Source organism: Artemia franciscana, chromosome 1, assembly GCF_032884065.1.
Source record: "Artemia franciscana chromosome 1, ASM3288406v1, whole genome shotgun sequence".
Classification (NCBI taxonomy): Eukaryota; Metazoa; Arthropoda; class Branchiopoda; order Anostraca; family Artemiidae; genus Artemia; species Artemia franciscana.
The window spans coordinates 21,236,570-21,380,748 of NC_088863.1; the positions used below are offsets into that span (position 1 = coordinate 21,236,570).

At 34.9% G+C, this 144,179-nt stretch overlaps 3 protein-coding genes across 7 annotated transcripts in view; 1 reads left to right on the top strand and 2 right to left on the bottom strand.

The window, feature by feature from the left end:
* LOC136026836 (uncharacterized) overlaps positions 1–8,228 on the bottom strand; it is a 21,728-nt gene extending 13,500 nt beyond the window's left edge. Inside the window, exon 1 of one of the 2 annotated variants that reach the window (XM_065703548.1) lies at positions 8,086–8,228. The gene's annotated coding sequence lies outside the window, so the exon portion shown is untranslated. The remainder of the gene's footprint in view (positions 1–8,085) is intronic. The other variant, XM_065703555.1, reaches the window with a different exon arrangement.
* A 21,801-nt stretch (positions 8,229–30,029) lies between these two features.
* LOC136026849 (protein C-mannosyl-transferase DPY19L1-like) lies at positions 30,030–97,711 on the bottom strand. Of its 4 annotated transcripts, XM_065703577.1 has the most exons (14): positions 97,577–97,664; positions 94,160–94,354; positions 88,111–88,226; positions 80,212–80,349; positions 78,426–78,659; positions 64,412–64,528; positions 59,742–59,891; positions 57,754–57,990; positions 54,639–54,849; positions 53,234–53,433; positions 50,749–50,857; positions 43,613–43,775; positions 38,784–38,909; positions 30,030–30,268 (listed from the first exon to the last, which is right to left on the bottom strand). In XM_065703577.1, the coding sequence occupies exons 3-14, from the start codon at positions 88,129–88,131 to the stop codon at positions 30,109–30,111; spliced, it is 1,866 nt and encodes a 621-aa protein (XP_065559649.1). In that variant the 5' UTR covers positions 88,132–88,226; positions 94,160–94,354; positions 97,577–97,664; the 3' UTR covers positions 30,030–30,108. The 4 variants fall into 4 exon arrangements, with proteins under 4 accessions (XP_065559649.1, XP_065559641.1, XP_065559656.1 ...); XM_065703569.1 differs by lacking the exon at positions 94,160–94,354 and having other exon boundaries at positions 97,577–97,711; XM_065703584.1 differs by lacking the exons at positions 88,111–88,226; positions 94,160–94,354 and having other exon boundaries at positions 97,577–97,595.
* Positions 70,749–72,101, top strand: LOC136026865 (serine/threonine-protein kinase pim-2-like). The gene has a single exon (XM_065703609.1). It carries the CDS (start codon positions 70,829–70,831, stop codon positions 72,035–72,037), a length of 1,209 nt encoding a protein of 402 aa, XP_065559681.1. The 5' UTR covers positions 70,749–70,828; the 3' UTR covers positions 72,038–72,101.
* Positions 97,712–144,179: the final 46,468 nt, after the last annotated feature.

Consider the following 144,179-nt stretch of genomic DNA (forward strand, 5'->3'; position numbering starts at 1 on the left):
TAGTTTCGTATATATTTGCCCCAGACTTCACTACTTTCAGGGCAATCTCGTGTTGTTTTATCTATAAGAGATTGTGAATATCTGCTAAACGAAATACGACCTGACCTTCGTTTGTGTTCGTGACCTTAAGGTACGAAAGGAACGGTGAAGTGTTGAAACAAATTAAGCGCTTCATTTAATCCAAAGACGAATATAATCGATCCCGGGTGAATTTGGAGCTTTTTTTCCATTACTTTCTTAGTTAGAATGTGAGCGCTTCTCTGGACGCGTCGTTTGATGCTCCTTCTGAACATACTAATCGCTTTCTTTATAAATTTTACCTTGAGCGTCTTAAACGGATCCTTAATATGACAACTTGTCAGTATTAAAAAAAAAACAAACAATTACCAGAATGTTTAAAAACTCGAGAAATCCAGATGATATTCGAAATGTTTCTTCAGTAGCATAAGTAACTTCTTCTTTATTAGTTATTAAATCTACCCGATAACGAAGTTTTTAAAGAAAACAAAAGGGTAATACTAAACTAAAGACCAGAAGAAATAAATTCCTACAATAATTCAAACTCAAAATGAACAGGAATTACTATTAAGGAATAAATGAAATTCAACACAAACAGAAATTAAATATATAATCATAGGAAACAAACATACAACAGGTACTACTATAAAAAAAAAATAAATCCCAAGACTAGCAAAGCTTAAATTGAATATTCAATTTAATTTTTTTAAGAGGGGGGCGACTTTTATTCCTTTTTCAACATCCTTTTCAGCATGACTTTAAAGTTTCCACTGAATACCCTTACCCATTCCTTAGATATTGCTTTTGTTGCTGCTCTATCCTTTTGACAACCCTCCTGCACATAGTGGGGTTTGGAGTTCTATATCATTTCACGCTCCCCTTCACATTTCCAGAAAGTTTGGCCTTAATGTCCTTAGCTGTTCTGGAGACTAATGATAAAAAAATGTCCCCTTTTCCCAACAACCAACCTTGTATATAAACAATGGGCAACTTATAAAACTTATAACCCAAGGGGCTGTAGGAGGTTATGTCAACCCTGGATGTATAGTCATTTGGCTTTTCGACTTTTTGAGCAAGACGACTATTCGAAATTTCCATCAGACATCTTTGAACGGAGGGCAGATATCTTTGGAGGGGGGCTGGTTGCCCTCTGACCAGTTTTAACATCCTCCTCAACATGCTCTGGAAGTTTAAACGTATTAATCTCAGCTGTTCTTGCTACATTGCAGATACGTCTTTTTGACAAACAGGACAAACATCGTATCTTTCAATTTAGTTTATCATGCCCCTCAAAATTCTCCGAAGTTTCATTTTAAGACCATTAGGCTTTTCGAACAACCTAGAATCGAACATCCCCATTTTCCTAATGTAAATCATACATGCAATAAAGGGCACATTGTACAATTTACAATCCTTGCCATAGGGGCTGTGGGGGGCACTGCATAACCAGAGGCTTAGTAAGTAGAACTTTTGAATGTTTTGAACAAAATCACTTGTCTAAAAGTTTGCATCTAAAAATGACAAGGAGGGTGGACCTTGGCTAACCTTAAATCTCTCTTCAACATCTCTTCAACATATCTTGAAAGTTTCAACGTAATAAACACCGTCATTCCTTAGGTATTTCGATACTGTCGTTTACAACCAGCGAGCATATAGGATGTTTTGATAGTTTTTGGTGTCCCTCTCAACATTTCCTTAAGTTTCACCTTATTACCCTAAACCTTTTGGAGACCCAGGATCAAACATTCTCTCTTTTCCAATAGAAATCCTCATACCATAACAATGGGCAACTTGCACCGCGTATAGCCCTTGTCCTAGATGATGGGGGTGTCAGCTCAGGAAGCATAGTTATTTGACCTTTGAGGCATTTCGAACAAAACGGCAGTCTCAAAATTTTGATCTGACCATTTGAGGACAAAATAGCGTGGGGGGGTGGCTGCTCTTCGATTGTTTTTGATTCTTAAAAATAGCCATGAATTTTTTGATTTCAAAGCGAATGAGCCTCCTAAGTTAAAAAAAAACTAACCCTTCCATATATACCTTATTTATTAACAATAAGCATCTTGTATAACTTACATCCCTTACCCAAGGGCGGGAGGAGTGGGCTCAACTCCGGAAGCATTGTAATTTGACCTCCAAACTATTTGAAACAAAATAGCTATCTCAAAATTTTGACCAGATATTTTTTTGGGAAATAATATCGACGGGGGGGGGGGGCTCTGATTGCCTTTCATTCACTTTTAACTCTTAAAATTGCCACTAAAATTTCTGATTTTCAATCGAAAGAGCACTCTCCAAAGTTTATGCGATCACCTCTTCCATAAAAACTTTATATGTTAAGAATGAGCAACTTGCTAAGGTTACAACCCTTGCCTTGGGGACTGGGGAGGAATGTTGTCAAAACTGAGTGCACAGTTATTTGACCTTCAGACTATTTTCAACAAAATGAATATTTTAAAATTTTGATCGGAAACATTTGAAGAAAAAAGGACATGGGGGGGGGCTGGTTTTCCACTAATCATTTTGACTCTTTAAAAGGGAACTAGAGCTTTTGGTTTCAATTTAACGAGCCTGCTCCGAAGATTATGTTACCGCCCCTTCCATAAAAACCTTATATGTTAACAATGGGCAACTTGTATAACTTATAGCCCTTGTTTCCGGGGCTGTAGTGAGTTTTGTCAATCCCGTGTGGCAGAGTTATTTTTCCTTTGGACTATTTTGAAAAAATGGCTACCTCAAAATTTTGATCGGATGTAATTGGGGAGAAAGTGTGCGGAGAGGGGCTGGTTGCCTTCTGAGACCACTTTTGACTTTTAAAAAAGGACACTTATTCCTTTAAAAAGGAATTTGTGATTTTCAATCGAATGAAATCCCTCCACGGAGGAGGCTCCAAAATGTCGATCCCCATCGATAAAAACCTTTTATGTTCATAATAAGCAACGTGCATGACTAAATAGCCCTTGTACTAGGGATTGGGTAGAGTGTCAAATCCGAAAGCATAGTTATTTGACTTTTGGACTATTTTGAACAAATTGGATATCTGAAAATTTTAATCCTAAGAATTCGGTTAAAAAAAAGGGAATGAAGTGCCCTTTGGTCACTTTGACTGTTAAAAAGGGCACTAGAACTTTTCATATCTACTTTTACGAGCCCCTCCCAAGTTTATAAAGCCACCCATTCCATTTGAAATGCCTCGAGGGAAAAAATAATAACACCTTGAAGCCTTATGGTTCTTTATTATAGGCAACGCTATAGCGCTGCATTGGATTATTTTGAGACGAAGGGTAATCAATCGGCGGAAAAAAAAGATTCATGCCATCCTAAAAAATTTTGAATATTTATAGTGGGATGTATATTAATCCATCAGAGACTAGGGGTAGTGATGAGTGTTAAAGGAAACAATTCCCTTTTATTATTTAGATAGCTAGTATTTAAGATTGTGTTAAAGTAGAATCTTTATTAACCATTTCTTACTGACAAAAAATAAAGAATAATGTGTATATTTAAGTCCCTTTATGGGCTCAAAATAAAATCTGCGACCGAAGCGAATAATATATTCGGAAAGAGAATAAAAAGACACATCTAGTGGTGGGTTTACCTTGCACCTAACTAAGTAATGGAAAAAACTCTAAATTTACGTGACCCTAGTGCTGCCCATAGGCTGTTTCAGAATTTTGCCTTGGAAAGAATAATCAAACAGTTCGTGGTAACAAACTGTAGTAAGTAGCAACCCGGCTCAATAGTAACCAAAACTCTAAAAAATAGAATTTTGATATCAATAGATACATCAAAAGAATTACATTTTAATACTGATTTTAAATATATAAGTTTAATCAAGTTTAATCTTACCCATCAAAAGTTACGAGCCTGAGAAAATTTGCCTTGTTTTAGAAAATAGGGGGAAACAACCCTTAAAAGTCATAGTATCTTAACGAAAATCACACCATCAGGCTCAGCGTATTAGAGAACCCTATTGTAGAAGTTTCAAGCTCCTATCTACAAAAGTGTGGAATTTTGTATTTTTTGCCAGAAGGCAGATCATGGATGCGTGTTTATTTGTTTGTTTGTTTGTTTGTTTTTTTCCCAGGGGTGATCGTATCGACCCAGTGGTCCAATAATCTTGCGAGAGGGCTCATTCTAACGGAAATGAAAAGTTCTAGTGCCATTTTTAAGTGACCAAAAAATTGGAGGGCACCTAGACCCCTCCCACGCTAATTATTTTCCCAAAGTCACCAGATCAAAATTCTGAGATAGCCATTTTATTCAACGTAGCCAAAAAAAATTATAACTATGTCTTTAAGGACGACTTTCTCCCCCACAGTCCCCGTGGGAGGGGCCACGAGTTACAAACTTTGACCAGTGCTTACATATAGTAATGGTTATTTGGAAGTGTACAGACGTTTTCAGGGTGATTTTTAGGTTGGGAGGGGGGGTTGACAAGAGGTGAATATGTTGGAGGTACATTCCTTGGAGAAATTTGTCCCGGGGGACAAATTTTAGAAAATAGGGGGAAACAACCCTTAAAAGTCATAGTATCTTAACGAAAATCACACCATCAGGTTCAGCGTATTAGAGAACCCTATTGTAGAAGTTTCAAGCTCCTATCTACAAAAGTGTGGAATTTTGTATTTTTTGCCAGAAGGCAGGTCATGGATGCGTGTTTATTTGTTTGTTTGTTTTTTTCCCAGGGGTGATCGTATCGACCCAGTGGTCCTAGAATCTTGCGAGAGGGCTCATTCTAACGGAAATGAAAAGTTCTAGTGCCATTTTTAAGTAACCAAAAAAATTGGAGGGCACCTAGACCCCTCCCACGCTAATTATTTTCCCAAAGTCACCAGATCAAAATTCTGAGATAGCCATTTTATTCAACGTAGCCAAAAAAAAATTATAACTATGTCTTTGGGGACGACTTACTCCCCCACAGTCCCCGTGGGAGGGGCCACAAGTTACAAACTTTGACCAGTGCTTACATATAGTAATGGTTATTTGGAAGTGTACAGACGTTTTCAGGGTGATTTTTAGGTTGGGAGGGGGGGTGTTGACAAGAGGTGAATATGTTGGAGGTACATTCCTTGGAGGAATTTGTCCCGGGGGAAGAAAATTTTCATGAAGGGAGCGCAGGATTTTCTAGCATTATTTTAAAAAACACAATGAAAAAATAAAAATGAAAAAGTTTTCCAACTGAAAGTAAGGAGAAGCATTAAAACTTAAAACGAACAGCAATTATTACGCAAATGATGGTATTAACCTCGCTCTTTACGCTAAAGTATTTTCAGTAATTTCAACTATTTATTCTAGGGCTTTTGTGGTTCAGGGGTCATTCTTAAGGAATTGGGACAAAATTTTAGCTTTAGTGTAAAGAGCGAGGTACTGACGAGGGGGTGTACCCCTTCGTATACGTAATAAAAACATGAGAGTACAAAAGTTCGCTACGTTTGCTAATTTGTAAGTTGCATTTATCGTTTACTCATAAAAACATTCGTAAAAAAATTAAAATTTCTAGTTGTCTTTTTAAGTAACCAAAAAATCGGAGGGCAACTAGGCCTCTTCCCCCTCTACTTTCTTTCTCAAAATCATTCGATCAAAACTATGAGTAAGCCATTTTGCAAAAAAATAAATATTATTACGAATAAATATAAACATTCGTTTTAACTATTCATCTGCGGAGAGCCAAAATCAAAACATGCATTGATTCAAAAACGTTCAGAAATTAAATAAAAAAAAAGTTTTTTTAACGGAAAGTAAGGAGCAACATTAAAACTTAACACTAACAGAAATTACTTCGTATTTGAAAGGGGATGCTTCCTCATCAACGCCCTGCTCTTTACGCTAAAGTTATTTTACTGTTTTTAAAAAGTAGAGTTAAGAGAAAGAGTCAAACTTTAGCGTAAAGAGCGGGGCGTTGATGAGGAAGCATCCCCTTTCATATACGAAGTAATTTCTGTTCGTTTTAAGTTTTAGTGTTGCTCCTTACTTTTCGTTAAAAAACTTTTTTTTTAATTTAATAGTAGAAAAAGTCTATTTTGCAACAGGCTGAAAAAATTGTTTGAGTTTTTTTCAAGCAATACAACCAGGCCTGAATTTACAAACAGGCACTCTAGGACCGGGCCTAGCGGCGCGCAAAGCCAGGGGGCACAAAAAATTATTTCTGGGTGATTTTTTTTCTTTAAGAAAAAATGAACCTCTGTGATTTGCCGTCTAAGTGCCAGCTGCAGTCCTTCGCCACACTGACTATTTACAGAAAATTGGTTTTAAAACAGCGTAGAAATTATGTGGCCACTTGTAAACTCTCTGATGTCTTCCAAGAATGACAGCTGAGAGTTCGCTACCACCTCTCTCTTTCATTACTTTTGGCAAATCGGTTGCATTCTGCTCAGTGCTTCCACTATCCCCAAATTTTCAGGGAATTCTCTGAAAATATCGCTAAAACGCTTGGGCCTAGAAGCGTCAAAGCTTTAAATCCGTCCATGAATAAAACAATTTTCTGCATTAGAAGAGAGGGAGCAAGCTCTTAAAAACATCAAAAATAGACAACTTAAATATTCTGTAAATATTATAGTAAAAAGGTACCTGCACAAAGGAGAGGGGGGATGGTCTTTAGGTTCATGATGATTTTACCATTGGCGAAGATTAAAAATAAACCTGGAGGGGGCAAGCTTGTTTTCCATTAAGTGGCCAGTACTTGTCTATTATATAAAACACAATCAAGAAGTGAAGTTTGGTTAATGCTAATGAAAACAAAATGATGAAAATAGAATACTTTATGAGCAAAATTGTGAAAACTACAACTTGGAAATATGTTCCCAAAATGTTGTGTTACATGTCCAAAAATTTTGCTCAAGTGTACCAATTGACGCAGTGTTTTGTTTTGGGCAACAACCCCTTATCCTGGAAAAGCATAATTGCCTGTTCTTCGGTCCTTGGCAAATCCCAAATCTTAATTTGAACATCCATGGTGAGGCACTCAATTCTATCACTAGTCAGACTAACCGGTGTCCTCAGGAATTGCGTCAATAATGGACTAAAATGAACTAGGTCAAGAATCACGTTAATAATGAGCTTCTCATTGTCTTTGAAACGGTCAGCCGAAGCCAAAGTTCCCAATTTCACAATTCACGAATTTTTCGCTATTTCACTAATAAAGTTTTTTATTTTCATCAGAATTTACTGTCACCAAACTTCACTTCTCGAGTGTGTTTTATATAATAGACAAGTACCACGAAGGTGCAGTGATGTCAATTCACGATTTTTATACCCCCCCCCCTCCCATTGGCACCACAGCTTAAGTCAGTGAAATGTCAGATACACAATAAAGGGTCGTATCAAGCCGAATTTATTAATAGACAAATTATATTGTATGTTTGGCAAGGTACATAAACTACCATACCTATACCAGGTAAATAACTAAAACAATCTTTCTAAATGTAATGCATTATGAATATTGCTATGATATTGTTTAGTTTTGAGGAGAACATCAACAAGGTTGTTACCAAGAAATGAGGACTGTAGGGCAACGGCACCAACTGAGGGGGGAGGCATTTCCTCTAGATTTTTCTACCCTAACCATATTTTGGAAACTCCGCTTTTTGGGATATCACTGAAAACAAGAGGAAAAACAACAAATGTACACCTTCCCCTAGATTCAAAAATACCCTTTACAACCCTTTCACATGCATTTTTTTGAACTGGTGCCAATACCGAAGGGAGAAATTGCACCCCCTCTTTTCCACGATAATTTAATTCTCTAGTTATTTACACTCTCAATTATTATTTCTTAAATCTCCCGTTTAAATTTACTACTTTCGCATTTTCCGACATTAGCCTCCCTCCTCTACTAAAACCGACTCCTGCGCAAGTCCCTGCTCGGAAACTTTGGGACAAGTTTTTTTTTTTTTTTTTTTTTTTTTTTTTTTTTTTTTTTTTTTTTTTTTTTTTTAGATTAGGCCCCAATGTCTACACAGAGTGCTTCAAGAGCCTCCGCTCTGGGGTGAGCCCAGAGCATAATTTATTGAAAGAGTTTATCGTTTTTCATAAATGTTCTATAAAAAATAACAAAGATTTTCTAACCTCAAATAGTTTGAAAGTTCAGTAATCCTGCAGAACTTTACAGACAAGGTTGCACGACAGCCTCGCAATATTGACTGAACATTTCAGATGAATGATAATTCAAAGCAAATCGAAAAAGAAAAATCAATGGGTAATATCATGAACTTAAACAACCGAGGTTTTTTTAAAGGTCAATCCGCATATATTAATTTATGATGTAGTAACCTAATGCATGTTGACCTATTTCAAAAATATATTATTTGTCTTAGTAACACAATAGCTTAACAGTGGTGCTAAATAGAGGGGCGTAGGGGGCATGTACCCTGTCATATTCCCCCCCTTGGATGTTAGCAATATCGTTTTGGGGCTATTTTTACTGGGAATTTTTTTTATATTGTTTATGCAAGAATACAGGAAGGAACTGCCCAAAATAGAAGATGCAATAAATTCGTTTACCATCAGAAAAGCTCTAAGACTGAATCTGATACTCCTGTATGGCCTTTTCTTTTCTTTTTGTTCAATTTTTGTTCACTGTAAAATATCTATTTACATTAATATATTATATTTTCTCTATCATTATTAGATTTGCATGGTTTTCGAAGAAATTAGGAACTTTAAATATATTTGGGTATTAAACCTAGCCGCAGTAGGGGTAGGGTTTATAATAAACACCGCATTATAAATACTTTCCTTCTTGAAAAAAATAATCAGCTTTGACAGTGGGGGACATGACCTATTTCATTTTTTGTTTCTGGTTCTGATTAAAGAGTTTTCATAAGAAGGAGCCCGGTAAAAGCCAAATTTTCCATTTCTTGTCGTGGAATATCTTCAAAACATTTTCTAGCTGACAAACCAAAAAGGCAAAACCCCCACACTTCAAAAACTCCTCAGATATTCCACAGCAACCAGGGGTGTGTTTGGTTTTCAGTCTCTTTATAAAAATGTTGGAATCTTGTAGAGGATCAAGGGGCTGCTTTACATTCCTCTACCTCTTGTAAAAACAGTTGTATTGCAACTCTTAGAAATCAGAGGCTTCCCCATTGATTAATTTTTTTTATCAAGCTCTAAAGAAAAAAATAAAAATTTGTTTGGCCTACTCATTAAAAAAGTTTCAATAAAGCCGTTGTAATGTATTTATCAAAGAATTTACTCGCGTCTGTTGTTAATTAAATAAAAAAAAGCTTTTTAACTACAAGTAAGAAGCGACATTAAAACTTAATACGAACATAAATTATTCCGTATATGAAAGGGGTTGTCCCCTCCTCAACGCCTCGCTCTTTGCGCTACAGTTTGACTCTTTTTCACAACTCTACTTTTAAAAGCAATAAAAACTTCATTGTAAAGGGCGAGGCGTTGAGGAGGGGACAAACCCTTTCATATACGGAATAATTTCTGTTCGTTTTAAGCTTTAATGTCACTCATTACTTTCAGTTAAAAAAACTTTTTCTTATCTAATTTCTGAACGTGTTTTATTTAATGCATGTTTTGATTTTGGTTCGCCGGACATAAATAATTTAAGGAAGTTCGCATATTAATTTTTTTTTTTTGGCTAAATGGCTTTTTACGTTTTAAGGTTTTATCGGACGATTTTGATAAAAAAAAGGGGGGAGGCCTAGTTGAACTCCAATTTTTGGTTACTTAAAAAGGCAACTAGAACTTTTTATTTTTTCATGAACGTTTTTATTAGTAATAAATATACGTAACTTACGAATTAACTTACGTAACAAAATTCTATATTTGTATGTTTTCATTACGTATATGAGGGGGTTCTCCCCCTCTTCATTACCTCGCTCTTTACACTAAAGCTTCAGTTTGGTCCCAATTATTTAAAAATGACCCCTGAATCACAAAGATGGTAGAATAAATAGTTGAAATTACTAAAAACACTTTAGCGTAAAGAGTGCGGTATTGTGGAGAAGACAAAACCCCTTATTATACGTAACAATTTCTGTTCTGAAAAAAAACTTTTTTTTAATTTATTTTCTCATTTTTTTAAATAATGCTAAGAAAATCCTGCGGCTCCTTCATGGAAATTTTCTTCACTCATAATGAATTCCTCCATGGAAGATCTTCCCACATAGCCCCCTCCCCCGACCCCCCTTTAAAGTGAAAAAGTCCCCCTTAAAAAGTCTCTACACGTCCCAATAACCATTACTATATGTAAACAATGGTCAAAGTTTGTAACTTGCATCCCCTCCCTTGCGGACTGTGGGGGATTAAGTCGTCCCATAAGACGACTTATCCGAAAATTTTTATCCAGAGACTTCGGGAATAAAATGAGTGTGGGAGGGGGCCTAGGTGCCCTCCAATTTTTTGATCACTTTAAAAGGGCACTAGAACTTTTAGTTTCCGTTAGAATGAGCCCTATCGCAACATTGTAGGACCACTGGGTCGATGCCCCTGAAAAAAAACACACATCCGTGATATATATTCTGGGAAAAAATAAAAAAATCCACATTGTCGTTGGTAGGGGCTTGAAACTTCTTCAGTAGGGTTCTCTGATACGCTGAATCTGATGGTATGATTTTCGGTAAGATTCTTTGACTTTTAGGGGGTATTTCCCCCTATTTTCTAAAATAAGGCAAATTTTTTCAGGCTCGTAGCTTTAGATAAGTAAAACTAAACTTGATGAAACTTATATATTTAGAATCAGCGTAAACAAGCAATTCTTTTGATGTAACTATTGATTTCAAAGTTTCATTTTTTAGAGTTTCGATTACTATTAAGCCGGGTCGCTCCTCACTATAGTTCGCTACCACGAGCTGTTTGATTCGTTACCACAAACTGTTTGATACGCATTTTACCGCTATAAGAAAACATTATTGGCTTTCAAAGAGAATTCCTTGTCGTTTTACATCAGCACCAACCAGATTCACACAAACAAACTGTTCTGACGAAAGCAATATTGATATCCCCACTTATCGTTACGCTCGAATCACATTGGCACCCTTGGTCCAGCGGGCCCCCCAAGATTCTTTCCTAGACCCACCCCCGGGGAAATCAAGTCTCTTTGTTGGAAGGGCCCATCACAGACATGAGCCAAAGCTGAGACTAAACCATTGATTGGAACAAGTTTACTAATTAGTTTGGTCAGAGTTTAGATGCTTTGACTGTTAAGATTGTTGTCACTTTCCTTTGGCCTTGTTGCTTTATTTATCTGTTAGGTTATCTATTTCATTTATCTATCTTCATTTATCTATTTAATCCATCTGAACAACTTCTAAGAAAAGTATATGAGAATTCATAACTAGACCCCTAAAACAACACAAACCTATAAGCTGTTAACAGTAGTGTAGTTTTTTTGTGCTTTTTTGGGGGGGTGGGTAAAGGGAGCGCCGTTGCTCTCAATAATTTGTAGAAAAAATTATTTGGACAACCTCTTTTTTGTTATTTTTATTGTTTTTTTTTTATAGAAAAACGGCCCAAAGTACACTTTTTTAGTGTCATGTGGCACTTTATGATTGTCTTGTAAGTCAAATTTATAAAGAGCTACAAAACATAAAAATTAGTTTATAAGTGATCCCATAATTAGCTCTCTATAATGTCCATGTGTCCAGTCCAGCCTTTCCACTCCAAAAATGTCACCCAAATTGCGCTTTTTGTGTACCGTGTGGCACTTTATGACGGCCTTATCGAGTTTAATACATATTAAACAAAAAAAAACAAGTTTTTTTAAATGAAAGTAAGGAGCGACATTAAAACTTAAAACGAACAGAAATTACTCCGTATATGAAATGGGTTGTCCCCTCCGCAATCCCTCGCTCTTTACGCTAAAGTTTGACTCTTTGCCACAATTCTACTTTTTAAAACAATTAAAAGCTTTAGCGTAAAGAGGGAGGGACTGCGGAGGGGACAACCCATTTCATATACGGATTAATTTCTGTTCGTTTTAAGTTTTAATGTCGCTCCTTACTTTCAGCTAAAAAAACCTGTTTTTTTTTGTTTAATTTCTGAACGTTTTTGAATTAATGCATGTTTTGGTCTTGGCTCTCCGCACTTAAATAATTAAAACGAAATTTGCATATTAATTTTTTTTGGCTAAATAGCTTTTTCATAGTTTTAATCGGAAGATTTTGAGAGCAAAGGAGCGAGGGAGGAGGCCTAGTTGCCCTCCAATTTTTTGGATTTTGTCCAAAATCCTTATGAATGACCCCTGAATCACAAAGGCCGTAGAGTAAGTAGTTTTAATTACTAAAAATACTTTAGCGTAAAGAGCGAGGTATTACGAGGAGGTAAACCCCTCATATGCGTTATAATGTCTGTTGGTTTTCAGTTTTACTGCTGCTCCTCACTTTCAGTAGAAAAAACTTATCATATTTATTTTTTCATTGTTTTTTTTTAAATGATGCTAGAAAATCCTGTGCCCCTCCATTGAAAGTCTCTTCCCCCATGAGAAGTTCCTCCATGGAAAGATCCTCCCACGTAACCCCTCCCCTCAACTCTCTGCCCACAAACAAAAAAAAATCCCCCTGAAAACGTCTGTACACTTCCCAATAACCATTAGTATATGTAAACACAGGTCAAAGTTTGTAACTTGCAGCCCCTCCCACGGGGACTGCGGGGGAGTAAGTCGTCCCCAAAGACATAGTTATTAGGTTTTTCGACTATGGTGAATAAAATGGCTATCTCAGAATTTTTATCCGGTGACTTTGGGGTAAAAATGAGCGTGGGAGAGGGCCTAGGTGCCATCCAATTTTTGGTCACTTAAAAAGGGCACTAGAACTTTTAATTTCCGTTAGAATGAGCACTTTCGTGACATTCTAGGACCACTGAGTCGGTACGATCACCCCTGAAAAAAAACAACAAAAAAACAAATAAACACGCATCCGTGATTTGTCTTCTGGCAAAAAATGCGAAATTCCACATTTTTGTAGATATGGGCTTGAAACTTCTACAATAGTGTTCTATGATACGCTGAATCTGATGGTGTGACTTTAGTTAAGATCGTATGACTTTTAGGGGGTGTTTTCCCCTATTTTCTAAAATGAGTCAAATTTTCTCAGGCTCGTAACTTTTGATGGGTAAGACTAATCTTGATGAAACTTATATATTTAAAATCAGCATTAAAATGCGATTCATTTGATGTAACTATTGGTATCAAAATTCTATTTTTTAGAGTTTCGGTTACTATTGAGCCGGGTCGCTCCTTACAACAGTTCGTTACCACGAACTGTTTGAAAAAAAGATAAGATATAAGAATTAGCTTTTATGAATCCTGAAACAGCTCTCTGTAATGTTCCAGTGCCTCAAAAGCAAGGAAGAAAATTAAGGACATGTCACTGCTGCCCAAGTAAACAAAGAATTTTTTTCTTGTTGTTCAATAAGGTGGATGGGTGGGTAATTTTCCTGTACAGGGTTTCAACAATGGCAGTTGATTTTCAATGGCAAGTCTGATTTTCCCTTTCTTTCCCTATTTAATCTGGTAAGTAAAAAATATGTCGTCAAAAGAAGTGGGTAAAGGGATGGCAGCACTTCTTGAAAGAAGTTTTTTTGCGGGAGAAACTTTCCGTTGGGGGTTGGAGGATTTCTAGGAACAATTTTCCAAATAGAGGGGTTTTTGGCTTGACCATAAAAATTACCAGAAATAAAATGAAAAGCAACTCTTATCGAATGACAGTACGTTAAGGATAATTTTTCAGGTAGAATCGTCCGCAACAAATTTTCTAGTGTGAATTTGCAGCGACGATTGATTTTTTGGGAGGTAATTTTACGCTGAAAGAAATTTCCACGGAGAAACTTTTTTGTTGGAGGGGAAAGTTGATTTTTTGGCATTATTTCAAAAACGATCGGAATTTGAATTTAAAAAAATATTTTTTCAGCAGAAAATTATAAACACATAGAAATTATTCCGTATGTGAAAAGAGCTACCCTTTTTTAGTACTGTCACTCTTTAGGTTAAATTTTGACCTTTTGTACAAATCATCAAAAAACGACTCCTGAAACACAAGGGCCGTTTAAGTAGAATCATAGTCTTTCTTAACAACACTAAAAAAGTTCTTACCATGAAGAGAGGGGTATTGAAGAGGGGGCAGCCCTTTTATATACGGAATAATTACTGCCGTTTTAAGTTTACTCGTTGCTTCTTACTTTCTGTTAAAAGAATATGTTTTTTATTTAGTTAATTAAAAAAAATGCTTTTCCTAAAAATAAAGTTTTTCAAAGAAAAAGTAAAGTGCTTCATTAATTCAAAAATGAGCAGAAGACAAGTCAAATAATTTTTAAGCGTAAAACTACCACGAATTACAATAAATAAATAAATGAAGCCGAAAAAGAACAGAAATTACAATAAATAAGAACAGGCAGGCAATAAGACGAGGGGGCAGCCCATTTATAAATGGAATAATTTATGTCCGTTTTAAGTTTTAACACTGCTTCTTACTTTAAGTTGAAAGAAACATGTTCTTTATTTAGTTAATTAAAAAGCCTAAAAATAAAGTTTTTTCAAAGAAAAAGTAAAGTCTTACGACTAATAATACTAGTTCTATCACTAATACTACTTCTACTGTTACTTCTGCTTCTGTGCCTACTACTATTACTAATGCTAAGGGAATTAGTTAAACATTCACACAAAAGTTGAGGGTAGTGTTGAACCAAATTAAAACACACTAGGCACATACGGGTTATTAATTTAATATAAATTAAACTGTCGATCGGCATTCATTAGTCTTTTTTTCAGTAATCTTGGTTAAAATTGTGTATTTTTGCGATATTAAAATAAAAATAAAATAAAATAAATAAAAAAAATGAAATAAAAATATTGAGGTCAAAGTAAAGAATATTTTCAGTAGAGCACAAATTATACCCAGGTATTTAGAAGGCACATAGGGCGTCATCCCTATCTGTATTAGTGTCTGCTTGTTTTTATTTGTTGTAATGTCTGTTCATTTTGGGTTTCATTTATTTATTTATTGTAATGTGTGGTAGTTTCACGCTTAAAAATTATTTGACTTGACTTCTGCTCATTTTTAGCATTCATACTGTATCTTATTGGTCTAGTCCAGCAACCCCTCCTCATGCCCTGATAGTTTCAACTTAATAGTTTAAGCCGTTTATGAGATATTGCTGATACGTCTTGTTGATAGCCTGCATATACATAATGTGTTTTGATTTAGCACAGTATCCACCTAAAGAGTAACTGACAGTTCCACATTAAAACGATCAACCTTGGCAATATTAATACTAACAGCAGGAGTAGTACCACTACTAGTAGTAATAGCATATACATAGGTTAGGATAACCCATAAACGCCAGTAGGGGGCAATGAATTCGGGAAAATAGATGTAATAATAATAAATAATTTATTTATAACCCACAAAGTACATTAAACTGTGGAGTAAACACACAAAAAAAGAAAAAAACAAGACAAAAAACATAATAACATAAATAACATAGCAGCATAACGACATACAACATAAATAAATTACCTCCAATCAAAAAATGGCCAAAGAGGGTCAAAAACACCGACCATTTGCCGAGTTTTAAAACATATATCTTTAGATAAATGTTTCAGTCGCGAGGGCGCATCAACGATGTCAAATTTAGAGACGACTGTATGATTCCGATACCACCGAGGCAGACGCAGCAAATACTTGCAGTACTTAAAATATCCTGAACGTATTTTCTTTGTATCCTTCTTGCGAAGGAGGAAAGCAAAACCAGAAAGATAAAAAACAGCAGGGGCACAAAAACTAGAATAAAGACGGCATAGTCCATTTCGGTTATACCGACCACGATTTGGTGAAATTTTCGCGTATCCAACCCGCATACTTTTCAGCACGCTGGACGTAATAGCGGAGCAAGTAGACGAAAGTGACGTGGAAAAAGAGAGACCCAACCATTTAATACTTGCTGAACATGGTATAGTTGAAGAACCCAAGCAAAGAGGTGATGCTGGTGGAGGACTCCCAAAACACAAAAACTCACATTTGGAGGCATTAACTGAAAGGCCTACTGTGGATAGTGCGGCTGAAAGCCGGTAGAAGTTGGTAATTAGACTATTTTTTGTCCGGCTAAGAAGCAGAACATCATCAGCATATGCAACGTGACTAATGCCTAAATTATCATTGTAAAAAATTGACGGTTGAAGACGTTGGAGACACGAAGCTAAAACACATTTAAAAATGCTCGGGGATAACACGGCACCTTGCCTAACGCCTTTTTTAACAGGAATATACTCCCCTACCGTACCATTCCACTTCACCCTAACTGAAGAATTAGCATACCAATACTTAAGCACGGAAACAATAGAAAGGTTAACACCCGAGGCTGCTAGAGAAAACAAAGCATTTGAATGAATTACATTATCAAAAGCACTAGATATGTCAACAGTCAAACAATACAGGGGACTTTTTTGAGCAACAGCTTGTTTCATTAGCCGACCCACAATATGGTGAGCTTGAAAACAGCCCATACCTTTTCTAAAACCAAGCTGGAAGGGTGTAAAATTGCACTTGGAGTTAATGGCCGGTAGCAATACATATTCAAATAGCTTACTAACAAAACAAGACACAGTGATAGGACGATAATTAGAGCAAGCACTGGGGTCCTTACCCCTCTTGACTATGGGAGATATACAACCGGACAAAAAACTATCTGGCACAACGGACTGTGCCAAACACATCTGAAACAATAATTGCAAATGCTTCAGCAGTTCAGGACAATCATAAGCAAAAAACTTGAAGCAAAGACCATCACTATCGAGAGACTCAGACTTATTCACTTGCATAAGAGCTCGGAGTATAACACCAGATTCCACCGACAACACTTGAGATTGGTTGATACGAATTGGGAGGATTGAGTTTACAAGCTTTGTAAAATGATTTTGGAGATTAATATTAAACGAAAGCAAAATATTTTTATAATGAGAAACGAAGTCACATAGCCGAAGAGACGAATTAATTGGAGGTGAACACTTAACACTGTTTATAACACGATCCCAGGATTTCTTGTCACAAGGACCATCCCAGGCATTCAGTCTCGGTCTACGCAGGGAATATTTGTACTCTCGTTTGGTTTTCTGTTTTATTTGATGTACTGAACCAGAAGAAGGACGATTACAGGCTATCCACATACGGAGCCAGAACTTAGCTTTTTGTTTAGCTATCTTCACTTTAGGATCAACTTTCCAAAAGGGATTGCGAGTACCCGTTCGCACGCACTCGGAGGGTACAGCTGTTTTAGCGGCAGACTTTAGACAGAACACTATTTGCTGATAATACGAGTTGATATCTATCCGCGTTGAAGTTGTAGATACAGATGTTTGCAATAAGTGGAAAGGCACTTTAATAGATGATAATAACTGGGACAATGTCAATACATAAAGTGGAACATTGGTATTTTCCCAATTTAACTTTGAGAACCACTTGGGAGAGTTACGTTGCACAGAGGTCGCCATGGAGCAAGATAGTTGGCACGTGATTGGTAAATGATCGTCGTCGATTTTAGAGTCTTCCACATGAACTATTGATGAAAGTAGAGTTGAATCTGACATAATTACATGATCAAGGTTGGAAGTAAGACCACCACGATTGTGAATATAAGTAAATAGAAGATCTTTATCAGCAAGATGGAATCCTCCAGGTAGTGAATCGAGAAAGATTTCAGATCGGTCGGAATTAGATAATAAGTCAGTGTTCATGTCACCGGCGAGAACCCATTTGGTATTTTGTTTTGAAAGGTCGCTAAGTAGTGTTCGTAGGCGATTACATGCTTGTGAAAAACTAGACAATGACTGCACAGTCTTTTTATTACAGGGGAAAATAAATGTTTATAAATGCGGTATCACCACATTTTATCGCTAAGATGTTAGCGTCGCTTTGCAATAATATCGGCTGAGTCTTGTGTCTGAAATAGATGGCCAGACCTCCTGATGGTCTTCCATGGGTTTTTTGGGCGGCTCTCAAGAAGGTATAATGGGTCCGAGAACGCTTTAGGCTATCAACATTCACTTTAGAGAGAAGGTGCTCCTGTAGAAACACAATATCATTTTCAAGTAGCTCACTTATCAGTAGATCCTTGTCTTTTGTACCATTAATATTAAGGGAAACAAAGCTAAACGGAGTTTGAGCATTCATTTATTAGCATTGTTGAGAGCCGATCGGAGAACTTTGCATTTCAGGCTAAAACTTACGTGTTCCATAGTGCAATTTGCACATTTTGGTGAGGCTTGGCAAGGGTTTTCCTTGGAATTCACATGAGGGCCAGAACATCTGGAACACTTGGGATGTGCTGGTGAGCTGGGACAAGCTCCAATCAGGTGATCAGTACTTTGACACCGAAAGCATCGACGCGGAATGGATTGAAAGGGCTTAGCGCGAAAAATTTCATATCCAATACGGATTCCCGACTCCAGAACCGCATTCAGAGCGGTTTTGTCGACGAACTCGAGGCGAAAAGTACGAGAGTTGCCGATTTGACTAGCACTAATAAGTCCTTCCACTGAGGCCTCCAAATCAGCTCTTGAATAATTATGGGGTATATCCCGGACCACAGCTAAAGGCTTTTTATCAATCACTCTGGCTCCAACGTTAGGGATGGAGCTAGTAACAGCTTCAGCAAGCGAGTCGGCTGAGCGCTTATCGCGTACCATCACAACCCTGCTTTTGCTATGTGGCTTAGATTTTAGACTTATGATTCCGTCGTGACCATCCAACGTTTCGAGCTTCTTCATGCGAAGGATAGGGTCGCTGAGCTCCGGGGGTGGGTTTCTTACAACGACAGCGTAGGATGGTTTTTTCGTATTTTGAGTAGGGGCTAGAAGCTTAGACTGTCCCTCTGTAACCTTAGACGCAATATCACGCAGCTGTTCAAGGCAAGAATTTACCTTGGCACTGAGGGTACTGAAGGCATCGACAGGGATCATTGGCACTTCGCTGGGACATTTGATAACAAAGTCCGGAAGCTTTATGTTCTGGGAATCGCACTTTACAAGCGAAGAAATAATGTCCGAAGCACAGTTTAATGCAGCATTGGCTCCTACACGCTTCGATGGGACTTCATTCGGAAAAAGATTTAAAAAAAGCAATTTACGGGTCTCACCAAGAGAAGAAGACTCGAAGAAATCGGCCAAGTACTCTTTTATCGTATCGGGCGAAACTCCTTTTGCAAGATTTTTCTGTACAAAGCACAGGATAGGATTGTAGAAAAGTTCATTTTCGCACCAATTGCCAATTCCCATTTTCTCTAGATTGAAGGTTCACTTGCGAGAGAAGTAAGGGAAGCGTTGGAGGCTGCCTACCTTGTCCCCGCAATTTAAGGGACAAGCCCGGCGGGTACCACGGCTCTTGCAAACAGCTCTCCCCCACCCTTCTGCTTGCATATGTCATCAAGCATAGTATATAAACGGAAAAAGGAGAGATACTACACTCTCAATCTTCGAAAAAATCTCTGGTAGCATTTGTCAACGTCCAGCCTATCTAAATTTCCTAGTGACACAGTTGACCCCCTCCAAACACTGCAAATTATTTTCTGGTAAGAAAATGATAGTAATATTTGTGTTAGAAAAATGTAATAAGAAGGGAACCATTATCGAGCAGTACCTACATTCATGCTTAATTCAACTCAAAAAAAGATTAAGATTAGCTTATACTTCCTTCCTCCCCAGATCATCTTCCATGTTTACAGGAATACTAACGAAAGATTAGAAAATGTTGACGTAAAAATTTACGCTTGTCCCCCTCCCACGATGTAACGAACCACTTCAATGGAGATATTTTCCCCAGAAAATTCCATCTTCACTGACAATTTCCCCCAAGTAAATTTCTTGAGGACGATTAAGCCTCAAAAATTCTATTGAGCACACTATCAAACAGTTCATGGTAACGAACTGTAGTAAGGAGTGCCGAAAGGCTCAATGGTAAACGAAACTCTAAAAAATGGAATTTTGATACAAATATATACAGCAAAAGAATCGAATGTTTATGATTATTTTAAATGTATAGGTTTCATCAAATTTAGTCTTACCTATCAAAAGTTACAAGCCTGAGAAAATTTGCCTTGTTTTGAGAAATAAGGAGAAACAGCCCCTAAAAGTCACACCATCGCATTCAGCGTTTTAGGGAACCATACTGTAGAACTTTCAAGCTCCTATCTACAAAAATGTCGAATTTCGTATTTTTTGCCAGAAGACATCACGGATGCGTGTTTATTTTTTCTTTTTCCCATCGTATCGACCCAGTGGTCCTAAAATGTCGCGAGAAGGCTCATTCTAACGGAAATTAAAAGTTCTAGTGCTCTTTTAAGTGACCAAAAAATTGGAAGGCACCTAGGCCCCCTCCGACGCACATTTTTTCCCAAAGTCAACAAATTAAAATTTCAGATAGCCATTTTGTTCATAATAGCCAAAAAGTCTAACAACTATGTGTTTGGGGACGGCTTCCTCCCTCAGGTCCCCAGGGGAGGGGCTGCAAGTTACAAAACTTTGACCAGCGTTTACATATACTAATAGTTATTAGGAAGTGTACATATGTTTTTAGTTTTTTTTTTGGTTGGGGAGGGGTTACGAGGAAGGGTCTTTCCAAGGAGTAATTTGTCATGGGAGAAGAGAATTTACATGAAGGAGGCGCTGTATTTTCTAGCATTATTTAGAACAAAAGAAAACGAAAAAATAAATATGAAAGAGTTTTTTTTCAACTGAAAGTAAGGAGCAGAATTAAAACTTAAAACAAACAGAAATTATTACGCATATAATTTTTTTATAAGTTAAAATTCCAGTATCCAACTGAGCCAGAATTTCTAAACAACCAACTTCAGTTATAATTGTATTTAATTTTCAGAGTTTATTTTATAATTTTTCCTTCTTGGCTGATTAATAATAACAATAATAATAATTTATTTATCACCCACTTTACAAAACAGAGCTGAAGTGTAGTAAATACAAAAGAAAAACAGCAAAAGAGAAAACAAGAAACAAAGTTAATCACATACAGAAAAAAGACGGATAAGGTGATGAAAACACCTTAGCCTATAAGGTGCTTCAATAGCTAGCTTGGCATATTATTTTTCGAAAACACCAGTAATATCTGTCGAACAATACTTTTTAACCAGTTTTGTATTCCGGGAAGAACGAGGCAGATATAAAAGATATGTTTTGGATCACCGGTCAACAGAAGTGGCCGAATATCAGTACAGAAGAGTAAAGGGTTCATCTTCTCCTAAATGCCTGCTTTTAACTCTAAAGTATTTTTAGTAATTTCAAGTATTTATTCTACGACCTTTGTGATTCATGGGTCATTCTTAAAGAATTGGGACAAAATTCAAGCTTTAGTGTAAAGAGTAAGATATTAACGAGGGGGTAGACCCTCACATACATTTAATAAAAATATACAAATATAGAAGTTCGTGACGTAAGTTAATACGGAAGTTACGTATATTTTTTACTAATAAAAGATGTTCGTAAAAAATTAAAAATTTTAGTTGCCCTTTTAAGTAACCAAAAGATTTGAGGGCAACTAGGCCTCCTCTCCCACCCTTTTTCTTATCAAAATCTTCCGATAGAAAAAAAACCATTTAGCCAAAAAAAAATATTATGCAAATTTCGTTTCCAAGGAGTAATTAGTAACATGCATTAATTCAAAAGCGCTCGGAAATTAGATTTAAATAAAACAATCTTTTTTAACTGAAAGTTAGGAATGACATTAAAACTTAAAACGAACAGAAATTATTCCTTATAGGAAAGGAATTGTTCCCTCCTCAATGTCCCACTCTTTACGCTAAGGTTTTTTACTGTTTTGAAAAGTAGATTTGAGAGAAAGAATCAAACTTTAGCGTAAAGAGCGGGGCGTTGAGGAGGGAACAGCCTCTTTCATATACGGAGTAATTTCTGTTCGTTTAAAGTTTTATTATTGCTCCTTATTTTCAGTTAAAAAAACAGTTTTTTTATTTAATCATTTAAAAAAAAAGGTTTACTTTTATTTTATTTTTGATTGTTTTTCAGGTTATGGCAGTATCTCCCTATGTGGAATTTTTTCTCGGAAATGTCCCTCGATAGAAAGTTTCTCCTACAAAAATTTTACCGTGAAAATTTTCTCCTACTGATAATTCCTCCTTGCAGGGTTTCTCTCGTGAATGATCCCGCCCGCACAAAAATAGCCCAAAGAGATAGAGTTATTGGATGTAATATAATATAGTATATTGGATTTTAGAGCCATTGGTTCAATATGCTCACCCCTGGGAAGAACAAAGAAAAAAAACCGACAAATTCACACGCATCAGGGATCTTCCTTCTGGCAAAAAAAAATATGAAATTCCACATTTTCTCAGAGGGGAATTTGAAACTTCTACAGTAAAGTTTTCTGATACCCTGTATTTGATGGTGCAGTTTTCAATACATTTCTTGACTTTTGGGAGTTATTTTCCCTCTTTTACGAATTCTGGAGGGTTTTTCCAGTTTTAGGCATCAAGTTGAAACCTTCAGGAGCCTTTTTTGCGGGATGGGGAGAGGGAAAGTGTATGTTGACCTTCAGTTTGAGGAAAAAGGAAATCAAAGCGCCTTCACACATCCTGGCTATTAAACATCAAATTTGCAGGATCTCTATAATAGTTTGGGGAATGGAGTCCGAAAGTTAAAGGTAAAGAAAGAAGCGGGAGGAAAAGGGGAACTTTAAATTTTAAATAGGGGATCATTTTATAAATGTAGTATCTACGGTAATCCAACAATCCTACGCTATAAGTTCCTTTGGCAACTAGAACCTGATCACGTCTCAGTTTGAAGGCAAGTCAGAAGACATTATATGGTACGAGGCAATCAAAATAGAGCATCTACAATATCTCTGAATTTTCTTGAATTAGCAAGCTTAAACTTTGAGGGACTGTTAGGGCTGCCAAATGAAACTCAAGCTATGAATTGGAGGAAGGGTACATAGGATAGAAGGGAGGGATCAAATATTGTTTCTCAAGTTCACCTAAGTATTTTTATTCTACAAGCCTATACAGTACTTTTATTATATTCTCTGTTAAATAGTTGCTTAAATCAAAAGACCATATAAGTTTCATGAGTATCTAAAAATCAATTCCTAGTTATGTAGCAATGTAGACTAAAAGAAGCCTTGGGTAACCAGGTTATCAAAATAGCATATCTTCATTATCTTAGGAACAAACTGGAATTAGGATTCACTTGAAGTTGTCAGGGGACATTTGGGGAATGGGGAATTGACTTAAAAGGTGAAACAGAGGGTAATCGTAGAAATATGTGTGTCTAGGTTGTCAAAATAGCAAAACCTTTTCAGACGACTAAAAGATTTGGGGCGAAAAAAAAACTGAAACTTCAATTTCATCCCTCCAATTAGAAAGTGAAATTTGAGGCATGAGTTTCCCCTCACCCGAAAAGGTTCACAGGGGAGATTTTCTACAGGGGAAAATGTTCTGGAGGGATTTTTCCAGGGAGAAACCTTACCCCCGTGAAATTCAAAATTTCTTGACTACCGTAAATGGATTCCTGTGCAAAAAACAAGCTGGAAAATAATTTTGGCTACTACCTCCAGTAAATGCCCCATTTTTTTTTCTTCTTGGCTATTGGTTTAAAGGGCTAGTAGACAGTCGATTTTTCGACTATTTTGAGTAAACTGGAATTTTCAGAATTTCAGTCAATGTTTTTTAGGGGCGGAGAGTCTAAAAAGAAAAAGGAGGGTTGTTACCCCCTTCTGGTCAATCACTTTCCAACATTCATTTCAACAAGCCCTGAAAGTTTCAACTTAATGCCCTTGGCTGTTTCAAAGCTATTGCTGATAAACATTTTTAACAACCCCATAAGCAAATAATATGTTTTGATGTTGACCAATAACCCCTTTAATATTGCTTGAAAGCAGTCCAAATTAGGATTGGTCAAAGTCACAAGTAATTGTAGTCAAATAAATAAGTGGTCGCAGTCGTTGTCGAAGTAGCAGTTGTAGGAGGCCTGACAATTTCAAGTTGAAGCCCTTAGCTATTCCTAAGTATTGCAGATACACATGTTTTATAAACAAGAAGCGTATAGTGTCTTTTGATTTAGTTCAAACCACCCCTCAACATTCACTAAAGTTTCACATTGACACCCTTACTCTTTTGGGACACAACTAGTTGAAACATTCCCCCTTTCTCTACGATAATTCTTGTGCGTAAACCATTAAAAAATTGCATGATTTTTAAATTCCCAAATAATTTGTCCCAAAATAAGCGTGTTGTTTATAGTAAATATTTCATAAGTTATCCTAACGTTTTTCTTTACTTAATTATTTTCTAAATTTTAATCCTCTTTCCATATAGCCAGGATTCACATTGTGGTTTTTGATCTAGTTTAAAATACCCCTCAAAATTCACTCTAGTTTCACATTTAGACCCTCACTTTTTTGGGGCACAACCAGGCTGGAAGATTTTTCCCTTTCCCAATGGAAAATCCTGTGTATAAACAATAAAAATTGTATAGTCTATAAATTGTCAAATAATTTACCCAAAATAAGCATATTCATTCTTGTAAATGTTTTGTCAATCATCCTCACGTCTTTTTTTTTAAACAATTTCAATCCAGTAATAATCCAGTAATAATATGTTGCAGAGATAAATGTGAAACAATCAGCGTTAGTGTTACATGAAATGCGACTAATAGCAGTAATAATCCTGTTACAGATTATTAATTCAGTAATAATCCAGTAATAAGTTGTTGTAGAGACAAATGTCAAACAATCAGCGTTAGTGTTACATGAAATGCGACTAATAGCAGTAATAATCCTGTTGCAGATTTTTAATCCAGTAATAAGCTGTTGCAGAGATAAATGTCAAACAATCAGCGTTAGTGTTACATGAAATGCGACTAATAGCAGTAATAATCCTGTTGCAGATTATTAATTCAGTAATAATCCAGTAATAAGTTGTTGTAGAGATAAATGTCAAACAATCAGCGTTAGTGTTACATGAAATGCGACTAATAGCAGTAATAATCCTGTTGCAGATTATTAATCCAGTAATAAGCTGTTGCAGAGATAAATGTCAAACAATCAGCGTTAGTGTTACATGAAATGCAACTAATAGCAGTAATAATCCTGTTACAAATTATTAATCCAGTAATAAGTTGTTGCAGAGATAAATGTCAAACAATCAGCGTTAGTGTTACATGAAATGCGACTAATAGCAGTAATAATCCTGTTGCAGATTATTAATCCAGTAATAAGCTGTTGCAGGGATAAATGTCAAACAATCAGCGTTAGTGTTACATGAAATGCAACTAATAGCAGTAATAATCCTCTTACAGATTATTAATCCAGTAATAAGTTGTTGTAGAGATAAATATCAAACAATCAGCGTTAGTGTTACATGAAATGCGACTAATAGCAGTAATAATCCTGTTACAGATTATTAATCCAGTAATAATCCAGTATTAAGTTGTTACAGGGATAAATGTCAAACAATCAGCGTTAGTATTACATTAAATGTGACTAATAGCAGTAATAATCCTGTTGCAGATTATTAATCCAGTAATAAGTTGTTGCAGGGATAAATGTCAAACAATCAGCGTTAGAGTTACATGAAATGCGACTAATAGCAGTAATAATCGTGTTGCAGATTATTAATCCAGTAATAAGCTGTTGCAGGGATAAATGTCAAACAATCAGCGTTAGTGTTACAAGAAAAAAGACTAATAGCAGTAATAATCCTTTTGCAGATTATTAATCCAGTAATAAGCTGTTGCAGGGATAAATGTCAAACAATCAGCGTTAGTGTCACATGAAATGCGGCTAATAGCAGTAATAATCCTGTTGCTGATTATTAATCCAGTGCTGTTGCAGAGATAAATGTCAAACAATCAGCGTTTGTATTACATGAAATGCGACTAATAGCAGTAATAATCCTGTTGCAGATTATTAATCCAGTAATAAGCTGTTGCAGAGATAAATGTCAAACGATCAGCGTTAGTGTTACATGAAATGCGAGCAATAGCAGTAATAATCCTGTTGCAGATTATTAATCCAGTAATTAATCCAGAAAAAGTATAGAACTTTATTGCAATTTTGCCATTAACTAGGCTCACCTATTTCCTTGATGATACGGTTCCGAAGGCGGTATATTTTTTTAAATATTAGTGCGGAACTTTTTAGGAAGAGTAATGAGCCCCGGTTTTTTGCGTTTTTTATACATTAAAAAAGAGGGTGGATTAATTTAAAAAAAAATCTACTCAAAATAAAGAACGAAGTTGAAACCTAAAATAAGCAACAGTTTTAAAATTTCTCAATAATTTTTCTCCGAATTATTGGGGGGACAATTCCCCCTCCCCCTAAACGACGTCACTGACACCTTACGAGACAAAAACTTTCATTCCATCTTTCAAAGCTGCTAGAAATCGGGTTTAAGCAGACAGAGCTTTTAAATGGGTAGAGCACAAAGTTGGCATAGAAAGGTGAAATGCAGAGAAACAAAGGAATAAAATGCTGAAGTTCAACCCCCACACTGACTAAACATTCTTTATGACTTAATAGCTCTGAAATACGAACAGTCCCTGGAGCAGGCATGAGGAATTTTTGAAAAAGAAGAAGAGCTGATTCTTGAATTAGCCCCGCAGTGAAATGATCGTGGGAAAACAGAAGCTGTCTAATAAAAGAATGCCCAGCCAGGATTAGAAACCAACTGAAGGCACTTTACAAAACTGGATATTAACCTGGAGGACAAAGTTAGGGAGAGAATTATCCAACAGCTGGAAAAATATGTGGTAGGGACGGGGAAACCAAGTATTATAGCCTTCCCCCGCTAATAAAGTTTCTTCAAGTGTAAAGGCAATGGGTCTTTGTGGCTTCAGCTTTGCCCCATTTTGGTAGCCCCCCCCCCCATAATAACGATAATCGAAGTCAAATCCCAAGTGTTTTCCCAATCTGAAGACATTGTTGGGTCAGAACGGTTTTATTTGTGCATAGAGTAGGTTGCGGGGAATTCTAGAGAGGTGGTATAAATGTAAAAAAAATTAAAGAGGCTTATTGAAGAATATAAGAAACCATGAATAATAATAATAATTAAGATTAATACTATAATACTAAATTAATTAATATTTACTTACTTTAATTTTAATTAATACATTACTATAATTACTAAATTAATTAATAAATCAATTGAATTGATTAAGATTAAAATTTATACTAGAATATAAAATTAAGATTTCGGGGAGCCAAAAGTCTCCTGCTCACCTAGCTGCTCGCAGGTTCATTGTAATATATGCAAAAATAATCATTTCTTTTCTTTATGAAAAACCCAATTTGGAATACGGATTTCTCATTAACACTTTTGAAAATGAAAAGGTTGGATCGAGACTTGAATTTGATCACCATTACAAATAGATTTAAGTAAAAACAGAATCAGCATTATTTGACAATTCTATGAAGGAAAAGGTAAATCGACTAGCTAATTACATTTTTGCAATGGTTGAAACGGTTACAATTTAAACGTATTGAGCTGGCAAAATTTTTATTATCAAATATTTTCAACTTTTGGGCTTTCATAACAAACTCTGCGTCATTCTTGATACTTTGGCACATACGCTTTTAAGCAGTCTACTTATTTTTAAACAGAGATCATGAAGAAAATTTTTAATTCAAAAACAAAATAAGAACTGAAAAAACTTCGATTCTCAAATCCTTTTCAGTAAAAATAAAGACTAAATGCATAATGAAAACTTCCAAAAGTTTGCTCACTGCGATGTAGAAAGTGCCATGAAACCCATCACAGGCTTATTTTCCTTATTGCAAGAATTAACAAAGGCTACATCCAAACCAAAAATTACCATTTTTTAGGAAGGAAATAAATCCACTCTGTAGGACGATGTTTTAAAAGACTCACATGCTTATGAAAAGAGCCCATAAAATACCAGGGAGTTCTTAAGTATGCTAATAATAGAAGTTAATGAATGAGAAGTTTCACATTACTAGTGATAATTCAATGGTTTTCGTTGTTTGATTCCAATGACTGTAGTAATTCGAAATTGGAGAACATTCTATAATACTGATCATTATCTGCCACTAGTCAATTTATAGTGACACAAATATATTTTTCACAAAACCTGGGATGCATTGCTTTTCTCCTTATTCTGCTACACCAAAAGGTAATAAAGGTTCTATGGGTTTAGAATAACTTTCTCTGGTGTGGCTTGTTTCGTTAAGATCCTAAATTTCATTATGAAAGAAGTTCCTGAGGTAAAATACAAGGCTCAGAAGAGGCATCCGTTTTCCCAAGTGGAGTTTTTAAGGCTGTTGTCCTACAGAAAAACAAAAGTGACAAACAATTTTCATCAAGATTTATTATATAAAAAAGAAGTTCCCTGTGTTAAATGCAAGGCTTAGAGGAACCATCCCTTCTCCCAAGTGGAAGTTCTTAAGACCAATCTCCTACATAAAAATTAAAGATGACGAATAATTCTCATTAAAACCCTATATTTCATTACACTAAAAAAAAAATCCCGAGGTAAAATGTAAGGCTAAAGAGGAGGCATCCTTTTCCCAAGTGGAAGTTTTTAGTCCACCTCTCCAGAAAAGTAAAAGTTACGAAAAATTTTGATCTCAAACATCACACAGAAGACTTTCCGGTTACTAGGACCAAAAGCCATCTTCTCTCCAGAGGTTCTTCTTCTATGTAGAATGTAGAAAGAATTAATGCTCTGCAGCTAGAAACCTTACTTGCAGAGCTTGATCGTGGCTGGTCCACAAAAATACTAACTCAGGGAGATCAAACTGGTTCAAAAACTTTGTCGTTAAATTTATCAAATACCAAATGATGCAAATCAGCCGTCCTGGCTGAGTGGTTGGCGCGCTGGCGTGGGAATTCTGTGTCCAAGGGGCACGGGTTCAATCCCAGTTATGACCAGTTATTTAGTTTGGAACGGGGGTCAGTGGCGTGACTCTGTAAGCTCAGCCAGAGTCGACCTAGCTCTAAATGGGTACCTGGAGAAATCTGGGGAAGGTAAGCAGGAAGGGTGTGTGAAAGCAGAGGATGGTTGGCCTCCAACCCCCCATTGTTCCTGGCTGAAGGGCCATCAAACGGAGATCAGCACCGCCGGTTTGGACCTTAAGGGTCTAGTGCCGTCTTACTTACTTAAATGATGCGAATTGGGTACTTAAGCCACCACACTCAAGAACTGAAGTTAGGTTAATCATAAAGAAATATACATAAGTATGATGAAAATAAAATACTTTAGTAACAAAATGATGGAAACAACAACAGAGAATTATGGAAATCAGGCCCCTCAGAAGGCATTTCATTCAAAGGCTTCTAACCTAACCTGATTAAAATACAAACTAAAATATTTAATTAAGATACACCTATATTGTAGTGTATATGCACTCTCTCTAAAAGGAACAACAGAAAGAAACCGGTTCTGTCATACCAAGAACTTGAGTGTGGCGGCTATAGAAGGTAAGTACCGCAAATTGTCCATCTATTTCGCTTTTTCCCCTGTATACGATATAATAGTCACTTGTTTCAGGAAACTTTCTAATACGTCACGTAGGGGGGTGACCATTCTAAAAACCATATACGACTTCTTTAACTTCACCTATATTGACTTACCTCAACTCTGTAAATATAAATATCCTCCACAGAAACTATGTTGGCTCTATAAATATTTTCTCAGCATAGGTTGCATTTGCTCTAGGGCAACATGTATCATTAAATTGGAACATTAAGGTATTGATAGAGCCACAAAACTTCTAGTAATTGCACTAAAAGAAAAAGAAAGTTGAGACACAAATAAAAAATACTGAAAACCCCTTGGTAAGAAAGAATAGAACTTATGTGCGGTTTCAGCACGACAGAATGATAATCTTTTTTTTCTATTTAAAACAAGATATATAACAATGAGGTAATAACGATAATAAAAAATGTATTAGGAAAAATTGTGTCACGTCTGAATAGACTACAGGTTTTTCTTGTTTTTATTTTCCCCCTCTTTTTCTCTTAGTTTTTTTTTTTCTTTTTTTACAGGATTTGCTTTACACATCAACTAGGACTAGGATATAAGATAACAAAAAATAACGTTTTAATTCAAAAAAGCAACGCTAAAATATATTTTTACAAGACAGTAAAAAACAAAATTTATCATTATATATTTTTAGGAACTTTCAACACAGAATACGCTTCATTTTGAAAAACAACTTCGAACGGAGTAGGATTACCTTCGAAAAACTCCTCACAAATTACTGACATACTTTTATTCAGCTCATATTCAGTATTAAGGACGTCCATAATGCTACATCCTCGCCTAAAAATAAATCAAAATATATTAAATTATGTATTAAAGAAAAATGGTTAGAAAAACATCGCCAGCATTGCAACTAGATACGACACAACGCAAACTGTTCACTTAAGACGAAGTAAAGGCATAAAAAAACTCCTTTTTCTTTACTTTTTAACAGGCTTACCTTAAAAATTATCGTACGTTTGATCCCCCCCCCCCACCACACACTCCTTCCGCTAAGACGTAATTTATTCTGTATAGGCACAACGATCAGTATGTTGAAACTTAAGAGCGAAGAGAGAATGTAAACATTTTTAAAATTATTATCAACCCTGAAAGATTGCACGCCATAAGACAATTTCCTGGGGGATGGCTCTAAAATGCCCAAATTTTAAGACCATAATTTTTTAATACTCCAAGACGAAGTGGTTTGTCGGGCAAATGTTGCTTCCAGCGAATAACATCGCCCGTTCCACTTTTGCGCAGGTAAACACTTGAATACAATCTTTGTTCCATACACAGAATATTTCTGCTATACCCCCTTCCCCTCAGAATCCCTTCACCTTGTGCGCGTAGTCCAGATATATTCTTCCAAATGAGAGGAGCTAAGGGGATCAATACTCCCCTGCATATTGGAGCTCTTACGAAAGGACGGAAAACTTGACCCAGACAGCTCTTTCTGAGGCTTGAAGCACCCCCTCTTTCTACATAAGATCCATCGACTTCCTCTTACCTTAATAGTTCATTCTTTTCAACAGCTTGATCCAATCTTACGTTTCTTACTCTCCAATAGTATAGACGTCAACCTTTCCTTCACTGTTAAAACAACTTTCTAAGGTTTACAATAAAGCTAGAAACTTAATTCAAGAAACTAATCGTTTCGGAGTTATCCTATTACTTGATCTCGTTCACTGTATATTGTTTCGTGTGCATCTTTTACTTTTTATTGGCTTCATGGTTACCTCCTCCCCGACCCCGTTTCACCTTCTTTTACCTATGATCAGAATAATTATTATCTTTGCAATACAAAAAATCATACTCAAGTTCCCTTTGCTCCTTGTGTAAGGTCAGATTTTAATCCTTTAATGGTGGGTCATATTGAATGGAATAAGTTGGCTGAATCAGCGCGAAAATGCACTCCTTAGCTCGTTCAAAAAAATGTTAAAAATCCTTTGGCTTCTTAGAAGTTATTTTTATCTATTTATATCTATATATATAAAAATAAGTTGTCTGTGTGTGGATCTGTGGATGGATCAGGTGACGTCATGTTTGTTCGCATATGACGTCTGAATTATTTCACACTAATACAAAAGAAGAAAAAAACTAAAAAAGGTAAAAACTACAAAAAAAACTAAAAAGAAAAAAAAACTAAAAAAGCTAAAAAACTAAAAAAAACTAAAAAAAGGTAAAAATCTAATAACTAAAAAAAAACTGAAAAAAATAAAAAAAGGCAAAAACTACAAAAAAAATAAAAACTAATAAAAAAACTAAAAAAGCTAAAAAACTAAAAAAACTAAAAAAAACTAAAAAAAAGGTAAAAAACTAAAAAAAACTAAAAACTAAAATAGAAAAAAACTAAAAAAAAAGGAAAAAACTGAAAAATAAAAGAGAAAAAGAAAACTAAAAAAATATGAATAAATATATATAAAAATAAGTTGTTTGTGGGTTATGTCTGTCTGTCTGTCTGCCGAGTGACGTCGTGTTTGTCCGCATATGACGTCTGAATTATTTCACACTAATACAAAAGAAGAAAAAAAACTAAAAAAGGTAAAAACTACAAAAAAACTAAAAAGAAAAAAAACTAAAAAAGCTAAAAAACTAAAAAAAACTAAAAAAAGGTAAAAAACTAAAAACTAAAAAAAACTGAAAAAACTAAAAAAGGCAAAAACTAAAAAAAAATAAAAACTAATAAAAAAAACTAAAAAAGCTAAAAAACTAAAAAAACTAAAAAACTAAAAAAAGGTAAAAAACAAAAAAAAACTAAAAACTAAAAAAGAAAAAACTAAAAAAAAGGAAAAAACTGAAAAATAAGAGAAAAAGAAAACTAAAAAAATATTAATAAACTATATATATAAAAATAAGTTGTCTGTGTGTGGATCTGTGGATGGATCAGGTGACGTCATGTTTGTTCGCATATGACGTCTGAATTATTTCACACTAATACAAAAGAAGAAAAAAACTAAAAAAGGTAAAAACTACAAAAAAAAACTAAAAAGAAAAAAAAACTAAAAAAGCTAAAAAACTAAAAAAAACTAAAAAAAGGTAAAATCTAATAACTAAAAAAAAACTGAAAAAAATAAAAAAAGGCAAAAACTACAAAAAAAATAAAAACTAATAAAAAAACTAAAAAAGCTAAAAAACTAAAAAAACTAAAAAAAACTAAAAAAAAGGTAAAAAACTAAAAAAAACTAAAAACTAAAAAAGAAAAAAACTAGAAAAAAGGAAAAAACTGAAAAATAAAAGAGAAAAAGAAAACTAAAAAAATATGAATAAATATATATAAAAATAAGTTGTTTGTGGGTTATGTCTGTCTGTCTGTCTGTCGAGTGACGTCGTGTTTGTCCGCATATGACGTCTGAATTATTTCACACTAATACAAAAGAAGAAAAAAAACTAAAAAAGGTAAAAACTACAAAAAAAACTAAAAAGGAAAAAAACTAAAAAAGCTAAAAAACTAAAAAGAACTAAAAAAAGGTAAAAAACTAAAAACTAAAAAAAACTGAAAAAACTAAAAAAAGGCAAAAACTAAAAAAAAACTAAAAACTAATAAAAAAACTAAAAAAGCTAAAAAACTAAAAAAACTAAAAAAACTAAAAAAAGGTAAAAAACAAAAAAAACTAAAAACTAAAAAAGAAAAAACTAAAAAAAAGGAAAAAACTGAAAAATAAGAGAAAAAGAAAACTAAAAAAATATTAATAAATATAAAAAATATAAATATAAATATAATATAAATTAGCAATCAACAAAGCACCGAGACACAAATGACGACCGGGACACAGGGAGTATAAATGACGACCAGGACATAAGTAAAAAAAAAAACTAAAAAAACTAAAAAAATGGTAAAAACTACAAAAAAACTAAAAACTAATAAAAAAACTAAAAAATCTAAAAATCTAAATAAACTAAAAAAGAAAAAAAAGAAAAAAGGAAAAAAATAAAGGAGAAAAACAAAACTAAAAAACGAATGTATATACAGACCGGGACACCGGGATACAAATGACGACCGGGACACAGGGAATATAAATGACGACCGGGACACAGGGACACAACTACAATGGGGACGCCGGGGGGCACAGGGGGATATAAATGACGACCGGGACACCGGGACACAAGGAATATAAATGACGCCCGGGACACTCAAAGAGAAATCACAGACTGGAACACCGGGACACAAATGACGACCGGGACACAGGGAATATAAATGACAACCGGGACACAGGGACATAACTACAAAGGGGACGCCGGGGTGCACAGGGGGATATATAAATGACGATGGCGACTCAGGGAATGGTCGATTAGCAATCACCATCAACAAAGCTCAAGGGCAATCATTAGAATCATTAGGTATAGATCTGAATACGGATTGTTTTCCCATGGACCATTATATGTTGCATGTTCAAGAGTCGGTAAACCTGACAATCTATTTATATGCACAGACAATGGGACAGCAAAGAATGTTGTATATTCGCAAGTTTTACGTAGTTAAAAACATATATATATATATATATATATCTATATTCACAGGTGGGGCATAGGGACACAACTACAATGGCGCGTAACTAATATGGCGCGTAACGACTTACGCGCGCGGGGGGGCTTGGGGGGGGCGCGAAGCGCCACCCCAACAGCTAGTATATATATATATATATATATATATATATATATATATATATATATATATATATATATATATATATTATTGGAGTTTAATCAATCTACTTAATTAACTTAGTCTATTCAATCTATTTAGGTTTGTTTTCTATAGTTTTATTTTATTTACATTTCTTTTCTTCTCCTTGTTACTTTTCTCTCTGTGAGAGAAAGTGATTTTAATTTTTTTTTCTTCTCTGAGTAAGGGACTCGTTTGTGTTTCCCCTTCTTTGCAGGCCAATGAGCCTCTGGGAGAATAGTAAAATGTAAAATTGTATGTGTAATTCATGATGAATAAATCTTATTTTAGTTGGTGTCCAGCGGTACAAAACTTTATCACTGCTCTGTTTCCACCGTACAAGTCCTATAATAGCCTTTCATTTTGTTTCGACAGTATAAATGTTCAGAGATGAATGCGCCGCTGCCCGTCAGTATGGTTACTTGAAGAGAGATCTTTACGAGTAAAGCTTTCTCATAGCTCTAGACCACTAAGATCTTCCAAAGTAACATGTGTCCTAATTTTTATTGAGAGGTGATGTTTAGTTCCTTGAGGGGAAAAATTTTCGGATTGTATAAATCATAGAGATTACTAAAATAGGGGTTTCTATACACCTTGAATGTATAGAAACCGAAGGATGGGAGGATGGTATTTGATCTTTGGGAACTGGTATTTATTGTATTAATAAATACAACTGACAAGTTATCCTACAAATACTGATGATTATGATAGGTCGGACAAGCGATTTAAATATGATTCCGTATTAGAAAATCCACTTGGGGGCTGGCGTCATCAGGTATTTAACAAAAGTGGCAGAAATGCTTGACAGATATGTCCTAATTAGCGTTGTGCTGTCTTCCTCGGGCTTTTGTTGAAGTCAATATTACTCCTACAATTGTGCTTGATATCATCAAGACGAAGAATGTCAACAATACATTCAAATTTTGGATTTTTCTTTTGATGTTTCTTTTATTTTCTTTTCAATTTTTTTTCTTTTCATATTTCACTCAAAATATCAGTTGTTTTAGTTTGTTTCTCTGCTCTTTTCTATCAATTGTCTGATGAAAAGGAAATACTATTTGGTCCTGATTGCATCGGAGTTGTCGAAAAGTTGGATGTAGACCTGCTGAAGAAACACTTGGAACATAAGAAGTTTTGACAAAATTTCCAAAAAAGGCCAATGAAAAAGACAACTTTTCCGGTCGGAATAAAATATCTTCTCCCAGAAACTGTACCAAATAGAGGTGAAAATCTAACTTAAGGTTGAAAAGCTAAGGTCATCAAGTGACAATAATGAAAAAACTACACCAAAACAACAATCAAGCCCAGTAGCAAAGAAAATTCTACATATCACTTAATCCACTCTCTCTTATCTTATTTGTTTCCTAATATATTAGAACCTTCTATTTTTTTATTAATGCGTCATTTCCTCTTTTCTCATTTACAAAAATAGTTAGAAATTGAAGCTGTTGATACCAATTTTTTTTTTGGGGGGGGGGTTTTTGGGGGGGGGGTGAAGAAACTGATGTTTAACAAGAAACCTACCCTTTAGGAACATCTGCTTTATAATAACAGCAAAAAAAAAAAGTAAAAAAAGAAAGAAAAAACAGAAACACATCATTTAGTTTCCTTACTCTCTTGTAGAATATTTTGTCGCACAACATACCACGTTATGAATTAAAGCAGCCGAGAAAGTTTCTGGGGAGGCAGATTTGTCTATTTCTAGTATATGGCATTAAGCCATTAAGCCAAGAACGAGCAAAAATAAGGTCAATAATCTTTCAAGCGTAAAACTACCACAAATCACCATCAACAAATAAGTGAAACTCAAAACGAACGGAAATTACAATAAACAGCCGATTCAAACTCAAAACAAGCAAAAATTAAGATGAATAGTGGATTGTCAGTTTACTTAAAATATACTGATATTTTTTCCTTCAGGTTTTGATAATTTTTATTTACGGAAGAAAGTGTCATTTTTGACTCTTTTTCCCAACTCTACTTTTTAAAACAGTAAAAACCTTAAGCGTAAAGAGCGAAACGTTGAGGAGGGAACAGCCCCTTTCATAAACGGAGTAATTTCTGTTCGTTTTAAGTTTTAATGTCACTCCTTAATTTCAATTAAAAAAACTTGTTTTTCTTTATTTAATTTCTGAACGTTTTTGAATTAATACATATTTTGATTTTGGCTCTCCACCCATGAATAATTAAAACGAAATTTGCATATTAATTTATTTTTCGGCTAAATGGCTTGCTAATAGTTTTGATTTCAAGATTTTTATACAAAAAGGAGAGGTGGAGTAGGCCTAGTTACCCTCCAATTTTTTTATTATTTAAGAAGGCAACTAGAACTTTTAATTTTTTTACGAACATTTTTATTAGTAAAAAATATACGTAACTTACGAATTAACTTACGTAACGAACTTCTATATTCGTATGTTTTTATTACGTATATGAGGGGGTTCACCCCCTCGACAATACCTCGCTCTTTACATTAAAGCTTAAATTAGTCCCATTTCCTAAAGAATGACCCCTGAATCACAAAGACCGTAGAATAAATAGTTGAAATTAATAAAACTGCTTTAGCGTAAAAAACAAGGAATTAGGAGGAGGTGAACCCCTTATATGTGTAAAAATTTCTCATCGTTTTAAGTCTTAATACTACTCCTTACTTTCAGCTAAAAAAACTTTTCATATTTATTTTCTCATTGTTTAAAAAAAAATGCTAAAAAATCCTGCGTCCTCGTCATGGAAGTTTTCTTCCTCCATGACTAATTCCTCCATGGAAAGTTCCCCCGCTTAGCCCCCTCCCCCCTAACCAAAAAAATCCCCCTGAATGCGTCTGTACATTTCCCAATAACCATTACAATATGTTAACACTAGTCAAATTTTGTAACTTGCAGCCCCTCCCACAGGGACTGTTGTGGAGTAAGTCGTCCCCAAAGACATAGTTAATAGGTTTTTCGACTATGCAGAATAAAATGTTTATCTCAAAATTTTGATCCAGTGACTTTGGGAAAAAATGAACGGGGGAAGAGGTCTAGGTGCCCTCCAGTATTTTCAGTCAATTAAAAAGGGCACTAGAATTTTTAATTTCCGTTAGAATGAGCACTCTCGCGACATTCTAGGACGACTGGGTCGATACGATCACGCCTGGAAAAAAAAAGAACAACTAAACATGCATCCGTGATCTATTTTGTGGTAAAAAATACAAAATTCCATATTTTTGAGATAGGATCTTGAAACTTCTAGTTTAGGGTTCTCTGATACGCTATATCTGATGGTTTGATTTTCGTTAATATTATATGACTTTTAAGGGGTGTTTCCCCCTATTTTCTAAAATAAGGTTAATTTTTTCAGGCTCGTAACTTTTGATGGGTAGGTCTAAACTTGATGAAACTTATATATTTAAAATCAGCATTGAAATGCGATTCTTTTGATGTAACTATTGATATGAATTTCATCAGTTTGGTATCAGTTTTAGTTACTATTGAGCCGGGTCACTCCTTACAGTTCGTTACCACGAACTGTTTGATTTGGCCGAGTGAAAAAAGATTTTCTTTCGCTTGATATGACAACAACCTAAAATTCAACAAAGAGACATCACAAGAATTACGAAATTTGAACTTTTGATTATCATCCGTTTACTCTACATTTATTATTTGCGTCGTATTATTATTTTAATCTACATTCAATATTATTAATCAATTACTAACTTAATTACTGACTAATAAAACTTTTTAGCAAAAATTAATTAAGACTTAAATTACTAACTAATTACTTACGCAAATACTAATTCAATAATTCTAAGTTTATTAATTACTTATATTATTTACTCATTGCTCTTATTATTTTCGTTTAATTAATAATTAGCTAATTGTTTTTTAAGCGATCGATCAGTAACGTTTAACCTAAGAACGTTTACTATTGCATAAAAATCGTTGGTAACCAGTGGTCAAATATTTTCCATTAAACGTTGCTTGTTCCAAAAACCAAAACAGGAAGTGTATCAATCACCAATAAAAACACTCCAAAACCTATCTTGTATGATATTCAACTCTAAAAGTTAAATCTTCGGTTAAAGTGGGGCTTACTAAATTAGAGAGTAACATGGTGAGGTGAGCACCGTTCTTCCTATCCGCCCATTGCCACAAGAACCTGACATCACTTGTTTAAAAGTACTGTCATGTTCTTCTTTGATTGGTTTGTTGCACTTGCTTTTGTAGTTTCATCGAAAGAAATATTAATCTTTCTATTTGTATGTTTTCAACCCCTTTTTTTTACTGCTCCACTTCTCGTATTTAAAAAGGGGTCTATAAATAAATTATTATTATAGTAAGTTGAGTCTGAAAAAAAAAACACATTACCATACAAAGCAGTAACCATAGTCGAAAAAAAAAACCAGGACCTTCCAGAATTGTGTTATAACCAGTAGAAAAATCAGCACTGGATCACGATGTTTCCTTTCTTTTCTCAAATTAAGTGTTATCCCTTTATTTATTCCACTTTGTGTTTATTTTCATCATCAGATCATCAATATACATGGACAGCAGAAGGTCATAGATTTAAAGATTTTTGTTTCAATAAATATAGAATGCTTTACAACCAGCCCTGGAATCGCCATAGTGAGGCTTTAAGATCTTCAACTTGGGATCTGCAATCTGAAATTACCTCATTTCTGAGTAGCAGTGGAGGGCGTCCACAACTAGGTACTTGACTTGAAGATCACGTAGTTCTTCGCCAAGCTGTTCTTTAGATCCGGGTCCGAAAGCTCTGTATATTTTTCGCGTTTTTAATCTGAAAAAAGGAAAGAAAAATTAAAAAAAGATATTTTTTGTAACGTCTTCAACAGTCACAGTAAGTTTTTTCTACGTTGAGTATGATTTTGTATCTAGGATTTAAAATATTTTAATATTTATTATCTCTATTCTATTCAAACTGAAACCTCCGTATTCAAAACAAGCTGAATTCTATTGTCATCTCTTGAATATTATCAAACCTATTTTTGATAAGGCGTGAGCTCACAGATACATTATCTATTCCTAATTAAATTAAGAAAATACATTGGTTAGAAGTATGTTCTAAAACTAGTGCTTCGAATAAATTTGAGTCTCAGATTAGGGGCCAAAAAGTTGTGGCCAAAAACCAGCAAAACTATTCAAATGACAAACTGAGAATAAAAAAAAGGCTCAACTACAGGCATTGAGCCACCTAAACATAATGAATGACATTAATTTGATCTTGGGAACCAATCTCTAAAAGAGGAATAAAAATAAAAGATCCAAAGAAGAACTTCCTTAAAAACGGTAAAAAAAACGGAATCCTAAGAAGGCCTGAAGGCGCAATCAACAGCAAGGTTGAGAGAGGTTTATAGACGTCTAGGAAAAAAAAAATCAAATCCATAAAAATCACTATTCTAGACTTCAGGTGAGACAATCCTTATGCCCACGCTCCCTAAAATTTGGCTGTGTGCATGCATGGTGATGCTATATACTTTTAGTCTATCTTGTAGCTTAAGCCTAAAACATTTTTATTTTTACTTAGATCCAATTAAACTTTTAAAATGAGAGAAGAGGGAATGGTTCCACCTCTTCCATATATATACCTGAGTATAATTACGTAATAAGCCTAGCATAAATATTTGTATTTCATTTAGACTTGCTTAAGACTACACAAAATTTTGAAAATGAGAGGAGGGGAAAGGACCATCTCTCCGCAATCGTGGAGGAATGGGGCCTCGCCCAATCCCAACACAAATGACACTAAAAATATTTCAATGGGTTCAATCCACTTAAGAATATCAAAATTATTAGCAATTGTGTTTTAAATTAATATCAGCTATGTATTTGCAAAACTAGATTATTACATCAACGATTAAACTTTTAAGCCAAACTGCTGAACAAAAGAGGGGACAAGATTAAGGTTTTATTATGAAAATATCATCATTTTTTTTCTTTTCTTTTCTATGCTGCAGAATTTCAATCACTAAAATTGAAAAAAGTACTATATTTCCCGTAGCTTTTTTTTATTTCTGGGGGGGGGTATAGGAATTATTCTTTGCTTTAATGCGTAATTTCAGAGAATGCCGTCAATTTCCCAAAATTCTCAGAAATGTCAATAGACATACTAAAAATAACTTTTTGACTTCTTCTTCCATCTTAATCGTTACTAAGTAGCTTTAAACGATCAAAAAAAAAGAAATACCATGGAATTCAGAGTTTGCATTTTTCAAATTTGACAATTAAATACTGTTTTTTAAAAGAAACATCAATTTATCCAGGCCACGTCTAATTTTCACAAAGGAAATAAGGACTATATCTCCTGAAATAAAACCTTTTCTATTGTGTCTCTGATTTTAATTCATACTAAATAAATAAATTATTAATTAATTTTTTAATTAATAAATTAATTTTATTCATATAAATAAATTAATTAATTTTTTTAAATAAATTAATAAAATAAATAATTAATTTTTTAAATCAAAATAAATTAATTTTTATTCATAATAAATAAATAAATTAATAAATTAAAATAAATTAATTCTAAATAAATTAATTTTTATTCATAAATAGATTAAAATCAAGTTGCCATCAAGCCATGGCCAATTGGAGATAAAGCCAAGACAGATAGTCTGAGCGAGAGGCAAAGCTGACATAAGCCTTTTTCAGGATTGTATACAAATGATGTCATTTCCACTTGTTCATTGATAGTCTATCATCCATCCATCCTAGGGCAGAACTAAGGTAGGTAGTCATAGAACTAAGGAGTGATCGAGATTTTTGAGTTGGCTCATGTCGGACAATGTCGACTGGACTTCTATGCGGAACGGGGGACTGAATTTGCTTGGACTCCAAGGCGAACAAGTGATCTAGGCCTAATAGGTTTGCACCTTTAGAGTCTCAGGCGGATTACCGTATTTTAGGATTGACCCCTGACCAACAAGTCCCCTGGACCACAATATCTCAGATCTCACTCTATTGTGTTTCAATAAGGGCACATTTTTACGAGGTTTTCCTTCCTAAAGGGTAACAACCACTTTTCTCATAATTCCATACTGCCAACAAAGAAAACTGTTAAAATACTTGGGATACTTTTGGACGATGATTTAAGATGGAATTCGCACGTTGAATATCTGACTAAAAAAGGCGCCTCGCTTTGCATTCATTTTCCAACCTAAAAAGATTTGGTACACCAACTGAGGTTTTAAAGTTTGTATACTGCAGCTATGTTAGACCTTCTCTTGAGTATGCATGCCCTGCTTGGCATCCGGGATTGACAAAAGATCAAACAGACAGACTTGAGACGATACAAAAAAGAGCTATAAAAATTATACTTGGACAAAACTACTCAACTTACGAGGATGTACTGAGATAACTCAATTTGGACTCACTTGATAGTCGTAGACATGGCTTAACATATAGATTCGGACTAATTGTTTGAATTCCCCAACTCATTGTCGTCTACTACCCAGCCTTGAGAGCCCCCCAACTGAAGGACCAGTTACTAGACTCCGACAAATAAAAAAGAATTGTCCACAGTTACTGACTTGCTCAGCCTATAGTACTGAGAGATATCGCAAATCATTTGTCCCATATTTTGCCCCTCCTTTTAATAATATTGACACGACTAATATTTAATGTTTGATTAATATGTGTGTGATTAATATAACGTTTGTTTAAATTTTCCTGTGGTGTTTTTGAAGGTATAAATTACTTTGTCATGACATGCTATTGTAGTGAATAAATATATTCTATTCTATTCTTATAAAAATATGTTTTGTCTCCATCTTTACTTCATTCATCTCTTGTGGAACAGTTACTGAACAGTGAAAAGTTTCTTCTCATCCATCAATGGAATAATATCTGCTAGGATTTGTGACTTTTTTGACTTGCACTCTTTTTTAGCAACTTCCACTATTTTTTGGTCGACAGTTGGCAACCCTGGTTTATACCTGTGCTTTTTTCTTCAACAAAAGTATGTTTTGCCTCCATATTTACTTCATTCATCTCTTATGGAATTAGACGAAGAGTTCTATTTCGACTTTGCCTTGAGACTAAAGTAGAACTGGACGCAAGAGTTCACCTTTTTTTGTGAATGAGATGTTGTTTTCACGAGGGTGGGACTCCCGTCCCGTGAAAATGGACCCTAGGATCCCTTATCAAGGAATTCCATAGTTGGCACCGCTGCAGAAATCTAAAATAATTTGAAACATGGTAGAAAGATTGTTCAGCTAATCATAGCTTAAAAGCAGTAAATCATTCAACAGCAATATCTAAGTAACAAATCACAAGGAATTTCTTCCTCGGAACAATGGAGAATTACGAAACGTATATCTTTTAGGCAAGCTCTAGGGACTATCTAAAACTAAACTTGGACAAAAAAAATTTGATATGTTTAGTTATACACAATCCTTAAATGTAAAATTTCGTTCAGCACTTAACAGGTTCCACAAGTAACGGTCTTTTAGCTTTTCCAATCTCCCAGAATTAAACCTGTAGAAAACTCCTCTTAACGATACAACAGCACAGTACACACAAATACAGTGTACAGTAACATAGTATACTCAAAATAATTTTCATTTTACTCAGCAACTTTGGCCAGCCACTGTAAAAAATACTGCAGATAAGTTTTTTTTCTTTATGCATCTCTTAGTTTTGTTCTGTTCTCTTGCATATTTCCGTGCATAGTATTCCGTGTTTGTGAGAAAAGTTTTACAGAGACAGAACTTACCAACTATCTATTAAAAAATTTATTGAGCATCGAAATTCCACATTGAACATCATAACTCCATATCGTACCTCCATATTCCACATCTAAAGGTCTTTTAGTTGTTGCAATCCTCAGAATTAAACCTATAGAAAACTCCTCTTAACGATGCAACAGCACAGTACACACAAATACAGTGTAGAGTAACATAGTATACTCAAAATAATTTTCATTTTACTCAACTGCAGATTTACTCAACTGCAGATTTTTTTCTGTATGCAATAAAGTCTCTTATTTTTGCTCTGTTTTCTTGCATATTCCCGTGCATAGTATTCCGTGTTCGTGAGAAATGTTTTATAGAGGCCGAACTCACCAACAATCTATTAAAAAATTTATTGAGCATCGTAATTCCACATCGAACATCATAACTCCATATCCTACCTCCATATTCCACATCTAAAGGTTTTTTAGTTGTTGCAATCCTTAGAATTAAACCTGTAGGAAACTCCTTTTTTTATTTTATGCAGAAAACTCTTATTTTGATTCTGTTTTTTGCATATTTTTGTTGTTTTTTGGTGCTGACCAAGGTTCTCAGACAGGAAACGTGAAATATTCGGTTATATTATCTTACTTAATTTTCGGCTTATCCACTTATATTTTTTTCTATAACAAAGGTACTATAAGCCGGAGTGAAGAGGAGTGTGTTCCAACGTCAGACAATCTAATGCAGTAACAATTTCTTTAGCGATGATAGGTATGTAATAGCTTAATTATAATCGAAATAAACGTTTTACCTTATTTCTTCATTTTCATAATGAGGATGATTGACAATTGGTCTTCCAGTGCTCAGCTTCAAATTAGCCATTATTGACATTGCCCCTGCGAAGGAATCATTTGGGTTTGTTGAAGAAGAGATGTACTCAAACAGTTCCATCTGCTGAGGATTTTGGTAAAAACCTTTAAAAAGGCAAAATTATATACAAGTATAAATAAGAGATTGTCAACTTTTTTTCAGCAGCTGTCTGACTGAGAGTATTTTAAACAATAAGCTGTGCGCTCCCGTTTTCTAGAGCTATAATGAGAGGAAGGTTGAGATGGCTGATGGGAGAATGGCGGATGGAGGATGACAGATTGCCAAAGACTAGCCTTGTCAGCCAATCATGTAGTACCAAACAAAAATTAGGTCGTAACAAAGTGGGATGGGAGGATATTGTGAAAAAAATTTAAGGGAATTGAAATATCTTAAGAGGCTGTAGAGAGGGGTGAAGAATTAATTGGGATGGGGGGGGCGTGCCTAGCTGTGAAGTATCAGGCGGCTTGGCACCTGATATACCTGTGTATTTATTTATACTACTAGTAACAAATTACTGCCACGCTAAGGGCAGCTACTGAAAAAGTTGCCACCTATTTTTCTATTGGTGTGCTGCTTCCAGTGTGGCCTCCCACAAATTTTTGATTAATGTGTGAGGATTACATATGTCTGGTATGCTTGTTGCAAGATGTTCAGGCACCAACTGAATTGAGTTTTGTCTTTGTGGCTATAAAACCGGATTTTCTCAGCAAAATTTTTGAGTGTGTTTGGAATTGAATCGAATCAATTGAATAATGAACAAGTATCAAATATTTAATTAAAATGCACCAACATCGTAGTTTGTTTCACGAAAGAGTCTGATTTCACTTATTGAGTGTGTTCTGAATAATACTGAAAGGAAGGTATTACTCAGGCAATCTATAAAATGTTCAAGTAAAATCACTTCCTCATTTCCGCAAGGAAAACAGCAAACAAATATACGTAATGCAGGCACAAATTAGCATAAAACAAAATAAAGGTTGGGTTCAGTATATAAAGCTTAAATACAATATTGCTAAGGACACAAAAAGAAGATTTTTAGAGCCATCATAATGATATGTAAAGAAAATTGGGAAATACTTTTCATACTACCGTTCTATCTTGAATAAAACCTTGAACTACAATGTCTACAGCTCTGTAATGTCTAAATCTGTCAAAACTTTCGTTGAAGATAAAGATTGACCAGTGACATGAAACTTATGTATAGCAACATGGTTTTTCAGGGAAAATAGCCCTTAATATAAAAATAATGGCTCGAAATTTGAATAAATCACCAAATATGAGCTAAAAACAGTTTTGCCCTGTGTGATACAAGAACACATACAGTGACTTCTAGAATGCATTAGGATAAGAATCATTTCTGAGGCTAAACTGTAAAACAAATACATTCACTGATAATAGCGGACAAGTAAAACAAGGAGTTCATCTGTTTTCATCAAAATAAGGAGTTGTGTATTTTGTCAAAATAAGGAGTGGCTGTTTTCAGAGACTGAAAACAGTGAAACGCACGCTTTCCATTTATAACGAAACAATGTTTTTAAATCTCATTTACCCTTTTTAAGTAAAAGTATCCTGCTTTGTTTGATAAAATTTCGTTTCCTATTGGTACACTGTGATATGAAATTTTTAAACGCAGCAAATTATATGAGCTGCGTTCCTGACTGAAACATTTAGGGGAATAGCATAAATTCAAAGTTGATTGGGAATTCTCTGGTATAAGGTAATAAGGTAAGGGCCTAGCCTATACACTTTTAACAGAAAGCGTGAGCCTCACGCTGGGATTGGTGAATATGATATTTCATTTGGAAACCTGCGTACAATTCTTGCCAAGAGCCATAAAAGACGGTTTTCACATGTAGTTAAGCCAAAACCCACAGTGTGAGCTAAAGCGAGGTTTAATATTCTTTAATCAGAAAGATATATCTGGTTTGTTGCAGAAGATTTTGTCTCTCCGATTCATGTTTTTTTTTTCAAATTGAAAGCTCTGTTCATAGAGGCACCAGTTTCAAATTAAAGCTAGACTAAAATCTTAAAGTGTTTAAAATGTCGACGGTTCGCTGGTCCAGTAGTCTATACATTTTTCATGAATATTGAATAGAAAATTTTAAGATTCAAAATGGTTTGAAAGTCCTGCCATCTACTGTTACATGCTATTTCTGTTTATGATTTTGGTGGAGGGTTTTATTTCATTTATTGCAGTCGGAAATGAGGCAGAGGAATGGTATCCTCCTCGATACCTCTCCTAGAATTTCACAGTCCTCATATTAGTGAGATTTGGAGCTTAAGCTTCAGTAGGAAGCTTGCCCACAGCAAGTAAATTTGTGAACTAAAATGTTTGACAACCCTTTGAAATAAGAGAAGTAGGATCTTTTTGAAAGTGGATCAATTATATAATTGGTGAAGAGCTGACAAAAAATACTCATATCAGCTTTCATAAGAAAATTTCGATTAATCTTAATGATGAAAGTTGGTTGTGAAGACGAATTTACAGAAACTCCGAAAATTAGCCTGAAGCCCTCTATGTAGCGTCGGACAAAAATGTCACGACCAGTTGCAAGTAGTTGTAGTCACAGGTAGATCCAGTCGCAATAGTATGGCTTACAACCCTTGCCCCCAAGCTCTTGGATTTGTTTCAACCCCAAAAATCTTGTTATATGATATTTGGACTATTTTAAATAAAATGATTATCTCAAAATTTCTATTAGATGCATTTCTGGAAAATACGGCGTGTGAGTGTGGAGTGCTAGCTGCCCTCCGATCACTTTGACTCTTAAAAAGGGCACTAGAGCTTCTGATTACCAATCCAATGAGCCCCCTCCGAAGTTTATATGACCATGCTTTCCAAAAAACAAAAGCTAAGAGCTCATATTGCATTCGTGACGAAGCCAGAAGAGCCAAGAGCTCATATAGTATGAGCTCTAGCAAAATTCTAAGAATCAACAGATTGATTTAAAAGGAAAATCAGACGCTGTCGGTCGGGATTTAAAATAAGAGCTCTGAGTCACGAGGTCCTTCTAAATATTAAAATTCATTGAGATCTGATCACCCCCTCGTAAGTTATAAATACCTCATTTTATTTAATTTTTCCTCTCCCTTCAGCCCCCCAGATGGTCTAATCAGGGAAAACGACTTTATCAAGTCAATTTGTGCAGCTCCCGGACACGCCTACCAATTTTCATCGTCCTAGCACGTCCAGAAGCACCAAACTCGCCAAAGAAATGAACCCCATCCCTAACTCTCCCCATGAGAGCGGAACCAGTACGGTTACGTCAATTACGTATCTACGACATTGGTTATTCTACCCACCAAGTTCCATCCCGATTTCTCCAATCTAAGCGATTTCCAAAATTTCCGGTTTCCCACTCCAACTCCCCCCAATATCAACAGATCTGGTCGGGATTTGAAAAAGAGCTCTGATACATGAGTTTCATCCAAATATCAAACTTCATTAAGATCTGGTCACCCGTCCTTAAGTTAAAAATACCTCAATTTTTCTAATTTTTCCGAATCAACACCCCCAGCTCCTCCAAAGAGAACAGATCTCTTCCAATTATATCAGCCACGTATCTAAAACTTGTGCTTATTCTTCCCATCAAGTTTCATCCCGATCTAATCATTCAAAGGGTTTTTCAAGATTAACGTTCCCCCCCCTCAAGCCCCTATGTCCCCGGATCCGATTCGAATTGAAAATGGAGCATTTGAGACATAAAATCCTTCTATATATCAAGTTTCATTAAGATCGGATCACCCATTCGTAAGATAAAGATACCTCAATTTTCACCCTTTCCAAGAATTCCGGTTTCCCCCTCCAACTCCCCCCAACGTCACCAGATCTGGTCGGGATTTAAAATAAGAGCTCTAAAGCACAAGATCATTCTAAATATCAAATTCCATTAAGTTCTGATCATCCGTTCCTAAGTTACAAATACCTCATTTTTTCTATTTTTTCCGAATTACTCCCCCCCCCAAACTCCCCCAAAAAGAGCATATGCGGTCCAGTTATGTCAGTCGCGGATCTTGGAAATGTTTTTATTCTTCCCACCAAGTTCATCCTGATCTCTCCGCTTTCAGCGTTTTCCAAGATTCCCGGTCCCCAGCTCCCAATGACGCTGGATCCGGTTGCAATTTAAAACAAGAGATCTGAGTTACGAACTCCTTCTAGATATGAAATTTCATTAAGATCCGATCACTCCTTCATAAGTTAAAATTACCTCATTTTTTCTAATTTTTCAGAATTACCCCCCCCCCCCAACTCCCCCAAATAGAGCGGATCTGTTCCAGTTATGTCAATCGCGTATCTAGGATTTCTACTTATTTTTCTCACCAAGTTTCATCCCGATCCCTCCACTCTAAGCGTTTTCCAAGATTTTAGGTTCCCCCCACTAACTCCCCCCAATGTCACCAGATCCGCAGCAGATCCAGTCCGGTTATGTCAGTCACGTATCTTGGACTTGTTTTTATTCTTCCCACCAAGTTTCATCCTGATCTCTCCGCTTTAAGTGTTTTCCAAGATTTCGGGTCCCCCCCCCCCCAACTCCCCCCTAATGACACTGGATCCAATTGGAATTTAAAATGAGATATCTGAGTTACAAGGTCCTTATAAATATGGAATTTCATTGAGATCACTCCTTCGTAAGTTAAAAATACCTCATTTTTTTAATTTTCAGAATTAATCCTCCCCCTAACTCCCCCAAATAGAGCGGATCCGTTCCGTTTATGTCAATCACGTATCTAGGACTTTTTCTTATTTTTCCCACCTAGTTTCATCCCGATCCCTCCACTCTAAGCGTTTTCGAAAATTTTAGGTCCCCCCCAACTCCCCCCAATGTCACCAGATCCGGTCGGGATTTAAAATAAGAGCTCTGAGACACAATATCCTTCTAAATATTAAATTTCATTAAGGTTTGATCACCCTTTCGTAAGTTAAAAATACCAAATTTTTTCTTTTTTTTTATTTAACTGCCCCCCCCCCCAGATGCTCTAATCGGGGAAACGACAATTTTTGATTTAATCTGGTCTGGTTCCTGATACACCTGCCACATTTCATCGTCCTAACTTACCTGGAAGTGCCTAAACTAGCAAAACCGGGACTAACAGACCGACAGAATTTACGATCGCTATATGTCACTTGGTAGATACCAAGTGCCATAAAAACCTTACATGCCAGAACTTACAACCCTTGCCCTGAGGTATGTGGGGAGTTTAAATCCTCAATATAATTTCCGGATCTTTCAACTACATTGAATAAAATGGCTACCTCAAAATTTTGACTGGAAGTTTTTGGGGAAATGATAGGCATGAAAGGAAGTTTTATTTTACTATTTCAGTTACTATGGTCCATGTTCGTCATCTACTAGATTGCAACTACTGCTGCAACGACGATTATCTGCTCGCAACAATCCCAATGCATTGAGGGATAATCATCCCTGATTTCAAGCAGCCTGTCCAAAATTTTGCTACATAACTGTATTATTGTTTTTTCAATCAGTGGACACTTTGAAATGCCCTTCACTATAAATAACTTCGACTACCACCATCGAGTCTTTTTGAACTTTCTTCCAAATAATCAGCCCCCAATTTTTTAGCACATTTTGCCAAAAAATCGATTTTATGTTAAATATTATGTTTCGTTAATTACAAAAATGAGGTAGGTAGGCTATAGCAATTTCCTTAAAAATACGACCTTAAAAAGCTCTCTATGATGTCCCAGTGCCCACTAGCTGTGGAGAAGGAGAAAGCACAAAAAAAACAAAAAAAAGACGATTCCCATGCAAAAAAGGATCTTCTTTATTTATCAAGCCAATGGATTTTTCTTGTTGTTCAGGCCAAAGGACCATGAGTTTCCTGTGTAGGGTTTTCGGCCAATACAATTCAAATGGCGTACTTTGTGCTTCAATCCGACACCGCTTTAAGGGGATTTCAGGCTATTTGTTTGGTTAAAATGGGCTATGTTTGTCTTTTACTAGGTTGTACATATCGCTGCAACCACGATAATTTAATGGAGGTCTAGAATTATAAAAAAAGGTTAACTAAATTCTTTGGATCTTAATGTTCATACTTGGTTCCGCGATGAATAAATTTGCTGAGCATTGCATTGTATCAGATTAACGACGCTTCTTGACTACTAAGGTCCCTGCGTCGGCCTCGCAGTGCATTTCTGCAGCATGATTCGATCTCTGGGTCCCGTATTACCAAGCTAAGGTCAAACCGACTGCGCCACCACAGGACATAGAAGAACAATTTTATTATTATTATTAGTATTATAGAAGCGACAGGGGAGTGAGGTAATGGGGGAGGGGCTTGGAAAATCTTTACATGCCTTAATTTAGGTTTTGGACGAGTCATATAAGTTTCATTGACTTACCAGATCAACTTTTTGAGTTACAAAAATATTTTCTCTACTTTTATCAATGAAAGCAGTTTTAATGTGTAGGGCAAAAATTTATAAAGATTTTTTACCTTTCCTGAGATAACTCGTGGGACGCGTTAAGCTATGAAAGGCTATTGAGAGTCCATATCCGTAAAAGACTAAATAAAAATAGACTGATACTAAATTGAAAGCCGTGTTATATCAACCAAATCGTGAAATGGGCTTGATTTTTCTCTAATAATTTTTGATGAAAAGCAGGGAAAATGTTTTTTTTTACATTTTCTTTGACATTCAGGTACAAAATGTGTCAACTTATTGAGTTTGCTAAATAAACATGTAATTCAGAGGAGATGAAGGCAGATCTCTTTAAGTTTGACCAATATTGAGGGAAAAAATGATGGTTTTAGAATTGTTATATTTTTCATTAAACAATTTTTTTCCACTTCCGAAATTTTATTGTTCTAATTCCAAAAAAGTGCTCTGGAGACTTGAGTTTCGAAATATTGTATGTTCTATGATCATTACCTATTACAGGAGGTCTCACTGTCGCAACATGAACCGACTGAATGTAAAAGGAAGAAATCCCTTAGTTAACGACAATTCGTTCATTACACAGCACTATGATGTACAACGTGTTTTTCGTTAATAAAGTGTTACATTGGTATGAGAAACGACCCTAAGGAGGCTGAAAAGCATGCTCAACATAATACCTTCTCGATAGACTTCAATTTTCAAATTTTCTATTCCTTTTACTGACATTGCAGCGAGTAGCAGAGCAATCAAAGAAAAATGTAACGTTTTTGACAAAACGTGGAATACCTAAAAACAAAAAAATTACAGGATAAATGCTTTTATTTAGGAACATCATGTATAAATTCATTACAAACTTTTCATTCACTGTTATTTCTGAGCTTCCAGGGGAATTTTCGATTAACCATAAATGACGTAAAACTTAAAACTATATTATTGTATTAGTTATAACAATGAAGGATCCAGGGGGCCTGGAGTGGACGGCCCCGGGTCCCCCCAAGATTTTTTGTGACGCCCTCTTTTGCTGTTTTTTTCTTTTTTCACTCTTTTTTAGAATAAATTTGTCAGTTTGGTCAATTATTGGTACCTTTGGCATATTTGCTCCCCAGAGATTTTGCTCTTTGGAGCCCATGTCACATTACCTCCCCCCCCCCAAGATTTTGCTGTATATCCACCCCTGAGTTACAATGAGACCAGTACCGTCAGTAAATAATGAGTCCATACCATAACAGATAAAATAACCCAAACATGTTTTGAAAAGTTACTTCTCTGGAGTATGGTGCCATAATTGGCTTCGCTGCCAAAGTCCCTGTGGTTTGTCTTTTACTATTCTAAGTGAAAAAAGTCACAGGCTTCCTGCGTGTAATTATCTTTGAAAAAATGTGTTACTTTTCAGCATTGGGTTGTTACGGATTTATGGAACGAAAATTCAACTTCTTCGAAAAAATTTTGATCTCCCGTTTCTGGAGGAGAACCCGATAGCCACTATGCTGTAGTAACTGTTACCTGTTAAAAAAATATTTTTAGCTTTGATAATATTACAAATATGGGCATTACCCAAGGCAAATGTCATATGGGCACTCCCAAGGGCAAGTGTCATAGACTATGAAGATTACTTATACATGACCTATTATTTTTAGAAAAGTGTGAAATAGTCCCTGTTCTTGAAACGTATACTTGACACATTTTGATTTGTATGTACGTATTCTTAACACTTGTGCGCGAACTCTAATGAGTAAACTAACAAAATCAACGGCAATATTAGTTGTCACCGGGGGGAGATTTTCTGGGAAAACATTAAAAGTACTCAAAATCTCGGGAACTTGAGAACTAATACTTAGAATATTTTTAAAGTATTCCTCTGGATGAGTTAAGTGATAAATAAATATATTTACCAAAAATTGACTATATTTTTTCCAACCACAAAATGACAGTATGTACATACGTCATGCCAATTAATAAATCATTTAAATATTCAAATTGATAATGCATCTTTGAACACCAAATATATAAAAATAAAACAGATAACAAGAAGCTTATCTTTAGTTGGGCTGTGCTTTTGGCCTTTTCAGGCTAACTTGGCCGAGTGAAAAAAGATTTTCTTTTGCTTGATATGACTTTTCCAGAAAAAAAATTCAAATGCGGCTGATTTGAGCCTTAAAAAGCGCAAATGAAGAATTGAGCTGTCAGAAAAAATGAACCCATACGGACAACTTCGCGAGCAATTAAAATTTATAATTAAAGAAAAAATGGCCAGCTTCAACAGTGGCGGTTCTAGCCTCTCTTACGACCGCGGTAAAATCTGGATAAGCACCCCACCCCCCTCCACTAACTTTTTCAGCTTACATTTAAAGAAAAATATTAACAAAACTATTTCCAATTTATTAGTTAAGTAACAACTTATTTTTTGATTGTTATTATCTTAATTTAGATTTTTTTATTAATTAATTAATAATTTATTTTTATATAATTATTATCTTAGTTTAATTATTATTATTGTTTGATTATTTTTCAATTTATTTTCGTTGTACTGTTTGATCAATTAATTACTTTTATATATTAAATTCACCCTCTTCCCTTATTTCAATAAAAATACGAGTTCAAAGTTTACTCAATGATTATGACTGTTTTATATTTATTTGAAATTTTTCGCCCCAAAATTTCTGCAAAAAAGTACCCCCTCTGCCCCCTCCCTAAAGCCACCACTGAACTTGTACTTGGTTTTTCACCTCAATGAATACTGGAACTGATCAATCAGACATAAGTAGATCTTTTAGTAGGGGCGTAATTTACCATGGGACAGGGGGGAGGGGGAACTGCATCTCTCAGATCTTCTTTTGCCAACCCCCTACCCAGGCCCGAGTTTGCAAACCCCTGCTGAAACTTAGTTTCTTCAAAAGTTTTGTCAAAACTGAGATAATCCCGCATAATTCAAGCATCAACAGAAACGGTTCAGTTTTCTTTACCTTTTCTTTATTATTTACCTTTATCATTTACCATTATCATATGGCTCATTTGTCAGTTTTCACTATCATTTTCACCTGATTTGGAAAAATTGGATCCAACTTTTGGATCCAACTTTTGGATCCAACTTTAGTCCTTCCTGGATTTATCTTTTTTTTTCTAATAACTGTCAACTGGAAATACGAACATATAGGGATATACCTTTCTTGAAGCCAGGACAGAAGCGACGACACACAAATGCGGTGTCATGAAAAGTTTGAGTCGCATAACAAGGATGGCAAGCACCACGTAGACAAAAGCTTGGCCGTAGTTGTATACAAAAGCCAGATCGGGACATGGTGACCCAAAGACCTTACTATCGGAATCTTTATGGATTCCTTCGTCGTTTCCTTCTTCAAAGTCTAAAAGGATATAAATTGAGTCTTCAAAATGATTATTATTTTTACAAAATGAAATTATGTTTAAATATATTTCTAAATATAACATAATTTAAAATAACTAAATTGAATTTAATACAAAAAAATTTAATACGGAAAAGTCTACAAGATTGGTTTTAAAGCTAATCAAATTAATTTAAAAAAAATAAAAGTAGATTCCAACGAAACCATACTCAGAAGAATTAGGTCCCGTAGCAAATACGGACGTCCCAGCCAGGTTTGCCCAAGATTAAAACAACTTTATTGTGAAGATCGAATTTAAGCCAATATAATGGAGGAAATAAAAGCTCCTGGAAACAGCAACAGAATTCATTTTCAACCAAAGTGTCTTGAAAAATCAGCTTAATTAACCAATAAAATCCACCCGAATCCACTTGTACAATTTTTAAAATTTAACCCATGAAGGGGGAAAATGAGGGGAGGCGGAGAGGCGATTTTTGTTTTTATAAATGTTTTGGAGTATAGTCGTTTTCCATCAGATCAAGCATACTGACTCGAAATCTTAAATCAAGTTTTCATTTTTCTGTACCCTAATGCATATTTCTACCCTAAAAGGACGGGGAGGGAGGGAGATTAAAATTCGAAATTAAAAGGTTGTTGGATTTTTGGGTCGCTTCATTTGAAATCAATGGGGGTGAATTCGAAAATGAAGTTAAAACATGATTTTACGTAGTCAGGTACCTCATCTCACCTGAACCAGTTGTGAAAGTTGATTTACATGAACTAGTTACTTAACCATTTTTGTTGGATTCACCATTTCCTGTCAAGCTGGGAATACTACTACTACTACTAATAACTCACCGCAGCACCAAGACGCCTGAGGCAATCACAGCTACGCACGCTCTTCCTTATGGAGCCTTCCATTTTCCCGAGGAAAGAGTAGCAAACAAAGGTAATTCATTTGAAGATTGCTGCTTGCATGGTAGAATTGCACTGTCACCACCACAAAGTCCAAATGAATTAGTTTGTTCAAAGAGTCTAGAAGGTAAGGACTAGTCGCACAGCTTAGCGTAATAGGAAGAGAGAAAAAAGTGAGAGATTTGTGGAGAGAGGAGATAAGAAAAAGAGAGAGAGAAGTGGAGAGAGAGAGAGAGAGAGAGAGAGAGAGAGAGAGAGAGAGAGAGAGAGAGCTTTTTCTTACAGTGTATACTTATTTTTCCTATAAATACCTTCTTGTTTTGCAGGAGCTGCCGATGGTATCAGACTAAGAAAAAGAACGAGAGGTCCAGCCAGGTATGCAGAGGGAAGTAACAACGTTTGACACAAATCTACAAATGTGCTTAAAGGCAGAAAGTCAAATTCAGGAGTGCAAGTATAGAGCATAGAGTCAAAGTCTTGATAGTCAGTGAATTTCGATCGCAAAATCGACCACACGTGATCCTAAAACATTAAAACAAATAGTAATTATAATATTATTGGCAATAGCGTTAAAACCGATAATATTGACAATTATTTAGGGTGAAAGCAACAACACTACTAGTAGTATTGGTAATACACATGATAATAAATTCTGAAAATGTTAACAATTTAGTCTAGTATAAAAAAGGCTACTCATCACCAAGAGGTAGTAGTTTGAAAACCATTATACTTTGTTTATACTTTTTACTGAAAGGAAATAAAATTTATAATAATGTATAGGGAAAAACGTATTTATTTATTTATTGTGTTGTTTGTTTTTACTATTTCATTGGGGGTTATTCTTGCTTCGAGATCATAGTATTATCTAGTTTCATTGTGTGTTTCGTTCTTGATTAAATTTCTTGATACACGGTTTCACCTTCCCCTAATTTTCTATACCTTATATTGTTTTTTTTTAATTATTTCTTGTTGGTAACACATCCTCGCAAGCAACGTTTTGGCGTACTAGCGATTGATTTTGTTAAATTTTTCATAAAATAAAACATCACTACTACTAACAGAAAGCGGTCTTCCGGTCAAATATTACAAAACTGATGAAAATCATTAAGTTAATTAATTGGTATTAATTTGATATAGTAAGAAAAGAAAAAGAAACAAGAAACTGATGAGATATACTAGTTCATACACCATAATGACAAACGGTCACTCGATGTTTTACACACACGAACATCCATTAGAATAAGCAAGCTCAAAATTGATTTGAACAGGGGAGTGAATTCCCATCCAAAGAATTAAAAAGCAGACTGACCTCACTGTGTTGCAAGTTTTTACGAAAGCAGCTGGCGATGACCCTTAGCGTTTTAATCACTGGATCTAATTAATACTTCTAAGGTTATTAACAACTCATAGCAGCACCAAACTCCCTGAGGCCAACACAGCTATGTGCGCCCCTCCTACACCCCAATCTTTTCAAAGGCCTTCCTCTTTACACTCTCCTAAGAATGGAAAACTCTCCAATTTCACTTCAATCTTTCTCTACGATTTCATTCCATCCCGTTCAAGGACGGCTAGCTTTTCGTTTGGCCCTAGATGGTTGGCTGACAAGGACGAAATATCTTTTGCAATCTGTCAGCCTTCATTGACAGCAATGTCCTAGCCATCAATTTTTCTTTCATTATAGCCTTAGAGAGCCAGATTGAACCACTTACCAGAACTAACTAGGTAAGTGAAGTGAGGTAATCTCGTTACCCAACATCACCTCTTGAGTTATACGTATTCCCAGTCGCGGCGAATTAATCCTCTTAACATTAATTTTCCTATTCTTGCACTCTGAACTCTCGAAACATCCAACAATTCATTCGTTTTGCTAATATTTTCATCTAGAACGCTCAAACTATCAGTATAATCTGTAGTCCAGAAGATTTTCACTTCCCCATTTGATTCTGTGCTCTCCCATATCCTTTGCTGTGCTCCTTGGGATAAAGTTCATCAAATTGATTCGTATAAATGGGGAATTCAACCTTCCCTTACTCCTAATTCAATACAAGACCAGGTACTAGCCTCACTTCCTACCTTAGCCGCAGCAATGTTATTCTCGCACATAGCACTAATCAATTTAATGTATTTATCTGCTACATAATAAAACAATAGGACCTTCGTTAAAGTTCTTCTACTGGGTGAATAGAACGCTTGCTCATAACCTATAAAACTGAGGGCTAAATGTGTTTGATGACTCTGGGAATTCTTAGTTATTAATCTCGAAGTGAAAAATATGTTCCATGCATCCTATACCCTTCCTAAAACCACACTGTTCTTCTATCAAAACTTTTGCCTACAACATCTCTAGGTTTAAAAGGCATCATCATACTAAGTAATTGGCTTCCAACATATACCAAGCTAATACCTCTATAATTACCACATTCGTCCTTATCACCGTTCTTATAGATGGTCAAATTAGTTTTCTTAAAATCGCTAAGTGCTTCGACTTTTTCAAAAATTATTTTCACAATTCTCAGTAGTTTATCCCAAACTTCTCAGCTACCATATTTAAAAAAATTACCTCACTATTAGCAGCAGGGGCCTTATTATTTTCAATCCTTTTAATATTGTCTCTACTTCTTCCATAAAAAATAAATCTTCCTTCACATCCAAAATGTCCCAAACCTTTCATTTTCCTTTATATATTTTCCTGCAACTCTATAACGGTTTAGCACACTCTCAAAATCTTTTTTTTTTGAAAAAAAATATGCCGTAGGGTTGCCTCTTCCAGATCTTCAGCAACTTTATTCATGGCCTCCAATTTATATCCTCTTAATCTATATTTTAATGCTTTCTCCACTGTCGCTCCAATATTTTTTTTTTACACACCCCTCCTCGTCTGTACTAAACTTAAAGCATTTTCGTAAATATTCCTAGCTGCATCTCTAACTTCCCTCTCTAAAACACCGTATGTGACTTCACAAACTATTTTCCAAAAATTATTCCATCCATCATTTACGTTTCCAAATTTTAGACTCTCCAGTTTAGTATTCAGCTATTCCTGGAAAATTTCTCTCAAATTCCTATCCTGAAGTCTACTAACGTCAAAACTTCCCGGAATGTAATTATCGTTCCTAAATTGAGACATGGAGATTTTTACTTTAAGATCAATGATAACGCTCCTATATCCCCTATTGTCTTGCATCAATCCTGCCAGTCTTCGATTTACAACAACATAATCAATAAGGTAAACCATCATGTGAATATCATATTAACTTATCAGTATTTTATGACCAAATATTGAATTGGTTATTACTACACTTATACCTACAAATTATAGCCGCCTTAGTTATTTTTTATAAATTACGCGATATAAAACATTAATTACCAAATTAATTTAATTGCCCAATGCACTTCAAATTAATCAGCCAGTTTAAAACAACTTACACCGTCTTTGCTTCCAATAAACAGAAACATAACGAATTTGAAAAGTACTGAACCAAAAATGGCCGTTGATATTCGCTTTATGCTGGTAGTGGCGATTGATCTTGATAACCATCTTGAATATTTCTTAAATGTCGGCAACCCTGAGGCGATGCATATTCCAACCAATACAGTTGGATAAAGTGATGTTATAAACAACTTGTTGAAACAAAGTAATACTGCGGAGATGGTGAACGACACCTGAAAACAGTAATAAAAATGACCTCTCAAAACGAAAAAAATAAGTCTTAATCCCCATTTTAATTAAGCGTGGGGTCGCTATAATACACAAGTACTTTATTTCGATTAGACATCATTTTTGAGGGGTTTCATATACTTTTTTCGAAATTCTTAAATTTAATTTCATTGTTATAAGTTTTTAGTATGTTTAATCGAAATGTCTCCACCTTCCACCTCTAAAATGTTTGCTCAAATCATAAAAAAATAAAATAACAAAAATGAATATACAAAAATTTTTGCTGTGTTTTTAAAGTTTTTTGTATCCCCTCCCCCCGCGAATAAATTCTTTGTTTGACGGAATTAAGCTTTTGACGGAGAAAGGGAAAGGAAACCTGTTTTTTCGACGGAAACCATTTTTCTTGGATTTTTGTTGGCTGATGTGTTGTCCATTTTGTCCGTAAAACACTTCCAAAATCTTCATCTGTAATTGCAAATCAAAACATGAAAACACAAAATCAAAGGAAATAAAAAAAAGAATTAAAACACTATGTGCATTCTTTGTACTTTTTTCCTTCTAATGTCTTGAAAAATTAGCTCCATTTGTGTCTTTATTTTTATTTCATCGCTTTAGGGATGAGGTGCACATCTATGTACTGCTAGATCATTTGGTATAAATACGTCGAATAAAATTGTATGTAGTGGGGTATAATCTATAGCCAGTTAATAATGATGCTTTTTCTTCTTTGTTTTTCTTATCCTCACATGTTGTTTGCAGCTACTCTTCTTCTTCTTCTTCATCTTAGGCTTATCGATCCATTGGTGAGGGATTCTTCTTTGGCTAAACCATTTTAAAGGTCGTTTAAAGGTTGGTAATTGAAGTTAGCCTCATTTTAATTTATTGTTTTACTCAAAAACAGGTCAGAAAATTCACCCGTTAAATGGGAAGGAGACTTATTTTTTCGACGAAAACCTGACTTGTTTTCCACTCCGTCCGTAAAACGCTTTGTGAAAACCGGGCTTTGCAGTTGGCTTCTTTACGCACCTTGTTTAAGTTATGATGGTAGATTACAAGTCAGGCAATTTTAATTTTGGCATGGCAAATACTCATCTCTAGTGGGAGCACTAGCGGGAAAACAGAGGGGGTAATTGTGGCAAAAGTCATTTTAACCATAAAAAAGACTACAAAATTAGAAATTTAAAAGTGTTTTTCTTTTTGTTTTATCATGTCTCCTTCTATAAAGAGCCACATTTATGCAAATTTACGCTTTTGAGATATATGCTCTCTGAGTCTGGTGGCTAGAAGCAAGTCACTTAATCTTGGGCATAGAAATATAGCACTGGTAGCTCGTTTTCAAACTGATTTGCAATGGTGATTTACAGAAGCAAAATCAGTATCGAAGCTAACAGTATTAAACTGTAAAGCCCCCTAATCTTGGCATAATTCAATAAAGCCAATAGCCTTTTGTAAGGTCGATTTTACATATAAATGCAAGATCATTTTTGAAAATAGGCTAACAGCGTTAAACGGAAACGCGTCTACAAAATCAAGTCAATCCAAACAATAAAATTTTACTTTCAATCTTAGTAAGACGGGAAATCCTAAATGGAAGACTGATTATAAATGATTATGACAAGCTAGTTATAATTAAAAAACAAAATCATAGAGTTGACACCTAAACTAAATTATACTAAAGAGGGAATACGAAAGAACTCAACAACAACAAAAAAACACAAAGCAAATTTACTGAGTAGAGGAGAATCGAAAAACTTACTAAATGACAGAGCAGTAGCTTCTGCAGCGTTTCTGTAAAGTCATACAGCATGGACAATATAAATAACAAGGTAACTTGAGTTGACCAGATGAACTGGGAAAATTGCCAAGACAGATTTGCAGTTACTGTGCAAGCAACAACGCTCACCATCTGAAAAGAACTGTTGCTTAAACTTGTAACACAGGTCTTTTGTCTGAATGACAAGGACAACTGCTGAAAATCTTTCATAAATTAACTGAATTTTTAAGTTATTTGGGGGATGTGGAACAAGCTTATTTGAACGAGGCTTATAATCCTTAGATTACGCATCTTGATTGCACAATAATATTGTCTTTGGATGGTACCTACAGAAACAATTTCGAAGTAAATCAAATAAATACGTAAATTACAAGCTCTAAGATAAAAAAAATTAAACAAGCAAAATGTTTGGAAAAGATTTAATCAACTAAGCACCACTTTTTACATGTACTAGCGCTGGAAAATTCAAACCAGACGACGGAAATATTCTTGAAAAAAAGAAAATCCATAGGCTACAGGCTACATCTACATTAAAAGAGGCGAACTTGCAGATTTGAAAAAAGAAAAATTATAATATACAGGGAACACAAAAAACTGATTTATAACAAGACTTTGTTCTTTTAGATTTCAGGTCTGTCATAATAATTCTAAAGATTTGCCAATAGGTTTTAGATCAAGCACTAGGATTCATGCACAGATAGAACGGTGTCCAAACCACGGTACAATTAAGGTAGATCTCCGGCACCCGGTACAATTAAGGTAGATCTCCGGCACCCGGGTCGGTTCTGTTTTTTCCTAAAATCGGGCCAACAGTTTGTTAAAATTGGTCCCTAAAATTGTTACGCCTCTTTACTAGCCAAACAGAAACTGATGGGGTCAAAACGAGGCTAAAGAGGGGATTGCTGCTAGATAGTTCCGGTCACCTAGAAAAATAATATAATAAAATAGATGGCGTTGCACGAATGTGGAACGCCATCGATTATAAATTAAAGTAGCAGTTTAAAGAAATTAGCAGTTGGATTATTGTGAATTCCGGGATCCGAGGGAATCTAAAATCGAGATAGCAACTGGCTAATCCCGGTACCCCAAGGAAACGAAACAATAGAATAGATGATGTCTCACTTTATATAAAGTACCAGTTGGATTATTGTAGATTCCAGGAATCAAAGGAATCTAAATTCGGGATAGGAGTTTGTTAATCCCACTACCATAAAAGAAAATGAAAAAATATCATCTCTATTTTTGCAATATAGCAGTTTGATTATTGCTAATTTTACAAACAGAAGCATGTGAAGTCGGTATAGTAGCTTGCTAATTCTAGGACCTTTAGAAAACGAGATAATAAATAGTATCTTAGCTCAAAAGTATTACACTGTATATAATATAGTGGTTAAATTCTTGCTAATTTTGGGAGACAAAGCAGCTTGTTAATGAAGGTACACAAGAACAAAAAATTTGAATGGATTGTAGCCAACGATTGTATCTCCCTGCCTATAGGTTACTCATTGGAATTCACGTTTTTTCTGGACTTAATGGTATCCAAACAAGAAAAAAGTAGGATGCCGTAAAGAAAAGAAATAAGAAAATAAAAATAAGAAATAAAGAAAAAAATAGGAAAATAAAGAAATAAGAAAAAAAATAGGTTATATGGTAGCATCTTCCTGATATCTAGTCGTTAGATTACTGATTGTAAATTACGTTTTACTTTTAATTTCTATTTTACGTTATTACTAAATATCTATTTATTATATTTGCGGTATTACTAACTTTATTTATTATATATAAATTTCATGACGTAGTTATTGCTACGTCATTTACTAAATAACGTTTTACTTTCTCTTATTAACTCATTTGGTCTCGAGTCATTCAACTTTTAAAGAACATGTCGTAGTAACAATAAACCTTAAAAGACTTTGGTATAGTACTTTTAAGGCTCGTATTTTTCTCTCTACATCAAGGCTATCTCCTACAAATGACATGAATTTTTCCGCCCTATCAATTAATGACAACTGCAAAATTTCTGCTGGTTATATCTCTGCAGTTAGTTTATGATTTAAGTACTGTTTCTCAAAATTATTACTCAGTTAGTAGGACCAGCCAGTGCAAAAATAAAATTCGAGTTAAATTTTACAGTAATCCAACTACTACTTAACACAAAAGGAGACGTCATCTATTCCAGTCAATTGTCACCACGTCGTAATTTATTGGTTAATAGCAAGGAAAGAGGCGCCGATATTACAACCAATGATACCCATTCTTTAGATTCATTTGGGCCGCGAAATTAGTAAAATGCTGTCCCGGTTTTGGATCAAACAGAGCACCAAGCTACGTACCGGAGGCCCGATTACTAAGTACTCAAAGCCTATTGTGATCATACTGCAAGGACCAGGCGCTATCCATGCTATAACAGCTTTATTTTCACGCATAGATAATCCAGAATAGTTGGAATGGATTGTCACTACATTTTTGATAGTATCTTTTTCATATTTTTATTATTAATGTTATTTAGTATATTTAAACTAGAGACTTGTCCAACCGCTTCAGCATACAATATTTGAATGAAACAAATATTTCTCTTTGTCTCAAAATATTTTTTTTCCTTTTTTTCCTCTTTTTCCGCTTTCCGTTATTTTTTTTGCCTTATATAGCCCCTTTTAGTGAAACCTGTTTCTTGTTAGTTTATATTCTTTGCTATTTGGTGACTTATCAAATTCTTTTCTTTATATGTTAGTGCTCTATTTTGTAGATTAGATAGTGAAACAATCTGTACAGATTTAGTCACCAAATAAAATTATTCATAGGGTGTGTTGTAAAGGCAACGTGAATTATGCACTTTTTATGATGACGTTTGAAACTCAAATTTCTTTGTTTTCTATTTACCGCGAATTCTTCAAGCGAGGTAGCACCTTAAATAGATTTGAAGACAGAACCAGAAAATACCACTGGAACTTTTTATTCAATGTAAAAAAAAATGAAGTTTTTTGAAGCGAACTTGATTTATAGACAGAGACGCCTCATCTCCAGTATCTAAATTAGCCACAAGTGTGCCATTGATAAATTCTTGCCCCCATCCCTTGGCAATCCATCAGCAACATTTAGCCTTGGCGTTTCTTGGCAGTTTCTGAGTGCAATAATAAGGCAAAATTGGTGCAATTATTGTACTTGCCGAATTTACTGTAGCAAAAACTGTTGGATCTTAGTTGCTGAAGAAAAACACAATCGCAAAAACTTGAAAAATGCCATAAAGGTCAAATGATAGATGGCGTTGGTCACTTTTTCAGACACTAACACCAGTTTTTACTCATAAAAATGCCAGACTTTTGGCAACACTCAGTGAGTGTTTCCTGCAAACACTCTTATGGAAAAGGTTACTTACGTCACCTCAGCACCGCCACATCTTACCACCAGATGCTGCAGTAAATCCCCTAACTAGACCCGATTAGACCCCTGACATTCGTGACAAAACTCGTTCATCTTTTATTTCGTGGAAGCATGTAATAAGTCATATTGATTCAATATATGTTTTTTTTAAACTGCGTATATTAGCCTTCCTCTAGAGAGCGTGTCTAAATAAAGATAAGTATAAGACTTAGCAAGCCTTTGATGCTAACGAGTTTTGTTTCAACTTTTCCCTGAGCTAAATATTTATCTGAACCTTGGGTTACTAAAATCCCAATATGAACTAATTCATTATACATTGTTTCCCTTCATTAAAATCATTTATCTTTTGAGCTTTGCTAGGAGTGGCTTTATTGAATACTATCACACTTGTAACTACAAATGTTTTTAGCAAAATATTTTGGCAGTTTATTCTTCTTCTTTGAGGTTTTTCTTTGAAGATTTTTCTTCTGTTTCTTCACCAAATGTTTTTACCATTTGCTTCGTTTAGCCCTTAAGATCTGTCCAAAATAATTGTCATTTTTTTGTTGCTTGTCGGACTGATCTCAACAATTTTATTAATACAGCAAAATCTAGCATTTTCGATTACAATTTGAAATTTTTTTTTCAATATTCACATGAAAATTTCAGTAAGTATAAATAGAGATTGACTGGGATTCGCGCTTCTAATTTTTGAGTAGGGCAATTTCTTTCTCGGATACAGCTGGAATCTTAGCAACGAATCTTATTAGGCGATTCGAGGAATCAGGGATTACTTCACTGTTTAGCCAATGAACATACACTTATTGTGACGTTGCCCTATGTAATTTCAGATTTTGGATACAGTGCTTTTAGAGCTCTTATACATGTTGCATTTCATTGCATATTTCTAGCAAGTCTTTTTGTCGAGAAAAAAAACTAACAAGCCGGAAAAGGCCGCAAAAGGTTAAAGCCCTGCTGGAGAATGCCGGCCTTTCATGGGCATGGAATGAGGGTCAAGATCCCCAATGTCAACCGGACGATTTCCTTTGTGATTTTGAACTTCTTTGTGAACTTCTCTTTGAGAGTCAACTTCTAAATTCACGTTTAAAATTCAAGTTTTAGCCATCTTTCGGAAAAAAAAAAGAAATACAAAGGGACTGACAAATCTGGGTATTGGAATTTTACTTTTAATAGCAATACCCTGTTTCACTACACATATTACTTGAATGGTTTTTATGAACCATCTTTTACTTACGCATCATTACTGGTTTCAAAGTTAAAAAATAACTCACATTAAAGTCACTGCAGCTTCTTGTTTTCAGAATTTTCGTAATATAATATGTTTGCAATAGAATAAATGGGTAACCAAAGCATTCACGTAATCCTGGGGCCCACTGAACTCTCGTTGCCTAAAAGGAAAAACAAACATTTGTCAAAAATAAAATATATCATTGCCTCACGAAGCTGAATTTTGTTCTGACACACAACGGCCCCGTCATAACTGATGTAAAAAAAAAACAAAAAAAACTGAACTGTTTAAAGCAAATCGTTTCGCCGTCTCCGTTAAACGTGAATTACAAAAATGGAAACAATCGTTCACTAAAAATAGTTCAACATAGTCAGTGAACCATCAAACACACAAACTTCCAACAGGTAAACACGTGAAACATGGAACATGAACAGACACGAAACTGAACAAGAAATCAAATTTTTTCCTTAATGTAGTTCAACACCGCCAAAGAACCATCATAACGCACGAACTCCCAACAGCAAAACACGTGAAACACGGAACACGAACAAACACGAAATCGAACAAGAAACCGAAACTTCACTTAATATAGTTCAACACAGCCAAAGAACCATCATAACGTGCAAACTCCCAACAAGAAAACACGTGAAACGCGAACAAGAGCAAGGTGAAACACGATGTAAATACAATAACGTCCACATTAGAACGCAGGGATCGATATTTCGAGTTTCAATAGCCAGCTGACCAGACATTCTGTTCCTAAATTTTTAATCAAGACTGTCATCGGAGCATAATAAATTAACACTTATCAAAACAATACCTGTTTGGAAATATCTAACTTTAATTAGAACACAACTCAGTGTAGGTTTCTAAATAAGTCAAGTCGGGTTTGAAGGAAAATCTTAAACAAATTAATAAAGATAACCTAATTTTAGTTCTTGAGAAGCCTAAACATTGTTTAAAAAAAGTACTTTTATAGACTTTTTTTAAATAATTTCTTATACCACAAAACTTATAGACCGCAAAATTTCCATTTATAACTGTAATGAAAGTATTTTAAAAACGGCTAAAAATTTTTAATATATTTTTATTACAATTGTAAAGACACTTTTCAGAAAAGTTCCGCGGCCATCCTTCTCTAATTTTATATTTTATTGGTTTCTTTTTCATTTCATTGTTTCCATTGTTTCATGTTTAATTTTATTGTTTCCTTTTTTAATTTCATTGTTTCCATTGTTTCATTTTCAATTTTATTGTTTCTTTTTTTTATTTCATTGTTTCCTTTGTTTCATTTTTAATTTTATTGTTTCCTTTTTTCATTTCATTGTTTCATTTTTAATTTTATTGTTTCCTTTTTTCCTTTCATTGTTTCATTTTTAATTTTATTGTTTCCTTCCTACGTCTTTCCCACAGACTTAAATGAGAGTTATGATTCGGTACTTGTCAAAATATTTTCTCAATAAAGTCAAAAAGACAAAAAGGCTTGCGAATAGGTTTTTCGACTGTTCTTAGACTCATTAAGCACTTATCTTGAAAGTTAATTTGTCCTTTCTTACTTTTTGGAAATACAAGATAGTATTTTAGTGTTTTTATCAAACCGTTATTGCTACCAGGATTCAAACTGTTGAATTGTGACTGAGGATATAAAAAACAAAATAACAATTACCGGTTGTTTCAACCCTTATGTTTCTATATTCTTCAAGCTACAATCTTTCAAGCTTCTTAGAATAGAATCAACACAGTTCAGAGACTGTTAGATACACAAACCAATTCTACTTTGGAAGTAAAATGTCCAGAATAGACAACTTTTCTTTTTCAATATAAAAATATGCGCGGCACACAAACACTTAATGAGCTTTGGATAATATCATCCGCTGAAGGAAAACAAGTGTCAAACTAAAATCGTATACAAACACTTCACAAAATCTTCCCATGTTTAGCTAGAGTTTGGGCATTGAGTTTAGCACTATTGAAAATATTTTCCTCGAAAAACGTGTCATCTGGGAATGACCCTAGACCTACAATGGTCATCGGTTTCCCTGAACCCAACAACAAATTTGACATTCAAGAAAGGGTTGTCGGTACACCCCGGACAATGTACTATTTTATAATTCAAGTTTCAGTTCATTTTTGAAAGAGGGAAGTTTCTTGGCTGATTCATTGACAGTAGTAAGCCACTCCTCTCCGTCAGCTTACAGAGCCCTTTGTTCTCAATCTTCAACCCTTTCAAAATTGTCTTTCTATAGGCTATCCGATAGTATCCTGCAATGCCATACAATTGAAACCATTGTTGGAGGAGGAAAATTTGCAACTGATGGGGGATCTAAAATATATAAAATATTTACCTAAAGCACGTAGATATGAGTAATAGTTGTTATGAGATATCTAATATCTGTACAATGTTCTGGTAGCCCGTTAGCCCCAACATATAAGAAATGCACTTACCGATGTTAGAATTTATAAAAAGCATGTAATAAAAAGCTTTTAAATGAACCATTAAATATTTCTCTATGATGTTCTGGTAACCCTCTAACTTTGGTAGAAAAAAAAAGAAAAAATGAAGACACTTCAGCCCTACCAATGCAAAAAAAAGTGATTTCCCTGTTGTTGAAGGTGGAGGACTGTAATTCTTCTATACATGGTTTTGGACAACGTGGATTCCAATGATGTTCTTTTCATTTTGATCCGACGCCTTTTTTAGGGTTTCCAGCTTTTTTCAAAATCACCAAGTTTTCACAATCAACTTTTATTTTTAAGAATAACCAAAATAATAGTTACCATTCGTGATACAGTGTTAAATAAAATTTTTGCTCATTAGGCAGTTTTTTTTCCAAAACACATTTATAACTTTTGGTTACTATGGGGTGTGTTTCGCTCTTTACTAGGTTGCAGCTACTGCTGCAACCATGAATAGGTGAGTAAAAATTTCAATTTCCGCAAGGGGGAGAGAATTTCCGTTGGGGGAATTTCCCGGAAGGGTAGAAAATGCCTAGCACCATGCGACACATAGCTGGACGTCAAACTTTAATTTGAGTCTACCTTCTGCTTCTTGATTTCCGACCAGCACAAAAACCAGAATGGTTGAGGTTCTCTTGTCTCTAGACTACTGAACAAGTTTATGCTTTAGCATTGAGGTTTCCTCTTTAAGTAACAATGAACTGAATTCACCTTGCTTTGTTCTAAGGTCTTACTAGAAGTAAACCTTACTTGATCATCCCAAACTAGTCTAGCGAGAGACCTACTTGGATCAAGCCGCAGTCAAAATCATGAAAGAAGACCCTAATTTCCTAGAAATGAGCATTCCCATACGGGCGTCACTTTCAAATATGCCAATGCTACCCTGTATGGGGTGCTGAATTTTTGATTATGCATGAAAAATAAAGTGTAATTTATGCACCTTTGTTTGGAGGGGGGGATTTTTTCGACAAAAAGCTACTTGAAAGACATAATGAGATTGGCCTATGCTGCTCTGAGTTAAGGTAGTTTATGCTTTGTACCTGTCAAATGCTGATAACTTTAGACTGCAGTATTTTTCAAAATTCTTGAAAGACAAAATGCTTAAATCTAGTTAAAAGACAGAATCAATCAATCGATCAATATCTTTATTGCCGCAAAAAACACACAAGGGTCCAATATGGAGTAGATGAGAGGACACAAAAAAAAACAAAGAAGACACTCACAAAGAAATATATACTACAAAGAATAGATTCAAATATTTGAACAAATCGATTAATCAATATTTTTATTGCCCAAAAAAACACACAAGGGTTCAATATGGAGTAGATGAGAGGACAAAAAAACAAACAAAGAAGACACTCGCAAAAAAATATATACTAAAAAGAATAAATTCAAATATTTCTACTAACACATGGCAGGATGGATGCTGATTGTCCTATCAAGCTTAGAAAAGTAGCGACCGCGACGCTCTTCAACCAAGGTTACTGGCTCAGTTAACCCGTAGGCTGACACTAGTCTTTTGTTTCTAGCCCATAGGGAAATTAGGGAAACACATAGGGAACACATAACACAGGGGACACATAAGGAACCTATAACATAGGGAACACATAGGAAACATAGGGAAACACAAGAGAAATTTCGCGAAACGAAAAGATACAGATCTAAAAGTCTTTTCATCAGTAGCCGTAAACACATTCCAAAATGGAGTCAATGTGAGGACATGAGGCATCGCAAAAGCGTTATACACACGGCCAAGAATACGCCTGCTGTTGCTAGATTTGCAGCAAACTATCACACCAAACGCTTTTCTACGTTTCTCGCTTAGATGAGTGATAAGGAGAGCCCTTGTCGTTTTTACACTACCCCCTATATGGAGACCAAGATACTTAATAAAAACAGATAACTGAACACTCTGATTTCCTAACTGTACGAATCTAACATCACCGACAGATTTGCCGAAAGCAAGGACCTCGCTGTTCGAAGCATTAAAATTGAGACCGATTTCGGCATATTCCCTACTAAGCACAGAAAAATTTTCCTCCACAGACGATACATTTCTCCTTAAATTCAGGATTTCGTCAGCGTAATTGAGTATGGGAAGGTCTAAACCTTTCAAAATAAAACTAGTTCTAGCCTTTTTCTGGGGTGCAACCACACTATTATTATACAATAGTGACGAAGTTACTCCACCCTAGCATATTCCTTTCCAAACTCGAATTACGACTTAACTCATTACGTAGCCATGACAAGTAGGTTATTTCACGACAACACATAATCTTGCATACAGATTTTCAAATACCCGCACAACTGAGCGATTGAGACCTCGCTGCTGCGCACTATACAGCAAATGGGAATTTGCACAATAAAATCGTAAGCACGAGACACATCATAAGCCGCAAGGACGAGAAACTCACCACTTTTCTCTGTATCCATCAGAACGTTGGCAAGTATATAATGCACGTGTTCCCGACTATAGCCTTCCTTAAATCCAAACTGAGTGTCCGGAGTTGAACAAGCCTTATTTACGTCCTTAATCACTAATAACTCAGCAATTTACATAGAACAGAAGAAACTGTTATAGGTCTATAGGAACAACATTGCCGGTTATCTTTATCTTTTTCCGGAACAGGAGTCAATGTAACAACACAAAAAGAATCGGAGACAATACCAGAATTAAAAATGATTTGGTGAAACAAATGTAGATGCTGCAGCCACTTATCACTTGCATGTAATAAATGAAAACCACATAATTGATCATAACCACGCGAGAACTTTTTTCAAAGGTAAATGATAGCACTATAAACATCAGAGGCCGTGACTACGAAACCAATACCTGGTTCAGTATCAATTAGACTATCCACTAGTAGTGATTCATAGTGGGTTTCTAACACTGGATCAGGTGGAGAAAATTCTCTGTTGAAATAGTTGATCCAGTCACTCTCACTTGGAAGCTCTGAAGTGATACCTTTTGACTTTTTCCCCCCGATGAATCTCCAGATTTTATTTGGGTTAGTTGCAAGACGCTCGCTCCTGCAGTTAATAACCTCAGCTTTGTGATCAGCTTTGTGTCTTAGCAAAACGACGTTTCGTATATAACCGTATGTCATTAACGGTACCCGATTTCGGCCGATCGCAATCATTCCATATTTGGTGCCAAAACTTTGAAGATTTGCAACTTTCCTGTAAAGCCGGATTTATTGACCAGCCAGGTATCTCTGAACCCAGACGAACTTTACGTACAGGAACAGCACAACGCTCAGCACAACACATTGTATGTGTGATTTTACTAATAAATGTTGATCAGAAATTTTTTCTCCGACTCGATCAGTTCTGAGGATTGTTGCAACGGTTGGAACTTAATTTTATCAAGTGTGGCATCAATCCCTGCTTTATATATAACAGTATTAAGTTTCTTCCAGTCACATTTGAATTCCCACTTCCTTCTCTTTTCATCTTTTTAAAGAGAACATTATCAATAACAAAAGAGTGGGAGATTGGTAAATGATCCGATACCGATATACTGAAGTCAACATGGCTTGAGTCATTCGCAGTCACGCCGTTCGAGCAGAGCATGAAATCAAGCGAACTCGACAATCCGGAGTTACGCTTACGATATTATTTTTAATTCGGTTGAACAACAACTCACTATGTGTCATTAGATATTAAACATAATGAAGGTAAATTTTCTAATCTGTACTAATGCTGACAAAGAATAAACTAAGAGAAAATAAAAACAGAGATAAGGCCTTACTGAAAGGATTCCCTTCAAGATATATTTTTAGAAACCACATCTTTTACTAACATCAACTACAAAAAAATGACGTCACACTAAACATTGAAGAAATAATGTATTTGATGCCTTTTCCATGACGTCATGATAAAAAAAAGATGACGTCACAAGTCTATAAAAGAGAAAGCTCCCAGCACAATAACATCATTCATAAAAGTTATTTCTCAGTGAAAAGTTTGCCTCACTCCTTCAAAACCGTGATTCCATGAAAATATGTCTCTTCATCAACAGAAAATTGTAAATCCTTGGGACTTGGAGTATGCTCTAGAGAACCGAAATGTGATGGATAAAATAGCAGTGACGCCTGATAATACAAGCTCTAAAGTTAACAACAGTGATTTCTTTGCAGTGATTGCGTGCATTTTTGTCTGTGTTTCACTCTTATATCGTATTATTAGGATATCGCTTGATTCGGCTCAGCAAACCAGGAAAATATTCAAAGATATTGAGCCAACAGTTCCTAGATATGAAGCCCAAGTCATTACTGACCAACCAAAGACAGGTTTGTTGAAAGTTGAACATCCTGCTTATTTAAGGGCACTGGTTCATGACAAAGAGAAAGAGCAGTGTTTTCAGCAAAACGCCCCAGAATTCTATATCTTACAGACAGACGCGGAAAAGTTTCATAAACAGTATTCTCTGACTAGTACGGAACTTGGACAAGGTGCTTCTGGAAAAGTATTCTTAGCAACAAGAAACCACGATTTGAAAAAAGTAGCTGTAAAAAGGATAAATTTAAAGCCAGCTAACCTGATCAAATTAGGCTTTGGCCAAATATTACCAAAGGAAATATATTTTTTGAAAAAAGTTAGAGATATTGATGGTTGCGTAAAGTTAGTTGATTATTTTATTATCGGGGAGGAATGTTTGATTTTAACAGAATATCATGAGAACTCGGTAACATTGACTGATTTTATTAACAGCCATGAACAGCTGAGCGAAAATAGAGTCATACATCTTTTTGAACAAATATTATCTGTAGTTTCAAGACTGAAAATCGCTGGCATTGCGCATAGAGACTTGAAAGGTTGCAACATTCTTGTCGACAAGAATGAAAATATATTGGTTATTGACTTTGGATTAGCTACATCTTTGGATAAGGCAAATAGAAATGTGTGTGGCACTCGTGGTTACCTACCCCCAGAAGTTGACTTCTGTGTAGCCAAATACAGGATAGGACCGGCAACTACTTGGTCTCTAGGAATAATATTGGGATCACTCTTAATTGGCCGAGAACCATTCGATAACGGGCGATGTTCTTATAAAGCTAAACGCGTGATTGAATTGGAATTAAGAAAAAGGAATGCTTCAGGATTGGCTCGTAGTTTAGTCCGCAGGTGTTTGCAACTGACAAGAAAAAGCAGACCAAGCGTAAAAGAAATACTCAAAGATCCTTGGTTGAATTTAGGCACGTATGCCTAGTGTGAAGAGATATTTTGTATCGTTTTATCCAACTCTATTTTTCAAATAAAAATATTAAAAACGATATTTCTATTATTATGATTATAACGCATAGACAGAGCTTTCTCTGTGACCGAGATTTCCTGAATAAAAATTGATTTCTTCAGAATCTACCCGAATATTAACGTTTTAAAATGCAAAAATTTTGACGCAAAATTAAAATCGTTAAGTTCATCTCGATTTTCAGGGAGATTTCGGGGAGCTCAATTTTCACTCCCTAGGTAAAGAGCGAAGCGGGAACAATATGGTTTATTTTTGTTCAAAAGTGATTGGAGGGCCACCAAGAACCAACCCCTCTCCCAGGCACATGGGAGAGGTTTTTCCTTTCCCAAAGACAACCGATCAAAATTTTAAATATCCATCCTCAGCAGCATAGTCGAAAGGTCCAATAACTATGCCTTTGGGGATGATAACACCCCACAGCCCTTGGGACAAGGGCTGTAAGTCATACAATACGCTTGTTGTTTTGGAAAGGGGTTATGCTCGACCTTTGGTATTCAAAAAGACCAAGGGCATTCATTTGAAGCTTTAAGGAATTTTGAAGGAGTTTTTAAACTTAATCAAAATACACTAAGTGCATACGGGTTGTCAAAAGGGCGTATTTTAGAAATATCTGGAAGTATTAAGTTGAAACTTTCAGGGAACTATGAGGGGAATGATCAATTGACCCAAAAGGGAATATGTACACGCCACTACTACTACTTCAACTCTATTACTTTTCCTGCTACTGCTATTATGTTGGACCATAGGCTCAGCAGTGTCAAACATTCTACCAAGATTTAATTTTGTTATGCAATTAAAAAATTGGAACATTCCTCTCATTAAATTTTTTCCTTTCGTTCTAATTTGATACTTACCACTCAACGACTGCGTTCGAATATATTCGAGAAAACTAAGACGGTCAGTGTTCCCATTTATATATGTTAGTGCAAAAAATGGAATTTTGACGAAAACAGGGCATATAATTTTGTAACTGTAATAAATACAATTTTACCACTTTTAGTGTAAGTTTTGATGTTAGATTTTTGTATGGTTCTAAACTCCCAATCATAAATGAGGTCGTGAATGGAAAAAGTTTAAGACGTTCTGACTTTGAGCATTAAGTTGAAATTTTCAGTACATGCAGAGGGGGATTTCGAACCAACCAAAAGGTACTATATGCATACTGCTACTACCACTTCTACTGCTACTACTAATACTATTGTTCAGGCCAAAGATGTTAACAAGAAATTTTCAGGACACATTGAAGGGTATTTTGAATTAAATTGAAACAAACAATGAGTATGCAGGCTGTCAAAAAGGCGTATCGGCAGTATCTCGCGAACAGCTCAGAGAATTAGGTTGAAACTTTATAGGCATATTAAGGGGTATGTTGAAATAATATGATTAACGTACTATATTCATACTACTGCTATTACAACAAAAAACAGTAGTACAACTACTGCTACTCCTATTACCACTACTATTACCAAGGTTCATGGCATTAATGTGGAACTTTAATGGAATGTTCAATCAAGATACACTATGTGTAAGCAGATTATCGAAAGGGCATATCCAAAATATTTCACAAACTGGTTAAAGCATTGAGTTGAAACAATCAGGGCACGAGGAGGGGGTGTTGAACTAGAAAAAAGGCATAATATGAATACTATTACTACTATTACTACTGCTTTAACCAATACTACTTCCAATGCTCCAACAATTACTTGTGCTAAAATTACCACTTTTATTGCTAATGCTAAGGGCATTAGTAATACTTTCAGGAAATTGCGAGGATGGTGTCAAATTGAAACAAAACACACTATTTATATGTGGGTTTTAGCAATATCCCAGCAGCGCCTTAGGGTATTAGGCTGAAACTTCCAAGGCTACCAATATTCCTGCTACTTTTGCTGCTGCTTCTACTATTATTCACTGCTGCTTCAACTATTACTGCTATTATTCAGAAACTTTTGCGGGTAGTTTAGCTTTAAAACTAAATCAAAAGGCACTATCCGCATCCTGGTAGTCAATAAGACGTCTCAGCAATACCTCATGAACGATTGAGGGGTATTAAGTTGAAAATTTCAGGGCTACCACTCGTATTACTACTTCTGCTCTTGAAATTCAACTAAATCAAAAAGGTGTAATTGGACACAGGTTGTTAAAAGAGCATGGATACAAAATGTCTTAGGGACAGAAAAGGGTATTGAGTTTTATTTTTCAAGGAAACTTGAAGAGGCTTAAGACTAAGTCAAAATATACTATGTGTATTCAGATTGGCGTATATTATCAAAAACTGTAAAAAATATTGTCTAACACATAATTGGTGAACAAAAATATGAATTCTTATAGAGAAAAAACGAAAATATTTAAATTATTCTTTTCTTAACAAAAGAAATATTAAAATCGAAGAGAAATTAATCTTAAAAAAAAAACCAAAGTGAGCAGTAATAAAGTCAAATAACTTTCCAAACGTATAAGAACCATAAATCATCATCAATAAATAAATGAAACCCAAAACGAAGAGCAATTACAACAAATAACTGAGTCAAACTCAAAACGGACAAAAACTAAGAAGAATAGGGTTGATGTCCCAGACTCATCTAAATACCAGAACTTAAATTTTCTCTTTACCGAAAAGCAAAATACATTTTAGATATTTTCTATTTTTTTAACTTTAATAAATCCAAAATTATCAAGACTTTCAGTAATAAATATCAGCATAGGCTATATATTACATTTTCAATCCACATTCATTTGTTGTTGTTTATTTTCACCAATCTTGGTTATGATGGTGGTCTTTTATCTTTTTTTGATATTATGAGAAATACAAACAAGTGTAAGTTACAAAAGCGAAACATGAATAAAAATTGACAATAAAATTTAAATACGAAAAAATTTAAACATTTCGTCAGAATAACAAGCGTGTGAGGGTGGAAGCCCCAAGCCATTCTTTGAGGGAACCAAAGACCCGATCTGTATACCATAGAAACAACTTCTCCGGATATGGGTCTTCTGGTACGAGGGCTCTACACGGAAACTGCTCGCAGGACAAAGCTACTACTACTACTACTAATAACTCACTGCAGCACCAAGCCGCCTGAGGCCAACACAGCTACGCACGCTCCTCCTCCAACCTAATCTATTTAAAGCCTCCCTCTTTACACCCTCCCAGGAAGTTCCCATTTCCTTTAAATCCTTATTTATGACATCCTCCCAACCCAGACAAGGACGACCTGCTTTCCGTGTAGCCCCAGACGGTTGGCCAAAAAGGACAATCTTCGGTAATCTGTCATCCTTCATCCGTAGAACGTGGCCTAGCCATCTCAACCTTTCTTTCATTATAGCCCCAGAAAGCGGGATTGAACCACACTTTTCGTACAACCTACTGTTTGAAATACGGTCAGTCAGCCGGGTACCCAGAACAATCCGTAGGCAATTTCTCTGGAAAACATCTAGTAAATTTTCATCTGCTTTTCGGAGTGTCCATGCTTCAGAGCCATATTTGACCACTGTCATCACTGTAGCTTCCAATATTCTAATCTTGGTTTGTAGGCTTATCTTTCTATTCTTCCAAACTTTTTTTAACTGTGAAAAAACACCCTGAGCTTTAGCTATTCTACTTTTAACATCTTCACTGCTCCCACCATCTTTACTAATAATACTACCAAGGTAACTGAAGCTCCCAACCTGATCAATCTTTTCGTTACCTAAGGTCACCTGTTCATCTTCACTTATTCCTAACCTTAGTGACTTAGTCTTCTTAACATTAATTTTCAAGCCTATTTTAGCACCCTGAACTCGTAAAACCTCTAAAAATTCATTCATTTTGCTCACACTTTCATCTAATATGCTTAAATCATCAGCATAATCTAAGTCCAGGAGCGTTCTTCCTCCCCATTTGATTCCATGGTCTCCAATTGCCTTTCCTGTGCTCCTTAAGACGAAGTCCATCAAAATGATCCATATAAAGGGGGATAGAACACAACCCTGCTTAACTCCTGATTTAATACAAAACCAGTTGCTAACCTCATTTCCTACCTTAACCGCAGCAGTATTATTCTCGTACATAGCGCAAATCACTTTAATGTATTTTTCTGGTATACCATATAACGATAAGACCTTTGTTAACGCTGTTCTATCAACAGAATCGAAAGCTTGCTCATAATCGATAAAACTAAGGACCAAAGGTGTTTGACAACGAAGGGACTTCTCAATTATTAACCTAAGAGTGAAAACATGGTCGACACATCCTCTACCTTTTCTAAAACCGCATTGTTCTTCCCTTAAAACTTTGTCTACAGCATGTCTCAGTCTAAAAAGTATCATATTACTCAGTAATTTGCTACCTACAGAGACCAGACTAATGCCTCGATAATTCCGACATTCACTCTTGTCACCTTTCTTATACAGTGGTTTAATTAAGGTTTTCCTAAAATCATTGGGTACTTCCCCTTTTTCAAAAATCATGTTCATAATCTTCAGTAGCTTATTCCTAACCTCAGAGCCACCATATTTAAGGAACTCATTAATCATACTATCAGCACCTGGGGCCTTATTATTTTTTAATCCTTCTAGTACTGTCGCTAATTCTTCCTCACTAAACAAATCTTCCTTCACATCCAAGGTATCACAAACTTTTTCATTTTCATCTATATCTTTTCCTGCAACTGTATCTCGGTTTAGCACATTCTCAAAATGTTCCACCCATCTTTCTTTAACTTTTTCCTTATCACTAATTGTGACCCAATTTCTATCTTTAACTGGGACTAGTCCGGATCGGCTACTCCCTTTCAATTTATTAACATGCCAGTATAATATTTTACTATTATGCCGTCTAGCCGCATCTTCCAGATCCTCAGCAATTTTATCCATCGCCTCCATTTCACATCTCCTTAGTTCATATATTTTTGTCAATATTTGTTTATGGTAATCAGAGCAAACGTGCTTGCGCTAAAACGATTGCTCTTGCGCCTGCGCTAATATTCTCGGCTCTTGGACATATCATCTTGAAATGGAATGCATAAAGTACAAGATCAAAGACGTTCAAAGCACCATCAGTTACTTGACGAAATCAAGACCTTAGATACATAACCACTCCGAAGGAGGGAGGAGGGGCATGAGAAAAAAATGAAAGGTTTCTAATCAAAGTCCTTACACTACTAGATATTACTATTCCAACCAGCCCAACTACTTGGCCTTAGCATTTCACGAGACATGAACGACGTCAGAGGTTAGGATGACTGCTACTTGAAATAGAGTGGATTGGTTGTCGGATACGTTACACCAGTCAACCGTAAAAATGCAGGATAAGTGACATTAATTGCAAACCAAAAATCAAATTTTTTTCAAAAATGAAAACATATGGAATAGTGTGAAGAGAATGAAAAACCAATTATAGTAAAAAGGTAAAAGGAAATAGTGATTGTGAAATGTGGTTTCAGTCAAAAAGTTACGGTGTTGGCATTTCCTGTTATCTTTTGTGGATTACATCCGGAAAATTAGCGATAAACGGACAAGTTGAATAAGGGACGCTCAAACACAGTACAGACATTCATCTTTGTTATATGCTCATGGCGTAGCACCAGGGTTACGCATACCAGAGGCTGGGAATCATGTTCCCGAATATTATGAGCTGTGTATGTGGTTAGCACCCTAACTTCGACACCCTAACTTCATAAAATGAGGAATAGACAGGGTCCAGAATCGACCATATGCTTGATCCCAGCACTCAAAAGTCTAACATCTGGGTCACTAGCCCCTATATCCCTCACTAAAATCAATCACAGTAGTACAGTCCGTTTTAAAATATACATTCTTTTCATTTCCTTTACAAAACGTATTTTATAATTATAAAATAATATTATACATAATATTCGGCACATATATAATATTCATACATAATGTCATATAATAGCACATATATAATAATTATATATAATATTCAGCACAATATATTCAAGATAGGTAATAAAACTTAAAATTTAGATAAATTTAAATTCCCTACTTTTAATAATTCTTTCTATATTTATTTTGTTTATCAAATACAAGTATGTTTTATAATATAAGTTTCTAATTATAAAATATATTATAATTATATTAAAATTATAAAAACGCTATGAGGTAATATTACCAGTTAATTTATGTAAAAAAAAGAACTAAGATCCTCCAGGGACATTATTGCCGCATACGGTGTCGAATTGATATTTCGGTTGATGAATCTTTTCATATGGAAAAATGGCAAGCCTGCTGCCCGGCCTTACAGCAGCGAGGTTAGATTCTTGGGCCCCGTTTTATGAAACAGAGCATGGATCCATTGTTCTACCAGAGGATTCATTAAATTTAACAATAAACAAATTTTACTTACATGTGCGATGTTGTAGTAGAAGCAAACTAGAGCTAAAATGCCTCCAATGAAAGAGTCAGATAGCAACGATCCAAATTTGAATGTTACACCAGAGCACCATCCAGCAATTCCGAATATAGTAAATAAATAAAAGTACATCGGATTCATGGCCAAAATAGGTAAAGGTCCAAATCCCAAGTGGTCAGTCATATTAACCATTGTCAGAATAAATTTGTATGTCAAACCTAGAACGAACTATTATTACATTTACTGGGGCTCATACACAATATTAGTATGATGAGAAGGACCAATCAAGATAGTATCTGTTTCTGCCAAGAATTTTTTTTTATCAGGTTGCAAAAACCATTCTCAAAAATCCAAAAAAATCCTTAAAAACAGGTCAGTAAAAAAGGTCATAGCAAAAAGTAAAAAAAAAGAAAAAAAAATCAGTTCTAAAAATCATTTAAAACATAATAAAAAATTTCAGAAATCATAAAAAAAAAAACAGTAATAACAAAATTGTACTAAAGATGAAATAAGATGTTTTTGAGTTCATCTTGACTCAACAAGATCATATAAAGACAAATATTTATAGCTAATATATAAGACACTTTCTTTTTTTTTAAGAACTAACAAAGTCAAATGATTTAAAACTGAATCTTTAATTTAAAAAAGAGAATTGCTTCCACAAAGCGTAAACGTTCAGACAACAAAACACAAAACCTTAAAAGTGAGTTTTTAGCATAAAAATCAGAATTGGCGTAAAAATCGAACAGCAAATCATTCCTCAATAGCAAAGACTTGTTAATTAAATCAAATAAAATAAAAGTAAATTAGACACAGAAAATGAAAACACAGAGAAGTTTTAGCAAAAATAACTCGTATACGAATAATATTCTCACTAATCTAGGAGTTGTCTTTTCACATTCAGGTCGCAAAACTAAAAAAAAAATAACACTGATGAACAGTTTTATGCCATTTGCGGTTGTTAGTTATTTTTCAGACCGGATCATTTTCTTTTCCTTGGACAATCTTTTCTGATTTTTCTGATTTTCCCTTCTGATTTTTCATATTCCCTAGCGGATATAATTAATGTATCTGTCAAATTAACAATTGTAAAACTCTTTACATGTTTGTTGATGCTAACTTTTATTGGAACCCATTTTTAGTTGTTCACCCCCTCCCTCCCTCTCTCTCTCTCTCTCTCTTTCTCTCTCTCTCTCTCTCTCTCTCTCCCTCTCTCTCTCTCCCCCTCTCTCTCTCTCCCCCCTCTCTCTCTCCCCCCTCTCTCTCTCCCCCCCTCTCTCTCTCTCTCTCCCCCCTCTCTCTCTCTCCCCCCTCTCTCTCTCTCCCCCCTCTCTCTCTCTCCCCCCTCTCTCTCTCTCCCCCCTCTCTCTCTCTCCCCCCTCTCTCTCTCTCCCCCCTCTCCCCCTCTTCCTCTCTCTCCCCCTCTCCCTCTCTCTCCCCCTCCCTCTGTCCCTCTCTCTTTATTTCCCCCCAGATAACAGTAAAAAACGGACTGTTATGCATTGATTTAGAATATCGATCTGTTTTTGTTTTAAGGTTATTGGAGGGGAAACAAAAAGTTATGAGGTTTCTTATTTACTCTTCTAAAAATTTACAATTACGGAGATACAGCTTTTTGATACCCGAGTGACAATATGCCTAAGGGCTGAAAACAACAGTAATATACAAATATAAAAACAAAGATAAAGCATTATGGGTTGTGGTCATTAATCTTTGTGTTGTGACGAACTAAAGGTGAAAATAAATTAGAAGTATTGACAAAATAAAAAGAATAGACTACCTCAGGATAAATATTGAACCTTTCAAACGAGTTAATTGTTGTGCCATACTCGGACTTGTTATCCTTCAACAGAGCCCGAAACGCGGAGGAAACGCCAGTAGAACTTACAACTTCTTTGTAAAAAGAATAATAAAATCCCTAGAAAAAAATCAGAAATGCTAAAGCACCTTAGTAAAAACTGAGAATTGACCTGATCACCAGATTCAGAACAAAAACTAAGGTAGGAGGAAAAAAATAAAAGCACATACCAACAATTTATTTTAGATATTCTGCTTAGATTCCTAACTTAGGGCATGAATTCTCGTAGATGTTTGGTAAAATTAAAAAAAAATCAATTTTTGGAAGGCAAGCATAAAATTATGCTTGCTTTGTTGCTGCTTTAGAAATACAAATAAGGAACAAAATATTGGATTCATTCTCAAATCAAAAACGAATACAAAAAATATAGGATTTTGAAGGCTGTGATCACACCATCTTTTTTTATCTGAGGTAATAGTACAGAAATCAAATAGATGTATGTTTGCTAACTTCAAAGATTGATTAGCCTTTGTACTCCAGAATGTTTCTATGAATAGCCCTTTTGATCAAAATATTTCGAATTTTTATATTTGCTGCCTTTTTAACCTTTTCTTTACTTGAATACTTTTTTTCGATCACATGTCTAGTACATTATATGAAAAAGAACTTTCTAAACAAAGCGTTTGTTCCCGAAAATTCAATAATACTTCCCTGGTGCCTGACACCTAATTGGCTCAAATTTCAACATAATTGGCTTAAATTGTCTGAACTTCAATTTGTCAGACTAAAACAAGAACTCTAAACAATCTCTCACATAAAGTCAAAACGACAATCCTAAAGAACACTACAGAAACATGGGACTCTGAAAGACTCTGGAGCTTTGAGTATCCTTCAAATCCTCCTTTACAAAATAGTAATATTTGAATATGACAATGCTTGACCAAAAGCGCGTCCCTAGGTGGCGGATAGGGGGACAGCATAAAGATGTGTAGGGTGCCTCCATGGGAGGTGCGGACCAAGAGGGGGCCTAGTTCCTGGGGTCCATAATAGAGACTGGGGCACCCTCACCCGGGGGCAGGAAATAAGCGCGGAGGAGGAAGAAGGTCCTCGACTGTGCGCTCAGCAGGGCCTACCGGTGTGTGAACACGTCCCGTGAGTTACAAGCTCTGTCCCAGCAATGGGTTAAATTGCATAGTGACGCAGAACACAATCGTAGGACGATCCTCTATAGGAGGACAACTGCGACAGGGCACAAGATTCAAATGTATGGACAACGGTCTCTGCAAAGGGCTACCTCAACTCTGTTCAGGGTACCCGCAAAGACTAGGTACCTTGCGGTCAACTCTATTCCCCTTGAGGAGTGGCGCTTCTCAAGGAAATTATAGCCTAGTAAACGACCAGCATTTGCACTGGATTCTGATTAATGGATATTTCTTCTGGGTTTGGTCTGTTTTGGAGGTTTTTTTTGGCTAAAAAACCACTTCTTGGATGATTTGCCTACTATGGGTTGTCTCCTCGTAGTAGCATAATATTTTATAAGTGAATATATAATGAGTCAGAGGTAATAGGCTTGAGATTGTCGGTATAGGATTTCAACTCTTGTTGATAGAAGAGCATCGTCAAGTGCTGAAAACCATGTTGCAACCAAGTTGTGCCCAGCATTAAACAAAACCTCAATTCAACTCAAGGTTCCAGGGACTTTTTGCTGTTCAGTTTTAAGCCGTCTTTAGCGCTTCTGTGTAGGCTTGAGACGATGTGTTGGTCCCCGTCCTGCACCTCTTCTGGGATCATTGCTTTTCCTGGCATCAAAATAGTTTCAACGATTTAAAGAATATGAAATTTACAACTTGGAATGCTACGACGTTGAAAAATAACTACCGTACCGATATTTTGACTGACGAATTTGGACACCTCGAGCTGAACTTATTTGGAGTTTCAGAAACTTATATCTCAGGGATATGAAACTTGAAATTAAGTGATAAAAAAGTTATTTACTCAGCCGGGAAGGATGGGGTACATAGGAAGGGGTATATGGTAAATAAAGAAGCTGTTAAGACCTGTTTAGGCTGAAAGGTATTAATGATAGAATGCCAATCGCTCATTTTATGACTAAAAACCGTAGAGTATCTGTAATAGTAGTATATACCCCTGTAGAACCGACTGACGGAGATAGTGGTGAATCCAGCGAATTTTACTTACAGTTATAACAACAATTGGGGAGGGTCCCAGGTGGAAATATGGTATTTTTATTGGAGATTTTAACGCCCAGGTCAGTGGAAACAGGGATAGATATGAATAGAGAACAGTAATGGCTATCGACGGCTGCAATTTTGTAGGTATAACAATCTAGTTATGACCAAGATAGTATTTGGTCGAAAAATGGCTTATAAGTTAACATGGTATCAAACAGTTCGTGGTAACGAACTGTAGTAAGGAGCGACCCGGCTCAATAGTAAACGAAACTCGAAAAATCGGAATTTTGATGCTAAAAGATACATCAAAAGAATTGGATTTTTATGCTGATTTTAAATATATAAGTTTCATCAAATTTAGTCTTTCTCACCAAAAGTTACGAGCCTGAGAAAATTTACCTTATTTTGGAAAATAGGAGGAAACGCCCCCTAAAGTCATAGAATCTTAACGAAAATCAGACCATCGCATTCAGTGTATCAGAAAACCCTAGAGCAAAAATTCCAAGCTCCTATCTACAAAAATTTGGAATTTCGTATTTTTTGCCAGAAGACAGATCACGGGTGCGTGTTTATTTGTTTGTTTTGTTTTTTTTTCTTTTTCCCAGGGGTCATCGTATCGACCAAGTGGTCCTAGAATGTCACAAGAGGGCTCATTCTAATGGAAATGAAAAGTTCTAGTGCCCTTTTTAAGTGACCAAAAAATTGGAGGGCACCTAGGCCCCCTCCCACGCTCATTTTTCCCAAAGTCAACGGATAAAAATTTTGAGATAGCAATTTTGTTCCGCATAGTCGAAAACCATGATAACTATGTCTTTGGGGATGCCTTACTCCCCCAGAGTCCCTGGGGGAGGGGCTGCAAGTTACAAACTTTGACCAGTATTTACATACATTAATGGTTATTGGGAAGTGTACAGACGTTTTCAGGGGGATTCTTTTGGTTTGGGTTGAGGGGAGGGGGCTATGTGGGAGGATCTTTCCTTGGTGGAATATGTCATGGGGGAAGAGAAACTCAATGAAAAGGGCACAGGATTTTCTAGCATTACTATAAAAAAAGACAATGAAAAAATAAACATGAAAAAGTTTTTTCAATTGAAAGTAAGGAGTAGCATTAAAATTTAAAACGAACAGAGATTATTAAGCATATGAGGGGTTCTAAAAATACTTTAGCATAAAGAGCGAGGTATTTAGGAGGAGATAAATACATCGCTCTTTATGCTAAAGTATTTTTAGTAATTTCAACTACTTATACTATGGCCTTTCTGCTTCAGGGGTCATTCTTAAAGAATTGGGACAAAACTTAAGGTTTAGTATAAAGAACGAGGTATTAACGAAGGGGAAAACCCCCTCATATACATAATAAAAATATAGGAATATAAAAGTATGTTATGTAATTTAATTCCTAAGTTACGTATATTTTTTACTAATAAAATCGTTCGTTAAAAATTAAAAGTTCTAGTTACCTTTTTAAGTAACCGAAAAATTGGTGGGCAACAGCGCCTGCCTCCTTCCCCACCCCTTATTTCTCAAAATCGTCTGATCAAAATTAAGAGAAAGCCGTTTAGCCAAAAAAAGAATTAGTATGCAAATTTCATTTTAATAATTTATGTGCGGAGAGCCAAAACCAAACATGCATTAATTCAAAAAAGTTCAGAAATTAATTTAAAAAAAACTGGTTTTTCTAACTGAAAGTAAGGAGCGACATTAAAACTTAAAACGAACAGAAATTACTCCGTATATGAAATGGGTTTTCCCCTCCGCAATCCCTCGCTCTTTACGCTAAAGTTTGACTCTTTGCCACAATTATAATTTTTAAAACAATAAAAACTTTAGCGTAAAGAGCGAGGGATTGCGGAGGGGAAAACCCATTTCATATACGGAGTAATTTCTGTTCGTTTTAAGTTTTAATGTCACTCCTTACTTTCAGTTAGAAAAACTAGTTTTTTATTTAATTCATATGAAGGTAAGACACTTAAACTTACTGATTATTTTATTATAAACCGAAAACTGGTAATGTAGAAGTTGGATGGAATAATTTTTGGTGTCATGCTGATGGTGTCTTAGGGAAGAGAATTAAAAAGACAGCTAAGGATATTAGTGAAAACGCTTCATGTTTAATAGAGAGAGTAGGAGCTTGTACAAGAATTACATGAGTGATAGATCAAATGAAAATAAGAGGAATGTAAAGAAAGTGGAGAAAGCATTAAAATATGAACTAAGAAGGTGTGAAGTGGAGGCCATGGATAACATTACCATGGAACTGGAAGATACAGCTAGCCGGATAATAGTAAAATATTGTACTGACATGTTAGTAAATTGAGAGGGAGCAGTGAATCTAGACTTGACCCAGTTAAATATAGGAACGGGCAACAATTAGTGACAAAGAAAGAGTTAAAGAGAGATGGGCAGAACATTTTGAGAATCTGCTAATTCAGGATAGAGTTACAGGAAAAGATATAGAGGAAAATGAAAAATTTTGTGATACCTTGGATGCGAATGAAGATTTATTTGTGAGGAAGAATTAGTGACAGTAATAAAAGGATTGAAAAATAACAAGACCCCAGGTACTTATAGTGTAATAAATGAGTTTTTCAAATACGGTGGTCATGAGGTTAGAAATAAGTTACTGAAGATTATGATTTTTGAAAAGGAAGATGTACCTAAAGATTTTAGGAAAACCCTAATTAAATCTGTATGAGAAAGATGATAAGAGTGAGTGTGGTAATTACCGAGGCATCAGCTTGGTTTCTTTAGGTAGAAAATTACCAAGTATAATGCTACTTTTTAGACTTAGAGATGCTGTGGACAAAGTTTTAAGAGGATAGTGCGGTTTAAGGGAGGGTAGAGGATGTGTCGGTTGTAGATTATAAGCAAGAGTTTGATTCAGCTAATAGAAGAGCTTCAGAGAAGATCTTATCCTTGTATGGTATACCAGACAAATACATTAAAGTGTTTCCTATTAAATCAGTAGTTAAACTGGATTGTGTTCTATCCCCATATCGATCGTTTTGACGGACTTTGTACTAAGGAGCACAGGAAATGTAATGGGAGAATACGAAATGAAATGAAGGAGTAAAACTTCCCTGGACTTAAATTATGCTGATGATTTAAGCATCCTAGATGAAAATGCGAGCAAAATCGATGAACTCTTAAATGTTTTATGTGTTCAGGGTGCTAGAATATGTTTGGTAATTGATGTTAAGAAGACTAAGTCGCTAAGGCTAGGAATAAGTGAAGATGAAAATGTGACATTGGGTAACGAAAAGATCAACGAAGTGGACAGCTTCACTTACCTTGGTAGTATTATTAGTAGAGATGGTGGGTGCAGTGACGATTTTAAAAGTAGCCAAGATTCAAGGTTTTTTTAAAAGTTAAAAAAGTTTGGAAGAATAGGAAGATAATTCTAAGAACCACGATTAGAACAATGGAATCTAGAGTGGATATCGGTGGTTAAATACGGTTCTGAAACATGGGTGCTCCCAAAAACAGAGGAAGATTTGTTAGATATTTTCCAGAAAATTGCCTACAGACGTTTTGGGTGCCCGACTGACTGACCGTATTTCAAACAGTGGGTTGTACAAAAAGTGTCGTTCAATCCTGCTTTCTAGAGCTATAATAAGAGAAAGGTTGAGATGGCTAGGGCACGTTCTGCGGATGAAGGACGACAGATGGCCAAAGAGTGTCCTTTTTGGCCAACCGTCTATGGCTAAACAGAAAGCAGTTCGTCTTCGGTTGGGGTAGGAGGATGTCGTAAGGAAAGATTTAAGGGAAATGGGAACTTCCTATGAGGGTTTTAAGAGGAAGGCTTTTAATATATTTGGATGGAGGAGGGGCGTATACAGCAGTGTTGGCTTATGGCGGCTTGGTGCTGTGGTGAGTTGTTAGTAGTAGTAGTAGTTGGCCCAGAAGAAGCATATTTTCATAAATGTTCTTTCCTTAGGTGCTGAAATTGAAAGTCACAGTCACTGATAGAGGGACATGGAAAAGAAATATTAATTCTATTTTCATCAATTAATTTTAAAACTTATTAATTAAAGCCATCAAGTTCTGAGCATGGTCATGCCAAAGTTCCCAAAATAATTTCAAAGGCGTTTTGATATGGCAAATACGTGGAACCTTTATCTATGAACTGAAATACAAAATTAATCAGAGATTCAAATGACAGACATAACAATTAGACAGCCAGACAATGAAACAGAAAACTTATTAATTTACTGTCAGACCATCAAGTTCAGACAATGGGTATGCAAAGTTTCCTCAATCTCTCCAAAGGCATTTTGATGCGCCAAATATGTGGAACTTCTATAAATATATTGAAATACAAAATTAAACAGGATTTTCTCATGTAGTTTTTAATTCTTGGTTATACTGTAATATTCCAACCATATTACGGATGCTTCGCTAAAACAGAGCATACACAAACGAATTCATGGTCGTTCATTACTTATTTTAAAAGATATTACTGATGCATTATGTAGTTCATTGAGTGCTTACTGCAAAACAAAAATAAAGGCAGAATACATACATATCCCAAGATTTGTTTTTTTACAGCCTAGAATAGTTTCTAAAAAACAATTTGAGCCCCCAAAATTTTTTTTGTAACGACGTATTTTTAACGTTTCTTTAGGCAAAACCATGTTTTCCAAAAATTTACATTTTTTAACAAGCATAGTTTAGTTTAGCCTTCTGGGATTGTCTTTGGATCAAGTTATTTTCACTCATATTGCTATTGTATTAATATGGAACGACCATGATTCTCATTAAAATTAACCACAAATAAGAAAAATACAAATTATTTTTCAAAGAGAGACCGACACCAAACAGAAAAGTACAGAAAAAAGTTTGGCACGGTTGCTTGTTTCCGCAAAAGGAATAAATCAAACAAATTTCGTCAAAATCTGGAACCACAGATGTTAGGTTACATGAAATCTGAGGTCAAACCATACAGCAATAAAAAGTTCTTTAAATTTGGTTGCTCAATTCATTAACATATTTTAATTTGAATAAAACTCAGCTCTGTCAAAATTGAATAGCCATTTTGCTTTATATAATTTTTTGGTGTCTGTTACTAAACCCAGTCATGGGGGCCTAAGGCCAGTATTTATCCAAAGTACTTTTGGAATCTTAGTCAGTTAGTTTGAAATCAATGCAAGGGGGTTCACTCTTTTTCTTCTTTCATTTGTCATACCTGGAACCTGAGAGCAAGCACATACATAGTTTAGTAAGTGTACCCTATTTGCCTGAGAGATGTGTGATTTAGTTGAAACTTTCAGGGGAATTTTGCAGGAGGATGGGGTAAGGGGACCTAGAATTTTGTATTTGGGGAAGGTGGCAAAACAATCTTTCTTTGGTTGTCGCAAAAGAGTATATACCATGTTGTTTTTCCTTTCTTTTTTATGGTTGTTGTTTGACAAAGGTCTTTTTGGTGCATATTTGATATTGGAGCATGGCAATATTTCAGCAAATTTTTGGGCCTGCTAAGAGGCATACATGAAAGTATTCAGTAGCGCAATATAATATATGAAAGCTTTTACTCTTTACTACAAAACAAACAAGGATTTGATAGAAATAAAATGTCAGAAAGTAGATCTTAAACAATTGGAGGAAAGTTTAGGACAGTAGTAAACACCAGCTAGTAAGACTTTCCCTCCAATTTAACCTGTCATATTTTATGATTGTAGTTTTTTCTTACCTGTTCTGTTCTCAGACTCATTTCTTTTTCAATATTGCTCAGTTTTGAGAAACTTCTTGACCTCTCAAAAATAAATCCATAAATTATGCTTCCAAGCACTGACAATGCAAGGCATCCTAAAAAAACTTAAGTTAATGGATCGCAATCGATGATCAGTCAATCGCTTTACAAACGGAGATTTTATACAACCTTTTTGTATTTCATTTGACATACAGAATCACAAAAATGTTACAGGCTTCCAAAATTGAACCTGAGACCTTTCTCTTCCGAGTCAAGCGCTCTAACCATTTGCGCTATCGGAGACGTGTTAAAAGTTGGACAGAAATCCTTTTGTTACATAAATGATTTTTCAGAAAATTTGTTTAATAAAATCATCAACTAATAAATGCAGAAACTTTTAAGCAAAATGAAAATGGAAAATAAATATAATCAAACTATTAGGAAACAAAATTTAGACATTGGAATTGAATATACAATTAAAGCAATGAAATGTGTAATAGCTAAATATGGAAATAAACTCGTTATAATAACTTTAAAAATGAAGCAGTGCATATCTTTGTACCAAAACCATTTGATTCTACAGCAGCTGATTTTGAGAAAAAAAATAAAACAAAGGTATGATTTTAAAGATTACTGAAAAATAAAAGAAAGATAATAATAGTTATCTAGATATTGATATAGAACTATCCATTAAATATTAAATCAAATTAAATTATTAAATTTTATCAGTAGTATATATAAATTATTAAATATCTGAAAAATATGTGTCAATTTCTAATTTTACAAGACCTGTTTTGATACTAAATCTCATGATGGGACATGGTAAAAATGTTGGAAATTTCCATTTAAAGTGGTGTGAATTCAATTGAAAATGGAATAAATTAAATTAATTAATGATGTGGCCTAGAATGCATAAGTTCTATACTACTACTGTACTCCTTATGACAAAGTCCATCAGAATGGTCAATATAAATGAGGATGAGACGCGTCCCTGCTTAACTCCTGATTTAATACAAAACCAGCTGCCAAACTCATTTCCTAACTGCAGAAATATTATTCCCAGGCATAGCAATAGCCACTTTAATGTATTTATCTAGTATACCATACAAGTATAGGATCTTTGCTAAAGCTCTTCCATAAGCTGAATCAGACACTTGTTCATTATCTATAAAACTGATGACTAAAGGGATTTGATGACTCATGCACTTCTTGATTATTAATTTAAGAGTGAAAATTTGATCGATGCATCATTTCCCCTTCCTAAAAGCGCGCTGTTCTTCTCTTATAGCTTTATCTGCAGCATATCTAAATCTAAAAAGTATCAGCATACAAAGCAATTTGCTTCCTACAGAAGCCATGTTAATGTCTCTAAAATGACCACACTCACTCTTAATTCCTTTCTTATAGAGGAGGTTTACTTACAATTCTCCAAAAATCACTAGGTACTTCTCATTTTTTCAAAAATCGCAGCAATGTCATTAATTCATTCTCGCAAAATAAATCTTCCCTCACATCCACAACTGTCACGAAGTTTTTCATTCTTTTCTATATCTTTTCCTGTAATTCTATCACAGTTTAGCATATTTTCAAAATATTCTGCCCATCTCTCTTTAACTCTTTTCTTATCACATATTGTGGTCTCATTCTTATCTTTAACTGTCCATTTTGACTTTCCCCTCTCAATTTATTAGCATGGCAGCATAAAATTTTACAAGTATACCATCTGCCTGCATCTTTAATATGTTCAGCCATTTTATCCATGGCCTCAACTTCACAACTCCTCAATTCATACTTAAATGCTTTCTCTACCTTTTCTTACATTCCTCTTATTCTAATATGATCTAATAATATTCTAATATTCTAATATGAATATCACTCAAATATTTATGTGCAAGTCCCTCCTCTTCTCTATTAAACAAAAAGCATTTTCACTAATATTCTTAGCTACATTTCTAATTTTCTCCCCTAAGACACCATACTTAACTTCACTAACTACCTTCCTAAAATTATTCCATTATGGCTTTTCTGTTAGTCATGAATATAAATAATGTATGGGTGAAATGACAATTTGTTTTATATGTGTGGAAACCTAAGACTAAAAAAAAAAGACATCACTTAAGATTCTTTCTTATTTCTTTACCTTTCTGTAGAACTAACGGTTTCTAAAGATACATAATTTAAAGTATTTGTATTAAAAATCCTGAGAATTTTGCAATGATTCTTCATTTTCTCTTTATAACAAATTACAATCTCAAAAATTTAGCAGGATTATTACAATAAGACCAAGGCTTGGCAAAATATGATATTAAACAGTACAGAGTAAAACGTTGACAAATGAATATATTAAGAAACAATACAGAAAGATATATAAGTCAATACATTGATGCCATTGGCTAATTCCTCATAAAACTGAAGTGATGACAACTTTAAGTGCTTCAATAAATGAACTTTAAGAAAGGGATCTATAACCAAAGTAATAGTTAGGGAGCATGGTTTTCCTGTTCCTGTTTTGATTGCTTTTGTATCACATGACTATTGATAGCTTCTGAAGGATTATGCTTGAGTGATGAACAAAACCTTTCAAAAGTGGTCTACAACCAGTGAGGTGAACTAGGCCATAGGTTTTCCAAGGATTAAATACTAAAGCAGAACAAATATAATCATAAATCCTTAAAAATCATTAGTGATTACAGATGGGAAGTTCATTACATCTTATAAGCCTTCATTTGGGCTTTGGTAGTTTTATGAAAGTTTTACCCATTTTGATTTATTTCTTGAGAAGCTCCACTTGCATTTTTTTATCATGACTGTAAGCTTTTGTACTACTAATATAATGTACCAGCAATCAGCACCAAAAACATATTATGGCAACAAATGAAAATAATTGTACTTAGTTCACTAAAATTTAAGCAGTATATAGGTTTATCACTGTAGAGTGCACATGGGTTTTGAAATAAACACAGGTTTGAGCAAAAATTCAATAAAAACAATATTACCACTGAGTTTAGTTCCAGGGGTGAAAGGAAATTCTAGACGAAGGACATTAACATTTTTTGAAATTAGTCAAGTTAGGTAAATGAAGAAATTAGGAATGGAACCAGAGCCTGCAACCTTCCACAGAGGCCTTTTGCAGTATCTACCCCATATCCTTTTCCCCTTTGGTGTTATAGAAGTGAAGTTTTCATAAGCTGACTTAAGGAATAAATGGGTGACAACAAAAATGTTTTGGTCTGAAAACTTTGCTAAATTCTAATTTACAATGTTGTAAGCTATCTGTAAGATGTCTTAAGTTTGAATGATGTGGTATGCTTTTAATCAAATTTGTGCTAGGAACCAGCTGAGGACAAAAAAACAAGCACAAACAGTGATAATCTGGAAGATTCCTTTTCTATAGCAAAGATTGCAATAAAAAACAGTAATATAGTTCAGTTCCCTGTTCAATATTTCCAAAGATAATAGGCACTATATGCCAATTTTATCCCAGTCCTCTTCTCCTAATGTCTGGATAACCAATATATTATATACAGATTTTTTGTGTATTTATTTCTCATCAGTAATTGGTTCACAATACCGATTTGAAAAACAATAACAACAATAAGGAAAATTTTGCATATAGTCTAGGGATTAGGAAGAGACAGGCTAGGACAAAGTTGTACCGGTAGTATTAACCATGATATTTCCAAAAATAATTGTTACTGTTCTGACAATGCACGGTTCCACCCCTCTCCTTGTCTCATATAGAGCTTTGATAATTTCTCCTTTAATTGATCATGCTATAAAATTTAGTTTTGCCTGAGTGAGAACAATAAAATTGTAAGCATACAGCAAGTAATAGTTAAAATGACCATAAAAAGTAGATAACAACACAAGAAAACATAGCATAAAATAACGAATGTAATGGTATTACTTTGATTTGTAAAGCTTGTTTCCAGAAAATTATGAAAAATACATAATTTGAGCTATATGTTGCACATTAAGGAAGGGGGCGAGGTATAATGAAGCATTTTTTGAATTGATAAAAAAAAGTTAATAACTTTAGAACTTTCAAAATCTTATAGTGTTATAGTGTTCTGTTCCTTCTCAGGGGGGGGGGGGCACTAAACTAGAACCAGCAAAAGAAAAGTGTTTCAGGCCTCACCCCCTTGCTCAGCCATGATTTTGAGATTTAAATGGTTTGTAAACTATTTTTTAATTTAAAAAAAAATCTTGACAATGCATGGTTTGAAAACCATCTGAGAATATAGAAGCTGCATTTTCAAAAAGTAGAAGACAATAAAAAGAGGATAATTGCTCAAAGTTAAGGAAATACATTTTTTGCCAAATTTAAAAAGGTACTGTCATTTATGCAGTCTTCTAAGCCCCAGGAATAAGGAAATGATAGGGATGGTAGGGATAGTAGCTTGATAAAAGCTTTCAAGGGTATATTTCATGCAATGGATTTATTCCTGAAACTATCATTCAGTAGAGGTTAAGAATAGCAGCTCTTCAGGAGACATGCTAGAACAAAAAGAAGAGACATATTTTTCATTTTTAAATCCTTTTACATACAGTAGAGTAGGAGACCCAACACCAATTCTTGCAATTTTTACACATATCTGGTTAAACGTTTTTAGTAGTTTATTTGGTTTACTATATTTTGCTAAGTCTTATTTTTAATTCAATTACAAGTGGTAAAAAAAATGATGTCAAGTCAGCTCATAGAGGGCAGCTCAATTGAGGCAAGCTCATATATTTCAATGTTATATTTCCCTATACCAAGACCTAGGGATCACATAAAACCACAACTAAAATGAAGCATTTTGACATGTTTTAGGCAACTCTATTGCAGGATTTGACAGAGTTAAAGTCAAATATATAAACAAAGACAAATTTTTCCTGAAAGGTTTCAGAAATTTATAAAAAAAAAAAAAAAATGGTTCTAAAGTCTCTGTACTTATGTAAAACTAAAGTAAATGTTTTAACTTCTAGGATAGATATACCAGTGTCTCAAAATTAGTAATAAATTGCTGTTTTAAAATAGTTCATTTTTGTGTTTCCACAGAAGCAGAAAAATGTCAGAAATCCTTGTAGCATTAGTAAGTTTGTTTACTTAAATTAATGTTATGTGTACACTATTTACAGACAGATTGGAACATATTTCTTGATCTTATGCTTGTTCTGTTCCTCCAAGACACACACTTCATGCATCTTGGGAACAGTATAAGTACCTTGGGCATTTATTAAACTTGGAGGTTCAAGGATTTTTATAAATGCTGACTCATGATACCACCTACAGTCCTTTACTTCTAGTCACCTCCAATGTACAGCGCCACTCATAGCCGTTGGTGTTAAGTCATCACCAGACTTCAAGTCACTCTGCCCCAAGACAGTATTTTTTTTAAATCCAATATTTACCTTAAGGTAAGGTAAGACAGTATTTTTTTTTTTTTTTATCCAATATTTAGTACAAGCACTTAGGTTAAGCTGGATATCTCTGAGGCCACACAGGATAATTGGTTTTACAGTATATCAATCAATGGAAAGAACAACAAACAAATATATTATTAGGACTACATATATGTCCATCAGGGTGAGGGGGGCATGCAGTATCAGGGTAATGACTATTATGTTGACAAGGACCACAAAATACATAATCCAGTGGTAGTTTTTATTTTATGTTTGCTTTATATAAGGCCTTGGACTATATAGGGAGGAGGAAGATTATTGTCAAAATTGCATACAAAACCATGAAAAGGATCATAAAATTATCAATCTAAAAAACTTGAAAAAAAATACATGGAAAAGACCATAAAATTAGCAATTTAAAAATGTCTCTCTTCTCATCTTAGGATGTTTCCTTCTGGGGTAAAATTCAAGATCAGCTACTTTTTGTTATCTTGGAAGGGCCTTAGGTTAGAAAAATGGAACTTTCAGTAATGAATCCAGGGGAAAAAACATACCCTGAAATAGTAGGTAAATATCTTTATTAACAGACAATTCAGATAGCTAAGAAACAAATTACCTCTAGAATCAGGATTTCATCCTGAATCCAAATATGAGATTTGTTTACCTTAAATTGCACTTGCTAGTGATAGGATGAATCCTGAGTCAGCTAGTTTCAGTGATGATAGTAGCTCCTCTGTGGTGTCCCAAGCAGTGGTCAATGGTTTATTGATCCACTCCCTATCCACTGATGACTTGAATGCATCCATGCAGGTAGACGTCACAGTTTTTTCTACTGAGGGAGCTCCACAAGCTGACAACTCTATTTCGAAAGGATTTGTTCCTTAGTATGGTATTTGCTTGTTTCCAGAAAAGCTTATGAGGGTGACCTTAAGCTATCTTTGAACTGTCCAGTTGTAAAAGGTTGGGAATGGTATCCTCAGCATTAAGAAGCTTGCATGCTATTATCACATCACATTGTTTGTGTCTATACATTAGAGATGGTATTCTGAGCTTACAGATATAGGATGGATATGGGACATCATAGGGGTTTTTAACATATATTGTTGCCCTCCTCTGGACTGATTCCCATGATTGCACTACAGTGATTCCTATGCAATTGATTGATTCTTGATTTTGTCACTGTCAATTCAATTTGTGGATAAACTAGTTTTAACAAGACTGACTCTAACACAGGGCCTAATAAACTATATCTAAAATAAGTGTAAAAGCTATTATCTTCAAGGGTCTGTATTTAAACAAATTTTATATTTGGAGTTAAAACTAAAATTCTGATTCTAGAGGTAAGTTTGTTTCTTAGCTATCTGAATTGTTTGTTAATAGCTATAGATATTTACTAGTAAACATTGCCAAGCTGCTATGTTAACCCTCTTCTGATTTATAAGTCTTAAAACTTTGCCTACTGGACAAATCTATAACTTTTAAAATTTCAACCAAAAAAAAACTATAACTTAACCTTCAGATTACAGTTTCTTTTTCTCTGGTTTGAGTTTTGAAAATGCAACTCCTGTTATTTGAGTAGATTTTTAAGTAATATCAATTGGTTTTCAAAAATTTAGAAAATGTATCTGCAGATCTTTAAAAACTCATAAATTAGGATTAGGCAGCATTGTGAACTATTTTACAAGATTTCACTTTTATAACAAAGACTTTTAAAGGTCATCAGAGTTCAGTGCTCTCTAGATAGAGGAGGAGCAGAGGTAGGTACCTCAAAATACCTTCACATGACATACTTTAGCATAGAGATCCATTCCTGAAAATTTCATTTTCCTAGCCTAACTCCTTTCCAAGAAAGCCAAAAGTAGGTTGTCTAGGATTTTACCCCTTCTAGAGAGTCACTATTCATAACCTTTACCTTACTATTCACCTAACTGAACTATTTTCCAAGATAGACTAGCAAAAAGCCCCTCAACTTGAATATTTGCATAAATTGCACTAATACAACTCAAGATCAAAGAATTAAGTTTCCAAAACTTAAAAAATAAAAAAGAGACTAGCTTAGAAACCCATTATTAAGGTGAAATATTTCTTCTTTTGTTTCAGCAAGCATGGGCTTTTCAGTTGAGACTATTCAGCCCTTTTGCTTTTAATTCACTCTGTGAGCTGAACAGACCTACTGAATTGGTTGCTTCTTATTTATCTAGAATCTGCTTAGATTTCTTTCAGTAGATGTTTTGATTCTAAGAGTTGAAATATAAGAGGATAAACATTCAGTTATGTGCTCTGTGTGCATGTATAGTCAGCTAGACTCTCAGCTGATAGTGAGATTTTGTGGTGTTTGAAGCACTTTTACAGTTTACATTGTAGGATACTACTGTGCAGACATCAGCATATTACATTCAAATATGCAATGGTCAATTGCTTCATTTTCTAAATTACAATGCCTGCAAAGAAGGGAAGAGGGAACACAGCCACCTGAATTAGTGAACTGATATGAAAACGCCTGAAAATTTAGTCCCTTTGAGTCAGACCAAACTCTACAATAAATCTAAGAAAGGTGCTTATTGAGGAAGGGTGATAAAATTGGATTATTCTTGTTTAACAATACCTCTGATAATCTACAGTGGTATATGTCTCTAATGGGGATTGGTCTCCCACTTGGCTGGCCCATATTTAGAGCATTTCTTACAATTTCATCTGCCTGAGGGTTAACAGTTATATCTGAGTAGATTGGAACATACTGTTTGCATCTTGAAGCAAGAGTATCAATAACAATAAGACAATGAAATTGTATACATCTATCTTACATTGAGAAGCTGAAGACAACAGCCCTAGGCTTGACAAAAAGTCAGAATATCCATAATATCTTGTAAATTAGCAATCAAAGGTTGATTATTTATGGTGCTCTAATGCCATGTTTATGGCATTAAGCTCTGCAGACATAATAGACACATTATAATAGATTCTATCATCCATTGCAATATGAAGGGGTGGGACCCATCAACAAAAATTTGGAAATTGTTTTTATATGTAATTTTATTGAATTCAGAAAAAAATTTCTAGATGTAAGCAATTGGGGTAAGTTCTTTTGTCCACTTTGAGAAACTAGGGTTTATTATGGGGATTGACCAACTCCATGGGGAAGTTTGGGGGATGCAGGTGCAATAGACTTTGATGGCCCTGGGAATTTGTTCTGGGTGTTGGCATATTCATTTGTAATGTCTCTATACATGGATAGATTTCTTAACCATTTATTCAGTGTAGCCTATATGAGCTATTGGCTTCAATTTGTGTCAGATAATTTATCAAAAGAAATCTTTGTCTTTCCTTTATTGTTGATTATCTACTCTTAGTAAGCAGAAACTTAGGACTTCTTGGTTTCCTGAGACCAAATATGAAACAGATCATATCATTTTGTGTTGTTTCAATTTTTGCATCAGGGTCTTTGCACAAGCACCATAAACAATGACCCCATAATAAATATGGGGTCTTAAATGTGATTTATAAAACTGGACTAAAGTTTTCTCATTACAACCCCAGGGTTTGAATAGTAGTCTTTTCATTGTTCTTGTTTTTCTATAGACTATTTTTATTGTGTTTGTGATGTGAAGGTGTAAATTAAGTTTTTGGTCCAGTATGAGACATAGGTAATTTATTTGATTACCCTCTGGAAAAATTATTCCATTTTGAATTAGTTTTGCATTGATATTATTTTTCTTATAGTAGAATTGGATGATTTTTGACTTGTTAAGTGTAATGGAAAAATCAAATTTTTCAAAGTGAGAAAGTGACTTTTGCAACTTTGAATGTGTAATCTGAAAGGTATTGTCAGTTGCCCATAATACAAGATCATCAGCATATTGTAAATTGGTGTGTGGGAGGCTCATGTCCAAGAAAAATAGAAAAAGGGGTAAATACTGCAGATAATCCAAAACTAAATCTGGAAATCTAATAAATTGTCAGAATTTAGCCTAGCCTAATCAAGTTAGAATGTCGTTAGGCTACTAATCTTTAGTCCAGAGAGGGATCTAGAGACGACCATTATCTAAAATACTATAAAACAACTGATTCGGATAAATTTAACCTAGGTTTTTGCAATTCATTTCAATTTAACTCCTTATTTAGACACCCAGTTCCAGTTCCAAAATTTGGTTCCAATTCCGAGTCTTATTTTTTTAAATTGTTATGTTTCTCCTGCCAGACTGTCAGTTTGAAGTAGCGATCACTTAGAACAAAAGAATACACGAAATTTGAAACTTAGAAAGCCGTTTAAGAAAAGAACCGCTTGAATGTTACTGAGGTAATATATTAACTGAGTTTACCTCATTCATTGAGGTAATGAATGTATTCAATCCCAATTGGGGATTTTGTATTGCAGTTTCACAAAACATTACAACTTATACACCACTTTATGCTTTCTTCAGGTTTACTTCACGAAACAAAGCAAACATTGCAATAGAGTGGCGGTAGTTCAGCCTAACTCCCCGTGCGGACGAAGTAGATGCTGCAATAGTTGATCCAATTTTGTTCTGGGAATATGTCGCTAGTATTAGAACCCAGTTCCAGTTCCAAAATTTGTGTATATGGTATAAGAACTACCAAATAATCCTTTCACCCTTTTGACTCCCCCAGAAGTATCTTTAGATGATCAGAACTCCTTCTTCCTCGTCTGTAACCAAACCCCTGGAAATGAAGGAGTTTTTCTGTCACTTATTAACCAGTAATCCCAATTAGAATTCTTAATTCTATTGATTGGTTGTGGGAAGTGCTGGTACTTCAGCTGCCTATCCCCAGCAGTTTAAGGTCTATAGACCGGCCGATACTAATACGGTTCTTAAACTCTGATAAGTCACAGAAATTTTGAAAACATTTTGCAAGTTGTCTGATTTCTATGGTGCTTGCCAAGTTCTAAATTTTTCAATCTTTTGAAGGGAATAGAAACCACAAAACGCAATTGAGCAGTGGGTATTACGCTGTGTGCTGCTAATTAGACAAAGTGTAGATAAAAAAGAAAAATGAGGAGGTCATATAGTCCTTCGGTCCCTGAGGATTTGCTAAAAGCATCTGAAACGGGTCAAATATAATACAAAATCTCCGGGACGATAAATGTTGCAGAATATTTGGTCGCAATCTTAAAAGGTGAAGAAATAGTCCAAAATAAAAGTTTCGAAGTAGGAATTGCCCAAAGTTTAAATGTTTAGAATTTTCAGACGTCAATTCATGTTCATCCCATATAGCTTAGCGTGTGCCTTATCTGATCTCGTTCTTTTATGTATTGTCACTGATTTAATACATTAAAAGCATATGTCTAAAGAAAATTGTGTCCAGACTCAAAATTTTAAAGATTAGTGTTGCATTTGATATTTTCTATCTAAGCGATGGTTATACATTATAAAGCTGTATATCTGAAAAGAGTCTTGTGAAGTACTATTATAATTTTTACTGGCTATTTAGTGTTTCCTGCTAATCTTCAATTATATGTCAATGGTATGTATTAAGCATATTGGAAAAAACCTCGTCAAGTCGTTAACATTAATATCCTATCCTCGTTTTGTGGTTCTTATAGCTTGTCCAGAGTATGGTAATTTGCCCAAAACTTTGTAAAAAAATTATAATAATGTCTAGTCAGACAGAAAAAAATGATGCATGTCTTTAATAAAAGGATTTGTCTGGTCATGAGCATCCGCTTTAGTTGGTCGTCACCGTCAAAAACATAGTGACAATAGGAGGACTCAAAATGAGCTTCAAGGATCCTTCTATCTCAGAAAGCTGTCAAGCCTAAGCAAAACTTTTTAAGGGCTATTATAGGGCTATTACGATGTACTTTTCTTCATAAAGTTATTTTTATCTGGCTATACATTTTCTATTTATTCTTTAAGTCATTTCTACTTTTGATTAACTTACTTTCTGGTCTCTCCTACTTCTTTTGAACTTTTCTAGTGGAAACACCAGTCCTCTAAGCTTTTTAAGGGGTTCAATATTTTAGATCTTAGAATATAGCCCTGTGATCTACATTATACTAAAGTAAAAAACTATGGATAGTTCAACGTTGCGAACTTTTGCGAACAACGTTGCGAAAAGCTCAAAGAGAGTTGATTATATCAGGTTGAAAAATTACTGAAATCATAACACATAGAGATTAGAGACAGTACTAAGTTTACTGCGTAGGATGCTATTTCGGCCTATGATTCTTAGATAGCTGCTGAAAAAAATAATGAAAAAGGTTCGATCTAACAATTACAAAATGACATTTCTGTCCAATGTCTCCAACTTCGTACACATTAATTTGAACAATGCAAAAGCGTGTTAGACAAAACTCTCCTTCTCTATTAAATCATGTACTTGAAGTTTGTTCTGTTCAAGACGTTTAGTCGTGAATGAGCAAGTAATACGTGGGCACAGTAAGTAGTACTTAAAAAAGAAGCTCATTTAGATTGAGCACAGGCTGTAAGGGCTCCCTGGACGTTGAAAATCATTTCCTGTATTTCCCTTTTAATGGGACAGAGCTTAACTCAGCCTTATTTGGAAAAAAATAGTGGCTTAAAACATACCTTTACTTCAGCTTTTCAGTTAAATTCTATATATTTTGACAATTGAGCCTTTTTTGTTATGTCAAGACACTCAAAATTTCCAAAAACTATTTACTATTTGATTTTTCTGTAAATACTTTTAATAAAATATTAGGATAATAATATTTTTATTCTTTCACATAAAACTTTCATTTACAATTTACTTTAAAAAATGGTCTAAAAATTTCACTAACAATTTCCTTTAGAAAATGATCTTGTGTAGGAAGGAAACCTTAAAAATCCATTGATTTTCTCCCTTCAAAAGAGACATATTTTCACGATGTTGGAACTCAGAGTCAAGGGTGCTTGTCCACAGTTGAAGGATATTAGGACTTTCACTTACCAATTGAAAATTGGTAATTCATAAGTTCTTCCTGAATTTTTGGAATTGCTAAGGAATTTTAAGGTAATAATATGCTTGTTTAGGATTAACGACGCTTCTTCAATACTCAAGTCTTTGTGTCGGCCTTAAAGTGTTTTGCTAAAGCTGAGTTCTAGCTTTAGGTCCCATATTACGTAGCGGGGGTCAAAAACTGATGTGCCACCACAAGACCTAAGGCAGTAATAATGCCAAGTAATTTAAACTTTTTAAATATTTTGCGACACTGATAAAAAAACAAGCTTTTAAAGTATGGACCTTATCATATCTACAAACCGAATTTTGGGTAACTTGGCCGGACTTTTTTAGAAAAAAAACTTTCTAAATTTCTTTTGGATATTTCTACTTTCGACTCACAAAGTTGGATTTCATATTTTCCTTTGAAAAAATAGGTTGATTTTCTCCTATCAAAGAAATTTGTAAATTGGCAGGTTGTCACTTGCCCAAAGAAGCTTAGCACCACACCGTTAGGTTGATAACGATGTCAAAACCTAGCGCGTTGAATTTTTGAAAACCTGAAAACGTGAAACGTAACTCTCCTTTAAAGGTAAAATTTGAAGCTCAGTAGCTGTATCTATCATCAGCCAAAATATCTTATAAAACTCCTCAATTAGAAATCTAACTGTAAGATAAGGCTGTTAGTATGGTTTGATTCCTTTTCTTAATTAGGCTAGGCGAATTTGCCAGTGAGCTAAGCCTAAACTTCAATATGATGGGATGGTGTTTTTCAGTGTAGGGTAAACTTCTAGTTAATTTACTTCTTGCTATCTCGGAAAGGGTTTAGGTTAGGAAAATGAAGCTTTCAGGGATGGGTCTACAGGTTAAAGTATGTCCCAGGAAGGTATTTTATATACCTATACCTATTGAAATTTTGACAAAACAACATTTTACCTTAATTTTCAGTTACCAGTTGGTTTTTCTCTGTCTTTAGTTCTGAAAATGCAATTCCTGTTATTTGAGTAGAATTCTGAGCCATGTCAATGTTTTTATTTGCAAAATTTAGGAAATGCATTTGTATATCTTTAAAACCTTATAAAATGGAATTCAGCAAAGATATGAAGCTGAAAACAATATTGTTGTACTTTAATTAAGCAGAAGATCTATTTTGCAAGGTTTCACTTTTATAACACACATATTTTTAAAGGTTATCAAAGGTTAGGGCCCTCTAGAGAGAGAAGGAGTGGAGGTAGATACTTCAGGATACCTTCCCAGGACATACTTTAGCCTGTAGACCCATCACTGAAAGTTTCATTTTCCTAATCTAAACCCTTTCCGAGATAGCAAGAAGTCAATTAAATAGAATTTTACCCAGTGTAGTCTTTGGGTTGTTTATAAAGAGTGGCACATGCCATTTTAGTGACTTGTGGCTATCTCAGAAAGGGGATAGCTTAGGAAAATGGAACTTTCAGGGATAGGTCCAAAGGCTAAAGTATGTCTTGGGAAGGTATTTTGAAGTACCTACCTCCACTCTGTCTACCTCTAGAGGGTAATGACCTTTGATGACCTTTAAAATATGTGTGTTATAAAAGTAAAACCTTGCAAAATAGATCTTCTGCCTAAGTAAAGTGCAACAAAATTGTTTTCAGCTTCACAACTTTGCTCAATACCAATTTAGGCCTTTAATGTTTTAAAGATTTTACCTTAATTACCCTAATTTGCACTTGAGAGCAATAAAGTCCAATGGATCTATGTTGCTCTGTGAGTGATGATGACTGACATCTGTTACTGATCTGGATCTTACCAGCAGTATTTCCAGTTCCTGCATGACCACTTGCTATCCAGGGACTTCTTGAAAGTTACAGGTGAGGCTGCTGACACTGTAGACTTGAGAGAGAACTCCAGTTGTTGACAATTCTTTCAGAGAAAAAGTTTTGATGCATTCTAGTGTTCACATGGCATTTAGGAAGTTTCTTTGAATGGCCTAGATGTCTCCTAGATAGGAGACTAGATGTATCATTAGAGAGTTTATGGGTAAGCAGCATGTCACCTTGTCTGCAATGGTACACCAGAGTGGGTAATTTGAGTTTTTTTTAGTCTTTTGTTGTAGGGGAGTTCTTTCAGCTCATTTATAACCTTGGTGGTATTCCTCTGCATGCCATAAAGAAGTCTTGTGTTGCCTTTATAATGGGGAGCAGCTATGCAGCTTCCAAAGTCAAGGTTTGGTCTTATGATGACCTTATAAAGTTTAAGAAAGACTTTGGGTGATCTGCTTGTAATAGAAGTCCTGCATTAGATTTAGAAACAACATTCCTTATGTGGGAGTGGAACTTGAGCTGATTATCAACAAGAACACTTAAGTCCCTTTCTTCATTGTGGGTTTGAAGATCAATCCTTGTTTGCTTCTCAGGATCCCACATTGAGTACACTGCGTTTTCATTCTTTGGTCCAAAGTGCAAGATGCAGCATTTGCTGATGTTGAATGACAGTAGCCACTCTTCAGCCCACTCGTTGATATGGTCAAGATCAGCTTGGAGGCTTATGCTGTGTGCTGGACTGAAAAGCTTAGAATCATCAGCAAATAATGTGATATTATTGCCGACCCTGGTGACTAAATCATTGATGTAAATCAAGAAGAGGGTTGGGCCAAGGACTGTACCCTGTGGGACACCACTGATGATATTGCAAGGTTTGGAGCATATCTTCTGACCACCTGATCCAAACAGTCTGACCCTTTGTGTGCATTTAGTGAGGAAACACATAAGCCAATTTACCATCATCTGGTTCAGGCCTAGAGAGAAGAGCTTTATACAAAGCCTTCTGTACAGGACCTTGTCAAACGCTTTGACTAGATCAAGGAGAATCAGGTCAACAGGTATACCAGCATCAAGGAGCTTGGTGATGATATTACAAGTTTTAAGTAGATTAGTTTCCACCAACTTATTGTGTTGGAATCCATGTTGGTTATTAGAAATTATCATGTGGGTTGTAAGATGGTCATGGATTGTATCATTCACAATTCTCTCAGGAAGCTTAGCAACAACAGACGTTAGGCTGATTGGTATGTAATTCTCTGCTCTTGATTTATCCCCTTTCTTGAAAATGGGGGCCAATTGTGCCTCTTTCCAATCAGATGGAATAGTGCCAGAGTTAAGCAAAGATTGGAAGATGTTTGTAAGGGATGCAGTGATGATGCATGCAACTTCTTTCAGTAACCTCAGATGGATATTGTCTGGTCCAGCAGATTTGTTGGCATCAAGGTTTGAAAGTCGCTTTAGTACAGCAGCTTCATCTATGATTATTTCGTTCATTTGACTAGTGGTGTTGGATAGAGGCATTGATGGTAATTGGCCATCTGATTCAGGTGTAAAGATGGAGGCAAACTGTTGGTTGAGCAGCTCGGCGTTTTCTCTTAGATCGGTTGCTTCACTATTGTCTTCCCTCATCAGACGTTTGATATTGTGGCAGTTATGGTCTTTGCTTGAGATGTAGTTCCAGAATTTCTTGGGGTTGTTTTTGCAGTCATCTGCAAGTTTGGACTCAAAGTCCAGGTGCAGTTGCTTCATCAGCTGGCACAGTTTGTTACATGCAGTAGCAAAATTAGCATAGTTGGCTTTGTCCCCCTTCTTTTTATACTTCTTCCAGTAGCAGGATTTTTGGTTCCTCTCTTTTCTGATTTCCCTGGTCATGTATGGTAGGTTTTTAGGTTTGGGGACCATCTTAATTGATGTGTGCTGTTTCTCTGCATTGAGAAGAAGGGTTTTGAAGATGTTCCATTTGTTTTCCACAGGTCCTTTGAGGATATTGTCCCAATTAACATTAGATAAATCAGGTCTAATGGATCTATAATCAACAAATGTTTTCTTAACAAGTCTGTTTGTTATTTTCTTGATAAATGTCTGGGTTTCTAGCAGTAGGTGGTTGCTTTTCCCAACTGGTGGCATGTAGTTGATTTTCTGGACTAGTTCTGAGTTGTTCATGAAAGCTAAGTTGAGGAGTGATGATTTCTGGTGCAAATGATATCGCGTTGGCTGGTCTACAACTTGGGTGAGGGAAATACATATATGCAAATACATTTCCTAAATTGTGAAAAAACATTGATATGGCTCAGAATTCTACTCAAATAACAGAAATTGCATTTTGAGAACTAAAGGTAGAGAAAAAGCAATTGGTAGACTAACTGAAAATTAAGGTAAAATGTTGTTTTGTCAAAACTTCATTAGGTAGGCTATAGACCTGTCATTTAGGCAAATTTCAGGGCCCTCTAGAGGGAGAAGGAGTAGAGGTGGGCACTTTGAAATACCTTCTTGGGATATACTTTGGCCTGTAGACCCATCCCTGAAAGTTTCATTTTTCCTAGCCTAACCCCTTTTTGAGATAGCCAAAAGTCACTAAACTATAATTCTACCCAAAGAGCTCATGCTAACAAACTTCAAGTAAAGAGTGACTTGTCTCAATATTACCTTAAATTACATTAAATCAGAGCTTAGAGTGATATAAGGATTATCCATCCTTGTGTTGCTCCATGAAAAAAAGAATGTGTTTGGTGTAGATTGTGGCTGTTAGATTAGACTCTTGTGGAGGACTCTGCAGCTTCCCAATTGTAAAAGAACTCCTGGCAGAGCCATTCCCTATCAAGGTGGGACTTGAACATGTCAGTTGAAGTAGCAGAAACTGTTTCTTGAGAGAGCTGGTTCCACATATTGATGATTCTTTGGCTGAAGAAGTGTACTCATGGAATGCTGCATGGAGAGCTTCAATGAATGTCCTCTAGTACCAGAATGCAAGGGCTGTGCAAAGAGACCGGGAAGGGTATTTTTAGAGAGGATTTTTTGGTTAAAATAATGTCACCCCTTCTCCTTCAGTATGTCAGCATTGGCAGCTTCAAACAATGTAGTCTTTCTTTGTATGGAAATTTATTCATTTTGCTAACCATCTTAGTGGCATGATGCTGGACATCCTCAATCAACTTCTTATCTTTTTTGAAGAAAGGGGCTGCCAATGACATTCCAACCTCCAGGTGTGGACGTACAAGCGCCTTATATAACTTCATGAGAACTCTAGGGTGTTGGCTGGAGATGGTTCTTTTTATGATACTGAGGGTTTTATTTGCAGAAGATGAAAGAGACTTAGCATGGCTGCTAAACTGTAATTGGTGATCTACAATAACCCCAAGATCTCTTTCATCAGAAACAGCAGAAAGGAAGTTGTCTTGAAGGGAATGCTTATGATGCTTGTTGTGTTTGCCAAAATGGATTACATGGCATTTGTCAACATTGAAAGTCAGAAGCCACATGTTAGCCCACCTTCCTAGACTGTCAAGATTTGTTTGAATTGATTGCTGGTCAGAGGGAGTAGCCACTTTTCCAACTAGTTTTGAGTCAGCAGCATAAAGGGTAATTAGATTTGAAAAAAGGGTGGGTAGTTTGTTAACATAGAAGTTGAAAAGTGTTGGTCCAAGAATAGTGCCCTGGGGCACGCCACTTAATACAGTTGTGGGAGATGAATCAAAAACCCTGACACTCTGTGATCTTTCAGAAAAGAAGCCCATAATCCACTGTACAACACCTTTGTTGACACATGCAGCCGTCAATTTGTTTATGAGGAATTTGTGACAAACTTTGTTGAATGCTTTGGACAGATCAAGAAGAATCATGTCGACAGGAAAACCCTTATCAAGCAGTGTAGTCACTAGTTCATATGTTTGGATGAGGTTAGTGTCCACAGATCTACCGGATCTGAATCCATGTTGTGATGTGGAAAGGATATTATTGACCTCAGGATGTTCAATTAGAGCTTTATTAACAAATCTCTCAAGCACCTTAACAACTGCAGAGGTGATGCTTATAGGACAGTAATTTTCTGCTGAGTCTCTTCGTCCCTTTTTATGGATTGGGGTTATATAAGATGTTTTCCAATAATGCGGTAGTTCCCCGTTTTGAAGAGATAACTGGAACAGCATGCACAGGGGGTAACTGAGAGCTTTTTGACACTCCCTAAGAGTGGATGAACACCGTCTGGTCCCTTTGACTTATTTACATCAAGCTTCTCAAGGCTATTGAAAAACCCTGATTTTAAGATAGGGTAAGACCTCCAGTACTTGGTGAGTGCCTAATCTGGGCCAGATGTTCTGATTAAAAATTATATTTCCTATACATGATGGCAGGTGGTAAAATTTTAGACAAGCTATTTTTTGTGCTCTAGGAAAGTGATTAGGTTAGGAAAATGAAACCTTCAGGGTTGGTTCTACACACTAAAGTATTACTTGGGATTCGTATTTTGAAGCACCTACCTGTGCTTTCTGCCCTTCCACTATAAAGAAATAACAATAAGTGAAACAAAAGGGAATTGATCTAAGACAGTGAACTTAGTTTAAACCTTAAATGATCCTGGGGCCTTCTCCCTCTAGAAGGTACTGACCTTTGATGACATTTAAATATCTTTGTTTTTAAAAGCGAAACGTTGCAAAATAGATCTTTTTCTCATATGAAGTAGGCAACAATAAAAGTATTTCCATTTCACAGCAAACAATGTACATGGCTTAAAATTCTGGTCAAATGATAGGAATTGCACTTTTACAACCAAAACCAGAGCAAAAGAGACTGAAAATTAAGGCATAATGTTGTTTTTTCAAAATTTCATTAGGTATAGGGTAAATATTGAGAAGTTCATATTATTGACCTACAAATAAAGTGAACATAGCCTACTACTTGATGCCATTTTTATGCTCTTTCTGAATATAATAATTGCTTTTCTTTCAAATTCAATTTTAAGCTCCTTTTATAACCCTTGAAAATAATGATCTCATTCTATACTTTTTGGATATAAAAATGGGTTATAACATTTGTTGCAAACTTGCTATTTCATCATAGATATATTTTATAAAAGTTATATAATTGGTAAACATTGGTTTGCCAAGATTAATTTGAATAGATTAAAAAGATTAAAACAAAGGTGTGATGTTTTCTTCTTACTCTTTTAGGCTGCTTAAAAACTGCCATTTTGCCTATATGTTGAAAAATATCAAAGCCAACAGAAGAAACATTATGGACAGAAAAATGGAGAAATTGTTTGAATTTTTTATCCAACTTAATTATGACAAATCAATGCTTGCATATTTTATAATTTCAACATAATTGATTTAAATTGAAATAGTATGTTTGAAACCAATGTTTTAACCCTTTTTATACCAATAACACAGAAAGAAAATATAATTTTCAGGGGTCTAGAAAGGCCTAAAACTGAATTCGCAAGAAAAGCCATTATTATATTCAAAAAGAGCATCTAATGGTATGTTCACATTATTTGTAGATCAATAATATGAACTGCTCAATATTTAAAAGGTATAATAGACCTGTCATGTAGGTTTGCACAAATTTCTAAGACATAGACATCAGAAGAGGGTCAACAAAGTGGCTAAATATCTTACTAGAGTATGTTTTGACCCTGAATTCATTTTTGAAAGTTTTATTTTTTAAATTAACCACTTTCCAAGATAGTGAAAGGTAGTTAAACTAACATTTTACCCAACATAGATAATGGTTTATTCTAGGTCCATCTTGGAAGTAAAGATTAGTAGCCCAACAACATTCTAATTTAATTAAGCTTGTCTAGAATTTTACCCAATAGGCTCCTAATCTTGGACATCAAGTGGGTAAAACTCTATTTGATTGACATCTTGCTATCTCAGAAAGGGGTTAGGTTAGGAAAACGAAACTCTCAGGGATAGGTTTACAGGCTAAAGTATGCCCTGGGAAGGTATTTTGATGTCCCTACCTCTACTCCTTCTCCCTCTAGAGGGCCTTGACCTTTGATGACCTTCAAAAATATGTGTGTTATAAAAGTGAAATCTTGCAAAACAGATCTTCTGCTTGAATGAAGTACAACAAAATTGTTACCTGCTTCACAACTTTTCTCAATTTCAATTTTTAAGGTTTTAAAGATATGCAAATACATTTCCTAAATTTTGAAGAATAAACATTGATATGGCTGAGAATTCTAGTCAAATAACAGGAAGTGCACTTTCAGAACTAAAGGCAGAAAAAAAGCAACTGGTAACTGAAAATTAAGGTAAAATGTTGTTTTGTCAAAATTTCAATAGGTAAAGACCTGTCATGTAGGCAAATTTCAGGGCTCTCTAGAGTGATAAGGAGTGGTGGTGGGTACTTTAAAATACCTTCCCGGGATATACTTTAGCCTGTAGAGCCATCCCTGAAAGTTTCGTTTTCCTAACCTAACCCCTTTCTGAGATAGCAAGAATTCACTCAACTAGAATTTTACCCATTATGTGTACATCAAACAGTTCGTGGTAACAAACTGTAGTAAGGAGCGATCCGGCTCAATAGTAACCAAGACTCTAAAAAATTGAATTTTGATATAAATAGCTACATCAAAAGAATCGCATTTTAATGCTGATTTTAAATATATAAGTTTCATCAAGTGTAGTCTTAGCCATCAAAAGTTACGAGCCTGAGAAAATTTGCCTTATTTAGGAAAATAGGGGGAAACACCCCCTAAAAGTCGTAGGATCTTAACGAAAATGACACCATCAGATTCAGCGTATCAGAGAACCCTACTGTAGAAGTTTCAAGCTCCTATCTACAAAAATGTGGAATTTTGCATTTTTTGCCAGAAGACAAATCACGGGTGTGTGTTTATTTGTTTGTTTTTTTGTTTTTTTGTTTTTTTTTCCCAGGGGTCATCGTATCGACCAAGTGGTCCTAGAATGTCGCAAGAGGGCTCATTCTAACGGAAATGAAAAGTTCTAGTGCCCTTTTTAAGTGACCAAAACAATTGGAGGGCATCTAGGCCCCCTCCCACGCTCATTTTTTTCCCAAAGTCAACGGATCAAAATTTTGAGATAGCCATTTTGTTTGGCATAGTCGAAAATCTTAATAAATATGTTTTTGGGGATGACTTACTCCCCCACAGTCCCTGGGGGAGGGGTTGCAAGTTACAAACTTCAACCAGTGTTTACATATAATAATGGTTATTGGGAAGTGTACAGACGTTTTCAGGGGGATTTTTTTGGTTTTGGGGGTAGGGTTGAGGGAGGGGGCTATGTGGGAGGATCTTTCCTTGGAGAAATATGCCATGGGGGAAAAAAATTCAATGAAAAGGGCGCAGGATTTTCTAGCATTACTATAAAAAAAAACAATGAAAAAATAAACATGAAAACGTTTTTTCAAATGAAAGTAAGGAATAGCATTGAAATTTAAAACAAACAGAGATTATTACGCATATGAAGGGTTCTAAAAATACTTTAGCATAAAGAGCGAGGTATTTAGGAGGAGATAAATACCTCGCTCTTTATGCTAAAATATTTTTAGTGATTTCAACTATTTATTCTATGGCCTATTTGATTCAGGGGTCATTCTTAAAGAATTGGAACAAAACTTACGATTTAGTGTAAAGAGCGAGGTATTAACGAGGGTACAAACCCCCTCGTACACATAATAAAAATATAAGAATATAAAAGTTTGTTATTTAAGTTAATTCTTAAGTTACGTATATTTTTTACTAATAAAAACGTTCGTTGAATATTAAAAGTTCTAGTAGCCTTTTTAAGTAACCGAAAAATTGGAGGGCAGCTAGGCCTCCTTCCCCACCCCTTATTTCTCAAAAATCGTCTGATCAAAACTAAGAGAAAGCCATTTAGCCAAAAAAAAATTAATATACTAATTTCATTTCAATAATTTATGCGCGGAGAGCCAAAATCAAACATGCATTAATTCAAAAACGTTCAGAAATTAAATAAAAAAAACTAGTTTTTTTAACTGAAAGTAAGGAGCGACATTAAAACTTAAAACGAACAGAAATTACTCCGTATATGAAATGGGTTGTCCCCTCCGCAGTCCCACGCTCTTTACGCTGAAGTTTTTAGTTGTTTTAAAAAGTAGAATTGTGGCAAAGAGTCAAACTTTAGCGTAAAGAGCGTGGGACTGCGGAGGGGACAGCCCATTTCATATACGGAGTAATTTCTGTTCGTTTTAAGTTTTAATGTCGCTCCTTACTTTCAGTTAAAAAAACCAGTTTTTTTTATTTAATACAGTACAGGGTTAGATAGTTGTGATTGGCTGATAATTAGGACTTGCCAGCTGGAGTTGTCTAACTATATTCTTAGAAAACATCTAGTGATTCAAGATTTGAATTTATATAAAAGTTAGCTCTACGTTTTAGTTTATATAAATACAATCACAGCACTTTTCTTAGATAAAGTCCATCCAAGGTTGACTGTTCCTTTCATTAGGATATGTTGTTTAAATTTAAGATCATTTGTTGAAGATCAGACAGTATTTTGTCAGATTAGACTCATTCTTGAAATGTTTTGCCAAAATTAGGCTCCACTGTAATCTATCAGCATATTTGAAATTGTGAGTGTTGTTTATGGTTAAAATATTCAAGCAAATCTGCTATTTGTTAGAGAGATTTTGACACATCCAATTGTGAAACAATCCAGATTCTAGGTGGTACAATAGAGATTGTACAGTGATTTGGCTGTTAAAGAGCGGATTAGCTGCCCATATACTGGGTATCTTATTGTAGGGGGATATGCCCCCAAAAAGTCAAGGAATCCTAATGAAAATTGCACAATCAGATTCATCATAATTGAAAACCTTACTGAGACGTTTCAAGCTCCTATCTGCAAAGTAACAGAATTTTGTAGCTTTTGCCAGAAGAAAGATTACTGATTACCTTAAATTGCAGCTTGGAGTGATATAAGGATTTTCCATCCTTGCGATGCTCCAGTGGTGAAAAAAAATTCGTTTGGTGTTGATTGTGGTTGTTGATCTAGACTCTTGTGGAGGACTCTGCAGCTTGCCAATTGTAAAGGAACTCCTGGCATAGCCATTCCTTATCAAGGTGGGACTTGAACATGTTGGTTGAAGTTGCAGAAACCGTTTCCTCAGACAGTTGATTCCACAGATGGTGTTTATTTATTTTTTTTCAGGAATGTTCGTATCAAACAAGTATAATGGTCCTAGTATACTGGAAGAGATCTCATTTTAATGGAAATGAAAAAGTTATAGGGCCCTCTTTAAGTTACCAAAAAGATTGGAGGTCAACTATCCCTCCTATCCTGCCTTTTTTCCAAATTGCCTAATCAATGTTTTAAGATAACTATTTTATTCAGCATAGTTGAAAGATCCAGTAACTATGCCTTGGATATACCATGAATGTCAACAGCCCCAGGAGAAAGGGTTATAAGCAATGAAATGTGCTCATTATTTACAAATGATATTTGGTTTTAGGAGGTATACTGGCATTTTTTGGGGGTGAGGATTTCCCGCCGGGGGGATTTTCTTCAGGGAGAATTTCCTTGCTGGAAGGGAAGTTTATGGGGTGATCTTTCTGGGGAAATTTTATTCCTGAGGAATTTGCCAGAAACCTATACAAAATTCTTTTTATTTGTCTTACTTTCTCTTTCCTGACTTAATTTTCAGGAGGAGATGTTCTGGGAGAAATTCTCAGTGGAGTTGTATTTGTCTGAAGGAATTTTTTGTAGGGGTATATTTTCCATGGGGGGATTTTCTGCAGGAGCTCATTTCAGGGAGGTGGATTTCCTGTAAAAATTTCTGTGGAGGGGGATTTCTAGCATGATTTGAAAAACAATCAGAAGTTGAAGTCTTTTTCAAATGAAAGTATGCAAAGGAGAATTTTTCAGGCAGAATTGTTCATAAGAACTGTTTTTTGGATTTTTTAAGTGAGGATACAACTTTATAAGGGAGGGTAGGGAAGTACTCTGCATGGTAAGAATGTTTTGTGGGGGAGGTAATTCCCCTTTCCTGGCATTATTTGGAAAAAAAGGTCAGAAATTAAATATATAAAAAACAAATTTTTTCAACTTAAAATAAGGAGTAAAACTAAAACAAACAGAAATTATTCTGTATATGAAGGGGGTTGTCCCCTCCTCAATATCTTACTCTATATGCAAAAGTTTGACTAGTTGTTGTAATTCTTTATGAATAATTCCTGAAACACGTGGGCCTCTTACTTATGATAAGAAGCTTTTGTAAAAACACTAAATACTTTTGCATGAAAAGCAAGGTATTAAAGAGAAGGCAACCTCCTTTATATATGGAATTATTTTGATTCATTTTAATTATCTTAAATCACATTGTCCAGCGAATAAGGAATTATCCTGTAGGGGTTGGCTAGTCAAGATGTTGAGCAAACATGTTGGTCATTCCAACATTCCCTAAAAAGCCTAGGGTGTATTCCATCTGGTCTCTTACATTTATTAATGTTAAGTCAGTAAAATTGAAAAATAGTGGCTATTCAGAAGGAGACATGCTAGAACAAAAAGAAGGGGCGGTTTAGATGGCTAATTTGTACTATGCTCTTTTTTATGTTTAAAGTTGTGTTTGTGACAACTCAATCCCTGCCTCCTTGATATATATAGGCCTATAATCTGATCAATAGAAGTATTATAAAATAAGAATTTCATTGTATTATACGAATTTCTGTCTTATATCATCCTCTCACCCTGCTATTTGAAAAATCCCTAAATACAAAATCTATCCCGCAAGATTAAAAGGATACCTACATCACACCTGTTCATGAAGGAAGTAGCAGAGATGAAACTGACAACTATCGACCAATTAGTCTCACATCAGGAAACTCCTTCAGTTTCCATCAGTGGGAAACTCCTTGAAGGCCCAGGAAACTCAGCCATCGTAGAACATCTAATTGTGAACAAGCTAAAATTACATGACCAACATGGCTTCCATCCTAGTCAGTCAATTGATAAAGACCCCATTGATACCTATGACTATGTTACAAAACTTATAGATTTGGGATCTTCTATTGAAATGATATTATTAGATTTAACAAAAGTTTCTGATAAATATGCAACAGGAGACTAAATTGTAAACTTCATGCATTAGGCCTCTGCAATGAAGTCATAAATTGGATGATGCAATTTCTTACTAATAGGAAGCAAGTGGTAAAAATATTTGGGGATGGTGGATTGATTTTCCTTTCTGAAGTGACAGTCATTTGACAATGAAGGTAGCAATACCTTAAATATGTGGTTGTCAAAAGGGCATGTCAGAAATATTACTGGAATGGCTTAGAGTATTTGAGTTTTTCAGGGCATGGTGAGGGGGATGTTCGAGTGACCAGAAGGTAATGTGTTTATACTACTAGTGCCTCTATTGTTGCTACTAGTACTACTTATGCTGTTGTTACTGCTGCTATTACTACTGCTAAGCATATTAAGTGAAAATTTCAGAGAATATTGAGATGGGGAAAGGGAGAAAAAATGAAACTTATTTCATGCCAAAGATTTTTTTGTACTATGCGTTTCGTTTTATGGAGCAATGTTTTTAATTGGGAAATATTAGTAACAATAATACTTTTTCTCACACATTATACATATTAAGAAATGAAGATATTAAGAATATATATATATATATATATATATATATATATATATATATATATATATATATATATATATATATATATATATATATGTATATATATATGTATATATATATATATATATATATATATATATATATATATATATATATATATATATATATATATATATATATATATATGTAAAAGGAATGCTTAAGACCACTGTAAGTTACCTGTTGTTGTATCTTCAGATAAGTACACAAATTTGCAATGTCCAAAAAAGTTATTCTTATCTGGTGAACAGAATACAAATACAGGCTGCAATGAGAACTGCATTGTCACAGAAGCTAGTGTATAATTTAACCAGTGCTGTTCTATAGTATCTTTGTGATTTTGGACAATGTTTACATAGCTTAGTTTAAGCCCATCTTTAATGGCTGGCAGTACTTTAATTGAAATAAAGATTGCAATTTACATGGTAATCATCATAATTTAACAATTGAGTTTCTGTAAATTTCAAAGGAATCAAATTTAACAGGAAACAAATAAAAACCAAAATAAACCAATGAAACTCATTTGATTTATTCAAATATAGGCCTACTTATATGTAAAAAAAAAGTTTGAGGGATGATCATTTTTTATTTATTTTGTAATTAAAAAAATACTGCTCAAAATATGTATTGCTTTCAGGAAAATGCAAATGACTCTCCAGCCTTTTTGGCATCAGCTCCACCCTCATTTATACCATTTTATGCTCATTTTAATTTTAGCTTCATAATTCATTTTAATTTTTATTTGTTTTAAGTTTGATTTGTATGATTTTATTCTGCTCAATTTAGGTTTAATGTCTGTGTTTAATTTCTTTTTGGAGTTTTCCTTTAGCGCATTTTACATGAAACCACAAAAGAATTTCTTACAATAAAAGAAAAAAGAAAAAAATTCAATAATTAGGCATGTTTTACTACTCTAAATGGACATTTTCTTTGGCACTATGTTACCGTATGGTTCTTATATAACTCAAAAGAACAGAAAAAAGATGCCTAAGTGAGACTTAAGAAATTGTTCAGAGCATTTGGATATATGTTTTTTATGTTAAACATGTAATCATTTACCACTGGAATCGTGTCTATTCAGCTTTTTTCTGAGAACCTATAGGTTTATTTTTTAAAAATATTTGTACAACTGGCCTTTTTGCTATTTATGTATAAAAGTTGGATAAAACTAGATTGATCATTCCCTATAAAATAAATCTTCATCGAAATGCTTATGGAGACATATGTTTTGTTGAAAACCTATGATTAAGTTTCAATCAGGATTTGTCTCGCTAAAGCTGAGGGATTAATTAGATCTCTTCCTATTCCAAGATCTCTTCTTGAAAAAATATATTCTAAATAACAGCCTATCAATATTTTGGCATTTTCATAAATTTATTTCTTATTTTGAATTTTTTTGCCATATATTATTAAGGAATTTTGCCATGTTACCGGTTTGCATCAGCCTGGCTGAAAGGATTTTTTTTCTGCCTTAATAAGATCCAAAAAATGAAATATTTCTTGGTGGACAGTCGGAAGAACAAATTTGCAGATTTAAATGTTAACAGAAATATTTTCTCTGACATAAAATACATGATCGATATTCTAGCAAAAATATACAAAAAAACTGAATTTACTTTTTGAAATAAAATATTTCTATAACCGAAAATTATTGTATATTTGCTATAAAAGGAGAGATTTGTAGCTTCATTTGTAAATGTTTGACATAATTACTTGTAAAAGAACAGAACCTGTTTTGGTTACTAATGGTAAGTGTTGGGATGAAGATTTATGTTGAGGAAATAATCTACATAGTTTTAACTATATATATATATATATATATATATATATATATATATATATATATATATATATATATATATATATATATATATATATATATATATATATATATATATATATATATATATATATATATATATATATATATATATATATATATATATATATATATATATATATATGTATATGCAGTATACCCTTTTTTCAGATACTTATTCTCAAGGTAAGACCTAGAATTTTATGAATAGCATTAACAAATTTGATAAAAAGTCCTTTTCAAAGCTTGTTTAGCATGAATAACCCAAGTATATTAGTAGTTTCTGTTAAGTATCATTGATCTTAAAAAAGTTTATGTTATTAGTATGAACATCTGTATAGCCACAGTATTTTACGGATCTGTTGTCAAATGAAAGAAAGATCTGTACAGTAACTGATTTTAACTCAATGTGGCTTTTGAGCACTTTTAGATGATTGGCTGTCTTAGGTTTAGACAGCTAATCATGAGGTTTGATCTATGAGATTTGACTCATTTACAGAGCGTGTTCAGCTCCTTTCATCACCTTTTTTTTAAAAGTTCTTCTAAATTTAAAATAGCTCTTTTAAGGTTATCAATTATAAAGCATTAGTCTTGAATTCCTCTTTCATATTCTAACAGCCCTCCAATTCTTGAGAATGTTTAGCTGCAGGGTCTCTTTGTTCTTCTCAGTTCATAATTATACCATAATCAGCTGATTGATTAGGTACTGATTTATTTTGGTTTGTCTTGTTATTGCAAATATTCTTATTATTCCTCATTTTTGGGAAAGAATACTTTGAGTCATGCCCCTTTAAGGGTTTGGCTTGTGTGTAGCTATGTGTGAATTAGTGTGAACTGTTATGAAAGGTATACATGGTTTATATTTATAGAGGAGGATGGGGAGTGGGTAAAAAGGTTTTTTTCAAATGGGTAGTTTTCGATTGTGCGTTTAATATTTGGCTGGACACAAAGAAATTTGTTATGAATTGATGCTATAACAGCGCCATCTATTATTTGAATGTATGTTTCCTACTAGATGCTATGGAGCTTTTATTGCCTTTACAGAAACTTTAAAACTAGCTGGACAAACAATATTGGGCCTTCTTTTTAATAAAATACCATTTTTGGCTAATGATATCTGATAAAACTTTATAGGTTAGCAAACATTAATTTTGATCAACAGAAAAAATTCTTAGTTTGTAAAAACATAGACATTATTATGAAGTCAAAAATAAAACAAAAAAAGTTCACGAGAGATTTGTAGCTTCATTTGTAAATGTTTGACATAATTACTTGTAAAAGAATAGAACCTGTTTTGGTTACTAATGGTAAGTGTTGGGATGAAGATTTATGTTGAGGAAATAATCTACATAGTTTTAATATATATATATATATATATATATATATATATATATATATATATATATATATATATATATATATGCAGTATACCCTTTTTTCAGATACTTATCAAATTTTGATCATCTAAACCAACGGAAGTGTGATTGCTTTCTCAAGGTAAGACCTAGAATTTTATGAATAGCATTAACAAATTTGATAAAAAGTCCTTTTCAAAGCTTGTTTAGCATGAATAACCCAAGTATATTAGTAGTTTCTGTTAAGTATCATTGATCTTAAAAAAGTTTATGTTATTAGTATGAACATCTGTATAGCCACAGTATTTTACGGATCTGTTGTCAAATGAAAGAAAGATCTGTACAGTACCTGATTTTAACTCAATGTGGCTTTTGAGCACTTTTAGATGATTGGCTGTCTTAGGTTTAGACAGCTAATCATGAGGTTTGATCTATGAGATTTGACTCATTTACAGAGCGTGTTCTGCTCCTTTCATCACCTTTTTTTAAAAGCTCTTCTAAATTTAAAATAGCTCTTTTAAGGTTATCAATTATAAAGCATTGGTCTTGAATTCCTCTTTCATATTCTAACAGCCCTCCAATTCTTGAGAATGTTTAGCTGCAGGGTCTCTTTGTTCTTCTCAGTTCATAATTATACCATAATCAGCTGATTGATTAGGTACTGATTTGTTTTGGTTTGTCTTGTTATTGCAAATATTCTTATTATTCCTCATTTTTGGGAAAGAATACTTTGAGTCATGCCCCTTTAAGGGTTTGGCTTGTGTGTAGCTATGTGTGAATTAGTGTGAACTGTTATGAAAGGTATACATGGTTTATATTTATAGAGGAGGATGGGGAGGGGGTAAAAAGGTTTTTTTCAAATGGGTAGTTTTCAATTGTGTGTTTAATATTTGGCTGGACATAAAGAAATGTGTTATGAATTGCTGCTATAACAGCGCCATCTATTATTTGAATGTATGTTTCCTACTAGATGCTGTGGAGCTTTTATTGCCTTTACAGAAACTTTAAAACTAGCTGGACAAACAATATTGGGCTTTCTTTTTAATAAAATACCATTTTTGGCTAATGATATCCGATAAAACTTTATAGGTTAGCAAACATTAATGTTGATCAACAGAAAAAATTCTTAGTTTGTAAAAACATAGACATTATTATGAAGTCAAAAATAAAACAAAAAAAGTTCACGAAGGCTCAAAACATGTATAAAAATAATATGCAAAGCTTTGCAACCCAAAAGCAGTCCAAAATCGTTTCCAAAATGTTGAATTTGGATGTATTATTTCTATCCTTTCAATTTTTCAAATGTCATGCTTAAATTTAGCCCACAACGTCTCTTTTTGAGTTTACGGAAACAAATTGGTGCTGAAAATAGTCTGTGGCATTTTTTCTCCTGTTTTCCTCTTTATTGAACAACGGACTTATGCCTATAACGCCCGGAAAATATACTTTGCTGACTGGGTAGGAGTTTAGCAGAGTAGAACATTGAGTTAATGAGCAGAATTTCTTCAGCATTAAATGTGCTTAGCGTACTTTTTTTTCGTCATTTTAACATTTCACTGTTTTTGTCTCGTATAAAAACAAAAATTCCCGTAAAATGACCACCGGAGTAATAAGAGAAATTTTCAGTTTTTTTTATTATTACTGCTTAAGAGAAAAAATCAACAGTAAAGATAAATAGGTAAATCAACAGTAAAGAGTAAATATACCCTAAAAATTAAAATAATGGTCACGCCATTCTCCAAAAACCAATATAAAACAGTCTATTCACTCAGAACCTTGTTTTTTTTAACCAGTTAAAAAATGAAAGACTTTGGTGAAGTTGTAACACAGTAGCTCTACCAATTGAAAAAATGTAACTTGATAATCTTGTTTCCCTTTGTGTTAAACACCATAGGATTCTTCATACTAATTTAATTAACTAGTTCGATGTTTTTTTGTTTTCACTTCTTTTGGAGCTTGACGCACTTTGCCTTTGGCATTGGACTCTTAGAATTATATTTAATAAGTTATGTATTTACATTTGTACACTCTGCAGCTATCCTATCTTAATATTAAATAAGCTAGTAATGAGAAGTTAGTTTGGCTTGAGAACAGCGTATTAAGTCTCGATGATTTAGGATTTGGTATGTTGCATATGTATCCTAATGCAGGTTCTTGTGTTAATGATGAAGTATACCATAATGTATAGAATGCCCATTTGAAGTGGGTCAGAGCATGTATCTAGATAAATTGTATGGTTTTCAGTTTAATCGCCGTGGTTTAATTCATTGGATAACTAAGTATACTTTCTGGACTTCGTTTTTCAACCCTTATGAAAACTTGGTTTATAGACCTACTGTAAGTCTGTTAGACATTGGGAATTATAATTCTATTTTCCATAATCATGTTTTCCATCAATATTGTTGGCTTGGACTATGCGTGAAAACAGGTTTTGATGTTGGGATAAGAGATGATGGTTGGATAAACAGAAAATGGTATTTGAGTTTATGGTGGTTGAAGTTTCTAGAAATGGAATTTCTTTCGTTGTTGTTTACCGTCCCCTCTCAGGAAATATTGAGCATTTTTTAGGTGTATTAGAGCAACAATTGGACCTATTAACATATATATATATATATATATATATATATATATATATATATATATATATATATATATATATATATATATATATATATATATATATATATATATATATATATATATATATATATATATATATATATATATATATATATATATATATATATATATATATATATATATATATATATATATATATATATATATAAACAATCTTTTGTATGTTGTGAAATTAGCATGTAGTATTAGTATCTAGTGTACGAGATGAACCCTGCGCCTATTAAGAGCTTCCGAAAGTTAGGTTAGAATCGTCACTGGCGTGAGATCATGGAGCTTTCCACCCTCGGGTGAGATCTCTGGAAAAAAGCATGTTGTCGTCTTCTGGTCACGATATGGCCTGGATGTGGCTTGAACGTGTGACAAGTAGAATTTATCTGAATTTAATAGCTTTAAATTCTGTTGCCGAACAATTTCTGAATTGAATGTTGGGTTATGGTTTGTTACCTGTGGTTAATATTCTTACTCTTATGACCGAAGTTTCAATACCATGAATTGATAATGTATTTTTTGAATGTCCCCTCCAATCTAATAGTATTATATGGAACGATGTTTCAAATCATTTTAATATTTTGGTCACTGCTGCTCGTGTTCTCAAACGGACTGTTAGTCCTCATATTGTTACTAAACCATGTTTGCTGTCATTTGATTTATTTAATTTATTAAAATTCAAAATAGGCTAGAATCTGTTAATTTTCAGTATTTAAGTCAGGAAAGTGATGTTAATTTAAAGTATAAGGCTTTGTATTATGCTTTGACGTTGTTGTACCCTTATGACAACGGAGGCTACGAAACTATTGCCAAAGAAACCTTGGATGTACAAAACTCTAATAGCGTGTATCATTCGAAGACAACATTTGTATAAGTTGCCAATTCATTGCAATTATGTAATTTTAAAGAATCATATAAAAATTGTAATAATATATCAAATGGTGTTCTTTGGAAAAAAAGTAAGGAAGGGTAATTAACTTGGTTATTAGCTCAAATTCATATCCAGTGTGTCGGATATGATTGATCCTGATGATGATGCCACTAGATTATTTTGCAAATATTGCTGATAGCATTACTTCATTGATGACTATGTTTACAAATGATGGATCACTCCTCCGGTATGTGCCTGATGGTAGTGATGTTTCAGTGTACCTTGCTCATTAAAAGCAATCACAAAATAGGTTAAACCAGATTAAAAGCATTGGCAAAAACTTGGAACTGCTAAGGCAAAGAACCTTAATACCGAACTGCCTAAGTAGTCTACTCCTAGCTGTTAAACGACACTAATTTTGTGTTTATTTTTATGTAACAAAGTGCCGAAGACAATGCGCCCTCCCTCATTCCCCGAAACTTCAGATTTTTGCGTCTTTTTTCGGTTCTGTAGTTTGCCTCTTTTGTCTTCCTTTTTTTTTGTCTCAATGTATATGTTTCCCGTTCGCAGTAAAGAGCTCCAGCTGATGCGCGGCCGTATCCAGGGGGGGGGGTTTGTTTTGATCCCCCCCTCGAAATGTTTGTCTTGCTGGTAAAAAAAGGATTTAAAAATGTATCTAAATATATTTTTGATGTGTTTGCAAAGCTTTTTTGCGGTTTACACTGGGCAAACTATAGACTAAATATATTTAATGATGTTTTCATGTCTTGAGTACTGGATGGGAGTGATAACAGAGCCGTCGTTTCAGGGGGGACATTCTCCTTGTGTTTGGGGGGGGGGGAATAATATTTCAATAGGATTTAAGATGAAATGAAGAACAATTGGTTTTTAACCTATTTTTTTGGGAAATATCCTGTGTTAGCTGTTTGCTAAATATAACTGCAAAAAAGGACACTTATGTGGAAGTTGCAAGACAAGAAGCCTAAATTCTTGTTTTGTTTCAATAAAAATCCACTGACCCTTTTTACATAATAGCTGATATGCAATTATATATCACTGTGTCTAATTTTGTCAAGCCTGAAATGAATCACCTTAGTGAATGAAGCTTTAAAATAGATGCTTATGTTAATCGTTTATTCGAGCGTTTGTTTTGTATAGGCTATATGCATCTTTAGCAAGGAATGCGCCGCCGCTTGGTTTTACTGCCCCTGTAACTGGAATGATCAGCTTATAATCTAGTTCAATCTTGAACTAGATTTCAAAGCGAAAACATCTATGTGAATTCTTTGATTTTGGCAATTAATTCGGTGGTCACGGAAGTGTTGCAATACTCTAAAGGATTAAAGTATCAAGTGACTTTTCAGTCTGACGGAATCTGGTACTGCTTATCTTTTTTTTTGGACTGACTTAATGGATTAATTAAGGTTGATTTTGGATATATAATCGTGACTTAATGAATATAAAATATGGACATGGAAAATATCGTTTGGAATTCGGTGTTAAATTTGTTTGAGAGCAATGCTAGCCGGAATAAAACATTAATTTTTACTAATCGTGCTGTGGAGTTTTTCTCAAGAGATAATATATTGAATGCGAAAGAATTGATCCTACTAAAATTGGACCTACTGTAACCATTCCGTAAATCCGTTAAGGATGAAGAAAATGTCTCGGATATTGTAAAATTATCTGCCAAATCAGCTAACGAAAAGTCAACTTCCTACATTCGTCATTTTTGAGCCCACCGAGGTCCCTGCATGCGGAGAAGGGATAAGTGCATGCATAACGACCAAAGTAAATGATATGTGCCGTCGCTAGGAAGGGTTCATGGAACGACTGAATTAAGATGACTTAATTCTTTTTGCTCAAGCCAGTTTCCTACCAAACGTCCCCACAAATCTGTCTTACTCTGTAGTTATTACAAACCCTTCGCCGCTGAAAACCCCATCGGAGCGGAAAGTGTTTATATAAATCTGCGTGTGGTGAATCCCTTGATGCTTCTAACCTTGAGTTCAGACCCTGAAAAAATGGGTGGCGGCTAGCCATTGCGCAGAAGGCTACTGCGGAGAAATTGGCGCTTGTAATTAATAGTGAGAACCAGGGTTCCAGTGCAAAATCAAAAACTCCCTCGCACATCGGTATAATTAAAGGGATTCCCGAGTCTCTTAGTGCAGAGGATATGCAAATTTTAATAGCGGGTTGTGAAAAAGCTGAATAATGCGAGAAATTACGCACCTTCAAGCCGTATTTTCCAGGTAGAGATGCCCTTGATACTACCACTCAAATGCCAATTAAAATTGACTCCAAATGCTTCAGAATCCAAGAATTAGTACATCTTCCAAAACGTTGCTTCAATTGTCACGAAATCGGCCATATGTCGACGCATCGTAACACTACCAAGAAATGTGGCCATTGCGCCCAAAATTGCCACGGTACGACGAAAGAAAACCCGTGTCAAAACCCGATCGGCTGTTTGAATTGTCAAAGCACCAAATACACGTGCTGCCATGCTAACTACCTGTCGAACAAGACTGAAGCCAATCGGCTCGAAATTGGTGATCCATATATTAAAGAGCGCGTCGTGTCACGGAACATAAATGGTAGTCTCAGTGCAAAAGTAGCCGTGGTGGAGCAACTTTGCCTTACGGAAGAAATCATATGCATACAGGAACATTTTCTTTCTTTTGACAATATGAAACTACTCGATATAGTGCCATCACATGTGGTCCATTTTGTAGCCACAAAATGACCCTGAAAACGAGGTCCCCCTTCAGGTGGACTTGCTGCAATAACAGATAGACATACTAACTCCGAACTGTTTGCAGAATATGACCATTTCCTAGCAGTGAAAGTGGGTGATACTGTCATTGTAAATGTATACCTGCCGACAGACTATAGAGACTAAAATTCTGAAACGAAGTTTGCTCTAGCATGCAGGAAATTGGGTAGATATTTGAGTAAAATTAAAGTCTTGCTCCTCCATTGGGTTCTGTGGGGGAAATTTAGTTGTGACTTGTTGAAAAGCGATAATATACGTACGGCGCTGCTTCTTAGCCTGATTCCAAATGAATGTGCTCTCTTACCAAAATCTGCTGATTTCACATACATACACCCCCAGCATCATTGTCGAACTTTGATCACGTGCTTGTTTCCGATAGTATTGCCAGTTGTGCATTAAGTGTAACCGTACTTGCTGATTTTGTAGTATCTGATCATTTGCCTTTGACTTTATTTAACCGTGCACAGGTAACCCAAGAATTTAAGTCATACTGTGTAACGCATACTGTGGTAGAAGGGAATAAGATTTATATGCTCCAGTACTAGCATTGCGTTGATAATATTCTCCCAAAGATAAAAGCACCATTCGAGCTTCTCCAGAATTTGGTTCTGTCTTCAATTGATGAAACTCGTATTAAATTAGATATATGTGTGTCACTCATTTCACACGCCTTAGTACAGGCAGAAAAGCAGTTTGTCCCACGCACTAAAGTACGAGTTGGATCCCAAGTGAAGGACTAGTGCCAGAATTCTTTACTTGTTGATGCTTGTAGTAAGGCCAAATTCTGGTTAAGTATCTGTATAGATTGCGAACGCCGTTTTTCAAAAGAGCTAGAAAAACATAGAGCTACTATTCGTTCCAATTTTTCTGAAAAGATTATTAATAACCCAGGACTTTTTTGGAAAAATTTAACACATAAACAAAAACAAAAGCCCAACCAGTTTTTTAGTATGCCTCCCGAACTATCAATCAATCAATCAATTGATTTATTAATACTAAAAAAAAAATTACAAAACGTAAAGTAATTACGAAACCCAAGAAGCTTAGCTTGTAGTGGGCCAACAAAACAAAAATAAAACACTTATAAATCACATACAAAAAAAATACAAGCACTTACAAAAAAATTGAAACAAGACAAAGACAATTATCGTATAGTAGATACAGAAGGAAAATTAAACATATAACTGAAAAAGAATTGAAATGAAGATAAGAGATAAAAGATAAGGATGGAATCCAAAAACATTTTAGAATCTAAAAAATATATATAATAAAGAAAAGACAGACATATAAATTAGGGTAAAATAATGATAATATTAATAAAAGCAAAAACAATATTAAACTGGAAATACCAGATGAGAAACTGTCTTTACAGAGAAAAACAGAGGTACATCAGGAGGGATGGAGTTCCATAGTAGAACTGATTGATAATAAACAGGGGACCCCTGAGTTGCTGTAGATAATCGTTTGGGTAAAATAAATATGCGAGATAGTGATCAGTGAACAGTGTGATATGATAAACAACACTCCACAGTAATCTCTGTTTTAGGCAAAAATAGTGATAGATAAACAGGGAAGTGAGAAAGATCAGTGAAAACAAGACCAGAAGTGAAATTCAAATTAGGAGAATGAAAAAATTAGAATATTATCTATTAAAGGGGCAGAATTTCTTGTAGAGTCAACACGAGAAGGAAAAAAATGGAAGGAAGTTGCCCAGAACAAGGTACCAGACCCACTAATAGAAAATCCCTCCGAAATCAAACTCGAAAAGATACTTTCGATATGGGTCAAATCAACGTTTACTGTAGCAGTTTCTGATGTTTATAATATAATTCATATAATCAAGAAACCTCTCTCAAGAGGTACAGATCACGTTTGTGCCAAACACCTATATGCAACCCCTTCTCTTTTTTCCCACCTGCCCTACTTTTCCAAATGGTGTTTATAAAAGGAATAATTCCTTGGCCGTCTTACTACTGATCATAAAAAGAATAAACACTTAAATGAATGCTCATCATACCGGCCACTAACGGTAGCTACAACTTTTCAAAATTTTTTTGAGAAGCTGATAATGCCTGAGTTGGTTGATAAATGTTACTTGCCTCCACACCAATTTTGGTTCCAGAAAGGAATAGGCGTTCATGCACTGACTGTACTGTCGTCAGTTTTGATTGATCCTGATAAATCAGGAGAGCCAATTGTTCTAGGGAGCCATGACGTCAGTCGTGATTTTGATTCTATAGTTCACGCGCATATCCTCACTGAATTGTATAAACGCGGGATCAGTATTTGTATTATTCGTGCTTTGTATGATATGTATAATCATTGAACTGTCATTGTTAATCTGCCTAACAGAATGATTACAAAGATAATCATACCTGTTCGTTGCGGAGTAAGGCAAGTCGCCCTTACATCCCCAATCGCTTTTAACAACTGTATTCTGGACGCACAGTACCAAGTGGTTTCTTCCTGTATTTCAGAAGAGATAGATGTAACTCTTATTGATTATTCGGCCGATGTCTTCAACCCCAGCCGAAAGGTACTGGCGTTTGAAAAAAAAATTCCATTCTGAATCGAGAGTATTTAAAAATAAATCCCAAGTTTAACGCTGAAAAGTCAGAAGTGGTACTATTCAACTGTGGCCCAGTTCCCAATGAATTTAAATTGATCTTAATGGAGTACCGGTTTCTTCTAAATTGGAAATGAAATATCTTGGCCTCCCAATCGGTGTCTCCCTTAAATCAATTATAAAGCTCCTCATTCGCCGTTTCCAGCGCCGGACGTCCAGTGCCTATGGTAGCATAGTTTCTAATGAACTTCGTTTTAATCGTCAGCTACTAGCTAAGTTATATAACTCGTATCCGCTTCCAAACTTTTTGTACCTTGCACCCTTTTGGCGTACCTTTTCGGTAACGGAATCATACCAACTTTGGCGAATTTATTACTGGTATGCTAAATATCTTCTAGGCCTCCCCTGGGCAAGTAATTCTTCGGTAGGAGATTTGGTATTATTGACCTTGTAAGTTCACTGTCAGAGTTCAAAGAGTGAAGAGAAAAAGTTTTCAAATGGATCCTTGCTGAAATTTGATGAACTTACGTGTAAAACCAAGCGCATATTACAAACATTAGTACTTTTGGGGTGGCAAATAGGAACATTTTGCTGTTGAAGTTTGTATTCTTTAGTGTCCCCACTCGTGACTGCAGATCATAAAATGGCAAAATACAAGCCGTTCGATCATAAGGGATGTCCCTTATGGCCATCAGTAGTTAGTAAAACCACCAAAGACCAGAAAAATCAAGCTAGATATCTAGTCTTTTGATACGGTACCCACTCTGAGCATAATATAGCAGAAGCACAAATCCGCAACTGGAATGACCACTTAAAGAAGCTTGTAAAAGGACAGATAAACATGTAAATAAGGCTTTTGAAGAGCAGCGCTTATTCCCTGATATTTGCAAGACTCTGAGTAAAACCTACTTATCACTACCCACAAAAACTAAAGCAAAATCCAGCCTAGCGCCGTCAACTCCGATTTCTGCAGCAGCATCAACTTTAAAGAAAATAATAAATGAAATTCAAGAGGAACTGATGAACACTAAGTCCAGCCTAAGGAATGACATTTCTCGTGTCGTATCAGACACAGTGAAAGATCGCCGAGTTTCGGAAATTATCAACGAAGATATTGTGAACGCTTAACATTCGGGGTCTCTCCTCGTCATTAGATAATTTAAGACAAAATGTTTCAGATGGACAGCCTAATGTTGTTGGTTTTTGTGAGACGTCTTTGGATTCTGGCAATGAAATGTTATTGGATATCCATGGTTACAAAATTTAACATATAAACCGCTGCAAGATGGCTAAAGCAGGTTTTACCATGTATATGTCTTGTAGTTTACATTACTGCTTGCGGGATAACTTATAATGGAATTTTTGAAGGTATTTTTTGAGTCATAATTTATAGAAATTAGATCTAATGGTATTGATCCAACCATACTTTTAGAGGTTTTGCGAGTTCAGGGTGCTAGAATAGATTTGACAATTAACGTTAAGAAGACTAAGTCACGAAGGCTAGGAATAAGTGAAGATGAAAAGGTGCCGTTGGGTAATGAAAAATTGATTAGGTGGGCAGCTTTACTTACCTTGGTAGTATCAAACAGTTCGTGGTAACGAACTGTAGTAAGGAGCGACCCGGCTCAATAGTAACCAAAACTCTAAAAAATTAAATTTTGATATCAATAGCTACATCAAAAGAATCGCTTTTTAATGCTGTTTTTAAATATATAAGTTTCATCATGTTTAGTCTTACCCATCAAAAGTTACAAGCCTGAGAAAATTTGCCTTATTTAAGAAAATAGGGGGAAACACACCATAAAAGTCGTAGAATCTTAACGAAAATGACACCATCAGATTCAGTGTATCAGAGAACCCTACTGTAGAAGTTTCGAGCTCCTATCTACAAAAATGTGGAATTTTATATTTTTTGCCAGAAGACAAATCACGGGTGCGTGTTTATTTGTTTGTTTTTTTTCCCAGGGGTCATCGTATCGACCAAGTGGTCCTAGAATGTCGAAAGAGGGCTCATTCTAACGAAAATGAAAAGTTCTAGTGCCCTTTTTGAGTGACCAAAAAAATTGGAGGGCATCTAGGCCCCCTCCCACGCTCATTTTTTCCCAAAGTCAACGGATCAAAATTTTGAGATAGCCATTTTGTTCAACATAGTCGAAAACCATAATAACTATGTCTTTGGGGATGAATTACTCCCCCACAATCCCTGGGGGAGGGGCTGCAAGTTACAAACTTTGACCAGTGTTAACATATAGTAATGGTTATTGGGAAGTGTACTGACGTTTTCAGGGGGATTTTATTTTGTTTGGGGTGGGGCTGAGAGGAGGGGGCTATATTGGAGGATCTTTCCTTTGAGGAATCTGTCATGGGGGAAGAAAAATTCAATGAAAAGGGCGCAGGATTTTCTAGCATTACTATAAGAAAACACTGAAAAATAAACATGAAAACGTTTTTTCAAATGAAAGGAAGGAGTAGCATTTAAACTTAAGACGAACAGAGATTATTACGCATATGAGGGGTTCTAAAAATACTTTAGCATAAAGAGCGAGGTATTTAGGAGGAGATATATACCTCGCTCTTTATGCTAAAGCATTTTTAGTAATTTCAACTATTTATTCTACGGCCTTTCTGATTCAGGGGTCATTCTTAAAGAATTGGGACAAAACTTACGATTTAGTGTAAAGAGCGAGGTATTAACGAGGGTACAAACCCCCTCGTATACATAATAAAAAATAAGATTATGAAAGTTTGTTACGTAATTTAATTCACAAGTTACGTATATTTTTTACTAATAAAAACGTTCGTTAAAAATTAAAAGTTCTAGTTGCCTTTTTAAGTAACCGAAAAATTGGAGGGCAACTAGGCCTCCTTCTCCACCCCTTATTTCTCAAAATCGTCTGATCAAAACTAAGAGAAAGCCATTTAGCCAAAAAAAAAAGAATTTATATCAAATTTCATTTTAATAATTTATGTGTGGAGAGCCAAAACCAAACATGCATTAATTCAAAAACGTTCAGAAATTAAATGAAAAAAAAACTAATTTTTTTAGCTGAAAGTAAGGAGCGACATTAAAACTTAAAACGAACAGAAATTTCTCCGTATATGAAATGGGTTGTCCCCTCCGCAATCCCTCGCTCTTTACGCTAAAGTTTGACTCTTTGCCACAATTCTACTTTTTAAAACAATTAAAAACTTTAACGTAAAGAGCGAGGGATTGCGGAGGGGACAAACCATTTCATATACGGAATAATTTCTGTTCGTTTTAAGTTTTAATGTCGCTCCTTACTTTCAGCTAAAAAAATCAGTTTTTTTTCATTTAATTATTAGTAAAGACGGTGGGAGCAGGGAAGATGTTAAAAGTAGAATAGCCAAGGCCCAGGGTGTTTTTTTCACAATTAAAAAAAGTTCGGATGAATGGGAAGATAAACTGCACATCAAGATTAGGATATTGGAAGGTACGGCGATGAAATATGGCTCTGAAGTATGGGCGCTACTAAAAGCTGATGAAGATTTAGTGGATGTTTTCCTGAGAAACTGCCTACGGATTGTTCTGGGTACCCGGCTGACTGATCGTATTTCAAACAGTAGGCTTACGAAATGTGTGTTTGAATCCCGCTTTCTTGGGCTATAATGAAAGAAAGGTTGAGATGGTTAGTGCACGTTCTGCGGATAAAGGATGACAGATTGCTGAAGATTGTCCTTTTCGGCCAACCATCTAGAGCTAAACAGAAAGCAGGTCATCCTCATCTGGGGCTGTAGATGTCATAAAGAAAAATTTAAAGGAAATGGGAACTTCTTGGGAGTGTGTAAAGAGGGAGGCTCTGAACAGATTGGGATGGAGGAGGAGCATGCGTTGCTGTGTGGGCCTCAGGTGGCTTGGTGTTGAGCTGAGTTATTAATAGTAGTAGTAGTAGTAGATCTAACCATAGGCAATATTTATCGCTCTTCCAGTGGTGCGGTTCTGTTGTTTCTTCTGAATCTTGAGGAAATACTTGACATACTGACACCTCCGTGTCATTTAATCATAATGGGTGACTTTTATATAAGTTTGATAGATTCAAACTCTTCGGCTTCAGTTGATTTTGTTTCAAACATGCTTGCCGCGAGAAGTCTACCAACTGCATCCATCCCCTCACGAGTAACTAATATTACAGATTCTTTGATTGACAATATCTTCTCTACTCTTAGCTTGAAGGAAAACTTAATTTTAGTTAGTGATATCTCCGATCATTTCACAATATATTCTCTTTTCAGCTTTAAACAGGGGAAGAATAACTGGGCTCAAGTGTTTGATTCCTATTCTATTTGGCTTGGTGAAAAAGAGTTATTTCTTCTTGGGTCTAAATTGGCGGAAAATTCGTGGAGCTTCTTCGATAATGATAAGGATTTTTCTTGTTTATTTGACTCCTTTTATGGAACTGTAAAAGGATTCTTAGCATTTGTAAAGTACCACCTTTTAATCATCGGTCTAAAAAGATTGTTCCTCTAAACCTATGGACGACATACGGACTTTAAAAGCTGGAGAAGAAAAAATAGTCACTGGAATGGCTTATAAATGCTTTCAGCGAATGCTATTCGTCTTTGTCAATTCAAGATTTACCGGAAAACATATAATCCCTTGTGTAGGAAAGCCATATCTCTTAATTGTCTAAATAATTTTGCTGCGTGTGGCAATGATATTCGTAAAACTTAGAAGATAGTAAATTCTGTGCTTAAACCCGGTTCTCAATGACGCTGTAAAGGGTGAGCTTAATGTCCAAAAGGCATTCACTTCATTCTTCGCTAGTATTGATAAGTATATGGCTTCTAAAATTACTTTGTCTCGGCTTAAGCAGGACTTTAGGTCTTACCTCGGGCCGTCTTGTGTTAAATCTGTGTTTCTAGAGCTAGTAACAGCAAGTGGAATTACTAAAATTGTTAATGGCTTGAAAAACTCGTCCTCATCTGGGCCAGATTCTATTCCTACTAAGGTATTTAAATCTATTCTCCATTCAATTGTATTGCCTCTAACAAAACTTGCTAATCTTTCATTTAAATATGAAGTTTTTCCGGATGTTCTCAAACATGCTCGGATTATTACTCTGTATAAAGGTGGACCAAGAAATGATCCAGCAAATTATCGACCAATTTCAATTTTATCAGTATTTAGTAAAATCTTCGAAAAGGCTATGCTTTCTCGTCTCCTTACTTTTCTAAAATCTAAAAAAATTCTTCATGATTTTCAATTTGGTTTCCGAATGAAGCACCCCACTGAACATGCCTGTATGATCCTTTTGAATTTATACATTCTGCATTAAAATCTTGATTAATTCCGGCTGCTATATTCCAGGATAAACGTAAGGCATTCGATTCCTTAACCCATGAAATTCTTTTATCGAAAATGTCTCATTTTGACGTTAGGGACAAATGTATTTTCTTGGTTTCAGTCTTATTTGAACGATAGGTTAATTTCTGTTGATCCATTTTTCCGTTTACCCTCACAAGTGAATTTTGGCGTCCCTCAGGGATCACTTTTACGGCCTGTGCTATTTTGATTTATGTTAATGTCTTTTTTACGTAGTAAAAAAGCAGAACTTATGAATTGCTGTAGATTTTGTCATCTTAAAGCTTTCCTTACCCAATTAGTCAGATATAGTTCACTATCTTTTGATTTCCTTGTTTGTTTTGCTGATGACAGCACCCTTGGCACTTCGCGAAATTGTAAATCAGAGCTTCGATTAATTTCGGAAAATTTGTTTGAGACACTAATTTTATGGCTTGATGCTAATTATCCTAACATAAATTTTTCTAAGTCCAGTTTTTTTTGTTGTATTTTCACATGTTTCTCAGATTTGTCCCCAGTTATCAGAAATTCCCCAGCCAAATGTGATAATTCATAGATCTAAAGATCGACATGTCCGTTTTTTTGTCATTTTTGTTGATGAAAACTTGTCTTTCAAGCGTCACACTGATTTGATTAAAATGAAGATATGTAGGAGTTTCGGTATTTTAAGGAAACTTAAACATACTTTTCCTGGATCAATTTTGAAAATCCTTTTTCACTCCTTGATCCAATGTTACGTTTCTTACTGTCCAATAGTATAGATGTCAACATTTCCTTCACTGTTAAAACCACTTTTTAAGGTGTATAATAAAGCTAGAAACCTCATTAAGGAAATTAATCGTTCAGGAGTTATCCCATTACTTGATCTCGAGTCATTGTATATTCTTCCGTGTGCATGTTTTACTGTTTCTCAGCTTCATTGTGACCTCCTCCATCCCCTAGGTGTTCCGCCATCTTTTACCTCTGATCAGAATAATTGTAAACTTCGTAATACCAACAATCATATTCAAGTTCCTTTTACTCCTTGTGTAAGGTCAGATTTTAATCCTTTAATTGTGAGTCATATTGTTTGGAATAAGTTGCCCGAATCAGCTCCAGGGTGCCACTCATTCGATTTGTTCAAAAAAAAAAAATTGTAAAAATTCTTTGGCTTCTTAGAAGTTATTTTATCTGTTTATTTTTTCATATATATATATATATATATATATATATATATATATATATATATATATATATATATATATATATATATATATATATATATATCATGAAAAGAGAAATCACCAATGCTACAGCACAAACACACACACACACACAAAAAAAAAAAAAAAAGAGACAGAAGGAGAAAAGGAAGACTGTTTTCCTAAATTAGTGATTAATATAGACCAGCACTTGAATGAGGCCTTAACCCTACTCATCCATACAATCACATAGGTCAAACAGCATAGCCACACACATTCAACCATAAAGAATAATCCATGGACAGGCAGTCATGTCGTCAATAAGTATAAGTCGTCATTTACCAAACAATAGAAAAAACAATATAGACAAATAATTCAGAGGCAACACCCAACATAAGGGCTCATCAGGAGAATACACTGGCCTATATAGGGTTTCGCCACTCTAAATTCTCTACCCAGCACAGTGTTGTGGCTACCACAGAATATCCATGGCATATATATATATATATATATATATATATATATATATATATATATATATATATATATATATATATATATATATATATACACATATATATATATATAATCCCCCACAGTCCCCAGGGGAGGGGCTGCAGGTTACAAACTTAGACCATTGTTTACATGTTGTAATGGTTAATGGGAAGTGTGAAGACGTTTTCAGGGGGACATTTTTGCGGTGGGGGGTCGGAGGGAGGGGGTTACGTGGGAGGATCTTTCCATGGAGGAGCTTATTATGAGGGAAGAGAATTTCCATGAAGGGGGCGCAGGATTTTCTAGCATAATTTAAACCAAAAAAGAGAAAATAAATTTAAAAAAAGTTTTTTTTCAACTAGAAGTATGGAGCAGCATGAAAACTTAAAACGAACGGAAATTATTACGCAGGAGACGTGGTTCGTCTCCTCCTCAATACCTCGCTCTTAACGCTAAAGTATTTTTAGTAATTTCAATTATTTATTCTACGGCCTTTGTGATTCAGGGGTCATTCTTAAAGAATTGTCAGAAGTTTGCTACTTCAATTAATTCGTAAGTTACCTTTATTTATTACTAACAAAAACGTTCGTAAAGAAAAGTTCTAGTTGCCTTTTTAAGTAACCAAAAGTTGAAGGGCAACTAGACCTCCTCCCCCACCCTCTCTTTTTTTATCAAAATCCTCCAATCAAAACTATTTGAAAGCCATTTAGCCAAAAAAATATGCAAATTTCATTTTAATTATTCATATACGGTGAGCCAAATCAAAACATGCATTAATTCAAAAACGTTCAGAAATTAAATATAAATTAAACAAGTTTTTTCAACTGAAAATAAGGAGCGACATTAAAGCTTATTACGAAGCGAAATTATTCCGTATATGAAAAGGGTTGTCCCCTTCTCGACGCCTCGCTATTTGCGCTAAAGTTTTTTATTGTTTTAAAAAGTAGAGTTGTGAGAAAGAGTCAAACTTTAGCATAAAGAGCGAGGCGTTGAGGAGGGGACAAGCCCTTTCATATACGGATTAATTTCTGTTCGATTTAAGTTTCAATGTCGTTCCTTACTTTCAGTTGAAAAAACTTGTTTTTTTCATATTTAATATCCCTCTCTAGAGCAATATTATTATTTTTACCACGAAATGAAATATTATTTGCAACTTAGAAACGTACCGAAACTTTTAATTTCCATTGGAATGAGCCTTCTCATTTTTTATAGAAATTATCCCTGAAAAAAAAAAGTAAATATGCGCCCGTGAGTAATCATTCTTCTTGAAAAAAAAAAATCGCGGAATTTTGTCTTTTTATAGATAGTGGCTTGGGACCTCATGAATAGTTTTCTTTGATATATTTAATTTGATGGTATAATTATCATCAAGAGCACTTGCTCTTGTGGAGGAAGGGATGCTCATTTTTCTAAAACCACGAAAGTTTTCGCAAGCTCGCAGCTTCTGGTGGGTAATATTAAATTTAATTTTACATTTTTAGAATCACGACAGATAATATATATTTTTGTCAAAGCTGTTTTCTAGAATTGGGGCTACTATTAGCGCGAGTTGCTCAATACGTAGCCTATTGTTCATCGTTGCCACGAAGTATTTGAAAAATACTCAGCGTTAAAAATAAGTCAATTTTCCGGATTATTCTAACATCTTCATGACGGGTACTGCACACAAAGGTTCGAATAGATCGAAAGAAGCTATTATCGTTAAAGTCAATGAGTACGAGCAGTCCGGATTTTCTATGTTTACCAATGCTGCTCTGCAAGAATGTTTCTTTGGACAGTTGTAAGCTCAGTCGCGCCAGGGGGTGTGGAGATGCTGTGTGCCCCTTAGGTTTTGTAAAATATGTTTTTGGGGTATTTCCATCGAAAAAAAAAATGCAAATTTGCCTGCCCACATTTTATTTTTCACATAATATAACTTGTACATGATTTTATATACTTATTTGTCTATTTTTTGGGGACGGGGGTGTAATGCGTATTTCAAAAGGGCATACATGTGTAATTGAATGGTACAGGTGCATCTAAGCTCAACCCTTTGGGGGGGGGGGTTCAAAATAGAAAAAAGGGTTTTAATCCATTTTTTTCAGGGGTGCCTCATATCCATCTTGGAGGTTCCTCTGCCTCCTGCGTGTGTGTGTAGGTACCTATGCTGCTCAAACTATACAAGAAACGGTTGTGAACACATTCCAAAATTAGATGAATTAATATCAAACTATTTAGTAGTTGTTAATGCTATTCACTTTTTTTCCTTTTTTGTATATCTATCTCACTAATCAATTACTTTATTTTCAAAACGGATGTTTCAAACTTGATGCCTTTCCAATCTCAATCAGGCGTGTAAATAGATTTCAAATCATATATTTGTCACGATTTTTCTGCTGTTTTTTTTTTTTTTTTTTTTTTTTTTTTTTTTTTTTGAACTTTCCAGCATGAAACTTCCTCATTTGATGCAAGAACTAGTTCGCAAAACATGCATCAAACAGTTCGTGGTAACGAACTGTAGTAAGGAGCGACCCGGCTCAATAGTAACCAAAACTCTAAAAATTGAATTTTGATATCAATAGCTACATCAAAAGAATCGCATTTTAATGCTGATTTTAAATATATAAGTTTCATCAAGTTTAGTCTTACCCATCAAAAGTTACGAGCCTGAGAAAATTTGCCTTATTTAGGAAAATAGGAGGAAAAACCCCCTAAAAGTCGTAGGATCTTAGTGAAAATGACACCATCAGATTCAGCGTATCAGAGAACCCTACTGTAGAAGTTTCAAGCTCCTATCTACAAAAATGTGGAATTTTGTATTTTTTGCCAGAAGACAAATCACGGGTGCGTGTTTATTTGTTTTTTGTTTTTTTTTTTTTTTCCCCAGGGGTCATCGTATCGACCAAGTGGTCCTAGAATGTCGCAAGAGGGCTCATTCTAACGGAAATGAAAAGTTCTAGTGCCATTTTTAAGTGACCAAAAAAATTGGAGGGCATTTAGGCCCCCTCCCACGCTCATTTTTTTCCCAAAGTCAACGGATCAAAATTTTGAGATAGCCATTTTGTTCAGCATAGTCGAAAACCATAATAACTATGTCTTTGGGGATGACTTACTCCCCCAGAATCCCTGGGGGAGGGGCTGCAAGTTACAAACTTTGACCAGTGTTTACATATAGTAATGGTTATTGGGAAGTGTACAGACGTTTTCAGGGGGATTTTATTTTGTTTGGGGGGTGGGGCTGAGGAGAGGGTGCTATGTTGGAGGATCTTTCCTTGGAGGAATCTGTCATGGGGGAAGAAAAATTCAATGAAAAGGGCGCAGGATTCTCTAGCATTACTATAAGAAAACAATGAAAAATAAACATGAAAACGTTTTTTCAAATGAAAGGAAGAAGTAGCATTGAAACTTAAAACGAACAGAGATTATTACGCATATGAGGGGTTCTAAAAATATTTTAGCATAAAGAGCGAGGTATTTAGGAGGAGATAAATGCCTCGCTCTTTATGCTAAAGTATTTTTAGTAATTTCAACTATTTATTCTACGGCCTTTCTGATTCAGGGGTTATTCTTAAAGAATTGGGACAAAACTTACGATTTAGTGTAAAGAACGAGGTATTAACGAGGGTACAAACCCCCTCATATACATAATAATAATTAAAGAATATAAAAGTTTGTTACGTAAGTTAATTCTAAAGTTACGTATATTTTTTGCTAATAAAAAAATTCGTTAAAATTAAAATTAATAGTTGCCTTTTTATGTAACCGAAAAACTGCATGGCAACTAGGCCTCCTTCCCCATCCCATATTTCTCAAAATCGTATGATCAAAACTAAGAGAAAGCCATTTAGCAAAAAAAGGAATTAATATGCAAATTTTGTTTGAATAGCTTACGTGTGGATAGTCAAAATCAAACATGCATTAATTCAAAAACGTTCAGAAATTACATAAAAAAACTAGGTTTTTTAACTGAAAGTAAGGAGCGACATTAAAACTTAAAACGAACAGAAATTACTCCGTATATGAAATGGATTGTTCCCTCCGCAATCCCTCGCTCTTTACGCTAAAGTTTGACTCTTTGCCACAATTCTGCTTTTTAAAACAATTAAAAGCTTTAGCGTAAAGAGCGAGGGATTGCGGAGGGAACAATCCATTTCATATACGGAGTAATTTCTGTTCGTTTTAAGTTTTAATGTCGCTCCTTACTTTCAGTTAAAAAAACCTAGTTTTTTTTATGTATGATGACAAAGACTAAATTAGATGAAACTTAAATATTTAAAATCAACATAAAAATGCGATTCTTTTGATGCATCTTTCAGTATCAGAATTCCGTTTTTTACAGTTTCGTTTACTTCTTGGAGGTTCCTCTGCCTCCTGCGTGTGTGTGTAGGTACCTATGCTGCTCAAACTATACAAGAAACGGTTGTGAACACATTCCAAAATTAGATGAATTAATTTCAAACTATTTAGTAAGTGTTAATGCTATTCACTTTTTTTTCCTTTTTTTATGTATATCGATCTCACTAATGAATTACTTTATTTTCAAAACGGATGTTTCAAACTTGATGCCTTTCCAATCTCAATCAGGCGTGTAAATAGATTTCAAATCATATATTTGTCACGATTTTTCTGCTGTTTTTTTTTTTTTTTTTTTTTTTTTTTTTTTTTTTTTTTTGAACTTTCCAGCATGAAACTTCCTCATTTGATGCAAGAACTAGTTCGCAAAACATGCATCAAACAGTTCGTGGTAACGAACTGTAGTAAGGAGCGACCAGGCTCAATAGTAAACGAAACTGTAAAAAACGGAATTCTGATACTGAAAGATGCATCAAAAGAATCGCATTTTTATGTTGATTTTAAATATATAAGTTTCATCTAATTTAGTCTTTGTCATCATACATAAAAAAAAACTAGGTTTTTTTAACTGAAAGTAAGGAGCGACATTAAAACTTAAAACGAACAGAAATTACTCCGTATATGAAATGGATTGTTCCCTCCGCAATCCCTCGCTCTTTACGCTAAAGCTTTTAATTGTTTTAAAAAGCAGAATTGTGGCAAAGAGTCAAACTTTAGCGTAAAGAGCGAGGGATTGCGGAGGGAACAATCCATTTCATATACGGAGTAATTTCTGTTCGTTTTAAGTTTTAATGTCGCTCCTTACTTTCAGTTAAAAAACCTAGTTTTTTTATGTAATTTCTGAACGTTTTTGAATTAATGCATGTTTGATTTTGACTATCCACACGTAAGCTATTCAAACGAAATTTGCATATTAATTCCTTTTTTGGCTAAATGGCTTTCTCTTAGTTTTGATCATACGATTTTGAGAAATATGGGATGGGGAAGGAGGCCTAGTTGCCATGCAGTTTTTCGGTTACATAAAAAGGCAACTATTAATTTTAATTTTAACGAATTTTTTTATTAGCAAAAAATATACGTAACTTTAGAATTAACTTACGTAACAAACTTTTATATTCTTTAATTATTATTATGTATATGAGGGGGTTTGTACCCTCGTTAATACCTCGTTCTTTACACTAAATCGTAAGTTTTGTCCCAATTCTTTAAGAATAACCCCTGAATCAGAAAGGCCGTAGAATAAATAGTTGAAATTACTAAAAATACTTTAGCATAAAGAGCGAGGCATTTATCTCCTCCTAAATACCTCGCTCTTTATGCTAAAATATTTTTAGAACCCCTCATATGCGTAATAATCTCTGTTCGTTTTAAGTTTCAATGCTACTTCTTCCTTTCATTTGAAAAAACGTTTTCATGTTTATTTTTCATTGTTTTCTTATAGTAATGCTAGAGAATCCTGCGCCCTTTTCATTGAATTTTTCTTCCCCCATGACAGATTCCTCCAAGGAAAGATCCTCCAACATAGCACCCTCTCCTCAGCCCCACCCCCCAAACAAAATAAAATCCCCCTGAAAACGTCTGTACACTTCCCAATAACCATTACTATATGTAAACACTGGTCAAAGTTTGTAACTTGCAGCCCCTCCCCCAGGGATTCTGGGGGAGTAAGTCATCCCCAAAGACATAGTTATTATGGTTTTCGACTATGCTGAACAAAATGGCTATCTCAAAATTTTGATCCGTTGACTTTGGGAAAAAAATGAGCGTGGGAGGGGGCCTAGATGCCCTCCAATTTTTTTGGTCACTTAAAAATGGCACTAGAACTTTTCATTTCCGTTAGAATGAGCCCTCTTGCGACATTCTAGGACCACTTGGTCGATACGATGACCCCTGGGGAAAAAAACAAAAAAAAACAAACAAATAAACACGCACCCGTGATTTGTCTTCTGGCAAAAAATACAAAATTCCACATTTTTGTAGATAGGAGCTTGAAACTTCTACAGTAGGGTTCTCTGATACGCTGAATCTGATGGTGTCATTTTCACTAAGATCCTACGACTTTTAGGGGGTTTTTCCTCCTATTTTCCTAAATAAGGCAAATTTTCTCAGGCTCGTAACTTTTGATGGGTAAGACTAAACTTGATGAAACTTATATATTTAAAATCAGCATTAAAATGCGATTCTTTTGATGTAGCTATTGATATCAAAATTCAATTTTTAGAGTTTTGGTTACTATTGAGCCGGGTCGCTCCTTACTACAGTTCGTTACCACGAACTGTTTGAAAAGCTACGAGCCTGATTATTTTTGCCTTATTTTGGAAAATAGGGGAAAACACCCCCTAAAAGTCATAGAATCTTAACGAAAATCACACCATTACATTCAGCATATCAGAGAACCTTACTTTAAAAGTGTCAAGCTCCTATCTACAAAAATGTGGAACTTCGTATTTTTTGCCAGAAGACCAATCACGGGTGCGTGTTTATTTGTTTTTTTTGTTGTTTTTTTTCCAGGGGTCATCGTATTGACCAAGTGGTCCTAGAATGTCGCAAGAGGGCTCATTCTAACGGAAATGAAAAGTTCTAGTGCCCTTTTTAAGTGACCAAAAAAATTGGAGGGCTCCTAGGCCCCCTCCCACGCTCATTTTCCCCCAAAGTTAACGGATAAAAATTTTGAGATAGCCATTTTGTTCAGCATAGTCGAAAACCATAATAACTATGTCTTTGGGATGACTTTCTTCCCCACAGTCCTCGGGAAAGGGGCTTCAAGTTACAAACTTTGACCAGTGTTTACATACACTAATGGTTATTGGGAAGTGTAAAGACGTTTATCAGGGGGATTATTTTGGTTTGGGGGGCTGAAGGGAGAGGCCTATGTGGGAGGATCTTTCCTTGGAGGAATATGTCATGGGGGAAGAAAAATTCAATGAAGGGGGTGCAGGATTTTCTAGCATTATTATAAAAAAAAAAAACAATGAAAAAATAAATATGAAAAAGTTTTTCAACTGAAAGCAAGGAGCAGTATTAAAGCTTAAAGGAACAGAGATTATTACGCATATGAGGGGCTCATCTCCTCTTAAATACCTCGCTCTTTACGCTAAAGTATTTTTAGTAATTACAACTATTTATTTTACGGCCTTTCTGATTCAGGGGTCATTGTTAAAGAGCTGGGACAAAATTTAAGCTTTAGTGTAAAGAGTGAGGTATTAGCGAGGGGACAAGCTCCCCTCATATACATAATGAAAATATAAGAATATAAAAGTTCGTTACATAAGTTAATTCTTAAGTTACGGATATCTTTTACTGATAAAAACTTTCGTTAAAAATTAAAAGTTCTATTTGCCTTTACACGTAACCAAAAAATTGGAGGGAACTAGGCCTCCTCCCCCACCCCTTGTTTCTCAAAATTAACTGAAAGTAAGGAGTGACATTAAAACTTAAAACGAACAGAAATTACTCCTTGTATGAAAGGGGCTGTTCCCTTCTCAACGCCCTGCTCTTTACGCTGAAGTTTTTTACTGTTTAATAAAGTAAAATTGAGACAAAGAGTCAAACTCTAGCGTAAAGAGCGGGGCGTTGAGAAGGGAGCAGCCCCTTTCATATACGGAGTAATTTCTGTTCGTTTTGTTTTAATGTCAATCCTTACTTTTAGTTAAAAAAACAAGTTTTTTTTTATTTAATTTTTACAAGGAATTTCATCGTCTGACTGGATGGATGATTAAAAATTAATTTTACCCAAAACGTTGTTTAAAGTGAACGATCTTTTTATGATGGTTAAAAATAGGAGTTTTTGGTTGGGGATAAAAATGGCCCATAATTAGCCTGACTCATAACGAAACTTATATTAAAGGAACTTTGAATGTTTAAGAGGGGAAAGAGGGTGACCGGGGAAAGCATCCCAGGGTGACGTCATCAGGGCCGTACTCAGGATTTTTTGGGGGGAGAGGGTGCGAAAAAAATTAAAAACATCAAAAAAGCTTCATATTCTTTTTTGTTCCGTTTTTACGAGTCGGAAAAACATTCCGTGGGTAGGGAGGTGGGAGAGATTAAAAAGAAAAGGATTAAAGAGAAAAGATTAAAAAGAAAGTTATTTCATTAAGTATTCAAAAGTGATTGCATTGAGGATTCCAATTCAAATCACCATCTTTTTTCTAGGGGGGGGGGATGATAATTTCGCCTTGGGTATCAACAACACTAGAAACTTCCCTGCTTAAATAGATCTTCTAATATTATCCGTACTCAATCTTGAAAGGGATCCGAAGAATCCTAGTGATGCCACTACGTGGAAACTCTGCGATAGTAAAACCGGGTTACCGCTAGTTTTTACATACTGCGATTTTGCTTAATTTTTGACACCAGGTGAACATCTCAGAACGCCATGTGTGACACACTGCTCCGCCCCGCTTGGCATAGTTTCTGCCGTGCTTGGTACACGGCACCAGATGTACGTGCTCTGAAAGTGGGTTTTTTGTGGATTGTAGATGATTTCTTAGCAGACCTTTGGAGAAACTCTAATCTGCATGCGTTGAAATTTTTCAACAGTTGTGAAAGCATGCTCAGTAACAGGGGCGGATCCATCAAAAAATCGTTTTCTTCATGGGATAACATGCACTATTCCTTGCCTCTTAAACGGTGATAGCGCCGTAACATTTTTAGATTCTACTTGATCAAGACAGTTGTTATCACGTAATGTTGCGTTAGTATATTAGAAATGTGATATGCCCCAAATTCCAATTCTCAACATAATTTTTACATGTATTCAAATCTGTGACGTTAGGATGCTACCCGTTTTGGGCTGTGTTCAGAAGATACCATAGTTGCTAGGGGCAGTCTTGATTTGGTTTACCATTAATGAACAGCAATTTCACAGCGATTTTGAGTTGGATTTGTTTTCTTTGAATGGTTGGTATTTCCAACGTTCTCTGGACTTGCTCTTTTATGACTTTCAATTTTATATGCTACTTTCAATTAATAAGTTATTGTGGCAAACCAGTAACTCATAAAAGGGCAATTACGTGCCAAGGTTCGCGTTATAAAACAAAGCATTAAAATAACAAAAATATATTATCATCTGGGTAAAATTATAGCAAACAGTATTACTGGCTTTTGTATAAAGTGAATGTACCACTTGATGGCTCTTTTTATGCTCTTTACAAATATGATAATCGCTTCTACCGGAAATTAAGATTTAAGCAATGTTATGGCGTTTTCTTCTTCCTTGTCGCCGAAATTTCAATTAAAGTATGTGTTTTCGGTCGTTTTTTTACAAAATAATAGGATATTTGAAATCGCAAATCTGTAATAGTTTAGAAACAAATTTGGGCTATATATTTGCACATCAGGGGGGTGGGGTAAAGCATAGCATAAATTAAATACGTAAACTAGCCATTGCTGTATTTAACGTAGTTAAATTTATAGCAAACAATATAACTGGCGTCCATAATAGCCGGCTCTCACATTTTCGACCAAAAACGCATGCTTTTACTTAAAATTCAATGTCAAGGAAGAAGAAAACGTCATAACATTGGAAAAATTAATTTATCCAAATTAATGTTGGAAAATCACAGCTTGTGGATTACATAACATTAAAAAAATTGATTTATAATGAAACAGTAAGTTTGAGATCAATATTATAAGGTATTTAAGGTTCAAGACCAATTTTCTTAGCCTTTTTTATACCCCGTATTTAGGTAATTTTTAACAGGTAAAAAAGTGCTTAAATCTGAGTTTCCGGTAGAAGCGATTATTATATTTGTAAAGAGCATAAAAAAAGGCATCGAGTGGTATTTTCACTTTATACAAAAGCCAGTAATACTGTTTGCTATAATTTTACCGTCATCTGATTCCCCATTCAACACTGGTTTCAGGGGCGCTATCATGACAGTTGCATCCTAGCTTTGCTTCAATGGGGTCAGGTGTAGCCCTAGGCTATATAGAGAAATTTGTTATTTTTCATTATTTTTGTATTAATTTCACTAACTTGAAAAAATTTGCTTTTTGTGAATGTGAGCGAAAGAAACTTTCAGAAACCGAACTCTGTTTGGTCACCAGTCTAACGTGTTTACCTACTCCGATCTCACTTGAATGGGTTTTTACGAATAGGTAAAAGACTAAAAAAAAAAACTGAAAAATGTCAGCTCTCCCGAAAATATGGTGCACTCCCATCCCATAGCAATTGAACTCGGAAGTATTTAACTACAGAAAGAGAGAAAAACCCCAAAATATAAAGTCCCCCCATAGGCAGCCATCAAGTCCCTCTGGGCATGTAGTGCAGACCAAATAATTTTTCCCAGGAGAGAGAAACACAAAAATATAAACTGCTCTCTACAGACAGGCACATACAATCACTGTGAGATTTATTTCTTTTCAACTTCAATCAAACTGTACTTACGTATTATATCGACCACACCCAAGAAGCAAAGTTTGGTTAATCCTAATGAAATGTACCAAAATAGGATGAAAATATAATACTTAAGTGATAAATGAACTTTCAGGAACCGAACTCTGTTTGTTCATTAAACAAAAAAAAAACAAGCTTTTTAAACGAAAGTAAGGAGGGACATTAAAACTTAGAACGAACAGAAATTACTCCGTATATGAAAGGGGCTTTTCCTCCTCAATGCCCCGCTCTTTACGCTAAAGTTTGACTCTTTCTCTTAGCTCTACTTTCTAAAACAGTAAAAACTGTAGCGTAAAGAGCGGGTATTGAGGAGGGAAAGTCCCTTTCATATATGGAGTAATTTCTGTTCGTTTTAAGTTTTAATGTCGCTCCTTCCTTTCATTTAAAAAACTTGTTTTTCTTTTGTTTAATTTCTGGACGTTTTTGAATTAATGTGTGTTTTGATCTTGGCTCTATGCACATAAATAATTAAAACGAAATTTGCATATTTTTTTTTTTTTTTTTGCTAAATGGCCTTTTCATAGTTTTAATCGGAAGATTTTGAGAAAAAAGGAGCGAGGGAGGAGGCTTAGAATGGCCCCTGAATCACAAAGGCCATAGAATAAGTAGTTGTAATTACTAAAAATACTTTAGCGTAAAGA

Excerpts from the sequence above, each read along its gene's own strand:
- LOC136026865 (XM_065703609.1), top strand. The coding sequence starts at position 70,829 with ATGTCTCTTCATCAACAGAAAATTGTAAATCCTTGGGACTTGGAGTAT.
- LOC136026849 (XM_065703569.1), bottom strand. Across the intron at positions 64,529-78,425 it reads TCTACTACAACATCGCACAT|GCAACGAGAGTTCAGTGGGC; the intron begins GTAAGTAAAATT and ends TTTTCCTTTTAG. Across the intron at positions 57,991-59,741 it reads AGCTACTGCTCTGTCATTTA|GTGTCGTTCACCATCTCCGC; the intron begins GTAAGTTTTTCG and ends TACTGTTTTCAG.